At 41.9% G+C, this 144,179-nt stretch overlaps 6 protein-coding genes across 8 annotated transcripts; 3 read left to right on the forward strand and 3 right to left on the reverse strand.

The window, feature by feature from the left end:
- Positions 1-9,929: 9,929 nt before the first annotated feature.
- CAPS2 (calcyphosine 2) lies at positions 9,930-37,572 on the reverse strand. 3 transcript variants are annotated; one of them, XM_059816670.1, is made up of 17 exons: positions 37,495-37,572; positions 35,462-35,508; positions 34,130-34,175; positions 33,886-33,996; positions 31,897-32,052; positions 29,469-29,591; positions 25,223-25,290; positions 22,306-22,425; positions 21,112-21,186; positions 20,125-20,220; positions 19,924-20,017; positions 18,207-18,322; positions 15,124-15,200; positions 13,369-13,523; positions 12,725-12,844; positions 11,516-11,612; positions 9,930-10,230 (listed from the first exon to the last, which is right to left on the reverse strand). In XM_059816670.1, exons 1-17 carry the CDS (start codon positions 37,570-37,572, stop codon positions 10,055-10,057), a joined length of 1,755 nt encoding a protein of 584 aa, XP_059672653.1. In that variant the 3' UTR covers positions 9,930-10,054. The 3 variants fall into 3 exon arrangements, with proteins under 3 accessions (XP_059672653.1, XP_059672652.1, XP_059672654.1); XM_059816669.1 differs by having other exon boundaries at positions 31,897-32,070; positions 33,877-33,996; XM_059816671.1 differs by lacking the exon at positions 31,897-32,052.
- A 3,169-nt stretch (positions 37,573-40,741) lies between these two features.
- Positions 40,742-49,347, reverse strand: CCDC107 (coiled-coil domain containing 107). The gene is made up of 6 exons (XM_059816145.1): positions 49,182-49,347; positions 45,972-46,177; positions 44,651-44,717; positions 43,269-43,359; positions 42,066-42,175; positions 40,742-41,428 (listed from the first exon to the last, which is right to left on the reverse strand). Exons 1-6 carry the CDS (start codon positions 49,345-49,347, stop codon positions 41,154-41,156), a joined length of 915 nt encoding a protein of 304 aa, XP_059672128.1. The 3' UTR covers positions 40,742-41,153.
- Positions 49,348-49,692: 345 nt separating this feature from the next.
- LOC132316896 (GLIPR1-like protein 2) lies at positions 49,693-59,589 on the forward strand. The gene is given in 7 exon segments (XM_059816147.1): positions 49,693-49,791; positions 51,362-51,607; positions 54,082-54,185; positions 57,673-57,758; positions 59,273-59,299; positions 59,395-59,452; positions 59,454-59,589. Coding segments are annotated over 7 exon segments (756 nt in total).
- Positions 59,590-66,064: 6,475 nt separating this feature from the next.
- Positions 66,065-71,745, forward strand: LOC104261068 (glioma pathogenesis-related protein 1). The gene is made up of 6 exons (XM_009816984.2): positions 66,065-66,244; positions 68,465-68,710; positions 69,130-69,242; positions 70,025-70,107; positions 71,405-71,431; positions 71,519-71,745. The coding sequence occupies exons 1-6, from the start codon at positions 66,065-66,067 to the stop codon at positions 71,743-71,745; spliced, it is 876 nt and encodes a 291-aa protein (XP_009815286.2).
- A 2,809-nt stretch (positions 71,746-74,554) lies between these two features.
- On the forward strand, positions 74,555-84,851 carry LOC104261067 (glioma pathogenesis-related protein 1). The gene is made up of 6 exons (XM_009816983.2): positions 74,555-74,734; positions 79,364-79,609; positions 81,546-81,655; positions 83,330-83,412; positions 84,590-84,616; positions 84,700-84,851. The coding sequence occupies exons 1-6, from the start codon at positions 74,555-74,557 to the stop codon at positions 84,849-84,851; spliced, it is 798 nt and encodes a 265-aa protein (XP_009815285.2).
- A 4,355-nt stretch (positions 84,852-89,206) lies between these two features.
- KRR1 (KRR1 small subunit processome component homolog) lies at positions 89,207-96,873 on the reverse strand. Its single transcript, XM_059816771.1, has 10 exons — positions 96,786-96,873; positions 96,044-96,219; positions 95,398-95,532; positions 95,048-95,173; positions 94,868-94,951; positions 94,194-94,250; positions 93,522-93,692; positions 93,275-93,352; positions 93,062-93,155; positions 89,207-89,855 (listed from the first exon to the last, which is right to left on the reverse strand). The coding sequence occupies exons 1-10, from the start codon at positions 96,868-96,870 to the stop codon at positions 89,713-89,715; spliced, it is 1,149 nt and encodes a 382-aa protein (XP_059672754.1). The 5' UTR covers positions 96,871-96,873; the 3' UTR covers positions 89,207-89,712.
- Positions 96,874-144,179: the final 47,306 nt, after the last annotated feature.

A 144,179-nucleotide genomic window follows, 5' to 3' on the forward strand; every position in this document is an offset into this window, starting at 1 on the left:
AGGTACAACACAGCCAACAAGACACCAACCCCTGGGCACGTACCTGTCCTGGGCATGTGGGGTGCAAACGGAGCCGTAGAGAGGTGTGTCCGGACCAGAGGAAAGGGGGCCGTTGGGGCATCAGCAATCTTCTCTAAGGCCTTGTGTACCTGTTGCAGTAGGAACTCAGAACAGAGACAGTTGTTAGGTCTTGGACTGATCTGACCTGCCAAACCACAGAAGCTACAGCAGGGATCAATTTTTAACATCTGCGTCCCATAGGAAGAGTGAATACCCTCCTAGCTTTTGCTAGTCAGTATAGCTATGGTAATTCCCCCAACCTTTTACACATTCAACAAAAGAAAGATACATGCCTTTAAAGGTCTGGAAGACCCTGCTTTTTCTGCAGAAGCAGCAGACAGCCTAAAGACTGTAGCAGCACAACAGAGGCGCCTAAAGCAACTGCCTAAAGTTAAGCAGCACACTCCTGCCAGTGACTAACCGAAACTTTGCCACAACCACCCGTGGCTTTGTTTCTTGAGATTGGGTTGCTGTAACACCTTCTTTATCCCCCTACGCCTTGAAAGCATGCAGGCTAAAATGACCTGAGAGTTACAGACCCCTCTCAAGAAGATATTTTCACTTCAAGATCACAGCGCGCGTGCTGCAGCGTGGGTACAAGCTTGCTGGCAGCCTCCAGTGGGAATTCAGGGTGTCAGTTTTGTTAACCTTCACCCTTCTACTTAGCTTGCAATTCGGCAGTTAGCAGGACTGGCAGAGAGCAGAAGTCTATCTGCCATTGCCGTGGTGAGGAAAGCCGTTTCAGTACACAAGACAGCTGCTGGCCAGGCGTGCACGAAGAAGTCCCTCACTGCCGCTTCGTTCCACTCGGGTTCTCATCTGCTTTTTCTCAAGCTGGAGGTTAACAAAAACAGTACACACACAAAACCAACAACAACAAAATCTTTCCTATGATCGTTTTTAGTAAATGTTGACTGTCAAAATGGAAGAAGTCTTCCCATATCATGTAATAATTATTTTTTCTAAAACTTTATGCAGCCAAGAAGTATCACATGGGAGATTCAAAGGACCATTCTAAAAAACAATGGATTCTAAAGATCTTCTATTTGGGAGTTGCCTAAACAAAGAAAATCCTCATAATATTTTAAACCCCTACCTATCTAGAGCTCCACCTTAGTGTTTCTGCTAAGCTATGCAGAGATAAAGATTTGCCCTAACTTTTCAGTAATCTTTTCATTCTACAAATCGTTATCATTGATATTTGTTAAGCAAGAGGCAACCTGAGATGTTTGTGGTTACATTAAATGTTAGCTGCTCGTATCATTAACACAATATTCCCTGTCAACCATCCTCATCTCTTCTCTCTCTGATACCTTTTCCAACTCAGGTTTTACATTTTCTGAGGCAAGGACTGTATCTCAACGTAACAGTTTGCATAGTGCCCAGCTCAGCCCGTGACTCAGTTTTTAGGCACTTCAAAGCTAGAAAGCACATTAACAAAACAGTAAATGACATATGTCCCAGATCAAAAAATTTCAACGTCAAAAGGAGAGGAACAGTGGAAGACAAAATGCAAAAAGAGATGTTCTGAGAGCGGAGCTGCCATCTTAAGTGTACCTTTAAGCTTCTCCCACTACTGTGACTAAAAGATTGCGACTTCTTCTTCAGGAAAGGAAGCTCTAATTTAAAATCTAACAGTATCATAATTAATGTGAATATTACACTAATCTTGGAAAAAAAGACCACTACTTATCAGGTTCATTTACATTTTTTAATAACTCCTTGGCTTAGGCTTTTGATATTAATTTGACAATTGCTTAGGAAGTTCCATGTGTCAGCTCCCATCCTACAGCCACCCAGCCCTTCCCTTAGGTAAAACGCATTCAAGAACACAGATGAGCAAAAAAGGCCTGCGGTCAATCTCTCCTAAAGGAACAGCATCGCTGTGTCCTGTTTTGGCAACAGGACATTCAGCTTCACAGTACAGAACTGACATAAGTACTTCCAGTAGCACAAAGATGTGTCACCAGCCTCCACTTACATTTTATTAGATCACTACATTGACATTTACCATGCCAATTTTTGTTTGATTCTTCTGAACATTTTCTCTCAGGATAGATATTAGAAACTAGCAATTAAAACTCAGTCTAAACTGAGCATTGCTACGTTATCATTCTGGGTTGGTTTTTTAAGTGTCAGAACCATCTTTTTCTACCTTTAAACTGCTCATAGATACGAGTTATGAATGCACCGTCTACGTTAACTGCTGCCATCAAATACTTAATACAGCCCAAGAGCACAAGTCAATCTAACAAGTTATCAAAAAGACTGTCTTTGAAGTAAAAGTGCAAAGGAACAGTTTGAAGACCATGATTATTTGGAACTAATACAGCTACTGGTTTTACTACTCCTTTCATTTTAGTGAGAGAAAAATGCAATTAAGCCAAAAAGAATACTAACAAGTTAGTAATCTTGATGTAATCCTGACTAGTGTCTAAAGCAACCTTGTGGTCTGCTCTTTCAGGGTGAAAGGCAGTTCATAATTTCATGTATTATTCATGGTGGTTAATTCACTGGGGAGGAGGGGGAAAGTGATGAAAAAATTAATACAGTAGTAAGTTAACAAGGGGGCTGAAGAAAAATCTCACCTGGTAACAGCACTCTTTCACTATGTTTACTGAACAAAACCTTTCAGTTCACCTGGTTAGAGACAGACTAATTTAAGTAAAAGAAAGAAAAACAGACCAGCAGGAAATAATAGAAATCCTACATTTTGAACATTGTTGAAGAGAAGCGAGGTTTGGCTTGGGGATTACAGTAAAGTAACTGTAGACTGAAGGTGGTCTACCTGCACTTCTACGCATCAGAGAGTAGCAGGGATTAGTATGCACATCAAAATCTACTAAAGATATGTTTCAGCTGAGAAAAAAGTTTTTTTAATATGACATAAAAAATACACAATGATAAAACCTACTCTAATAAATACCTGCATACATTATTATATTAAATTTATTAGTTGCATGACACCATTTACTTACAGTGTTTAACAGCAGCTCTTTTCAGACACCTTACATTTTGGTTCAGCTTGCCTTTACCCTGCCCCCCGATCTTTAAAAAAAAAAAAGAAAATAAAAAAAATAAATCATTGGTGAGTCTTCTTTGTTTTCCATTATACGATTCCGTGTTGATACTGTGGATTTCACCAACATCTATCCTATGAAGCAAAACTAGGAAGGAGAAATAATACTTCTAGTCTCAATTAAAGCTGATGAAAGTATGTTCGCTATCTGAGAAGAAGCGTAAGCACAAAGCTCCCACGCAACTGAGACACTTAAGGCCAGGTTTTCCAGCAGAGACATTTCCCCATATCTCATAGCATGGCAGAACTTCACCATTCCTCAGGTCAAATGATGCAAGAAAAAGCAGTTCTCGAGAAGACAATTTGTAGGTTAAAACTGATCACAACCTCAGCAATACTTCATAACATCAGGTTATTGCCTAGAAAAGAACTAGAAAAGAACTACCACACTGACAAATAAAATCTGGAAGACAAGTACCTCGCTGGCAAGATCTTAACCAGAGCATTGTGCCTAGTGTAGTACATTGCATTCAGCAGAAGAAAGGCACCAACTGGCACTTAAGGGAGAATAATGAGAATGTCCAGTAAACATAATTTTCCTAAACAGTCATATTTAGCAGACTGCAGATCAAAGGGGGTATAGTAATAGTTTTCAAAGCTGTTGCATAAGGGAAGGATGGGATAGCGGAAACAGTAATCAGCTTAAACTGTAGCAATAAAGATTTGGGTTAATCAGTAGGGAACTACTTCTAACATGAAGTGCAGTGAAGCAATAGAACAGATTACCTGGGAATGTGGTGGAGTCTCCATCACAGATGAGAAGATGGCACACACACTATTTTTTCCAGATAATACAGAATAATGGAGTAGATAACCTCATGAAATCTCTTCCAGACTGATTTCTTCTGACTGTATGTAAAGGAAGATTATTTACACTGACCTGTTCTTCTGGATAGGCTTTTCTTCACAACTGGTGTTCCAGAAGGAAGAGTCAAAAGATATGAATGAACAAAAAATATTAATGAGTAGTGTTGTCATCACAGCTACTGTTTGCTTTTATCTGCCCCCTGTTTCCTGTTCTCTCCCCCAGGTATTTTTGTTGCTGGATGTTACTTCATATTTTGATTTATTTCAAAAAATCTTTAGCATTATGGCCGTTACTGAAGAAGCTCATTTCCAAGAAGGATGCTCCCAAAAAAGGTCAGTTTGGAGGCGTATCAAGATGAAATTGGAAAGAGAACTTAGAAATCACATAGTCTGAAAGAAGGGGTAAGGTATCAGAAAAGAAACACAAGGAATATGGAAAGTTAATTATCTGGCACTGAAAACCGATTCCCTTCCCACTGCCTTGGTTTTAGTTACTAAATAAACAAACCATCTAACTTTTCTGAGTGCTTATTTCCCTATGGTTACTTGGATCTATGCAACAATAATATTTAGAACAGATATTTCTCAAAAGCATATTAAACCCATAAAAAGCAGAATATTATAACTTGGTTTAAACTGTGTTGTATATCAGGCACTTCCAAAATGCTGGTTTATAAGGAAAAAAAAAAAGTTCAACTGTAGCATTGGTTTGACCTCTGTTGCTGTTCCCTTTGGTCATGAAACACTGAGAAAGGGGAAGAATTCAAGAATGTCTAGTGGATGAAAACAACTGCAGTATTCACAGCCGAAACCTGCGGTTAATCACTAGCATCTACAAGGCAAATACTATGGTCAAAAGAAATGACTTCGGGGAGTAATTTTACCAGTGTGAGTGCAGGATTTAATTCATGCTGAGACAAATCATAGGATCCTAGAATTAGTCATAGGAGTCATTAAGTGTTCACTTACTTGACAGAGGTTGTAAGAAAAGGAAATACTGCTTTAAGATACATCACCAAAGCTGCTATTTTAGCTTCCACTGATTTTAACCTGTCCCTGTAATAGCCTGGGGTTTCCCCACATGAAGTGTAAAGTACTGGAAAGCAGGTACAGCCCATGGCATGCTCCTCCCAAAGGGAGTTTTGCAAGGGTCTCGGCCAAAACTCTCAAAATAAGAACACGTGCAGAGTTACCAACAACAACCCCAGAAATGGGATAGATTAAAAAAAGACACTGGAACACCAGGAGGTATCTTTGGAACAGAGTCCTTTTGAACCTGAGTTAATCAGTTCCAGCTGAGTTTCACTCCCAACTTACAAGCGGATGCGAGATGTGGTGTAAAACAGAAGTATGGGGAAAAGATGGGGAAGAAACACCCCAAATCCCTGTTGCCTTCCTGCAGCAAAGGAGCTCTTTGCCATTCCCTGCTTTTTCATCTCCCCCACTACCCCTAGTGCTACCATTCTAACCTTTCTTCATGTCTTCTCTTTAGTTCATCTTTGTCTAGCCTCTGCCCCCTCCATCACACTTGGCTGCAGCTAGATAGTACTAAGGCGCTGACGTTTTGAAAAGTTGCTATGAATACCAGCTTTGCCATGAGAGGGACAGTCTAGCTCAGCAAAGGCATGTTGGTAGGTACTTAAATGTCTGCAAGAAGTCTCCTTCCCACAAGCCTCTCCCAACAAGGGTTGTGAAAGGAGCCCACTGTTGCAGCAGTTATCAAAGAGCCCAGCAGCGGGTAGGCAGGTATCGGCACTGGGACCGAAGCAGGCACTTTTGTCTCTCCCAGCCACAAGGTTAGCCCTTCTCACCAGTGCTTGTGAGGGGCTTCCTGCTGACCTCCGCTGTCTGAGAGGAGAACCTCTCAGGTCTTTGTCTACTTGGAAGGAGTCCCCCAAAAGAGGTTCTTTGAGACCACTCAAAAGGGCAGTTTGAAAGCAGTGTAAAGTTTCTACAGGAAGAATCCTCATTAGTTAAGATACCTAGGCAGCACACCTTCTAAATACCATTTTTTCTACCTTTCCAGAGTCTCTCAGATTCCTCTTTTCTTCTAAAACTGGAAGGGGAAATGACAGCAAAAGGTCAGAAGACAAAAGCTAAAAAAAAGAAAAAATACACAAGCCAGCAAAAGATCCTAAAATATTAAATATCTTTCATGAGAATACAGCCTGCAAAAAAAAAAAAAAAAACCACCACAAAGAACGGCTATTACTTTTCTTATTTTGAAGTTGCTTCTCTGGGGACACACAAAATTCTGCCAGTAGCAACAAACATAGAAGTTTCCATGCACAAATCAAATTAATTCCATCCAAACTATTAACACATGAGTGAGGAGAAAAAAAGCCAGAAAACAGGTACCCAGATACTATAAATTCCAGGTAAACACAACAGATGCCATAATATACATTAAGAAACCTATGATAAACAGATTTTTTTTTTTTCTGAAGAGTACTTTCTCCCCATCATCTTTAAGCCTCTAGTTCCCAACAATCAACAAGGGGTGCAACAAAAGTATAGGAGCCACAAAACAAAGTATTTCATAGGGTCATCATGTAGGTACCATCTTACCACATTTCTTTCCTAAATACCTTCCATTTCAGTTAATATTTTGAAATGTTCTCTGCAGAAAAAATAGCCTAAATAGGTCTGGAAGGAAATACTGCTTGCCTCTCTCATCACTGCAGATGCCTCCTGATTACAACAGTCCTTCTGACTCAGTTTCTCAAAGACAAGATGGTTACCAACATGAAAAGCAAGTACAGAATTCTCTCAGTCTTGAAATTGCTGATTATGAAGGAGAGGAAGAATAAATTATTAGAGTAATATCCAGAAAAAAAGCATGTGATTTTCTACCTTCCCTTTTTCTGCCACAGAAATTTACCTGCTTTGTTTTTATATGGACTTAACAGACCAACACGTAAGAAATCAGTTCACTTTCAATCTTTTGGTTTTTCTGGCCCCAAAGACCCACAAAACTTCATGAGCTGGTAGTGACTCTTATGGAAGAGAAGTAAGTTTGTGGGTGTGAATCAGTAAGAATACCTCCTCTCAGCAACAAAGCTATCCCAGGTGAGGATGCTATATTTCTATTAGCTGACAAAGTGAAGCTACTGAAGGTTTGCACATGTGCCTATGTTTTGCTTTTTAAAAAAGCTCTTAAACATTCCAGCTAACATTGCCAGTGCATATTCATTTGATGAAGTGGTCACAGACCTTGAGAATAAAGAGTTACATCACTTCATTAATTTCCACTTGGCTTCTGGGAATGTGTGCATCTAATAGGACAAAATAACATTTCTAGCATAATGCACTTCTGATATTCTCAATTATGGCAAGTTGCTAAAACTTTTTAGCACAAGTGTAAATCAGGGTGGCATGAAGACAACTAGTTTTATTAAGCAGTGAGTTGCAGGAAAGAAGCCAGCCAGCTTCTCTGAGAACACCACTTCTAACTAAGAACACATCCTAATTCAGAAAACATGGGCAATTGTGAGAAAGGTAGCAAATATAGGAAAAGTTTTGTTTGAAACACATTTAAAGGCAGTAAACCCCATTAGATACCTCCAGAAAGTTTTAAAGCTACAAAGCATTGATCAAAGAAAAGGATTCAGGTTCATCAAATGTTTACAAGTAAAGAAGAGGAAATCAGAATGCAATTAATCAGGGCATTGAGACCACTGTTAATGAAAAGAAGTCAGACAAGACAGACCCTGGTTTGAATACAGTTTCTGTGTTTTAATACTAACTGTAAGTATGGTGGGCCAGCCTTGGAAAGAAGTTGCTTTGAATTCATTACCATCTTAAGTTTAGACAATGAAAAACAGCGGGCAGATGGAAAACCGCTTTTGTGAACTCCATTAAAAACTCACCATAGACATCATACCTGATGTTTTCAGGCAGCCAGTGATGCATAACTAACCTCGTAATTAATAGAAATTATATACCTAGCAGGTTTTACGTAATTACCAGAGTAACTACTTGTATTTTCAGGAAATTTCTGACCTTTAGAATTTATCATAGATTACCCTGTTAAAGATCTGTCTTCAGATTAAGAAAAAAAAAATAAATGCATGACTACCAAAGCCATGGAAATAGCAACTCATTTTAGTGATAAGAGCAAAATAAAGAACGCTTAATTTGCAGCAGATGTGACCTATACAGCCTCTGCTGATAAGGTCCACTAAGGATACATTCACTTTCGTCAATTTTTCCATTCCATAGGATAACGTGGAATAATCTTCCTAAAAGCATCGCCAAAAAAATTAAGCATTGCAAAAAGAAATGTGTCAATACCTCATTTCACGATCACTTTCACATTTATTAAACTGAGCTACCATTTTATATCTTGGTACAACTCTCCTAAGTGAACAAGTCTAAACAGAGTAGGTGATTCTTTGAAAAACTAATAAAAATGCCAATTGATATTTTTCAGTTATTTGAACAGACACATTAACAAGCAGATCCCTGTAAAACCAGCTGAAGTTGCCCTTCTCAGGATCACCAATTCCAAGAGCACTAATTAACAAAATCTTTCCAGCAAGAGAAATTCCAGCAAGAATGGGGAGTAAGAAAATCATAATAAGCCACATCAGAATTCTTGCTTACAATAAGCATTGACAGAATTTGCCTTTCCCTGTAAACTAATACATCCAGACTTTTGCAGCCCCAAAAGAACCGCCCCCCCCCAAAAAAAAACCCCTCTCATTTGAGGATTTGGAGCAGCAACTGCAATTCTAGTTACAAGCGAGGACAGGGCACAATCAATCAGAAGATAACAATGCACAAGCTATTAAAACACGGAAGTTCTATATCTAGAATAAACCAGTCAGCCACAGAGGGACCAAAGTCCCTCATTTTAGCATTCATTTCAGCAGTGCCATTAAAGTTTTATGAAACACAAATTCTGATTCAGAGGAAGGTTCTGTTAACCACAGACTATAAATTCAAAACCAGGCAGACAAGCACAAAGAAAACTAATACATTTTAATTGCATAGGCTTAAGAAATGAAGTTCAACATACAGTTAATTTTGGTGACTGGTATATTGAAACCAAAGGCTATCTATCTCTCTTTATATAATTAATAATTTATTTTTTATTTCTTAACACAAAATTAACAAGATGTATTACAATGAAAAGCATATCTGGATGAATATTTGAAGTAGCAAGGAATATTTTAATTCATGGTTTAATTTTTGTTGTGACAGAGGTGGGTTGTTTGGTTTTTTTTTTTTTACACCTTTCTGCTTTATACTTTCAGAGTAGATAGGAAATGCTATGTATCAGTTTGACAAAGGATTGCAAAGTTTTAGTCAAAAAAAAAAAAAAATCACAGCAATAGAAAATACAGAAACCAGATATTTAAATATAAATTATTTGTTTAGAAAACCACTCATCAAAATATAGGAAAGGAAGAAGTGCATTACAAAATAGATGTGTGCTTATTAAAAACTTTGTGATTCAATGCTCAGCTTTGGATGCCTGATGAAAAAATAAGATCAGTCAAGACAGTCCACATAGTAGTTCAAAGGCTAATTGGTGTGAACATCTCTGCACTTTCAGTACTGCAGACATCCTCAGAATTGGAAAAGGATGACCTGCTCTCTTTCAGGCTAAGTAGCAGCGTAAGAAACAAGAAACGAGACAAAGAATATTATAAGAATAAAGACTATTTTTATAAGAAGAAAACTCTGAAGAAAAGCTACCATTGATATTTATACAGTCAAATCTAAAGCTTTTCACAATGCATCATAAAACTAAATCTTCTCTTGCATATACTCCTCCATTCATTTTAGTTTCTAATTCCCTCCTAAAATAGGCCACTTTATTCTAATATCAAGTAAATGACACCTTTTGGTATGGGGAACAGCCTTTATTATTTCCAATGAAAAGGAATGAACAGCATTTATATTAAAAAAGTGGTTAGCATAGCTTAACAGACACTCTAAGAAATTTGCCATGTATTATTCTGAAAGCATGTAAATTTTTCAGTCCCTGAAATCAGTTTACGACACTAATTAGGAAGTAATGCACAGCAAGACTAAACTCTCCCTATTTAGCTCACTCCTTGTTTAGAAAATGTCTCTTCTTCATTTTTATTTTCTTCCACTCTAAATTCCCCAAGGGTTCCTTAAGATATTAATAAAATCATCATCATCCATGATTCCAATACTTAATCCTTCATAGTAATCTTCGAACTCAGAATAGGACACTTCATTGGGGTTGCTGCAGGACTCTCCCAGTGTTTCTAAAAATGATGATTTAATTTCTTCTTCTGTAGCTTTGCCTGTGAAAGTATATTTTGCCACTAAATACATTTTCAAGAACAGTGAATATATAGCATTTAATATATTTCAGGCAAGAAACTTTCAAATTTTAGCTTGCAGATATTTCTTGAACAAATTCAATATTCTGATTTCAGAATTAAGTCATTGGCTCACTTAATACCAGCTGCAGAAATCATCCTACTTTAATAGCACATGATAGCATTAAATATCAACAGAAGTATGAAGCCACAGTCAATTTCAATTAACTATGAGATCAGGAAGATTTTTTCCTTCAAATGACTGCAAAAACTGAATAATGCATTCATAAACTAAAATTCTGAGAATTCAGACATTATCTTGTAATAAAGCAGATGTTTAATACAAGTTCAGAGCTCTAGGAAAACCTTAAGATGCAAGTTTGCATTTAAAAAGTGTTCTGCAATTGACATGTGTTTTAGTGACTTAATAAAGATTATACTCAAGAAGATTTTGTAGCTTTGAGAAAAAAAAATTAAAATATAGCATTATAGCATTAGAAAAAAATGTATATATAACATCCCTATATCACCATGTGCATTCATGTGTTACCATTAAAATCACAGGCAATACAAAAAACCTCCTCTCTTCTACAGGTAAAACAGGAAGTGTTAGGACACTAGGGAGACTTTCCCAATGACTAGTTTGGTACATGGAAACGTTATTTTAGAAACTGACATACAAATATTTCAATTCCTATTTTTTCAATGGCAGAGTTTAAACATTTTTGAGAATCCTGAAAATATAATGAAGATACCAACACTTTCTCTGTAAAGGATGTTAATCATATCCCAGAAATAAATAATTTATTCAGAAGGAACTTCAAGTGTGGAGTACATTCAGTGTCAGTTGGAAACCTTCCATATTTTGATGGAAAACAGTAATATCAAAATGAGAGTATCCTCCTAAGTGAAAATTACTAGTATCATATGTGTCACTCATAACTTGCACACCAAAGCTGAGAACTAACTACTTAAATCTAGTCCTACGCAGGTAGGTAGAGGAACTACTCTGCATATATGCAGTATTTGCAGCTTTATAAAAAGCAAGTATTAAAATTGTGTATATGAACTCCATTACTGTTTATAGTCATGTTCCAGATAGACACATAATAGGCCATCAGAGGAAACGTAAGTTCTCCTTAACAACTGAAGTCTAAACCAATATGAAAATGGTTTGTATTTGCAGCTAGTTTCTGGATCTGGTATCTCTGCTAACAAGATAACTTCAGTAGTTACAGATATTATTTTTTTCGTTTATGTGAATTACCTGCCAATACTAGGGGATGTGTCTTTGCGCAATAACATTTTCTGATATCTACCATAGGCACGCTCCCAGTTTTGTTGAAATCTAGTTTCATATAAGCCTATAAAGGGAAAAAAAAATCATATAAGCATATAAGGAAAAAGAAAAAAAAAAACCAAACAAGTGGAAAGATGTAAAGATCAAATATACTTAACTACCTAGCACATATTTTTAGATCTTGTGCAATGGATTATGTCAACTTACCTATTTTATGTAAGGCACCAGATACCAGAAAATTATTCTAGATTACGGAATTTCGTGATTATTTTATCTTAACAGCTTTCACATCATATGTGGTCCCCTCACCAACTCAAAAAATAATTGTCTTCACTCCAAAATTTCCAGCTCATCCTTAGAATCAGAAGTTACGCTGCTTCCCTTCTGGCTCCTCCAATTACTAAGAGTCCTGCGTCATTCTGACAGGCCTAACACAGTCTCTTCAGCACTGCTAACAGCAGATCCATTTTCATTTCAGTTTACTCAAATACACATGCTTGATACAAAAGGCTAGGAGAGTCAGATCGTCCATGATTAAAAGTATAAAAGTACATGTTATTTTTCTTGATCCTGATATCCAGTCGATACTCTATTGGTTGCTTTGTAATCAGTGTTTCATACTGCAAACAGCTCCACACTACGTTATAGACATATAACAAATGGCATTTCAAATATAGGAAGTCTCACAAACATAATGACTCTAATTGTAGGTCTCAAAGGAGGTAAGTATTATTGCCTCTATTTCAGACACCGAGGAAAAAAAATGCACACAGATACAGTGATCTGCCAAAAGAAGGAAACAGACTTCTGGAAGAGAGAGTTTCAGGGTGCCAGATGCTTTATACACTGGTCTGAACTGTAAGAATAGCACACATATGCATAAACTCAAAATAATAAAGGAATTAATTCTAGAATTCAAAATTAACTAATTCAACAACGGAACAGCATGCATTCTTCCAATTTATGTTTATTTTAATAAACTGATCTGAAAGTTTAAAAAGGCAATTACCAGATGCACAATTCAAGAAAACCACCACCAACAAAAACCCCGCAACAGCAACAAAAAAACCCCCATCACCAACAAAAAAAACCCCAACAACCAGAACATGACAAATAACCAACTTCAAAGTTAGACTGCAAAATGTCTACACCTAGAATATCTGCAACAAAACTTACTTTTCTCACAAATGCTTTCCGATATTCATTCATTTCTCCAAATACGGCACGAGTAAATTCTCCATAGTCGACCTTACCACTCTTGGTGTCATCAAGAATAAGCCATAAAGATTCAAAGTCCTGCAATTTAAAAATATTATGCCAAAGTTTTTCGCTATGTCCTAGAATGAAACAATTGCTATAACAGGAAATTACAGTGTTCACACAAAAAAACAACTTCCAAATCAAAAGTGACTCCAAGATTTGCCAAAATAATGCAAGTCATCATCGGTCACTAATGTCCATAATTCACATTATTTGCAGTTTTGATAGCTGTAGGCTGTTTTTAAAACATAATATATAAAACCAAGAAAAAAGGTAAGTAAATAGCATAATATAAATTATTTTTAAAAGGAAAAAAAAAATTCTTGCAATCCCACTTGCTTCTTCATGATGTACAAAGATTGCACATTTTAATTTTTTTAAAATTTATTTTATTTTTAAGAATTTCACACAGGACTGAATGCAGAAATGCCAAAATACTACAAGGGGAAAAAAAAACTTGCAAAAAATTGCTATTAAACTATAGATTTAAACAAAGAAAGGAAATTATTCCATAAATTAGGTAAGATAATACCCATGATTACAGTTTCAGCTAGACTTACCCCTTCAGGTATTTCCACATGGAATACTTTTAGAGCTTCTTTAAAGTCTGCCTGAGACAGAAAACCATTTCTGTTCTTGTCTGTCTGTCGGAAATACTTTCCTAAGCCTGTTATAACCCGAACTCCTCTTTTGCTTAGTGTCTCTCTGAGTGTACCTGAGGATTTGGAGAAATAAAGGACACAATGTTTACCTGAAGTTGGCCACATGCTATGGAGCTGATATAAAAGTAAACCACAACTACTTATGATACTGCTGGTTAAAATGACACATCCATGCATCCAGGCTCCTTTATCTTTGACGAGAGAATGTCAGTTCAAAATGAAACTATCAGTTACTTAACATCTGAGTAGAAATCATATAAAGCAGCAGCCAACATCTAACAAAACATTTAAAGAGATCACAGAAGGAAAGGAAGAACAGATATCGCCCTTTATGCGCTCAGATTATAAAACTCCTTACTTCTGCTAGAATTGATTACATACCATGATTCAACATACAAAGCAATTTAGGAACACTACTTTGGTAATACAAACATTCCATTATGGGACATGCTCCTTCATGGTACAAACATGTTAAATACATGTGGAAATAAGAACAAATATAAGTAATTCTGCAAAATCATTCCAAAATTATATATAGAGAACTATTTCTATGGTAAAAATGACAGCCTTATCAAAATCTCTAGGTAGCAGGTTTACTTTAGGGTTGTCTGAGTTTCTCAGCATATTCTGTTAACAGAATTCATCTGCTATTATATCTTCAGATTACTTGTATCTACAATTATAAAGCAAAATAGGGGGGATGGTGAAAGAAGATAGTTTTCCAGTAAAGTTCAAATTCAGACGTATGTTAGAAGATGGCTTTAAGTATATACACTTAGCCTTCTTCCAAGCCACACCAGCAAACCTTAGATGTAGTCAGATAATTGAGAAATCAATTTGTGTCTATTATGCGAGGGAAAACATAGAATAACTAGAAGATTAAAAAATATCCCTAATTTGTTATTGCAACAATTTTTATAAATGTAGATGTCCAAGCAAATTTGAATGACCAGAGAGTGCCTACTTAAAACAGGTTTAGCTAATGACAGTAAATAGTGGAGATTCTATGAGCTGGAAGCTGTTCAGTTCAACAGTTTTTGCTGACCACAGGTTACAAGGATAATACACAGCACTACATAAACATCTTTCCATAATTTTCAAACACAAAGCTATGCCTTTGTCCTAAAGACTGTAGGTAGGAACCTAGTAAAATTTAATTACCTATTCCAGAATATACTACTCAATTGTACTCACGTATTTTAATAAGCGTAATATTAAAGACTATCAAAAAACAACTTATCAATGTATAGAAATAATGGCCCTAAGAAGGATCTAGCACAAAATTAACTGAAGAAATGAGATTGTGTGTGTACATTTTGCCAGTAACTTTTTTAATGTAATGCCAGTTTAACACAGTATCAGCATTATGCTTCAGCATTTTTTCAGAGATTATGTCGGCACAGAGATTAACATTTTATTGACTGCATTCACAGTTATTCTGTACTGTCTCCACGATTTTAGCCAGACCGTTTATTTAGGAGGAGAAAGTATTCTTATAATTGATTTATTCTGGTATCAGATTTAATAATAATACTCTGATAAATACCTAAGTTTTGTTTAATTTCATTTATAATATTACTATTATTCTTTGAGTTGTGCTGTAAAGATAGAAATACAGAAATTAAAATTAAATAGGTTCTGGTAGACACAAACCTTGAATCTTCTTGAAAACTTTGCTGTCATCAACCACTTGCTTGGAATGCTCTTGCTTGAATTCCATAGAAGTTGTTCTAAAATAATCAAAATTAATCTTGATTGGTGAAATTACATGTAATATTACTGAATTCAAAACAGCTGTAGCAAAAAACATATTGAACTTTATATTTAATTCTTATAATACCCTTATAGGCATAGTATCCAATTGCTTGAGTTTAAGATGGAACACACAGAAGTCTTTGCTGAACAGCTGGAGATACGCAGAAATTCCTTTCTGACAATATTCCATTAGCAGCTTCTCTACTAATTCATTAATCATGGATAATTCCTCCTGTGTGTAAAATCTCCAGAAATTTATTTCAAGACAGACCTAATCTTCAGCTCAGGCCACTGGAAAAGTTTATTAAAGGAACTACATTTAGTTACTAATAGGAAAATAACATGAAGTAGCTACAAATCTCTCTTTAGAAGAGAAAAAGCAAGGGTGTAGACCAAAATCTGGATCAGCATATCTTAGGTATGATCTAGGAATTATGGTTAAATTTTGTGTTGTGTCTGGCAAGTGATTCCCTTCTGAGAAGGGCTTCCCAGAAACCCCCATCAGAAATTATTATAGAGGTTGATAAAATAATACTGTGGAAGAACCTACTGGAAGAAAGAAAAAAAAAAAAAAAGTCCAGTAATTATCTTATTCAGAATAGGAAGGCAAATGAAAAAGCACTACTGTCAACTTCGAGCTGCTTGCTCACCAGTGCTTTGCCATGGAGTACGCCTCCTCCTGCTTCCTGAGGCCAAAGACTTACCTCTCTGCTGTCTATTAAGACTTGTCATCTCCACTTTGGGTACCTCCCATTATGAAGTTCCTAAAAGTTTCTCTATATCAAACCACCTAAACTGGAAAGTCAACAACCACCTACAGAGGACAGCATACTCCCTCTAAAACACATGTAAAACACAAAATATTAATGGCTTGTGACAGCAGGGCATAGCTGCTCCTGAAAACCTGCAGTAAACCTTTTGGACTGTACCTGAGCAAGCTTCTCTGTGAGTACAGTAATGGGGGTAAGAGGACTCAATTCAAGAGTTTTGCATCGGATAGTTCAGAGTTCAGTAACATCCCCATTCAGAACAAAAGGACAGACTTCACGATCTGAAATTTAGTCACTAATGAAAAGAACACAGAGAGAGAGTATAAAAAAGAAACAATCTGTTCTACCACAGGTAGCAGAAAATCCAAAATGATAACCCAGTGAGCAGGTCTTCATTCTGGAACCTTCAGAGATAACATTGGATCAACTCCAAATTTCACAGGTATAAGATGAGCAACAAATGAAAGAAAAAGCTGTTTACCAGAATGATAGGCTTCTGAGATGTAAAATGTCTTACATAAACTATGTGAAATTAAACTATATTGTTTTTTATTTCATGGAAACCTTGCAGCGAGGGAACAATTAGCACTAAGCATCCTACAACTATGCATTTCTTTAACCAATTACATTTGAATTTACTGTTTCATGTACTGTTGGCTCACTATAGCTCCTTTGCAAAGCTTTCAGTGTAAAGGGACCTAAAAGTGAATATTACTGTAACTGAGAACAAGCTTCATGTGTCTAAACACTTGCAGAAAGAAAAATAATAGTCAGTTAAGTTGTTCTAACAAAAGTAGTCTTTGGACAGTGAATGTATTTAAATGAGATTCTGTTATTGCTGTTCTTATTCAAGAAAGGATTGAAGCATCTGATATATGAGGAGAGGCCAGGAGAGCTGGGACTGTTTAGGCTGGAGAAGAAAAGGCTCAGAGTATCTTATCAGTGTGTATAAATACCTGACAGGAGGGAGTAAAGAAGATTGAGACAGGGGTCTGCTCGGTGCAGCCCAGTGACAGGACAAGAGGCAATGGGCACAAACTGAAACACATGAGGTTTCTTCTGAATATCATGAAACACTTTTGTACTGTGAGGGTGACTGAACACTGGAATAGGTTGCCCACAGAGGTTGCAGAGTCTCCATCCTTGGAGATATGAAAAAAACGCAACTGGATGCAGCCCTGAGCGACCGGCAGTAGTAAACCCTGCTCTGAACGGGGGGCTGGACTAGAGATCCTCTTGAGGTCCTTTTATATGATTCCATGATTTTATGAAAATTTGTATCTTGTAACATCTGCTACCAGCTAACACTCCTCACCAAAATTTGAGTAATCAAACTTTGACTGTATTTCCAACACTGTTAAGTAACTTCAATGTTCAGGCATCTCAGCAGCGCAATAAATTTTATACCAAGATTTTACTTGTGCTAAGAAGCAGTATACTCACAATAAAAGCCAGAAACCCCAGAGAAAGATGCTTCATTCCCTACACAGTTTACTTCTGTATAGATATTGAGATGATATTACCTTCAAAAACAACGTATACTCGAAGGTTAACCATTCACCTAACGATATGAAAAAGTTCTAAGAAATTCCTATGTTTCAGACTATGGAACAACATAATTTACTAAAACCTATTTTGAAAGAATACGTGCAGAAACCCTGTCCCAGTTCCTGACGTCTTCAACATGTGGCAATATCTGGAAGAATGAAGAATGAAGGGATAGGAAGAGGAAAGAAAAAGAAAATGAAAAATGAAAAACAGAGAGAGAAACCTCCAATTCTTCCCCTGCCTGTGTTCAAACACTTGCATTATCATGACTGATATAAGCTTTTAACATAAGCTTCACAAAAGATTCAATAATAAAGTTGATCACAAAAAAAGCATTCTTCCCCAAACTTAGTATTTTAGTTCATCACATAAGGAAAGTTTCAGTATATGATTTGTATATAAAAATATCTGACTTCAAACAAAGCAAATAAGACAGTTTCACACTTTAATTAATTCTTATTTTAAAATTACTCCTTATCATTCTAGAAAGTTACTGAATTACACAACATCCACTAACATCTATTACTAATTTCTCCTAACAACAGCCTAAATACAGATTTTTTTTTTAGCAGTATAAGTAATAAGATGTTGGAAGCTCTTATTAAAAAATCTTTTATGCTTAAGGAAGGAAAGGTAATTTGAAAAACAGTTAGCTGCACTTACTTTAGAAAATCCATAGCTGCTTCATCAATACTTATCACACGAAGGGTGAGAACTGAGCTCTGCTTAACACTTTCTGGAAGGTTATGATCCACACTTCGGAAAGTTAGGTTAGCTCCCTGTTGGTAAAGCATACAATGATTTACAAATAGGTTGTGTATTTCGTAAAATACGTTCTGTAAGACTTTCAAGAAGTATGATTGTTAAAAGGCTTGGTATGAAATGATGAAAAGGTGTAGCAAAGGTCAGTTAACCTTCTCAACAGAGCCTTTCTAGTACTAAATAAAAACAGCTGTAGGCTCCAAGATGACACATTATCCTTTACGTAGAGGTTTGTCTAGTAAGGCCTACTGTTACCTAATCTACAGCTGAAAAACATGAGACTACAGATCGTTGTTTCCTCAGCCAGGCTCTACCTTTCAATTTTTCTTCTCCCTTCATCCTTATGGGATCCAAAACTCACTGGACCACAGAAAAGACTCACAGAAGGTGCCACATTGATTTCATGAGAGCAAAGTTTCTCAGACTAGAGGAAACCCTCCACAGTTATTTTCAATAACCTAAAAATCATACTTGAGATAAACAAACAACTAAAAAGTAGCCTTTCCAAAGTTCAAATAATTCCTGCAATGTTTAACCATGAAGTTATTTTTAAAAATTGCTAGATTTCACTAATAAATATTGAATAAAACCATGTTAATAGTAGCACAGAGTTCTATTACCCGGTATAATCTCTTCCCCTTCTCTCCAAGTTGGGGACAGAGGACACATCTCACGTATTCTGCAAAGTTAAAGATGTTTTTTTGGTTTGGGAGAAGAGGGAAGGAGAGAGAAAGAAAAGCAGCAAACTAAAAGCAAAGAATGCTGAGAAGAATCAAAAAAAGCAGTAGCTCTAACTATAATATCCATGCAGGCTTCAGTTATAAAGCCTCCAAAACTCATAAATTAGGAAGGAGAGAGAGACACTGTTATTGTGCAAGTGTTTCAACCGTTTGGACTTTGTTAGAGATTTTTATATCTTAATGTCAGCCCAGAAATCCAGTTTGCAGATATGGAGATTCACAGATATGACATCATTCCAAAGAGCTATCAAACTCAGTAACAGTACATTTTCTGGATGGCTTTAAGACACATCTTTATTCAGAACACATTTCCATCTGCAGGTTGCAAAGATACACATGACAAAAAAGAAGATGCAATGTGATTTGTAGTCAGTCATCAGATTAGCTGGTTTACCATTGTTTCAAAAGCTCTCACTAAACAGCTGGTGGTAAACATTTTCAGACTTTAGGTTAAAACCAATTAACCTGCAATTTTCTCATCTTTAAAAAAAATAATTAAATTGTTGCCTCGAGTCAAAAATGCCAGAAGACCTTGCAAAGATTATTAATTTTTAACAAGTACTTTGGTCTACTTCTTCAGGACTCTCCTTCCCGAGTTCTTCATTGTGCCTACAAAAAGGTCTACACTGTCTGCAGTCTTGTGTCCTCTAGTGGGAAAATTACAAGCTACAGCTTAATCTGAAGCCAAAAATTGAAGCTTTAAAAAGTGGGACAGCAAAATAATCCAGACTCCTGAAAATCTTTAATTCTAAAACGTTACTGAAGGGAAAGACTTTTCGTCTTCCCCAAAGCTAGATCACAATTTTCAACTCGAATATCTAAATATTACTTCCAAATCACCAATAAAATTGATTTACATTTAAAAGAAGAATACTTACAATATAGAAGTCACTAAGATCATAAGCTTTTCCCCTGTTTTTTCCACGTTGATGATGATAAATTCCCTTTCGAATGAAAGGCAAGGCATTTGTTCTGTGAAAGAATTCAAAACTGATATTAAAACAATTATATTTATTTAAGTTTCTTAGATACAGTGGAAGATGGTTTCTAAAATCTTTTTAAAAAGTAATTTATCCTACCTGTTTTTTCCAAACTGTCGAAATTCATACACAGTAAGGGATCTGTCACATGCAAAAAAAAATCCAATCAACTCTCTACAAGCATCACGACCATTTCTAGAAGAAAAATTGAAAAGCACCTTTATGTTTTTGCATCTGTATAAATTCAATTCAACCCAAACATAAATAACATTTCTATTTTGGAATATGCATTAATGTTGCATATTGTACAATCTTTTTTCTTTGAAAGAGGTATCTGACTATTTTCTCTAAACCACCATGGAATTCAACTTCTGAATTTGGGCACATATTTTAATGCAATATTTCATTCTCCATAATGTTAAAAACACCTTTCAAGGCTTCATGTTTTAGTACACCAATGTAATTTTCACTCATTAACTAAAGCATTACTTACACCAGGAATACTGCATTCATTACGCTATATGAAGCTATGGCATATGAAGCTATGTGGCTGAATCCTCAGCTATGTCTAACAAGTGTACAACTCACTGTGTCAGAAAAGCATCACTTTCAGAGCTGAAGAACGTTTATGTCACCACTATTCAGAACAGTTTCAAAGACACCCTAAACCTGCAAGTCTAATACATAAGGCGCTACAAACAAGACACAAAGCCATCCTTTCCATCTACAGTGGTTGCCACATACTAAGACAAGGCTAAAATAAATTTTAATCAACGGAGGTGCAACGGCTAGGAGCACTATTTTACACAGCCCCTGTGCTAACTGTCCTGCACAGAGCTACGGGTATGACGGTAACATAAAGTTACTTATGCCTCTTAAGACTCTACAGTGGGACTGTAAAGCCACTATTCATCAGCCATGCCAAAATTTGTATTATACATGTGTGCATATATACACCTACGCAGCACATACTTTTTTCAAAACATACGCAACAGAAAGGTTCAGTGCAATTAATTATTTCAAGAGGGTAAAGATCATAATTCATAAATTCATAGAATTGAAAAGCTTCACAAAATTTATGATTACCTTGATATAATCCTACTATCAAAGCGTAGCTTGTTAGAGAGCATGTTTTCAGTTAATCCTGAGTTGGTCCTTATTCTGTGAAAATAATGCAGTATGTTAATGATACCTATATGCTCACAGAGAAATGTTATGTAAAAATCAACTGTTTCAAAACAGCAAAAAATGTGAAATACGGTATCCTTGGCAACTGGCTGAGGAGATGATTCCTTGTAGTTGAATTAGAAAGCAACTCAGAGCTGTAATGTGGAACGTGTTCTGTAATTATATCATATGAGAGTACATTCACAGAAGGCATAGATATGAATGGGATATTTTGTTTACACACATTTATATCAAGAATTAAACCTCTACCATACTTCCACCAATCAATGTTTTCTTGCAAAAATACCCAGGTTAGGGCTTCTTTACCCACCTAAATATTTTATATTGGCCACATTACTAGTTCCAGAAATGGAGATTTGTCCATGTGATGGGTGTAAGAGATTGAGACTGTTTATGTTGCCTTTTTTTTTTTAAATACAAAGATGATGACATTTGTTGAGAAAGACTTTAGAACAGGATGTTAAAATGCGCAAAGCAGAGATGTTTGCCTGCATGTTGAGAAAGATAAACAGAACAAAACTTGGACCTGCAGATTCATTTCATTTTACGGATCACAGTGTTTTCTCAGTTTTTATTAAGCCCTTGCAGTTACTATTTCAATGATCGCAGGGCAGGAATGACATTTAAATGCCAATATGGTTAATTATTGCAGCAGAAATCAAAACATGAAAGAAAGGTATGATTATATTGTGAAGATCTACATTAGTATTTACGGATGCATATTTATGCAATTTTATGCACTTCAGGATAGGAATCTCTAAAAGGGTATGACAAGATTGCAAGCATTCAACAGCTCAGAAAAGGCTGGCAAAACCCTGTGATGAACAACATCAGTATAAGCTTAAAGAAGGTTCAACCAAGTTTTATAAATTCTATGAATCAATCATTATACACAGTGAATCCACATAAAAACGTCCCACTAGGCAATTATAAGCATGGGGAGGCTACAAAAAAGGCCTCACATGAAGCTGGTGGATCCAAGCCAGAAATAAAACATCTGGAAAGGCAAAGAGACTTTGCAGAGCACAAAATAATAAAAAAATACAGCAGAAAATTTATTTCTAGAAAAAATGACCGCTAGAGAAAACTTACTTCGTTTCATGAAGTGTTCTTTTTCTAAAATGCATTGGTGCTGTCCCATGTCTCAGAAGTCCATGAGCTTCCTTGTAAACATCAGCACGTGTGGATTGCTCTGGGTCACTTATAACAGCTCTGACCAGAAAGAGCAGGGAGAAGCCCTCAGACTATTGGTAAGTTTGAGTATCAGATCTTACATATTCTTACTCAGGAAAGAAAGCACCCAAGAATAACACAGCAATAAAATCTTAGAGTTATCCATTAAGCTTGCATAAACTTATTTTTTTGTTTGTTTTTACAAATTCTGAAGCCTATTACTCAAAATCAACTATATGCAATAATATTCTGGTAGTGCCCTACTATGTAGTAACTTTACAAGTATATATAAAATATACTTTAAATAATACATACATGTATATATAAAATAAATCTTAGTATTACAAAGGGGATTTTTTTCTCATTTCCAGTATTTCTGTAAATATTCCATCAGTGATATTCTTTATCCGTGGCTCCCTCCAAAATCAGTGACAGCCACTAGTAGTGGCCAGTGACATTATCCAACAAAAACATAGGCACTTCCTCTCCCAAAGCACTGACTACACAACCCATAGGATCTCAAAGTCCCATCAAGCAGACAGGAAACAGATTAACTGTTTTCTGAACATTTTGACATTCTCTGTATCAGTTTAACAAGTAAACAAAAGAAGTGACCCTTTAAAAATACATTAGATTCTTTTTATGTTACTGAAATGGTTCATAAACAGAAGGAAAAAATAATTTTGCACGGCTAATATAGTTTTATAAACTTGCTCTCTGTTCTATGCAGATCCATCTTTGCACACATCAGTTACAATGATTTAAGCACAAGATTGGCTCTACTAAAAAAAAAAATGTAAAAAAAATCAAAACACCTTTGTGTTTCCTTTAATAGATCTTTTTTCATGCAACAGTTTTGAACTAAGCTTCCCCGATTAACATCCTGCTCTCTGATACCAATTTGTTTGGCAGAACTGGCACAGTTATATTTGGAACATAAACAGATATTTTTTAAACTAAAAGTTCATCCTGATGCAGCTGCAGCACTACTGAATGTTGTTTTGACGTTGTCAACAGAAGGGTTCAGAGTAGGAGAAGGAATACATGAAAAAAATAAGGCAAAGCAGCTGAAGGAGGTTAAGCACAGAATGAACATAGAATCATAGAATCATTTAGGTTGGAAAAGACCTTTAAGATCATCAAGTCCAACCATTAATCTAACACTGCCAAGTCCACCACTAAACCACGTCCCTAAGTGCCTCATCCACACATCTTTTAAATACCTTCAGTGATGGTGACTCAACCACCTCTCTGGGAAGCCTGTTCCAATGTCTGACAACCCTTTCAGTGAAGAATTTTTTCCTCAGATCCAATCTAAACCTCCCCTGACACAACTTGAGGCCATTTCCTCTTGTCCTCTAGCTAGTCACTTGGGAGAAGAGACCAACACCCACCTCTCTACAACCTCCTTTCAGGTAGCTATAGAGAGCGATAAGGTCCCCCCTGAGCCTCCTCTTCTCCAGGCTAAACAACCAGCTCTCTCAACTGCTCCTCATAAGGCTTGTGCTCCAGGCCCTTCACCAGCTTTGTTGCCCTTCTCTGGACATGCATTTCTCTTCTCCAGACCCCTCACATCCATGATCCAAGATGCACAAACCTGTATGTTTAATCCGGCGTCAGTAGAATTGAAACACTTCAACACAACCAGCTCATTTTTAAGATAATCTCTGTAATCATCTGCTTTACGTATATCTTTGTAGATATATGACATGGGACAAGCATTTCTTTGAAAATCGGCGATTTCTGCACTGAACACTTCCGTATTTTTAAATCTGCTACAACGTCACTTGGAATTTAACATTGTGTTTCATGACAATCTTGTTTCCTTCAGGCAACATTCTTGACATGTCAGCTTTTAAATAGTGTAAAAGTATTAATAGACTTTTAAACAATATAGGTAATTGAAATTGCAGTTGGAATGGAAACAAAGAAAAAATAAAAGGGTGAAGCAAAACAGCTTTTTAACCTCAAAGCCTTGAGATCTGATGGGCTATAATATCAGTACAGATGACTGCAGAGATTGTAAACTAATGCAACATACTGTAGAGCTACCCACAGACAATTTTTAGCAAGTGTAAGGTAAAATGAAACTATATTAAACTAGCTTGCACCATCCTATATTGCCATAGCCAGACAACTTGGATAAAGCCCTGAATTATTAAAAATGATAAGTTTACAGGAAGAATAATAATAAAGGAAAGATGTTTTTACTATACTCATCTTTACCTGTAAGTTACTTATTTTCCCCCTTAACATATAAAGGGATCTTTCTACATAGAAGGAATGCTTCTTGGAGCCAAAAGGTTAGCAATGAAGTTAGGAGAGCTTTCCTGTACAACCTTGATCAACCTGATTCATCTTTGTGCCTTTTTTTCCTACCTACATATACATTGGTATAATACTCCTTTACTCCTGAGGAATGTTGTATCAATATTAAAAAAGAAATATTAATAAACCCAAGATTCTTAGAAAAGACAATAAATACTGAAGAAGTGTAATTTGTAACAGCAGGCATCCATACATATTGATGAGGTGCAAGAGGGTTATTTCTGAGAATTAGTGCTATTGTCAAGCCCTTAAATTAGGTTCAAGAATAAAACTAAAAATTATTCTCAGAAAAAAATTAACTTACACATAGCACTTTAAACTGATCTTTTAAGTTAAATTTAAAAGACTTTTCATTTAAAGAGTTTTTGCAAATAATAACACTACATAAGACTGCGTAAGACTTACAACAAGATGATCAAAACACCTCTTAGGCAAGAAAAGCCACACACTCAGAGATCTAAATTCTTCTGTAGGGAAAACTGAAATTTTACATTATAAATTCACTTGCCTAGATAATTGATCCACCATCACTTGTTCTACTACAGCCTGTTTTCTCCTCTCTGCAGCAACATCCTCCTGCAATGAAAAACTAACTGAAAGCAAATGAAATATATAACACCAGACACTTCAAATAATAAATTACTCTTTAAGATAGCATTCAGACGTCACAATCTTACCAATGTCACAATTAATCTTTTTTTATCTTTTTTAATAGTTTTATTTGCATAACGAATAGACAAATAATATTCTCTGCTACACACTCAAATTGTCTATGCATATTAATTGTCAATAAATATGACAATTCTAGTATGTCTGTTGACAGACAGCATTCTTATCTCTATTGTTTCCAATAAATTCTGTAAGTACAATAGAGCCTGAGGAAACTCACACTATTCCAGGTTTCATGGTTGACACAGATTCCAACTCAGAGAATGAAACTTTACCTCCAGCAATATTTAGTCAAAAAAATTCTTTTAAGACTTAGTCTCAATGCACAATTTTTATTTGCTGCACGTCACAATAATTTACTGCTGAGACAGGCCAATCTGAAAACCCTTTCAGGAAAGATCATCCTAAGGGGAAAGGAGATTTAACATGATCTTATTATTATTTTACTAGAGTAGCACTGAACCATAACCTTGTGCTATTCGCTGTAAAGTGCTCAGGCATTGATCATCATTTGTTTCATAGAAAGAGAAACCAAAACTCAAAAGGATGCCCTGGACAGCATGGAGGCTGCTGGCAACAACCAGGCCCCAGCACCTCTCTTCATGTTATCTTCCAGATTTCTGACCTTTTTCACTGCTCTTCAATTTATCTTTTTTCCCCAGAAAACAATTTTTATATATGAGAAAACAGATTATTGTTACTGAGGGGGTTTATGCAACCTTTTTGACAACTTTGTAGATATTCTGAAACTGAAGAATTAAGGTATTTTTCTGATTGGTTATTTTTTCCACACAGTTCTTGTGTGCAAACCAAATTCTAGATAGATCAAGCCTTCCCACGGCTGAAGAACAACCGAAAGTTGTTTCCCAGATACCAGGTAACTGTAAGGGATAATTCCTAATTTCACAGAGATGTGACGGGTATAATTCACAACCTTCAAGTAAATACTGATTGGCACTAGCCAAAAAAAACCATAAACAAACAAACAAACAAACAAATAAATACCAGATCCGCTGGTGTTTATTCCAAACTGATTTTAAGCCTTAAAAGATTTCTGAATTGTAGGAGATAGGTGGCTTTTTAGTTCGCTTTCATATTTCATTTTTGCACCTATCAGAACTACAGGTGCTTTATTTCAAGTTAATGAATCTTTGCACATTAACTGTTGCAATAGGTATAATAAAAAGCATTATGAAAAGAGGACACAGTGATAATACAGAGCAGTGTTTGTTAAAACACAACATATTCCATGGACCCTGGCTTATAGAACCAAACCATCTAGCCTGCTGAAAAGAACCTGATTTTAAAAAAAAGAAACCTTACACCTTGTATTTCAGTTGAATACTAGGTCACTAAACGTACTCTTCCATGGAACATTGTCCATTCAGATTCAATCACACATGCACTATAATCTGGAATTTGAATAAGGGAATTTTCATCCCAAACTACAGAAAAATTAGGAGAAATTCTACTTCAACATTAGAGTTTTTGGTAATAATTACAGTAAAAGGAAATTTTAACATTGTGTATTCTTAAGCAAATTTTTAAAGCAACTTAAAATCAAATGCCTACAATTGAGGCAATGTGTACCCAATGGAATTAACATGTATGCAGTTACTACTTCCAATTTTTTCCATTATTCCTACCACTATCAGAAACTTGAACCTGAGAGAACCTAAGAGATGCTCCTAGCAAGAGACAGCCAGCCTGTGCCACCGTGAGTGCTAATCAGTAACAAAAGGGCTTCTAAAAGTCCCTGTGACACCTTGCTCAGGCACCTGCTGGCTTCCTTTTAAAGCATACCAGCTGCAGCGTACCTGTTATTTTGTGGTCCTGCACTGCTCCCTTTCTCAGTGTTTTCAGCTTATTTGATTTAGCATTAAGTAGTTGCTCTAATGATACTTTAAAACTTTTTTCCATTATCTTCATCCTATAGTATAAATTTTTTAATTTATTCTAAAAATAACAAACGGGAGGTTCTTCAAGTTCTTCCTAAAAGTCCTTTCTGAAAAGATTTTCTTATTATGAAAATGAATAGTGACATCAGTAGTGTAACATACACATTCACTTTGATGAGACTAGGAATAAATGTTTGCAATGTTCGCAAAATTCAGTGCATAGTGATGAGCAAACAAAATAAATTAAAATTATTATATACTTTTACAATGTCATAAAATTTCTCATGGCTTAGTATTCCATGAGAAAGTTAGAATGCTAACTCTGTCCAACAATACCTTCAAAAACCAGTCATGAAAGCCATAACTACATATGTAAATACTGAATCATGTAATATCAAATCTCAAAGTTCATCATTGTAAATAATCCTAAATTCAAGGCTTAGCCTTAGATGGGCAAGACTCCTATTGTTGAGACCTAAAAAAGTTTTAATTCCCCTCTACACATGCTAGTGAGACCATACTTGTTTCCAGTTTTTGGGGCTCCCTCCTTCCCAACATCAATAGGGATGAGAGGAACCTGGAAAGGGTCTGACAGAGGATCAGAGCCAAAGCAACTGAAAGGAGAGGCTAAGGGAGCTTGGGTTTGTTTAATTTGCAGAAGCAGCAGCAGCTATGAAGCATTCTGAAAACATCCTACAACCAAAGGTAAATTACAAAGAAGACAGAACCAAACTTTTTGACAGCGGCCAACAGTATAACAGGAGGCAATTTTTTACACACTGAGCCTTGGGAGACTTGGTATGGATAATAGGAAGAACTTCTTCACAAGGACAGTAGTGTATCACAGGAAGATGTTGCCTAGAGATGCTGGAGAAGCTCCATCCTTGGAGCTTGAAGACAGTCAAAGCTGTGGCTGACCCGATCTAATACCAGCAGCAGAGCCCATACAGCTTACAAAGCCAATTCTCATTACATACTCCATTTCAGGAGTTAATGAGAGAAAACAGCCTGTTTACTCTAGAAACAAGCCAGAGTAAGAGCTGATGGAATCATGGAATCCACAGATCATGAAATACAGGCTCAGATGCAAGCTACAGACCAGAGGAAATCATAGAATCATAGAATGGTTTGGGCTGGCAAGGACCTTGAAGATCATCTAGTTCCAACCCCCCTGCCATAGGCAGGGACACCTTCCACTAGACCAGGTTGCTCAAAGCCCCATCCCACCTGGACCTGAACACTTCCAGGGTTGGGGCATCCACAACTTCTCTGGGCCACCTGTTCCAGTGCCCCACCACCCTCACGCTTAAGAATTTCTTCCTTATATATAATCTAAATCTGTGCTCTTTCAGCTTAAAGCCATTACCGCTTGTCCTATCACCACATGCCCTTGTAAAAAGTCCCTCTCCAGCTTTCTTGCAGGCTCTCTTCAGGTACTGGAAGGTCTCCCCAGAGCCTTCTCTTCTCCAGGCTGAACAACCCCAACTCTCTCAGCCTGTCCTCATAGGAGAGGTGTTCCAGCCCTCTGATCATCTTCATGGTCCTCCTCTGGACTCAGTCCAACAGGTCCATGTCCTTCTTATGTTGGGGGCCCCAGACCTGACCACAGTACTCCAGGTGAGGGTCTCACAAAAGCAGAGTAGAGGGGGAGAATCACCTCCCTTGACCTGCTGGTCATGCTTCTTTTGATGTAGCCCAGGATATGGTTGGCTTTCTGGGCTTCAAGTGCGCACTGCCAGCTCTTGTTCGGCTTCTCGTCAACCATCACCCCCAAGTCCTTCTCCTCAGGGCTGCTCTCAATCCATTCTCTGCCCAGACTGTATTTGTGCTTGGGATTGCCCCGACCCACGTGCGCTATACTCAGGTTAACTCAGCTTACTCAGTTAATCTTAGTTTTACAACTACAACAAATATATACATATATTTGTATTTATTATTTGTAATTTGCATTCTCATTTATATACATTACTGCATAAAATACAAGCATTGCAGATAAGATTTAAAAAAATGCTCACTGGATTGCACAGTTCAGCTCCCATTGAAACAAATGTTTAAACTCCCATGATTTCAATGGGTGCAATTACTTACTAGGACCAAATCACCAAAGGCCTAACTTCTGCTGAACACCTGGGAAGTCATTCTACAAGTCTAGACAGTTAACAGCATAATACGAGCCAAAATACTTACAGCTTCCAATTTCCTTATACTGTGCCGCATATTATAGGGCTTGCTCGTGTAGCATTGTTGCAGGAGAGCTTTCTCATCAAGACCTGTAAGATCATCATTATGTCCATCTTCAAGCTGTGTACCCTACACAAAAATACATTCTTTTCATAAATCAAATTTAATTAATTGTAAGAAAAACAAACAAACAAACAAAATCCCACAGGTTTTCCTCAACAATTTAAAGTATTTTTCTCTCTTTCTTTCTTCTTTATTTTTTAAAGTGTCTATTTCTTCTTCTTCATGCTAATTAAAAAAAATCTCAGAAATAGTATGTTTCTACAAGCTATGTGAAAAATCAGCAGCAAGTCAGAGAAGGTAGACTGTTAGTACCTCTCTGAAGTAGACAAGAGCTCATCCTTTTTCTGTTCTGCTCAAGAACAGCCAAGAGAAAGCGGCAGATTTGCCATTATGCATGTAGCTCAAAGTTCACCATTGCAGAGATACTGGTTTTTGACCAGCAAAGAAGTTAAATACATTCTAGACAGGAAAAAACAAAGCGTACTGCTGAACTGGGTCTAAGGGACTTGTAAATCAGTTTAAGGCATTACGGAATTATCTTCTGCATGGAGGATATGACAAAAACTGACAAAGGAGACTGTGTTTACAGGAGTCAGGAAGGAGGCAACATGGGAAGGAAATCGAGAGTTGGTTTTGTTAGCTATGCTCCTCTAGGAGACGCTTCTTTTCAGAGAAGAAAAGTTATTACAAGTTCCACTAATCAGATAAAATACTAAGTATCTTGAAATCTAAAGAGGTTTTGATTTATTAATTTAATCAGGTAGTGATAATATCTAACAAAGAAAATTCTTCTGCCAGACATTATATTAAAATCTGTCTTAAGAACTAACACGTATGGCTTCTAGAGCTTAGCAAGTATCTTTCTGGAACCCAAAATCACCAGAATAAGCCAGTCCTGCTTTTTCCTCTCCTAGTATACACTTGCCACCTTCAGTTTCAGATTAACTTGGCTGCTCCTGTAAATACCCTTTTGATGGGCTTGCAGCACAGCATATAAAAGGAGTCACTACTTGGAAAACAGATGACATGATGGTGTCAGACTGGTACATAAGAGTGGAATCATTTTTTTAAAAAAAAAAAAAGTAATACTACAACAAATCCCCAGAAGTGACAATCTTAACTGCCACCAAACATAAACCTAAACTTCATAAAATAACAGAATTGGGTTTTTCACTCAACTCTCTTACTCACAGAATGTTTACTTATAGGTATTTGCAGGTTCTCCAAGTTTTATCTGAACACTAGAAGCGTGACTATAAGAGGAGAAAGCCCCTTTAAAACTATCAACAATACGTGTAAAACAATAACATCAATATGTGAAACATAGTATTTGTCTTATGTAAGACCTTTCCTTTTCATTCTACTAAACATTAAGGAAGTAAAATCAGTAAACTCATTATTATTCATCACAAACCTTTTCTCTGAAAAGCAATGAGCACAATATATTCCCTCAACATCTGCATACTTAACTTTTCATTAAGAACCTTAAATGGTTATACTCAGCACAGTCTAGCATTTGACCAGTCCTCACAGCTGTTGCTTACTTTTGTCTCCTGTTTCCTTACACCTACAATGATGGATCTTGCTCTGTGCAACCACGCTTCTCCACTATCTCTTCTAGAACAAGAGAAAAGTTGGGGGGTTTTCACCCCTTTGTTTTCCAGTTTCTCTCCACTGATCTTCCTTTGTTTGCATCTTAGTTTTAATTTAAAAACACAAAAGAAACCTGGCAGAATTAATACAGCTTGCAGTCCAACTGTACTGGATCTTACACAATGTCAAAGAAAAAAGTACAGATCATAGCTTTCATTATTTTAATCCCATATTCCCTTCCATTTTCAGTGTTAATAGCTCTCTAAGGTATAGATTACATCTTTCCCATCTCCTTTTTTAAGTCCTATCTACAGTCATATTTGAATAGAATAATAATTAGTATACTTTTATATTTAAAAAATAAAAAAGCTTGAATGCATTTCTATATTTGGAAATAATATTTTACCAAGATCTTCCCGCTGCCTCTCATCTTCTTAGGCTGCAAACTCTTCCCTATTAATCACGCTAATCTTTATGCTCAGGCTAGAGGTGCACTATGAAGGCAAACGTTACGTTTCTTACCAGAGAATACATAGACTCTTAGAATACTTAGACTCTCAGAGCACATTAGTTTCTCACTCTGAAACAACTGAAACAAGCTTCCTATATTTTATTTCCTACTCAACATTAGATGCTGAGATTACACATATTTTTGTTTCTTTACGATACAAACATGGAAGAAATTAATTACACACACACGCAAACCTCTCCAAACACTGTAATGAAATACTGGCATACACTTGCTATTTAAAAATGCAATTACTTCTTTGCCATCTACCTTTATTGAAGCTTCTGGACACTGGAGGTGGTCTTTTTTCTTTTCTGCAATTCTCTGAGAATACTGCTTATATTCTTCCTTCATATCTGCTTCATACTGACGATACTTCAATTTATATCCGTCTGTTGGGGATGGCAGATTTTCTGGTATTGTCTTCTGCTCCAAAACAGAATGCTAAAGCAAAGAGTAATCAATATAAAAGCCTCTGTTTGATCTATTGAATGAGAACAGAATTATTATAATTCCCATCCAGTATAACTTCTGAAACTTCTTGATACGATGCTTCACATTAAGAAAAAATGCAAATATGACTGCATATTCAGGATTAATTTTCGTTGAGTTCTTCATATTCTGCCATTTTTAAATCTAAAAAGTACATAGCCAAATGGTTTTACATCACTTTTAAGGAGAGAAGCCAAGATTAAGTGGTTCTGTCCTATAAGATAATGTTACAGATCACTAAAATGGGAATTCTGACATTTGATTTTGGATGGCTGAAAATGGGCTGATGGATTTCTTCAATCAGAAGTTCTAATATTCTTGGATGGCAGATGAGTATTAGTACTGGGACTTCCTTCCCTAGAATGACATCAGCTGAAAAGGCTGTGAAGCCAGCTAAGTACCTTCCTAACTTTATATCCATCTCGGTGCCCTACACAATGGAGGCTGGATCAGTACACAGAGCAGCAATGACAGAAGGCCAAGACACCATTCTTCTTTCTCTCTCTGAATAACTAACACCTTCAATGTTTAAGGGATATTCCTTCAACACTAACAAAACTAATCTAGCATCTCTACTTGACGCATCTCATCTTGCAACAGCAGTGTAACAGTCCCATTCTAGAAAACCCATTTCTCAAAAACCCAAAAGATTTACGTCCTTGAAAGGGCAGCTTTCTCTTTCAACAGACGATCCCCATCTCTTCACTGGTTAATTCCTGAATGACAAGACTATATTTAAATTATTCTTCCAAAAGTGACCTATTTTGGGAAGATCTACTTACACAGTCTGTTATTGAAGAAGCTGGAATATGTCTTGCTAAAGGAATGCTCAGTCAGGGCCCCAGAAGCAAGCAATGCAGAAATAAAGGCCGCTCAGAGGAATACATTAAAATATTTTAGAACTGCTTGAAACATCTTCTTCACAAAAAAGAAGGGGGGGGGGAAGTCAGGCAAAAAGAGAGAGAGATGGAGAGCAAAAGAGGGTAAATGAACAGAAGATACATTCCTGCACATTCAGCACTTCAGTATTTAAGACATAATGAAGGCAGAAAGGAAGCACAAGTGATAAAGGAAAGCAGAAAATAAAGGGAGAAAGACCCTGAGAAACAGACAAAGCCATACCAACCGTCCGTTAGCCTTCCTGCAGCGAGACTGAATTGTATGTATGAACTTTATATTTAAAATAAATGGTAAAGCAAGCAGTGAAATTACGGGCTGCAGGGGACAGCCTGCCTCACCATGGTCTTCACGACAGGCCGCAGGGGAATCTCTGCTCCAGCACCTGAAGCACCTCCTCCCCCTCCTCCTTCACTGACCTTGGTGTCTGCAGAGTTGTTTCTCTCACATGTTCTCACTCCCCTCTCCACTGCCATTGCTCCACTGCAGGCGTTTCCCCCCCACTTCTTAAATATCTTATCCCAGAGGTGCTACCACCATCACTGATTGGCTCGGCCTTGGCCAGCAGTGGGTCCCTCTTGGAGCTGGCTGGCATTGGCTCTATCGGACATTTGCTTCTAGCAGCTTCTCACAGAAGCCACCCCTGTAGCACCCCCCACCTCCACCCCCGCCGCCACCAAAACCTTGCCATGCAAACCCAATACAAAAGTACTTTGCCAAAAATATTTTGGACCAATAGCACTTGGAGATATGAGTTTAACAAAAAGAAAAAAAGAGAACTTGTATAACAAAGCTAAGTATGCTCTTCTAAATTACTGCTAAAGGGGCACATTTTAAAGATATTTGTAGCAACAGACTGACCTGTTGAGCCTGATGATGCTGTGCATATGGCGTTTGTAATGACGTTCTCCAATCTGAAGACGAATCTAGAGGGCATGTATGAGGATAACTTCCACTGAATGGTATGTAAGAGTCCCCATCCTAAAATTACAGGGGGGAAAAAAAAAAAAGGACAATCAATCGTAATTGTTTTATAGTCAGAGTGATATTTTTATAAACTCCTGCAACACATGAATTCTAAAGAGTATTCAAGACAGAATTAATTTATAATTACCTCTTCATCAGACTCTCCCAGCTTCCCTAGATCTAGGCATGGCACCCTGCAGGAAGTTAAAATTATTTTAATAGCAATATGTGCTCTTATTTTTCAATTACAATAAAAGCAAACTGCCTATTAGTTATTACTATTAGCTCCTTCACAAAAATTTCCCTGCTATGAACAGTTTCACTACAACTGGAGATGGCCTACTTGGCAAATCCCTATTAGCCCCTCTTGCTTCAGCTCAGGAACTGGCTGGTGAGCTTTTCTTCTTCCCCAGTTGCAGAGTACCCTGGCAGCCAAAAAGGGCCTCTGCAAGGCCCTTCTTCACTCCCAGCAAGGCCATCCTGGCTCCTCTTCGCTCCCCAACAGGAGCTGCTGCAACAAGATCATAAATCAGGGATTCCTTATTGTGACTTCTACAGCAGGTCTGTGTCAACATCCCTCTTATAATCAGTCACCAGAGAGGCAACAGGGAAGCAATGGCTCCTCGGGATGCAAACCTTCCAAACTTTTTGGAAGAGATTAACACAGTGGAAGCCAACTATACTTCAGTATTTTATTCTGCTTAAAGAAATGAAAACATCTCCAATTCATCAAAGCATGTCTGTGCCTTCTGCCTTTACTCCAGGTATGCTCCAGAGCACCATGAATACATATTTTTTATATTTTACCACCAATATTTCCAAACAACCCTATTATAACGAGATTACTTCTTGGAATAAGAAAGCTCCTTAATTTCCAGAGAATGACTGACAGTACACAGAAATTGAAGTTCTTTGACTTCAATATGACCAGTCCAAGGTCATGGTCACACATACTTGTAAAACAACGTAGAAAGATCCATTGGCTGTAAGGCATTTCAGTAAACAAAAAAAACCCCTAAACTATCAAACATGGTTCTTGGAACAGCAGATGTTGCTTATCTGCCGAAGTCATTATAAGGTTTTAAATTTCGTAAGAACTGTACAAAATTTCCCATTGCTTGTAAAAACCCTTCACAACAGTTTCTCTGTAATTTTTACTGTAATACCTGCAAACAAGGCCAATAGTTAAAAAACATTTTTCTTTTTTTGCAGACTATTACTTTAAAAATATTCAAGAAAGACTAGGTATAAATATGAAAGCTCTGAGTACGACTCTAGTGTTAAGCTCAACCAAAGGTAAATCGACTTAATTCCAACGTAAATAATGCAGCAAATATTCTACTCTAAACAGAAATCATAGAAAACAAACTTATGATCATAAATTTCATGGAACACCGAGTTGCATATCAATACAAATGCAAATGTGTTCTGTTAATAATGCACAATTAAACAAACTGATCAGAAATAGCAGCAGACTTACTCTGGTGGGCGTGGACCATGAGTAGCCCGTGTATCTGGTCTCCAGCCCTAAAAGAATGACACATTATTACATGCCTAGAGGGATAAGGATTAAAATACATAGTTCTCTCTTTCAGCTTCCCCTGGAATATTTAAAATCAATGCCTCAAAGTATCTGCCTGACATATTTGACTGAGATGCTACTAACAAAAGGACAAAACAAAAACTTTTCATGGGAAGTTGGTTCTTACAGATCATGAGACTAAAAGACTGAATATTCATCATAACAGAAAGATTTCCATCCATTAAGAATCCAGAATTCAGATAGTAACCACATCAGCTATTAATAATGCATTAAAAATAATCCATGTTTCTGAGACCCTGTACAATCACTGCTCACAAGGTTTTAGGTCACATGGTCCTTGTTGGTTGGGAACCAATCCCTCAGCCAACCCTTAAACCAAAACCACAATACTGACAGCCAGCTGGCTCACATGGAGCTAGCTCAGACCCCAAAGAAGCCCTGATATTTGGTGTAACTGTATCATCTCAGCTTTAGTATAGCAGCACACGATGATGACTAGGCAGCTTCTGTAATCACAGTGGGTTTTTTGCATGGCTTTGTACCAAGAGATCTCCAAACTCAACTGAGCAAGAACACAGCAAGAAGAAAAGACTCAAGCCAAAGCGCTCCGTCTACCCCACTATGGCTTTCTGAAAACAGCCAACAGCAAATCCCTAGGGAAGACTATATGACTGGGGCAAGCACATAGTAACAATTCCCCTAACTGGCCTCCCAGTCTGAAAAAAACGTGGATGCTCTGAACCAGGGCCAGCATCTTTGTTTTCACACTCTTCAGCTCAGAGATCTCAGCATCACAGTCTGAATTGAGCAGACATCTGATTTCCAGTGGTGGCCTAACACCTTTCATGATTTGGGAGAAGTCACAAAAGTGTAACTCCTTTCCTGACACACACCCTTGTAGCCTGCTCCTGAAAAAGAAGTTCACAGTTCAGCAACACCACCCTCTACTGCCTTCAAAAAAGGGTATTCAGGTTTAAAGAAAGAAAATAAAGTTTCTCTGCAGGAGGGTCGCACATAATAAACACCACCACCTTGTGGTCAAGTACATAAAAACCGCTAAGAGATCTAACACAATTTAGTCTTAAGACTAAATGCAATGCATTAAAACACAAGTGTATAATTTTTCTGTACCATTTCAACTGTGATAAGATAAAGAACATACCACATTCTAGATGCTAAAGTCATGTAATTCCTTTTGCAGAAGTCATTGAATCAGGAAGAAAGCAAACAAAAATAATTCTGACAACTGTCCACATTTACAGGGTGAAGCACATAGTTTCAGCCTAATTTTGATCTATGATTTATTTTTGCAAGCCACCAAGGATCAGATGGACTAGGGAGTCTAAATTTGGAAACTGAGGGGCACGAGAAAGAGAAGAAAAAAAGGGGTGAGAGATTAGAGAAAAATGGGCATTTCTTTTCTTTTACAACCTACACTAAATGCCCCAAATGCTGTTGTTGTACACAAGTATTTCATTCTCAAAAGACTGGTTAAAAGGTAACATTATAAAATTGACGTGCTATCGTTCACAAAAGGTCCTTTGTCATTCCAAATCAAACAAAAAAGGAAAACCAGCAACTTGGCAGCCAAACTCCAAGAATTCCTAATGTAGTCATTCAACAAATAAGGAAGTTAAATGGGTGCTTGGGGACTGAGGGAAGATTAGCAATTAACTTTACTTCATGGGCATGAAGTCCACAGTATCTGTAAGAAAAATCAACTGTTGTTAAAAATATTAATATTTGCCTTAGCTATAATAAAAAAAAAAAGGCCCTCAGAATCAAGATCATATTTGTACTAATCAGGCTTTCAAAAGTTAGCCTGAAAGTTTCTGCTACAGTGATCTTGGGAGGGTCGCACATCTATCTTATCTCAAAATGTAGAAATATAAAATGTAAAAACCTTCTCAAGTATGATTAAAATGTCAAAGTAAGGAAGGAAAACAACCACAAGCCTGCCATTAACATACCTGATGTTTCTTCCTCCTCGATGACAGCTGAGTCTGCCTTCGAGGGGATGCAGCAACTCCTCTAACTTCCAAATCCATGCAAATTCAATGACAGCCTTCAGAATAAACTGAATAACAGAAAAGGCTTTTGAGAAAATAATAATAATGTATTTTTATATAAGTACTTGTGCAAATAAACATTATTGCATTAGAAAAAACGTGTCTATCACCAATAATTTGAGTATTGTCTTCAGCAAGCTATGAAATGTTTCTGGCCTCCCTTTTTCACCACCTCTTAATTTCAGTCTTTCCTTACTAATGCTTAACCAGATTCCTGTTCAAATTTATGTCTTTGCCTCAAATTTAACTCTCTCTTTCCCTGACACTTCTCTTGATACCTTCTCATACCAGCATTACTGATTTGCTACCCCTTGACAACATCAACCGTTTTTTACTCTTCAACTACAGCTGCTGCCTGGCTCTCAACTGCACCATGCCCTGGGACCAGGTATTTTCAGGAAGACGTAAAGGCCCTCCTGGCGCACAGCCGGCCTCCCACAGCTCCAGAGCGACATTTTATCAGTATGCTGTCTCCTGCTCTGCTGGCTTCTCCTTCCACCCAGCCAGTGTTGAGCCAAAAGCCTATCATCTATTTCCCAGAAATCAGACGCTCCACTCCCGAATCACCATCCACAAAAGCTGACCCCATTTCTACCTGCTGAGCAGGTTTTAACTCCCAAGTGTCCTTTCCTTTACCAAGCAGAAGCACAGCTGCAGGGCCAACTCGGAGATGGCCACGTAGCTGCTCACCGACAGGACGGCCTTCCAGCCATACCCCCTTTCCCAGAGCACTGAAAATAAAGAGCCGCTGTCCTCGCACCACCTCAAGGCTCTTACCGAAGCGTAGCATCCTCCCAGTGGAAGGCACAGGGGGAAGTCAGCGTTGTTGCATTTAACGGTTAACACACCGGAATAACTTTATCGCAAAGAACAATGCTGTAAGAGGCGAAATAAACATTATGGGCTCAGACAGCTCCACAGAAACGATGTGTTTTCCCGGGGGCGCACTGGGGCAGGCCTCGGGGCCCAGGAGAGGCCCGGGGCCCCGGCGGGGCGGGGCACCGGCCGGGTCCCGGTGGGGTCTCACCGGCGGGGTCTCACCGGCGGGGTGCGACGGGCCGCGCAGGGCTGAGGGAAAGGGCCCGCCCCCATGCGTCTCCATGGTAACCGCGCCCCGCCACCGCCCCGCCGAGCGCCCTTCCCCGCGGCCCCCGCTCTCACGGCTGCAGCAGCCCCGTCCGGCCGCCGCCTGAGGGGCAGGAGCGGCTGCCACCCGCGCCCTCCCTGCCCGCCGCCGGCCGCCTGCGTCCCGCGGCACCGGCACCGCCCCCGCCCGCCTGGTACAGCGGCGCGGAGGGGCCAATCTGAGGCAGGCTTCGCACGGAAGTTTCGCAAGATACCGCCTCAACTGAGCGGGGAGGACGAATTCCCTGTTCCTCCTGAGGCAATGCCCTACTCGGGGTACGGCTGCGTGCCTGAACATCTCTCGCTGCTCTCACCTGCAAGCCTGTCACCGGAGGGGACAGGGCTGCTCCCCAGGCTGGCTGCGACGGGCGGCTGCCGCCCGGTCCTGGCAGGCAGCCGACAGGAAAGCTGGGCACAGCCATTGCCTGTCCTGGGCACTTACGCGTTGAACAGGTTTGTGTCCTCAACAAACCCACGCAGCTGAAATCACAGACCTCAACATAGCAACGAAAGGGCTCACGGTGGATGGTTGTAGGCCTGGGTCAGAAATAGCGCTATCACCCCAAAAATACCTCAAAGCCGTATGAATAAAGGCTTCAAGTAGCAGCAGCATCCGAAGACTATTGAATGTGAAAGCCACAGCACTGATGATTCAAACACTGCCCAAGGCAGCGAAATCCTGCGGGCAAGGTGGTCACCAGCAGTAGCGGCAGTGCCTGGAAGGCAGCGGTACTGACCCGCAGCCACACCAGCTCTCACAGCAGAGCCAACGATGGAGCCACAAACGGCAAACGCCATGGCAGTGCGGCACACTTGGTTCCCATTCCTTCATTCTCCCTGATCAAAGGCTTTGAAATCAGTTTCCGTTCGCTTTACTTAGACTTATTAGTCATCTTGGAGGACAGCCTCGATGCAATTACAAATTATTTTTTTTAAACAGTGCCAGTTGTCCTGTATGACCAGACCTATGTCAGTTATTTTTAAAAATCAAGTTGTGTCCAAGTACCAGTTCCGATTCATCCGTTCCATCTTGGGGAAAAATCTGTCACCTCTTGAGATACCCTGGCTTTTTGGTCAATGAGTTCTCCAAAGTTAGGCAAAATCTCACTTACTGCAAAACTACTAATACAGTGACGCTAAGGATGTATTTTTGGATGCTGCTACTTCCAACCCTGTGCAATGCCTTTTTAGAACCAAAGACATACCATGTTTCTACAGAAAAATGAACAATACATTCTGTTTCAGCAACACACTAAGTTTCGGTCCCTTTAACTACAGTACATTTCCTCCATAAAAACAAACCCACGTGTTATTTTCATGTAAGAATAAAGATGGCAGAAGAGTCGGGCATTATAACTGGTCTACTTAAAAGCTATGCAATTATAAACCAGAAAATTTAACAACATTGTACTGTCAGACTACCTCTAATGTAATTCCTGTCATTAAAGGGTGGCAGTTCCATAGGCATGTGCGTTAAGTGAACAAATAATAAGCAGAAAATAAAGTTATGGATAAAAATTATTCTGGCAAAGGGAAAAAAATGCTTTTCTTCACACTGACCAAAAAAGCCACTATCAAGTTGGCATAAAGTATTGAAAAAAGACAGCCCCAAACCCCACAGTTCTTGAATGATACATAGCAATACATCTGTTAATACTGATGTAAGAAAAAGTGTATTACAATAAATCAAAAGGCCAGATTCTATTGTGTTAAAATAAATATGAAAGTGCGATATAGTACTAATGGGTATGAACCAATCATTAGGCAGCTGCTGAGTTTAACTAGTGACAGGTGGGGAAGAAATTAAGTGATCCAGTGTAATGCATTAAGGTTTAAATTGACGTAGGAAACTATACATCATTCCTGAGGAGACAGCCATCTCAGACATAATTATTCTAAAATAGCACCTGTGGCTAAATTTCTGTCTCCAAACAAAGAAACCTGACTACGGATGCATCTATAAGACTTAACCCATACTGCTTTTCATGTCCCTCCTAGAGAAAAGTTTTCCACAAAGGCTAAATTCATCAGTGCATGCTCTTTAATGAACTCAAGAAAGTCACAGTTCAAGTGGTGCCATGCTTGCTAGTTACAAAACATTTATGAAACACCTATTCTTTATAGTCTTAATTACAAGATATTCTAATATTTTAGTGAAGCATCAGATATAATTACAGTGCATTATATACAGAGTACAGAAATATTTTAATAGGAAAAAATAAATAGAAAAAAAATATGTAAACATCCTGAGTGAAATTCTCCTGCCACTGAAGTCAGTTACAGAACCGTCATAGATATGAGCACAGGCAGTATTTCACCCCTCTTTTTAAAGCATGTAGCAGTGCACATAACTTCATTCAAAACAGTTTAAAGTGCATACAACATTATATAGAAAAATAATTCATAAGGTTTTGAAAGTTTTACATATGCAGATTTCATTCATATCTATTACGTCTCCTCAATCCCATCTCTTTTGATTCAATGGCATCTTTGTTTACCATTTCTTGGTCTTCTACCACATCTGGCTCAAACTGATGTACTTCACATTCATCATATAATTCATGCTCTTCTATTTTGTAATCATTACCAACATCCTCAAGCAAATCTTCATTACTCTCATCTTCTCTGTCATCTATTTCTTCCTCTTGAGAATGTTCAGCAAATGACTGAATGAGATCTTCGAGTTTCTCATTACAAATGTGGCTGACATCTTATAATTCACAAAAAAAAAATCAAAACAAAAGTTTACATTACTAGAAAGGCTCCAAATTTCAGAGTCAGTTTAGAAATAGAATATTTATTTTTTTGTTTGTTTTCTCTCTGCTACTAAGACTGAACTAATGCAAAAATTCCCAAAATTTCTAGTGAACCATTCTTAACATTAAGATTTCTCTTGGACTACTATGCACCTCTTGGAAGTCTCCAGTTGAAACTAATATAAAACTTGCTGTTTAGTATAATCATGCAAGCATTACCCACAGCCTCAGAGGTCCCCCCATCTGGGAATCCTCAGACTAAAATTAGTCCAATACTAACAGACTGCTCAGGAACTCATATTCAAGAAGCCCGGTCTTAACAAAGCAGAATGTGACTATGTGGTCTATCCTAGTTCAATGTCTTTTAGCAAATATTCTTAAAAAAAAGAAATTATGATGTATCAAAAATTTGAAGTTAGGCACACCTCAAACAGGAAGAATGGCACTCCTCCAGAATAAAATTAATTCTACACACATTTCACCTAAGATGCAGGAGCTGAACTTTTTTTATAGTTCATTCTTTAAAAATATCTCTTTCTTCTTTTAAAATATAAACCACTTATTTATCTATCCTACTGGAAATCAAAGTACCTTTCATCTTGTTTTCTGATTTATCCAATCCACTTTCTTTCATCAGTCGTCTAATTGACTGGAGCTGTGTCATTATTTCATCTTTCTGCTCACAAGCTAAAGCATTAACACTAGAAAAAGAAAGAGATGTCAACAGCTTGATAATAATGCATAAGCTCACAGTATTTCCTTCAGTGGATAAATATGATAGTTAACAACACATTTAGCTGAAGCTTTTCCTTGAGAACTGTCTCTTGAGAAGTGGGGAGCCCATCACTTACACCTACTGAATAATCTAGTCGCTGAATTCTAACATTGGAGCCCCAATGGCCAAGGCTGAGTAATGACTACTGAAAGAAACAATAATCCAAAGGAACTTTATTTTTAGGACAACAACGCCTAATAGAGAACTTTACAGTTTAGAGGCTTTTCTCATTTATTGCAGATTTTGTTTATTCTTTCTCCTCCCCATCACTACTAGAAATTTGTTTGGCAAACTGGTTAGTGAATTTACTGCTTAATAGTTTCATCAAATATTAAGTTCAAAAGTACACTAAGGGAACAATCATGAAATTCTGCATGTTTTAAACTAGGCTTCATGAAGGATGTCAGTGTACACAAAACGGACTGCACGGATATTTTTACTGCCAGTATATGGGTAAGGCCCTAGCTTCTTAAGGAAAGAACACCTCTCAAACTACAAGGTTATATTACTTATTCCCTTGTTACACTACAACAAAGAAGTTATATTTCCCTGAAACACACGCAATCACTTAACAGGTTTACTTCAAAATGCAAAAATAGCAGCTATGCCTTGTTAACTAGTTTTGTCTTCTAATTACAGCAAAAGGAAGAAACTCTTTCTGCTACCAGTAATCTAATGCCCACAAAGGCTTTCACATGCTACTGAGCTTAAGTATTTTTTCAGTATTAGGCTCCTCGGTCAACATTAAAGTTTAACTTGTTAAGCCACAGTAATGTGATCGTAAGCCTGAGCTTTTGCATTTATGTTTGGTGAACAAGAGATGGGAGTTGTCTGTGGGAAAGATAGCAAATTGCAGAAGTATTACTGGCAAAAGGCTACAGAAACAATAAGTAATTAAAGAAGGTTCCTAAACACTGTTCCCTACATATAAGGAACATTTTAAGAACTCTTTGTTAACATTTTGAAGAATGTCAATTTACAGAAAACAATACTAACCGAGACGTTTTAGAAACACTCACCAGTTTGACAGTGGATCCAATTGAGTCAATAAAGAATTTAACATTTTCTCTGTCTGTGCCAGATGCTGCTCCAGTTCTAAAAGCTGATGCTCTAACAAAAACAAAAGCAAAAAAAAAATAAAGGAGGGAGGCAGAAGGAGGAGGAGAAAGATGGAGGGGGCAAGCAGGAGAGAACATTGTAAGAAATGTATTTACAATACCAAAAGGATATTAATTTATATTTTTGGTTGGGCAGATTCAAAAACAGGAAGTTTTTTTCTCTATAAATTCTAGAATATGTAAAGGGAGTGGTGGGGGTAAAAACAGAAGCCTTACTATGTGTGACTCATAAGTCCTTCTCATCCAATAACCTGTCTCCAATAGTGTCCAAACAGAGGACACCTTGGTAGAAACTGAAAATGTGGCTTTCACCTTCCCAGCCTCAAAAACTATGCAGTTCCAAGACTTCCTGGGGTATAAGTAGTGGATTTGTACTTAATATACTTTCAGGAATTTGCCCACTCACACCTTGCAAATATATTCAACACTTAATAAACTAGAATTGAAAGGAGTAACTCCTCCTAAAGTACTATTAAACTTTGAAGAAAGAAGAATGCAACATGCAAGGATGGCGAGTAGGCAGTGTAGCAAATCACTGCTGAACCCAATTACAGATCTGGTGTACAGGGACACCAGAAGAGGCTGCTAGTTTTTTAATTAACTAAAAATGTGTCTATACAAAGGGGCAAAAAACCATATGAAAACAGCTCAACTTTGACATGCCATATCTTTTTCTCCAAAGGAAAGCCCACTTCTTGGCATTTGCAGAATAGGCTGAATCAGTCAGTCAAGAGTACTCTGCATCATGAAGAAAAAGATGGTATCATTTATTCTCTCTCTTCTATAAACAGTTAATGCTTTTGACAGGTCTCTAATTTGGCCCAGAAATTCAACAGTCTCTATAATTGTTTATTCATACTGTTCCACTACCAATACAGTTCAATTCTAAAGCAGATCATGATATCCATTTTAAATACCCTATTAATTCTAAAGAGTGTTATATCCTATTTAAGCATCCTATTGTACTGAAGAAAACTGAACAGGTCTTAAGTGAGAAATACATCAGACATTAAAAGGCAGAGAACCATACTATATTACTATAGCTGTTTTAAAGAATATTACCATCTGGAGTTTTCAAGGAAACCTGTAACAAGTGTTTCAAATACATAAAATGACAAAGTGTTTTTTTGTAGGTTCCTAACTGCACATAAGTAACTTAAAAGATTGTTCTTGTTTAGACTTTCTAGTCTAGTTTTTAGACTTCATCAATGAAAATATCTACCTTGTTCCAACAGGAAATATTCATTTTTGGTGAACATATGCATTCTGAATAGGTATCTTACCCGTTTCCTTTGCCTTGTCTTCTGTACTTTTCTCCTTTTTGGAAAGACTTTCTTCATGTGACTTCATCTTTAATAAAAACAATTGTGTTAAAAGACTTTATCACTATTTGTATATTAAAAATTAAAATGCATTTAGAAATTTACTGAAATTAAATAGCAACGACAAAAACGTGCTCCGTTAATGAAACTTTTTTCTGCCATGCCTTCTTCCTGTCTTAAACTAACACTTCTGATTTTAAGCAACGATAACATGACTGACAAAAGTTGTAAAAAAAAAAAAAAGCAGTTGCTATTTCATCTCCAGTTTTCAAAAATGAAGAGAAGGAACCTTCTAGGTTACTGGATCCAGTCTCCTACCATTAACTAGGAGGTAAAACTTCTTTCTTATAGTAATAAAGATGCTGTTATAAAAATATTTACATTTCAACCCCATAAGCGCAAATGTAAAGATTTGTAACACCCAAAATATTGTTTTTATGATGTTTAAATCTTACTTACAACCTAATTAAAATTATTTTTAAAAGCAAACTGGTCAGCCTCTATCTTCATCTTGCTAAGCTGACATATTTTTCTCACATAGGAGATGATATGAAACTGACTATGGAAACGAAGATGCTGTCTCTGGTCCTATTCAGGTTTAAGTTTTTTTCCCCCTGAAGGCAAGCAACAATGTTCCAGGTGCACTCTCAGCATTGCAAGTGCTGTAATATCTCTTACTATAAATAATACATATCAAGACTGGTATTTAAAAAAAACAACCAACCAACCACCAAACAACTGATCACGTGTTCTCCTTTCTTAATTTACTAATGGTAGAAACAGTATCACATTTCTTGGATAAAAGTTTATGTTGCAGTCCAACAACCAAATGAGAAGTCCAAATAAAAGGTCTAGACTCACTATTCTATCTAATTGCTAATCTAAGACTATCACTCCGCAGGAGTCATCCATCTCCTTCCCATACTCAATCTCATTCTGAAGAATGAAAAGGAAGTGAAATACTGATGAGGCTTAAGTTACAGCCTCAGGTAACAGCACTTTTTAGGTTCTCAGACTCTTATTTGTAGTCAGGGCGGGGTATGTGTGTAGGGGGTGTGTAAGATTCTCACTTCTTTAAGTGTCTAAAAAAAGTCAGAAGCCTTCATAAGGAAGAATCAGATATGCTATAATTTTAACTTTGGAGCTCACATTCTAAGTCAAAACGAGCAAGAAATGGCTTTTGGACAACCATACACATGGGCTCAGAATTGGGAAGAAAAAAAACCAAACCAGTTACATCTCCTTCTAATTTCAATAGTTTAAATCTTTTCTTATAGCTTACCTTAAGAAATTTGTATGCTGCAAACACTCCCACTCCAAGAGCGTACAATGGCATGAGGGTGAACGCTAACTCTCTACCATTTCCTCTCGTTCTCTCACTCTTTAGCTCTTTTTCCATTGCATTTCTCATCTGCTGAATACTCTGGTAAGTATTACTGTCAGAATTTCCTGGATTCAGGTGAACGTGATGAACTGTCTGAGGACTACCTTAAAAAATTAAATTGAGAGAAAGAAGACAAAGTTAGAAAGGAAATTAAGAGTCCAAATAGTTTCACAACTGGAATTCAATTGTTTTCTTCTTGTGTGATCATCTTTGTTCATCACTCTTCTAAGATGGTGTGGTCAGCCCTGCATCCAAATAAAGTTACCAAAAAAAAAAAAAAAAAAAAATCACTCTTTCATGAATAGAATGCAAAGTTAAGTCTATGTAGCAAAGACTCTCAAACTAAGTTTCTATGTTTCTTTAAGAGACAAGTTTTAAGTTTCTTTCTTCATAGCAACACTGGCAAACCCACAGCAAACCACAGAAAGGTAGATGTAACAAGAAACAACTTAAATCTTGAAATTAAAGCATACTCAGAGAAACTGTTGATAACGCCGAGTTACAGATTAATATTTTTCCTCTGTAACAAAGAGAGGAGTTAAGTAGAAACTGAATTGTCTAGTCCAGAATAAAAAAAAAAAATCGTTTTGTTGAAATGCACATGCTGTGTTGCTGCTTTCATTATTTTGACAGTCAATTCAGTGTTACATGGATATTCCCACAGGCTTAGAAGTGCTGTACCTCTGCAAATCAAACATTTAGCAGGAAAAGACTACACAATAGCAAAGAGATGCAACATTGGAAGTCTGAAGTATTTTTGCATGTAATTTGCCTGCCAGAACAGGGAAGAGATGAAAGAACAGCCAGCGTCATTGCTCAGCTTAGGAATTAGGTTATTTGGTAGTTGCATCTGGGGTTCTTGGGACATGCAGTGAGAAACAGTGCTATCAGCTAAAGAACGCAGATGCTTGCAGAGGCAGACAGCAGGTGATTGGGGGGGTGTGAAGTTTTACACTGATGTTTCAACTGGCTGCCTAGACTTATACTTTCAAATCCCTTTGAACATTTAGTTTGTCATAATTTAACACAACTGAGTATGGGTAAAACAAGATTCACATTCTACAAAAACTCCCGAACAAAAGACCATTCTGCAAATTACTCCTTGTCAATTAATACTGAAACAGTGGCATTTCAAGAATTTATAGTAACATAACTCGAGTGTGCAACAGACAGCCAAAATCAGGCACAAAAAAAAATGAATCTAAGTTACAATTCCCAGTGAACAATTGTTTGGCTACAGTTTCTTCCAAGTACAAGAGAAAAAGAAATCTAATTCTGCTAACCTAAGCTGGTACTTTGTGGTAAGAGATCTTGAACAGTGTTTTAGAATTGTCTAAAATGAGTTAGCCAGAAAGGTTTTTCAGACTTCCAGGGATGACCCTGACTGCAGCAACATTTACTATCAGCTCTGTAGTCAAGTCATGCCAGGAATTACTGTGGGTTCTGCCACATGTCATTAATCAGTTTGCAATATGCACATTTGGAGTAGACCTTTTATCTGTATGTTTGCTCGTTGGAACTTGAAACGGAACTGGACAGTTACACAAAAAATTAAATACCCTAGCTGATACAGGCAAAACTCAAGCTACCTTAATAATTTAATGCAAGTTCAGGCAGACATTCTCCTTTCAACACAAACAGGTTTAGACTTACTAAAACTGCACTAAGTAATCTGGAAGTCATGTTTCATCTCACATATAGTCCTCCTCCTTTCAGAACGTTTCCCATTGATTACTAGCTTTAAGTTTGCACTCACTCTTTTTTCTTTAGTTTTGGTTGTATTTGGTTTTAATGTAAATGAGATTTACTAAAATATCTAATAGCACAGATGCAAAAGTTTCCACAGGTCATACAAATAAGAATGTCATTAAGGGAAACACCACCTTCCTGGCACAGAGAAGGAATGTTGAACCTTCACAGAGTCCAGTGTCCCACACCAAGTTTATCCCACAGAAGAAACAGCAGAGTGAGTTACTGGCTAAACAGGAGAAAAGAAGAACCCAGGCAGGTGAGAACAGCAGACTTGCCTGAAATTTGTTTTATGCAGTGCTGCACCAATACATCAGTAGAATCAGACGCATGTGAAGTTTTGGGGTTTTTTTAAGGATTGGTTTTAAAAGAATTTGGTCCATAGGGAATGACAGCTACCATATAAATTGAAAGTAATCAAGCAAAACAGGCCAGGCTAGAGCCTATGAAGCACAGTAAGTTCAACATCAGCTGGGAAGAACGCCGTAGCAGCTCAAGCCTCACTTTTTCTGCCTTTGAAAGGTACTCCCAGGGGAAAGCACGGACATAATTTGGAGGATTACAGCAACTATCTACCCCTTTACAATGCCTTGGAAGGCATCATCAGTGAATCACAGAGCTACCTCAAGAAGGCAGGCTTTTTGTTATTTTCCAAAATGAAAGTGGAGCTTTGGACCTCGAGCTAAATCCTCAGCTGACGTACACTGACATAGCTTAGCATACATTTATACCGCTCAAGCTTTAACAAGCAGTAAGCTCTCTAGCCCATTCAGTGATATCTTTTTCTAAACAAGCATCCTGGACTCTTTCCAATACACTACCTGACACATCTCATACGATGCTGTGCTCATGTTTACTAACAGTAACACTTGGCTTCCTTATTGCAATTCTAACACGCACAGTAAATGTTTTCCTCTCTCTGACACCTCACAGCTACTCATCTGTTAGAGTAACTAACTGTGCCCCTGCAGACATTATTCATTAAACTACCCCGATAAGACACACTTCCAGTAACAGGGTGTTACCTGCATTTAAAAGTAATTTTCTTAAGACAACACAGCCAAAAATCAAACCGGTAGTGAACTAGGAAAGCAGGGCATAAAAGGGGGGGAGCGGGGGAAGGTTACGGCGAGGAGCTCAGAGCACACAGGCCAGCTCGGGGCCGCCTGACAAGGCCTCCCCCTTCACAGGCCGCGCAGAACGCTCGGCGCCTCCCGCCAGACGAAGGCGAGCCGAAGCACAGCCCTGCCCCTTCTCGGGAGCTCCCCTCAGGCCCGCCCGAGAGAGGGGCCGGCTCCGAGCAGCTCCCGCACGGGACGCCAAGCGCGGCGCGGCCTCGGGCACCGCCACGGCTCCTACCTCTGCGGTGCTGACGGGGATCGTAATGGCCGGGGCCGGCCTTGCCGCCCCGCGGAGACCGGCCGGCCCGCCCGCCTCCTCCCCCGAACATCCTGGGCATGACGACGAAGACGCAGAGCACCAGCACCACCGAGACCACCACCTGCTGCAGCGCCGACAGCACCATGGCCGCCGCCCGAGCCGGCCCCGCCGCCCTCCTGCCAACGAGCCGCCCAGCGCGAAGGAGAGGCGCCGGCGCGGCTGCCCCTCCCCTCCCGGCGACACAGCGCCGCCCGGCGGGCGCCTCGCTCCACGCCGGTCCGGGGCTCGGCGGAAGTCTCCCTGGCGGAGAAGGTTCTGGAAGAGGCCGGGGTGGGCGGGAGCGGGGGCCCGTCACGCGAGGCCCGGGCAGCTGGGGCCGTGAGGCCGTGGGCGGCAGTGCTGGTCTTGTGGCCAGTGCTGAGGGCTGCAGCCGGGCAGTCACCCGCCTTACCGGGCATCCCTGATAAGACCTTCGTCGAGGAGCGTGTGCATGTGCACAACGACCTCCGCACCGAAGTCCAGCGACCTCCGCACCAAAGTCCAGGCGGCCGCCAGCAACACGCGGGACATGGCGGGGACAGGCCTGGAGGTGCACGGGTGGCTCCAGAGCCCCGCGGGGGGGGATGGGACAGCAGGCTAGGGGTCTTTTGGTAGTCCCTCAGTGAGGTGACCAGGGTGGCATCACTGGTTTGTGTTCAAATATCATCACATTTATTTGATAGGAACTATTGTAGTAAGTTGAGTCACTTGTAGACAGGTGAGTCTAGAAACAACGGGCATGCAGGATGAAGGTGCAGTAACGCAGCCCAGCTGAAGATGTTCACATTTCACCCCAAGGAATTTCTCCTTAGGAAGAAACAATGGTCCAGCAGCAGGACTGATCCAGAAGAGTCAGACTGTCCATCAGAAGCAAGGATATGAACTGCAGTACTGGGGCTGAAGAGGATTTCTGGTGGCAAGGAAGAATCTTTACTTGTCATAAGCAAAATAAATTGCACTCAAAAATTTTTGCTGGCAAAGGTTAAACAAAACTGAAGAAGATGCAGAAAAAGTGGATGTTTGATGTTTAGTCCACTTTGTACCACAAGAAGAAAATGTTGTGGGCCATGAACAGCTAAAGGATGCTTGGGAACAAGTACATACTCGGATACTGACGGCAAAGAATGCTGTTTGCTTGAGTGGGTTTGAAGCCAGAATGGCAGATAAGGGGTTATAACCTTGGAAGTGAAGAAGCTTATGAAAGACACTGCACCCAGTTTTAGTACTCAGCAATAGGAAAACAAGGACAAATTATGAATAAAGGTATGCATGTAGAAATAGAGGCCTTAGGGAGAAAACAGTGTCCGCAGCCAGTGGAGTTATTTTAAGACCCACATAGAGACTAAGAACTGAAATGTACGAACACCAATAAACCTAGGCAATAAAACACAGGATCTTTTACATAAAACTAGATACTTTAATGATGTAAGAAACTGTCTGAAAAACAATCATGACTGGAAGACAAATACCAAATACCATGATCATTCACAATCAGAAGTTGTGTTAACGGTGACAGACTGCAAAGAAGTAAGAGGTAGCAGAATGAGTTACTGTCCAAACACTGGCATGTTTACCTCATGAAGCTGTCTTTCTAAAATGCTCCAATGTCTGTTTAAAGCTTTACTGTAGGAGGAGTAAGATTTGTTTCCGGAGGCTCTCTTAAAAATACTTAAAATATTTATACATCTGAATCTACAGTAGTTGTGCATTTTTAATTTGAATTAATTTTTATGTACCTAATAGAAATCCTTAATGACCTGTTCAACAACAACAAAAAAAAAGTTTCATGTTTAATTAATGTGACTAATTTCTTATCTGAAGATTGAAGTGCATTTCAAAAATCTTTTCAGTTGCTAGAAGTGCTCTTACAAAGTTAATTTTCAACAGTGAAGGGGGAAAAAGGTCGTCTAATGAAATTAGTTCGTATTTCTGTGCTGCAACAGGAAAAGTCAATGAAAATAAAACACAGGTGCTTGCCTAAATAAGGGAAAGTATTTCTTTATGAAACTCCAGTATATGATCTCTATCTGTACTTTATTGCCTGACTGGTTTTATCTAATTGTTTAAGGTCCGGTTGTAACTTAACATTGCACAACTATTTCAACTTGCATGTTTTGCAGACTTGGGATGCAGCTTTGGCAAGGACTGCAAGGGCATGGGCAAATAAATGTGGTTTTTAACATAACGTATACTAAAGTAAGAAACATCAGTGCCATCCTAATTTCACATCTATTGGAGAGAATATTTGGTTTGGAAGTCATCAAACATTCTATGTTGCTGGTGCCATTAAATTGTGGTATGATGAGGTCAGATTCTATACTTTCGCAGTGCAGAAATGCACTAAGGTTTGCAGTCATTACATTCAGGTAAGACTTATCGTCAGTAAAATGTCCTGTGTAGTGGCTACCAGATGAATCAGTAGAGGCTGTAAATAATGCAGAGTTGTATATACGGTTTGTAGTGACTGACAGCTTACTGTCTTGTAATCTCAAGCAATGGCTGTACTGCCAGTTACCTCTGCACTAGTTCACCTCTTTGTCTTGTATAATAATCCATCCTTCTTGTCCACAATCTTGGCCTCACTGAAAGCCTCACTCCTTGTTTCATTGTGTCAGTACTACATGAACTTTATATAATGATCATTTCAGGTTCTCTAGGTGTGAAGCCACACAGTTCTGAATTCTGTAAGTTTGGACGTGGTGTTCGAAATAATCACAGTAGTTGCAGAATTTCTGTGGAAACTGCTTAGTAGAAATGTTAACAGAATGAGAAAATCCAGCCAAAGTAAATTGTATTCTTTACAAAACTTGTAAAAAGGAAGGGGAAAAAAAAGAACATCAACAACAAAAGAGGCAATTTATGATATATTTCTGATTTTTCAGTGGTAGTTCTGACAGACTTAATTCTGTTGAGAAAGTAAAGCTTTTCTTTGAACACTTAATACAGATTTATTCATCTCCATGTTTAAAAAGTAAGCTTTGCAGTAGAATTAGTTTCATCTGTGACCAAACACATAGTATTTCGCTGATATAAAACAGAACATAGTTTTAATGTCAAGTCAGACCTTGTCTAGTAAAAGTGACTCTTTAATTTCTTATCTCAATATTCAAAAGATGCTTAGACTGCTCTCTGTGCAAATTACAGATGAAAATACTGTGCAGTATACTTAACAGTGAAACTGTTACCCGACACAGTGGTAGCTGCAAGGTTCTTTCTGAGTGGACTTCGGACTGTGAAATGAAAATACTTCAAGTTACCAGAATCATTTATAAAGCATTTTCTGTTTGGGACTTTTTGCACCTCTTTGTGTCTTTTCTCACTTATTTCTCCTCAAGTGTTAATTCTTGTTTCCTGCCCTTGGTTCTGCCTGAAACAAACTCTAAAGCGAGGCTGGAGGATTTAAGTTTTTCTGTTTATTGGGCCGTAACTCTTTAGAAGATTGGAACTAGACAATATCTCAGGAAAGTATTTTTCTGTTTTCCTCTGGCACAATAAATTATAAAAAGTTACATAGCAAGGTACTTCCTGGCATTTTAAAATTTGCTGTTCAACCTTGTCTGCATAGAATTCTAGAGGTTTTTGCACATTTCTCTTGGAGTTCACTCTTAAGCTTTCTTTCCCTTTATTGCGATTGCTTGCTTCTTTCTTGTTACACATAGTTAAGTTGTATCAAAATGTTCATGCATTTCAGGCAGTATTTCAGGCAGGATTACAAAGGAAACTAATCACTGGAAAAACCAAGCAGAGTACATGGGTTAAACACCAGTGAACATTGAAAAGCATGTATGTCATCAGAATTGATAAGCAAAGTCCCTGCGTGATCCAGGCGCCATCAGGGTCTTGAAGGCTCAGACACAAAACTGAAAATGAGTAAAATTTACAAATGAAATAGATAGGCTGTGTAGACCTGCTAAGAGAACCGCTACACAGAAATCTCAAAACAGTGGAAATCTCCAAAAAGCATGCGAAACTGTTACATAAAGGCCCCTGAGTTAGTCCTTAATCGAGGATTCAGGTAACACCACATTAAACATTAAGAACCTTTTCTAAGAAAGGTTATGTCTGCTGAAGGTAACTGATCCTTGCTGCTATAATTGAAGAGATAGAACTTTTGGGGATGTTCAAATCAATTTGTCAGTCTGAGGCCTGTACTCTTCATACTGGGGAGATACTGAGAGTAATCCAAGATGTCTTTAAGTTTTCCAGATGTGGAATCTATCATCATCTAGATGTTCCAGGTATGTAGTTCAACATTTTTACCTGAATTCAGTACAGTTTGGTTAGTCATATGCAGAAGGTATAGGAAGAATCTCCCAAGAAAAAGAAGATGCCCAAACTGTAAGTGACAGTAAACCATCTTCTCTTAAGTATGGCAGATAACACGCATTAGTCTGAAAATGCGCAGTGCTAAAGCTTTCAGACTTAAGTCTGCAGTAGTAATCAGCCAGACCACTTCCAGCACACAGGAGAAGCTCTTCTTGTAGACCTGAGTTATGAATGTTGAAAAATTAAAGGAGCTATTGGGTAGTTGCCACTAATTTCCCTTTTGTTCCTTGGAATCTACCCCTGAATCATAAAGTCAGTGACTCTTACTGAAATTGTTCTGTAGAAGATTCTGGAAACTTGTAGCATAGGTCACTTTATCTTGAAGGGTGAATGTTTAGAAGTTCATCTTAAAAAGCTTGCTTACCGGCATTTTTTTTAATGTGTAGAAAGATCAGATGTTGCAAAATGAAAATAATATGTAGGATCTCTGAAAATAATTGAAACTTTCTAGATATTAGACTAGTTTACTGTTGAGTGTAGTTTTTAATTTATTTTAAAACCTTCTTTTTTTTAGGTTGTTTGGGACTATTCATATAAAATAGGCTGTGCTGTGACTCTATGTAAGGAAGTTGCAGGAATACGAAATGCAGCAAATTTTGTTTGCAACTCTTCAGCAGGGTAAGTTGCTGGTTTAAACATAAAAAATAAATGAAAGCCATCGTACTGACATTTACCTGAAAGTAAATTGGGTTCTTTATTTATTGGTAGTCTTGTAAATGCAATCAGAGGAAATGATGGCTGTCTAATTCAGTTATCAAGAGAGCCATGAGCATTAGAACATGTACTTACTTAGTTTTTTAATGTTAACTTTACTGATAAATCTCAGTCTTAAGCAAACAAATCCCAAACTTAGCTCATGCTCCACTTCATTGACTTATTTTTCATATGAAACAGAAGAAATGAGAAAGTTGCTGCAGGCAGCTGCTGTCAGAGCTGGAATTACCTCTTGCAGTTTGATACATTTTTTTAATTGCACTTTAGCTTTTTACACTGTATTTCTTTTTTTTTCTTAGAAATGATAGCAATAACAGCACGGTTGTTAGATCAGTTGTTTTTCTTTCTGTGTAACTGAGTAAAATAAAATTACATTATCATTTCTTACCCATTTAATAGCTGTGATTATACCAGATGTTATTTAAGTATTAGAAAACAGTAAATGACCAATGCAAGAAAAAGCTAACTGCAACATGTGATTTTACATTTAAATTGATGTTCTGAAAAAACATAGGTCCCAGCCAGTGCTGTTCCTAAAGCAGAAGTAGTTTGAAAACACAGAGGCAGATAGTTTTAAAACACATTTTGTCTCATAATAATGCACAGTCCATAATCAAGCATGTGCAATCTGTCATTTTTAAAGCATACATAGGTTGTGAGCTTGCATGACAACTGTTTTTTCTCTTTCTTCTAGCAACCCTGGGCCACTACTGGGGAATTCAATTAGCCTGAACTAAAAAAAATTACTTGACCCCTGCCCATCTCTCTTCCTGTACCACAAAACTGGACCTGTACTTGAATTGTTATTTTGAAACTTGCTGGGGTATGGAACTTTGTTGTTGTTTTCTATTTAAAAGCTGAACTAAAATTTTTCCGGTTGAGAGTGCAGAATAATGACTAATTGACATCAACAGTGGTCTGTAAAGCCTTGTCACTTGAGACTTTTCTAGTCTGTAACAGCATACCATGTTGGTTTGCTGTGCTGTTCTGCACATCCTGGAGAACTGGTAGTTAAGCTGAATAGCTATCTAAGATGAGCTCTAACATGCCATTGTTCTTCTGTCCACTGCATGAAACCAAGAACGCTGATCTCTATGTCACCACAGAAACAAGTGGAGTTGGGGCAGACAGACCATCTTCTGACAGCCTTTTCCCTTCCTAAACTGTCTGGAAAAATAGGCAAACCTTAACCTTACCACCAGTGATCACCACACTCCAGATACTGGAACAGCCATTTCCAACTTGACCTACATGACTCCTTTTTGAGGTTTGGACCCTTAGTACTCAGTTACCCTGCTAGATAGCAGTTTCTTTCCAGACCTGAGGGTGCACCAATGTAAGGACCACCTTGCCAAAATTACTTTATTTAGTGTAGCAGTTTTACAGTGTAGTCCTTCTACAGACCTTTTCTGAAGGTCTGCTGCTGGGACCATCCATGTCTGAGATGCCCTGAGTATCCTTCCTCCTGTTTAAGGAGAAGCATACACTACTTTGGAACATGCCCTGTCCTGTCATCATTCTCATACTCAAAGTTACCTGCCTCATCGTTGCTACCAGGCTCTGTTCATCATGCTGTTCTTCTCATCTCTTTTTTTCTCCCTCCAGAAGTTAATTTGTGCCTTTTTTTCACATTCCTTACACCTCCTCAATGAGGCAGCACTCTGCAATCTAGGTGTTAAGCAATCTGTAGATAGTTGGATAGATAGATGCTCATTTGTAATGACAAGATAGGGCTTCTTGGAGAAAAAGGCAAGGCCTTTCATCTCTCTGGATCTGTGGCTGAGAGTTCTATCAGTCTTCTCAAAGAGGATTTCACAGTGGATTATGAACTGCGTGAAGTAATAGTGTAATTATCACTTATAGTGGAAGCCTTGATTCCAATAAAGACTTGCTGAATTGCAGCTCAGGCAATATCTGTAGCTTCTTTGTATTGCATTCCAGCAACTGAAACATTCAGTCACCAAGCGGGTCTGCTTTCACATCCTTACGAGGCATTATGCTCTTCCCAGAGCTCCTAGAAGCAATGCTTTGTCCTTCAGTCTTTCTTATTCTGGATTCTGAGACCCTTTTTAAGATAACAGTGTGGGCTACTCTTTGGAATCACTCATGCTATGAATGTATATATGGACAATCACCCAAAAGATATGTTACTTAACCTGTAACTTTTTGAGATATTTATATATATGTATATATATTAACAACTCTCTTTCCTGCACTTCTCTGACAAGTGCAAAGCCTATGTTCAATTCTTGGGATCAGAAGATCCCCATTCAATTTTATTACTGCCTGGACTGCGTGTCAGGGCATGTAGTTGCAATACGCCCCTGTAGATGCTGCTGGGATAAAACTCAGGCCAACAGTGTAAATGTGGGCAATGTATATAAAAGATATTTCAAAGAAGAATAGTAGCAAGTTAAGTCGCAGGTAATCTTTTGGGGTGTTCTTCTCCCTCCATCTTGCACAACATAATACCAACCCTTACATCTGTATGTCTGGTGGGTGGCTTTTATTTATAAATATAGATGATATAGGGTGTAAATACAGACTTAGAATCCTGAAAAAATTGTCACAGGTCTTGCTGCAAATTATCTCCTTTGTGGAGAGCCCACTATGGCACTATGGAGGTGAGTAGAGTGACAACCAAACCCAAATATAATAGCCCACAGTCCTCTGAGGGGACTAAATCTGCCCATGTTCCCAGGATTAGGCTATGAGACGTAGCATTGCTTCATCTTTCCGAATGGATGCAGCATAGGCTGGATATTGCGTTTCCCATTACCTAGGAGTATAGTATAGGCAGCCACGATGATGGTATCTGCATTATCATTTTCAGCAGTTATATGTGTAAGGAGCCTTTCTGAGAATGTGCAATGGTAAGTACTGCAGGCTAATCTTTATACTTAAACAGTTTGGCTCCACTTGGATGGGGTACTTAAGCGTGTAAGGATCCCACTGTCTTCGCTAAGATTGCATACTTACTCTTGGACATTTGCACTTTATGGAATGAAGCTTGCAAGATTTCTTTTTTTGCTAAATAGTTGGGTTTAAGCTATTTGGGAGTGTGTCAGCTTTAAAATTTTCTGCTCCAAAATCCTCATTTTACCTCAGTTAAAACCAAGCTCCATCCAGAACATTCTGTTTTAATAGTTTATATATCAATGTAAATTGGAATAAAAAGCCTGAGTATTTTCCCATAAGAAAAATAATAACTTTTTAAGATTCTTTTCTTTCATAGGGACAGAACAATGAAAATGAAAAGAAGAAACATTATTCTGAGGTTTTTAATGAATTGTCAGTAATTTATTGTATTTTCAGAGTATTTACTTCAACAAATGATTTAAGATATTTAACAAACAATTTAAAATTATGTATGACACTTTCTCCTTTGTAGTGTTAATTTTCCAAGAAGACCATATATAGAAGGAAAATCATGCAGTAATTGTGCAAAAGGGGACACCTGTGAAAAGAAACTGTGTAGTAAGTAAAAGCAAATGTAAAATGCAGTATGTGAAAGGAAAAAACACAATGGCCTACTTGATAAAGAAAGTTGCAAGCTTTGTTTTACTCCTTGATGGTGCTCTCTTGGGTCTAATTCACAAGTAATTTAAAGCTATTCTTTAGGCCATTTACATTCAGGAAGCAAATAATTCATATTTTACTGAATGTGTGCCTCAGTGATCATTATGAAATCTCTGTTTGATTATACACAGGTATAATTAATGATTGTAGTTAAATCTATTATTGTTTCTATTGCACTCTGATACTCTGCTGACTTCATTAATCATACCAAAGAAATCAGCATCTAGCTACATACTTTTCAAAGTAGTATTTAGCAGCAACTCTTGAGTAGTCTCATAGGCCTTCAGAAACTGCAGTTGTATTTAGACTAAAATATTTAAATTGCACTTACTGAGTTTTGTGACTGTTTTGCCCAGCCACAGCAAAATTACATTCGAGCATCAGTATAGCTGATGCTTACACGCTCTGTAAGCGGTCAGAGTAACAGTAGGAAAGTCATTCTGGGTCTGTAGTTCATGCTACAGTTGTAAAAGAAATTATTCACAGAGGCACATTGTCTTTCTCACATGGTTATGTCTGTGGGAAAGGCACTGCATACTGATTTAATGCTCTAGCTATAAAGTATTTTCCCCATGGTGAATAGGATTCATTCCTTAAACTGGGTAATTCTTTTAACTCTATTCTTGTCAAGAAAATGAATTAGAGTCATGAATTGCTAAGTACGCATCATGTTTTGACGGAGTGAAACATCAAGAGACAGTAGGTCGTCTCTCCAGAAAGCTCTAGACCTGGCAGCTTCACCTGCTGGGAAGTCACAAGCTAGATGTTTCCTGTGGCTGTAGTTAGGACATATGTTTTTAAGTTTCATTTCATAACTGGGAGTAAGACTTATGGTTTCTGTTTAACAGTTAGTTATTATATTTGCTCAATATATATGTTAGTATAGCTTTAAAAACATTCAGCAGTCCTGTAGGTCTTAATGTTTAGGTAGCACACACCTCTGAAAAACAGATACAGGGAATACCAGGTTATACTTGATCCCAGGATTAGGCCCCACTTAGGAAACAGTCTCTCTCCCATTCTCATCCATAAAATTGTATTTGATATTATTTACTAGCTCATGTTTATATTCTGAATATTAAACAGTATTTATTATTTTGAGAAAGACAAAGGAGGGTTCAAACTGAAAATAAAGGGGCTGTATAATATGTCCCTCTCCCCCATCCATGTCATTGTTTTAAACAATAATAGCTTTATGGAGACATTAATGTTATGAAGTATTGTTTTTAGTTTTTATCAAAACATTTTAGCTTTTGTTTTATTTGTAAGGTTTATCAATAGGAATTCTCAGAGTTTTTCAAATTCTATTGATTGTAAATCTGATGAGTTTGTTTTAGCTAGCTAGTAAAGATTTAAGGAGAGAGAAATCATGGCTGGCTGGTAGAACTGTTTATTTTTTTCCCTTTTTCCAGGAAATCCAGGACGTGATAAAATTGTCTGTACATATTACAATTTTACACTGCTATTTATATTCCTCAGTTACTTTAAATATATGTATTCCCAATAAATCTTACACATATATGCTTATTTATAGATTATTCAAGATGGCTCCCTCCTTGGGAGTTCAGCATTGTACGCGGTGAGGCTTGTATCACTTGTAGTTTTGAGAGCATCGCTGGTGTTTCTTGCTTTTGTAGCTGTTTATTTTATCAAAAAACACTTTACAAACATGCATATGTCCACCTATCTGGATTTGAAACACATACTGTCTTCTGAAAATACTCGCTAATGAATTAAGCAAAAAAGTCATACCGACGTGACTTTAAAGACAACTTTCCTTGACAATAATTTTGTTACTATCATTTTATGCTCCTTAGAGAAAGCTAACATGCCAAAAAAAGTGAAGTTATATGTGGGTAAAACCCGTATTGGAAAAATATTACACTAAAGATGGTATCTGGTAAGGTTTGGAGCCTTATTTTTAAATACCAGACTTCCCAAAACTGTGACATACTCTGTTCCTGGAATTCAAGGAGAAAAGTATGTGTCAATTAACTGTTACAATTCTTACTAAGCCGATACTTGAAATCACAAGTGCTTAACTGAGATGCTGAGAGAAAGCTAGCATTGTATTATGTACTCAGTCCTGTTTCCTGGAGTGACAGAATGTTCTGAATAAAACGTATAAAGTAAGAAGATTTTATAGACACATGGTTCTTTAGAAGTCTTGATGTTTGTGAAGTTAGTACAACTTGGTATTTATAAGGTAATGCATTTATTGCTCCTTATTCAAAGTGTGATGCTTTAGATTTATTATTAAGTACTTTGTTCCTAACTCCTTCTAAACCTTGTGATTAATTTTTTTTATCCCTTGTTTTGACCTGTACCGTTACTTATGCATAGCATATTTCCTGTTATGTAAGTGTTCTAAAGTTTTAATAATAAATTTTCTTTATTTTATCTTGAAACTTGCTCAAGTCCATTTAATCAACCAGATTTTTTCCTGGTTGTATCTTAGTCTTGCCTAGTGAATGCCAGTATGACTGGCATTTTTAGGTATGTGTTTCACCATTATTGTAAAATAAACAAATAAAAAACCCCATAAAGTCAAGTTCTGCTATTTTCTTAATGTTCAGACTCAAATTGAGCTTAAAGGAAGCTTCCATGAGTTCAGCTTTAGGAACAGTCCCAAAGAAAATAGACCAGACTTTTACTGTAGATTAATTTAAAATTAGGCATGTGCTATCTGTTTCTTCTGGAAGTTTTCTATTCTAAGATTACTAGAATACAGAACAGACTTTTCAAATATGAGTTTTATTATTTAAAACTTGGATTATATTCTCAAATCTAGAAGGCTAATGTTATATACCTAAAACCATAAATAGGTGGCTCCTACATGGAAAATTGTGCAGTATGAAAGTTCCTGAGCAGCAGCTATTCCCATTGGTTTACCTGGAAGTTGCTGATACTCACCATCTCTGAAGATAAAATCATTATTTAGATGCCATATTAGGGTTGAAAAGCTTACTTCAGAGCTGAATTTCAGACGTCTATATGGAAAAAAATGTTTCCTTAGTACCCGAAATAGAAAATATGGTACTACAATAAAGGTCTTCCAAGTTTTAAAGTGTTGATATTGCATAGTTTTAGGATGCTGCTTTTTTACAAACAAAACCCCCGATTTACATTCAGTTATTAAAACATAGGTTTTCCTACTTGTAGCTGTGAGATAGCCCGGAAGAAATTCGTATCTAACACAGTAATTTGTATCCCTGAGAATAGCTGTCCTTCTTGTCATTTAGTAACTCCATTACAGTTAGGACTCTAACAGTCAGAGTATGCCTTGGAGAGAAGGCAAAGTTGAAAAAGAGCTCTGCAGTCTCCCAAAGCTTTAGAAAAACCTCGGTTCCTACTGACCATATTTATGCCAGGCTGATAGTAGGTCTTTTATATGAGACATAGTTTTGGTGGTTTTCCTGAGCTAAGCAGTGTGGAATTTGCAACACTGAAAGATGTGCAGATAGTGATGCTGTTAGATCCTGTTTCAATAAATGAAGTAGTTTTCCATCCATGAAAATATTTTTTCATTCTGTTTTCTCGAATGTGTGAAACTAGATTTTGGTCCTTAGTGCTGGTTCTTGTGGTGCCCATACAAAATACATATAGTTTGCCCCGTTCCCCAATTTGGTGTCTTTGGGAGGAAATCTGTGAATGGCTGAGAAGATAGTTCACTCCAAGATCCCCTTTTTAAAAACAGCATGGATGTGGACTGTAATGGCTTGCTGTATCTTCTCTCAGGAGATTCCTGAGTATTATTCCGTAGTATTCCAATAGTATTGAACTCTCACACTTCCATACTGCTGCCATGCACCAACCATTTCTGGTGTTATCCTGTGGAAAGAGGCTTAGGAAGGACAGCAGAAAAGCCTTCTCATTTTTCAAATGCCTTGAATTTAAAAAAAAAAAAACAAATCTGATAAATTATAGTAATTTAAGTTCAAGAAATTTAAACCATGTATGAAGGGCAAGGAAAATAACCAGAGATCCTGTCCAGCTAGGCATATACTTGTACTTCATAACAAGCTTCCTGTATCTATGTTGTTAGGATCATGCTAAATCCTTTGTCCTGCACAACCTGCTGAAGCTTTGGCTCCATCAAGGAATCACAGAATGGTTGAAGGTTGGAAGGGACCTCTGGAAGTCATCTGGTCTAATGCCCCTGCTCAAGCAGGGCCACTTAGACGTGATTGCACAGGTGATGTTTAGAGGGAAGCTCCCATGTTCCGTTTTGTGCCTGTGGCCTCTTCTCCTGTCACTGGGTACCACTGGAAAGAGCTCTTGTCTTCCATACACCCTCCCTTCAGGTATTTATATGGTTCAAGAGACCGCTGTCTTCCACAGCATTATCACTGTGTATCCATCTTCCCTTCACAATCTTCAGCAGAGCTATCACCAAAGGGAGGAGCCAGCCTTCGGTGAGTGGCTTTCCTTATCCTTTGGTTGAGAGGAGAGAGTGAACAGGCTGTCCTTGAGGAGCAAAGTGGGTGTGATAAGGGGCCATCTTGACTGGCAGGAGGTGGGCACCACAGGGGAAAGAACACCTACCAACATCTTGTGCTTTGGTCCGTCCGTATGACGTCCTGGTGCTTTGTTGAGAGAATGCAGCAAGAAGTGCAGTGTGATTTTGCTCAGTTAGGCCAAGGGGCATAGTTGCAGTAAGCAGCACTGTACAAATTCCCCTAATCAAAGCTACAGTAAAACTACCTGCAGTCCAACCACATACTGATGGACTTCCCTGTTAATTGTGAGGCTGTTTACAGCCTCTTTATTACAAAATAATTGCAAGATTTTTTAGCTTTTAATAAACACAAAATAGTTTATTACAAAAGAATTCTTATGGAAATCTGGTACCACCCCCATCCTTTCATTTAATCTCACCCTGAGGTGAGATTGTGTAATAGAAGTAGCAATGCATGTCAGAATATTAGTTTACTCACAGGTCTGGAAGGCAAAGGGATCTTGCAGCTGCCTTATCCCTTTGACAGAACAAGAAACTGTAGCAGATCCACCCCTCTTTGTTTAGCTGAACCTAGTAAGTCAAGGACAAACAGATTCTCTCCCCAACGCAAGTAACAGTACTCTGTGGGGAAGCTAATGATCTGAGGACAAAATTAAATGTAATTTTACAGATTCCCAGGCATCTGTAATAGTCTGTAATCCACCAGCCTTTAGTGCTCTGAATTGTACATTAGAGAAAAGGTAAGAATCTAAGGTCTTATTTTTCCAGCCATTTTAAACTGAAATTAGGTGAGAAGTGAGAAAGGGGGATGTAAACATGGGGATTTTTTCAAAATCCTTGGGCTGTACAGCTTCCTGCCCATGCCCAGCTCATTGTGCTAAATTTCACTTGAGATTTATGCATGGACAGGCAATGCTTGTATTGTTCAGACAAATATAATGTGATATCCAAATCACAAAGCTTAATTTTCGTCTTGTTTACAAGATCCACTGATTAATGCTGGCAAAGGATTATAACTCTTTTTGTGAAAACATCGTTTATAGATGCTTGAGGACAGGCTGGACTTCTGCTTTAATTATAGATAGAATCACTAGATGGAGCCAGAGTCATCTCTGCAGGAAAGCATCTTGTAACCTGGACTATCCTGGATATGTCAAAATCCCCTACTTCATAAAGATCTCAGTTCAGTTTCCAAGCACAGAATTTCAACTGCATGCACATATAACTGCAAGATCACTGCATTGCTAAATCAATGGTGCATTTTTAGTGTGATGGTAATTTTTGTGCAAATTGCATATAGTTGTAATATAATCATGGTTTTATATTAGGTCTATCTGATCAAAGGCTTTGGATTCTCATAGATTGCATGGGCATTATTAGAAAAGAAAAAGAAAGAGAAAACGTACTTTCTAGTTTCAAGGTAATATTCAGCTGGAGAAAGAATAACTGGCAGTAAACTGAACTCAGTTGGCCTTGGTTTAGAAAAGAGGCAAGATGACTTTCAAAGGAACAAAGTAGTAGACAGGCCTTCTATGTTCAGTTTAGAAGCAGGGGAGAGAGCCATTCACCATAATGATCTAAGCTGTCATAATTTGACCTAAGTATGTCTCCATTATCTGGTGCTCGACACGCACACCATACTGCCAGTGGCACCTGGATGGTACCTTATGGGCTTCAGGAGCACATACAGTGGCTTGGAGGATCTTTGTAGCCCAGAAGCAAGCAGCTGACAGGAGACACCAACCTCTGTCCTCTGGTAGGACAGAAGGTAATGGCACCCACAAGAAGAAACCTCCCTCCCAAGATCCCCTTCACCATTCCAGCCTGACCAGCAGTCACCAATGCCAGCAAGAGGCCATCCTCCCATAGATTTTAAAATGTCCCACCAGAGCTGAGGGCCCTATCACCTTTGCCAATGCCCACACACAGTCTCTGGGATAGAGCATGACAGCGGAAGAGAAGAGAAACTACGTCTGTGAGACAAGGGACCTTGGCATTGTTAGTGATACACCAGGAGGCAGAGGCAGCAGGTGCATCTAGTAAATGTAGGTAAGGTCATGACCATCGCATACATGTTCTGGAGGCAGATGGAGCCACAGCCAACCACTGAGAGAGGAACAGGTAAAGCGATTAGAGCTAAAAGTCAATGGCTGGACTGCAAGTGTGACTACCGCCTTGGACTGGAGTTGTGTCAGGTTGGGTGCTTCATCCTCCTACTTCCCTTTACTTGCCAAGGGAGGTGAGAGTTTGAGATTACTGGTGGCATCTCATGCATCTTTTCATCAAGGACAAGACAGGACCAAAAGCGTCTTGCACCCAGATTGCTGTGCTCACAGAGAAAGCGAAAGTGGCCAGTCTCCTCCCACTGACCACTTCGGCTTGGTCTTTTTTAAACAAATAGTTTATTAGAGAAAAAATTGGTGATCTTACTGGGAGAGTTTCAAAGCGCAGGAAACTATTGTAAAGAAAAGGGGAAGAAAAGATAATACTTGTTCAGTTCCCTCGCTGTCCCGGACTCTTGTGCCTCTGAGGGTTGTTTATTGGTAGGGGCTGTGTTAAGCCCGTCCAACCAGAATAACTGGAGGCCCCCATTTTGTTTCTTCCCCAAAAGATCCAAAACACCAGAAGCCCCCGCCCCACAGCTTCTTTGCCTCCTACAGCTGCCCCTACCTTCATGAAATGAGTCAACAAATCATGGCAGGGTTGAGAGGAGGCTGTGGAGAGTTAGTAATGCATGGACATCCATAAACACATGCACTCAGAGAAATATTTAATCATACGCCTCCTGTTAATACCCTAGATAGGTATAGCTGTGGTGGTGCTGGAGGGCTACAGTTCCTTCAGCCTGTCTGAATTAGGTGTACGGATTGTTAGAAGACTCTGAAGCAAGTTAAGGGTATTATTTAAAATGGAAAAGCCATCATGCAAACAGAGAAGGCAACACCAGAATGGTAATTTCCACAAGTGTTCAGCAGGATAAGGCCTGACCTGCAAAACTGAGCAGGGAATCTGACCCATGAATGTTGTTTACAATCTCCAACATATTTTTTCTGTAAACCTATCTAAATCTGAGTTTACAAGACCTTAGCTCTCAAAACGTATGGTTCTTCTTATGCTCTTGCATACTTTTGTTACACACCAAACCGGGTCAGAAGGTCTGTTCTGCAGCAAGCCGCTGTTCAGGAACTTTTTTTTCCCTTGTGGTGAGGTCAAATTTCAATATATGGAGTTTCCCTAATTCTGTTTGTTCCTAAAGTAATTCTGAAATGGAGGCAAGGTCCTCCAAAAGAATTGTAATTGAGCTGGTATGACTAAGCTATACAGTAGGAAAATCAGCTGAACAGCAGATTTGTATTTTGTCAAAGCTATGATTTTTATGGTTGACGCAGGTTTTAGGAAAGCTGTTCTGCAGCATCTCTTCAGATAAGACCTACAATCACAGAATGGTCTGGCAGTCAACCAGAAATGAGCACACTCAAAGAACAGGCAGAATTATACCTGGAGTGTTGCTCCTTGCTAATATGCATGGCAGAGTCCTGCTACACGGTTTATCTTTTGACAGCCAGCTATGATGTCAGATAGAGCTATACCTTATGAAGCAATTTCACTTCCTGTTACTTTGACATTTTCAAGCACTTCCACACCCAGAGGACAAGCTCTGAAGAGCAGCTTACCAGTATTATCTCCACCTAAGAGATTTTTCTTTTAAAAAATTTAAAAAAAATACTGAGAGCATTGAAGAATTATGAAAATCACATTTTTCTTTGCTGTGTTGTTCTTACTGTATATCTTCGCTTGCTGTCATGCTTATCCACAATACACCTTGCCTGACATAGAAGATGCAAAGTTCATTGAAGACTGTGTGAGAGGTCACAACAAGTTTCGATCCAAAGTGAATCCACCAGCCAGCAATATGTTTCGCATGGTAAGGTGTTTGTGATCTGTTTGAAAATTAATATAGATTGTGCTGCTGATTTAGCCCATCTTATTATTAATTTGCTTTGTGCTTCTCCTTCACTTTCTGTGAATGATTTCTGTACTATATATGTCAGTTCATCACAGGAAATAGAAAAGATATTAATTTTTACAGTATTGTTCAGTTTTAATAATTTGAAAGTAATTCCTTGTTTAGGCACGGATTGCTACTCTAAACTTCAGCCAGAGAAAAGGGCTGTATTGCAAAAAATAGTGTTCAGTTTTCAGCATTTCATTTACCTCTTTCTAAGAGAGATAGATAGTAATCTATTTCATGTTAGGTTTTGTACAGGGAAGATGTTTGGTATTAAAAAGCTCCTGAATAGGCTATCTGCCCAACAGGATTTGTTGAAAATCTATCATCTCCCCTTGTTTCTTCCAATCTAGAACATGTGTTGAAGAAAGGGATTTGCCAGGACATCCATTTAGATACCTGATCTTCATTTGCTGTAGTAGGGTTTGGGGAGTAGGGATACTAGTATCTGGGCTGGAAAGCAGAGCTTCCTATAAATATAATGGATATCAGAACAGGCCATGGATAGGTCTCAGCTTGCTCGGTGGCACACATAAGGAAAAAGGTAGATAGATAGCTGAGGGAGGTAACCCCAGCCAGTTCATGTCATTACTCTGAGCCCTCCAGCAGCGTGGCATAGCTGGAAAGGAAGTTAAATGCATAACCACATGCACAGTATGAATCATTTCTATGAAAGGAAGTTAATAGTAAAGGGGTAAAATTCAGACTACTCATGATTTTAATTTCTTGCCATTTTAAAAAACAATGTTTAATTTAAAATGCTAGCTCACAAGAGCAAACTTAGCTGCTCAGGCCAAAGATCCATCAAGCCTGGAATAAGAGCAGGACAAATATACAGAAACCCCTTGAATCAAAGGTGTTGCATTGTATTTAAAAGCTCTTGATGGATTTTTCTTGCATGATTTTTTTTCAGCCTTGATCTCGTGCAAGTTTTTATCGCCCCTAGCATGGTGTAGCAAGAGCTGCAGAGCCTAACGAGAAGTCGTATGAAAGTATCTCCTTGCATTTGATTTGGACCGGTTAATGCCTAGCTTCGTTTGATAGTCTCTGGTCTCTGTATTGGAAGGAGCAAGTAATTATTGCTTATTTACCTACTTCACAGAAGACGTTCAACTGTCTCTGATATAAGCTGCAGAGCACTCGCTGTTGCTTTATGAAAGCCCTCCATACTTGAGGATGATCATCCTCCTCCATTTTCTCCCCACCCTTTCCAGTTCTAGTGTCCCCTTCTTAAGGTGGGGTGCTGCACACAGCATTTAACAGGACTTCTACAGTCGTGTAATTATATATATGGTTTTATTCTCCATTCCTTCTCAAGGAATTTCTAACACTTTATTTGCTTTTTAGACTACTACTAAACATTGATTTACAAGTGGTTATAGCCATTTCCAAACCTGCCATTATGAACACAAAGTCAATTTTTTTTTTTCCTCGCATCCCTTAACTTACATTTGTCGGTACTGAATTTTACCTGCCATTTTATTGCCTGGTCATTCAGTGGCATAAAATCTTTCTGCAAGTCTCGCAGACTGGTTTCTCAAATTATCACTTGTGCCAGTCAGCATGGGAATGGTTCCTCCTCAGCCCAGCAGAGATGAGGGACCCTTTTATTTGCTTTGGCCACATGCGGAGGAGGGAGAAGAGCAAATGAGCAGAAGGGGCTGGGGAAGGGGGCTGGGGAAGGGAGCAGCTGTGACTCTTTGCCTTTCCATCCTGGCCAGCAAAACAGAATTCCTGTCTGGTCTAGAGGTAATTGCAAAGTGCAAATCCCTGGACAGCCAACAGCTCCTAGGCATAAAGTTCCTCAAGCCCCTCTAAGGCTGGGGGTTTCACCCAGTTACCTCCTCTCAGGCCGAGCAGCTTAAAGACTGCAATCCAGCTATAATGATTTTAACAAGTCAGCTATCACAGGACAGTGGATAGATACTATATGTCCTGTAATATCTAAGGGAGAAAGAAGAAAAAAAAAATTGCTATGCGAGTAGAAATGTCAAGTCAGAGAGAGAAACTGAATGCAGGGATGAGAAGCACAAAAGGGGAAAAGAATCCTTACAAGTTTCTGTTTAAAAATGTTTTAATTCAGCTAAGTCCATAACTGCAGTCCAGGTTGTGTTATGTTTTCTTCCTTTTCTACAGTCCTGGGATGCTGCTTTAGCTAAGACTGCCAAAGCGTGGGCGAAAAAGTGCAAGTTTAAGCACAATATCTACCTTAAAATGCCGGGGAAGGTGCACCCCACCTTCACCCCTGTTGGAGAAAACATCTGGACTGGCACAGCCACCATCTTCTCCGTGGATGCAGCTCTCAGTAGCTGGTTTAATGAAGTCAGCAGCTATGATTTCAACACTGATAGCTGTACTGGCATGTGTGGTCACTACACCCAGGTGAGTCTTACATGCCCAATGTTTTATAATGTAATGGTTTCACAGAAAATCCAAGTACAGGCTTGAAACAGACTGCTTTGGAACAGGTATTACAGCAGGGGTTTTCACCCCCTGGTTTATTGCCACATGAGATTGGAAATAAATATTCAGAGCCACAGGGATGTTCAAGTCCTATTTTCAGTGATGGTGGGAAGGGATTATGCCCCTGACAATTTCATGTTTCCAGAGGAGCCGGATAATAAATGCAAAAACATCTATCAATCAGTCATTTGTCTAAGCTGCCCTTTGGGTTGTCGATGTTGCTCCTGTGTCATCTGTTTTAAACTTCCACAAGACCCTTCCCTTCTCCTTCCTCCCTTAATGCTGTTGCTTTTTCAGTCTTTGAACAGGTGCATTACATATTTCCCTTTGCCCTTCAGGTCGTTTGGGCAGAGAGTTACAAAGTTGGCTGCGCAGTTCACTTCTGCAATACAGTTGAAAATTTTCCAGGACTCTTCAGAGCAGCACATTTTGTTTGCGACTACGGGCCAGCGTAAGTTAATTACGGCATTTGGGGGTTACATTTTTTTATTTTTTAAATATCCTGTAGCTGGCCTTGTTATCAGATGCCAACAATGATGGGAGCAGTTGTAACAAATTTCAGAAGGAGCTATGTCCACATGTCACTGGTCCAAGGGAAACTTCCCCAGCCATTGAGAGCAGAAGCTGCTGGACATAGTTGGAGCTGCAGAAAATCCCTTCCTAAAAAAGCAGGCGAGCAGATCCTAGCTGAGAGCACTTGCAATAACCAAGAGTGGTGGAGTAAGATCTGTTTTGACTTCAGTCTCTGCAGGAAAAGTGGGGAAGGTGCAAGCTTTCCGCTTGAGAAAGATTACATCTTTCTATGGCCCCGCCTGAACTTCAAACAAGACATTTTAATTGAAGAAATAAAAGGAAGACAGTTCTCTAATTTATCTTGTACCTTGCAATTTCTGGACTTAGCTTTTACAGTTTTGTTTTTAAAATACGGGTGGGTAATGAGGGACTAGAGGCAGATTCTTTTATGCTTACACTGAATAATACAGTATTGCCTGAGAAGTCTCATTCATTTCAAATGGTGAGAGTCACCAGGTAGCTGCTCCCCATGCCTGTGAGAGCTTTAATCTGATCTAAGAGGAATTTTGAAGAATTGCAATGATCAGTTTTTGAATAAAGGGATTTTCCCCCCTATAATAGCTTTTCGTGGTAAGTTATTCTAACAGTCTGATGAAACCATGTATTTAAATTGCTTTTCAAACGACTGAGCTAACAAAATACTGTTCTTCTGCTTTGCAGAGGGAATTACCCAAGAAAACCATATAAAGCAGGACAACCATGCAGTGGATGCAGTTATGAGAAGTGTGTAGACAACCTCTGTGGTAAGACCAAAATGATCAACTAAGAAAATTGCACAGAAATAAAAGTGGCATAATTATCAGTGGAAGTATAACAGTGAGTCAATTTGCACTAAGTACATAGTGGGTCTGTAGCCCACCACACAGCAACAGTACCGAACCCTGGTAAGAACAGTATAAGAAGGAATTCTTTGAAATACTTTGCTGTTGAAGGCTCTCAGAGGTAGAAGCCAGAGTTTCTGATGAAGAGAAGTACCAGTTAGACTACTTTTCTCCTTTTATCTGATCAGGAAGTCAAATCTAAAACATTAGCCCCAACAAATACTCCCTGTTTGGTTCTTCTTTCCTAGCAGAAATAGTGTATTTAACTTCTGCTTTCTTGCTTGTTTAGTATGTCCTATTACGTTTTCCAGAAAACCATAGTTCTGAACCAGTAATAAGACTATACTGAAAAGCACGCTTATTTCTAACTTCCTCGATTTTCTGAAATACAGCAGTGAAAGCTTGCTTTTCCACAGCAGTTTTCAGCTGTGGACCTTTATGTCATTACACCTAGTCCCAAATTAGTCAGAAATAGCGTTTTAAATACACGGAGATTAAAGGACATGCAACAATGTCTTAAATCAAATATGAATTTTATACAGCTATTTAACGAGGATGGTCTGTACTAGCCAGGCTCTAGATAGCTTCAGCTGTAGAAATAATTAGGCGTTTGGTATTCTTATTTCTTTCTGTGATATCCTGGCTGACTCATCTTGAAGCCTCAGGCTGATGCATCACAGGAAAACTAAAAACATCTCAAAGACTAGGGGGAGGGAGAGGAGGAAGAGAGCTTTTAAAAATTGAGTGCTAGATCCTACCACCCATTTCACCATATTCTCCTGTAGGGCAAATCAGCAATTCCAATAGGATGCACATAGGCAATCCTGCAAATGCATCAAAGCTCTTAGTAAAGGTGTACTTCTGTGATAAATTTAGTAGTTCTATTTGTCCGTCTGTAACTACTTAAATTGGGTTTGTGTATCAATTTTAAATAAATTCCATGTTTTGTTTTTATTTGCTATTCCCTCCTCCCCATGACATAAATGCTTCTTAATACAGGTGCTTCTTTTCTGCTTCTCTTTCAATTTAATAAAAATATGAGCCCCACACCAGTTGGGAACCTGCTCCTGTTGGCCTGCTTCCCCCTTGCAGGATATTTTAGGCACTGACTGGCATCGTCAGTGCAATCAGCCAGGCAGCAGTGATGGCTTATCTCTTTACATTAAGAACCACCACTGAATGATACTCACATTTATTTCCTTTTCTGATCTCTCTACAGAAAATACAGAACGTGAGAAGCTGATAAGTATGTATCAAATTGTTCTTAATTGCTTTCCTGTAAGTACGGCTAAGTTTGATGGGTCTTAACAGCTGTTTCTTCACTGTTTTTTAGATTATGCCTACTGGTACCCGGACTGGGATACACAGCCCCAGCCACCGCGGCCCCGTCCCCCCAGGCCTCCCACGCCACCGTACATCCCACCTGCTGAGCATCCGCATCCCTCTTGTGACCAGTACTGTCTCAGTGTTTCGATTTTAAGACCACTGTTTTTGGTACTGAGTGCTGGTGCTGTTCTTTTAGTACAACAGTGGTTTCCACACACATTTTTTTATGAGTAATGATCAGCTAAGATACTGATAGTGATCCTACCGCTGTATTACTCTCAGAGAATTGCACACATTTGCAAAAACACTCAGTCATCTCTCCATTATCCTCATGATGTTTATCCAGCATAGAAAAGGCTGCTTCTTCTCTCAAGGGAAGATAAAAGTGGCTGTGCATAGAGTTAGTGTAATTTATTGGCAGTAGCTGCAACACGCTTCTACATCCGTATGAGCCTCTTTTAGCTCTGGCTTAGGAGTAGATTGCTTAGGGGGACCATGTAGACTATATATTACTACACATTCTAACAAGCCTCCTGGAAACCTGGAGCATCACAAAGACATGTCTAAATCTGCATAGCGGATCCAAAAGAAGCAATAACTCATCTCCATTAACCTTCAATTATCCCAGACATCACTTTCCCCAGATAATGGAGATTTAACTGTATGTATTATTTTTAAGAACAGAAAGCTTGTCCTGTACTCTATTTAACCTATGTGTATCAGTCTCCATTAAAGTTACTCTATTGTCAGTTGCACTATTCTGTTCTTCTCTCAGAGTTAAGCTTTGTCCTCCATAGCTAGAATAATGCCAGGGAAAGTTGATAGAGCAAGGATTCAGACGGAGTGTCAATGGGGAGGGCTTAATTGTAGGATGTGAGATGGTGACAAAATCTGTAATGCAGAGTAGATGACAGCCATCCTGAGCTTGCAGGCAGGCGAAGGTGGGGGAGCAGGGAGATAAAACAGGAGAGGGAGGATGAAATGGGCCCAGGACAGATTCTGGTTCAGAAATGGAAGATCTCAGCCTCATTAAAAAAAGCCCAAACCGTTGATGGATTCAGTTTGTTTTGAGAGGCATTTAGCCCTCGACCCCTATTGTTCCAATATACATTTGTTAGTAAGAGAAACAAACCTGTCTTTCAAGCTAAGAGATACTCGCTGATGTTAGCAAGGCATAACTGCTATCAATATTTAAAGCTGTTTCTCCTCCTGTATTTTAGTCCTAATGTTTTGAGAACACAGTTACTCAAATTCTGAGCCATGTTGCAGCTGTGAAGGAGCATGGCATCCCACAGAAGAAAAATGAGCCCCAAATATTTGGGCTCTTGTCATATGCTGCAAAATGTCACCATATAAGAAGATAGATACATATTTAATTTCACAATTGTCAGTTCTTGTCTGCTGCCATCTTTTATATGTAGCAACAGCAAGTAGGCTGGGGGTGGGCAAGTGGTTGGGAGGGGACACAGCTGGGACAGCTGACCCGAATTGACCAAAGGGATATTCTATACCATACAACATTGAATTCAGCAAAAAAACCCTGGGATACAGGAAAAAGAAAGGTGGGGGGCTGGCTTCGAGGGTGGACATTGCTCAGAGACTGTCTGGGCATCAGTATGCCGTTGGGGGTGGCGAGTGATTGCCTTTGCATCACTTGGGGGTTTAGTTTGTTCGTTTCCGCCCTCCTCTTTCCACTCATATTAAGCTGTCTTTATCCTGAGCCATGAATTTTCTCACTTTTCTTTTTTCTGTTTTCTTCCTCCATCCTGCTGGGGAAGGGGGAGTGAGTGAGCAGCTGTGTGCGTGCTTGCTTGCTGGCAGGGGTCAACCCACCACATTATTCTGCTCTGAAAAGTGGTCTGTAGGGGAGTTGTGAACATAGTGTTTCTCATTCACTATTCCCTCAGAGGGCCTTTTCGCCTGTAAGCAGTCTCCCCATGAGTAGCTGGAGGTGTGTGACCCACAGGACCTAATGTGTGCTGGTGGGGCTGCTGGTGCAGGCTCACAGTGTGACCCTGGACAACCAACCTGAATGTGGCCTTGCCACCAGCCCCAACATCTGTAGCACTGCATGCGTGGAAGTGATAACTGAGACCTACACCCAGGTATTCAAAGGATGCAGATTCCTAAAACGAAACCTGGAGTGGGAAGAAACCCAACCTCATTCCCACAGAGATGTCCAGGTCGGGACTGTGGGAAAGGGCCTGAGCTTGATGGACAGGTGATAATTAAGGGTAGTGTGAGGAAGAGGGTGGTGATGGTGGTAGGTCTAAGCAGGGAGTGTTGGGCACCCGAGGCAACATGCATGGAACATCAGCTCCCAGCTCCGGGCTGTGAAACCTGGTGTGGGTGCTGGGCACCCGGCACGAGACAGCACCAACCTTCATAGCACCCAACTCTGCTGGGGGCTTGGGTTCCAGGGAATGATTTACGAATTGCTAAAGCTTGGGAGGAGAAACTGATAGCAACACATAACCCAAGCATGCGATCACAGGCGAAAACTATCAATAACCGCAGCATATTTAAATTGCAGTTCTCAGCCAAACTTACCCCTCCAATAACTCGCTGTACAATCAAAGTGACTGTTCATACTGTAGTAAAAGTCATAGGTCAAATCAATTATTTCACACAGCATTTTGGCTCAGAGTAACAGCCATGAAAAGCAGAAAATTTATCCAAAACTTTACTGCAATCCATAGTGATTGCTACGGATGGCATGGTGGGGGCCAAAGAAACAAAACCAAAGAAGCCCAAAGGACAGGAGAGAAGAAGCTTGCCCACCACAATTAAAGAAAGAAGAAAAAAAGAGAGGAACAAAGCTGCCACAGCTCTGATGTGAACTTGTAGCTTAATTTCCTTATTCTCATGGCAACGCTTTTGAAACATGACTCATTTCCTGTGACCAACGCCATATTCAATTACCATGGCTAAGATAAGTCCAGCCCACATGCCTTCCAAGCAAAACGTTGCTGGTGAAGCTAAAACCACCTCGTACAGCTGAAACACTCTGCTCTTAAAGCTGGAAGACCAGAGGCTGAGAATCATGACAAGCACATTTTCTGCTTGTGTGCTGGCTTTACTGCACTTCTGTCGTTCCTCTGACTCCTATGAACCACCGACATTGCCTGACGTTGGAGATCCAAAGTTTATTGAGGAATGTGTGCAAATCCATAACAGATTCCGGTCTGGAGTGAATCCACCAGCCAGCAACATGCTCTACATGGTAAGGGGATCTTCACGATTTACGTGCAAGTCTATAGCATTGTGATGGTGTTTACGATTCTCAAAGATTGTTTTTGTGATCAAATGCAAAAAAAAAGAAACAAGAAAAAAACCCCAACCTCCTGGGGTCATAAGAGCTAGTTCTTTTTAAAGCAGAGAAAAAGGCTCTGATTATCAGATGACTTTAGACGATCAGGTACGTGTATAGTTTTCCCTGGCTTAATTTCCTCATTTGAAACCCAAGATTTCAACCCTCAACCTAACGCTGTTATTTTGTGCTGTGAAAAGCCTCCTCGTTCCAAGGCATCGCAGCTCGACAGCCCGGGGTGTAATTTATGTGCAGACCTAAGCACAACCTTTCATACTTGAGTCGGCAAGGACAGAGACTGTTGCCAAATGACGTTGGAGAGCTTTCTCTAAGCTTTCTTTGCAAGGCTCTCACGGACTGAGCCAACAGAGCAGCTGTTCCTAGGTGCTGGGGCTGCAGGGGAAGCCAAAAAGCAACAAGTGCAGCAGGATCGAGCACTGGAGGCATCAGGTCCCGCTCTGCTGTGCCCCCCCGCCTTCTCCCTGGCCAGGGCCCGGGACAGTGTCTGCAGCCACCATGCAAAAGACAGCCTGTCGTGATTCAAAATATACCCAAAAGTGGCCACCTCTCATTTCAGATGGCTCGTGACACTTGTCTCCCTGCTGCGTGGCACATGGAAAACCCAGCAAGGAGGAAGCTGTCAATGTGTGCACAAAGCTGGGCTATGGCTGAGAAGCCCATCTCTGATTTGTGAGGTGTTCAAGTCCCGTAGCTTGGGAGCTGTCTCTTGCAGCATCCATCACCTTTTGTGCTTTGACTGGGTAATACTTGAAATGTCATGTTTCTTCTTGGGCTAATCTCCACAGACCTCTCAGATGGACCATAGCGATTGTCGTAATTCTTATCCCCTTCCCTTTTCTCCTCTTTCTTACTATCTCTCATGGTCACCACCAGAAGAGGACATAACCTCATCTGTAATTAGCAGCACCCCAAACGAAGTTCAAAAAAAAAAAAAGCTCATTTTCCATTTCTGGTTGTCAAACACTAAAAACGAAGTGCCCAGTAGGAATGGGTAAGTGAGCAGCGAGCAAGTTCACGTTGCAAGCCTGACAGGAAACAATTTAGTTTCTCTTCTAGATGTGTCTTTTACTTCAGCTTTCTTCAGCCAGGCATCCTGAACTTCTGGTACATATTGCTCCAGACTCTGTTTTCTAGATTGCTTCACTGGCCCCACACTAACAAAATCTTGCTATGATGTTGTCGTGGTTTAAGCCCAGCTGGACTAATCACCACACAGCTGCTCGCTCACTCCCCTTCCTCAGCTGGACAGGAGAGAGAAAATATGAAGAAAAGGCTCGTAGGTCGAGATAAGGACATAGGGAGATCACTCACCAACTACCATCATGGGCAAAATAGACTTGACTTGGGGAAATTAGTTTAATTTATTACCAATCAAAATCAGAGTAGGATAATGAGAAGTAAAACCAAATCTTAAAAAAACAACACCTTCCCCCCACCCCTCCCTTCTTCCCGGGCTCAACTTCACTCCTGAACCTCTTCCCCCCCCGAGCGGCACAGGGGGACGGGGAATGGGGGTTGCGGTCAGTTCATCACACGTTGTTTCTGCCGCTCCTTCCTCCTCACACTCTTCCCCTGCTCCAGCGTGGGGTCCCTCCCACGGGAGACAGTTCTCCACGAACTTCTCCAACGTGGGTTCTTCCCACGGGCTGCAGTTCTTCACAAACTGCTCCAGCATGGGTCCGTTCCACGGGGTGCAGTCCTTCAGGAACAGACTGCTCCAGCGTGGGTCCCCCTCGGGATCGCAAGTCCTGCCAGCAAACCTGCTCCAGCGTGGGCTCCTCTCTCCACGGCTCCACAGGTTCTGCCAGGAGCCTGCTCCAGCATGGGCTTCCCACAGGATCACAGCCTCCTTCAGGCATCCACCTGCTCCAGCGTGGGGTCCTCCATGGGCTGCAGGTGGATATCTGCTCCACCGTGGACCTCCATGGGCTGCAGGGGGACAACCTGCTTCACCATGGTCTTCACCACGGGCTGCAGGGGAATCTCTGCTCCGGCGCCTGGAGCACCTCCTCCCCCTCCTTCTTCACTGACCTTGGTGTCTGCAGAGTTGTTTCTCTCACATATTCTCACTCCTCTCTTCTCCGGCTGCCTCTTCCTGGTTTTTCAGCCCTTCTTAAATATGTTATCACAGAGGCGCTACCACTGTTGCTGATTAGCTCAGCCTTAGCCAGTGGCAGATCCGTCTTGAAGTCTGCTGGCATTGGCTCTATCAGACATAGGAGAAGCTTCTAGCAGCTTCTCGCAGAAGCCACCCCTGTAGCCCCCCCTGCTACCAAAGCGCTGCCACGCAAACCCAATACAGATGTATTAAAAGAGCAGTATTCATCTTTTAAAATTGTGCCTGATTTTTCCTTTTGAAAAATTAAAGAACTGAAATCTGAAAAAAAGGGCTTAAGAAACAAACAAACAAAGATTATTACAAATAAAACAAGAACTAAATAATGCAAAGTTTCTTTTAAAACACTGCAAAAACCCTAGTCTTAAGTACGACCTCTCCCAGGAAGAACTTGATGTGAAGCAAGCAGTACAACACATGATAAAATCTGTTATGAAAGTAAAAGCATTGGAATTTAAAACAGCATATGTCTTCATTTTTGAAGGGCCTTTAGCACTTGTCATACACTCAGTTTGCCCTCCCTAAACCAGCAAGCGACTCATCTGAGTTGTTATAAAACCAAAACTGAAAAATAGTTCTGGGGAAAAAAAAATTGTAATTACTGTTTTCTCAAACAACAGTGATACCTATATGCAAACCTCCCTGTCCTGTGCATTTTTCCCCATGCAGTTTAGTCCAATCTTTTTGCATAAATGCAGTTTCATAAGCAAATAAGGAGTATAACTATAGTTAAACTAAAGATCATTCTGACTATCAGTTTCTGCACATGGCATTTTCAACTGTCAGCCAGTTTAAGCATTCACACAAAAAAAGGAAAGTACATTTAAACTTACTAATTTACCTTTAAACTTATTATTATATATACCTTTATGGAAATTTAAACTTATTATTGGTACTATTATAGGATGAAGGAGAAAAGAGATGTGCAGATTCTTAAAAAGCAGAATGTGGGAAACAAGACCATGAAGCACTAAGGTGTATCCACCACTGTCATACATCTTTCATCATGGTCTTCTCCTTGCCTCCTCAGAGCATTGCCAAGATGTAAGCTGCAGCCTCTGTCTTAGCTTGCAGTAATGCTAGGACTGGAAGATAACTTCTGTACAGTGCCAGATTTTTTTCATTGTCCTTAGAAGTTATAATCTAAGGACATATCAAGTGCTCACTTGAAATAAGAACCCCTGCCCCAAGTTTACCTTTAATATTTGATACACTGAGTTCCTAGGCAAATTATTTATGTGTTAGTTTTGCGGGACAATACACCCCCTCAAATGTTAGCCATAGGAAGAAATGGAAGACATAGATTACAAAGTATTTTCAAATCTCTGTAGGTGTATTTTGGTATGATCTTGCAATTTTTAATTACTTACTGGTAGCATAAGCAATACACAAATCATTTCAGACTTATCTATGGTACAAAAAAGCTATGCTATCTAAAACATAGACATAAAATCTAACAACCTCCAAGTCCTTTTCCTTAGTCACTGTTACTGATCCGTTCAAAACAATTTCTCTAGTGATTTTATTGTTTGCAGAAGCAACTGAGGTATTTTAATCCATATAGAGAAGGACAAATAAAAGAAGTTTATTTTTTCAAAAAGTCCAATCCAAAATAGTTCAGCAGTGCTGAAAAACTTCATTTACATGACACAAAGTGTAACTAGAAGTACAGGCATCCACTCGTGGTACTGCATGTTCCAGGAGGTACAATGCTGTATTTGCTCAATCAAGTTGTGTGCACAAGAAAACCCAGCCAAACCAGACACCACCTCCAGTGCAAACAAAAGACATTTATATAACTCAATTGCTTAAATAACCACTTTCTGTATGATTGAATAGCAAGTGAACGAGTGATTCCAGAAATATGAATTCAGCACAAACATTTGAAGCCACCAAACACAAAGATGCAAACCAAGGGGTTGAGTTTAAACTGTCCCAAAAGTTGCAGCATGCTTGTGAACTGACCTGCAAGCAGTGGCCTTCATGCATGAGGCTGCACTCCAGTATGACTGGTAGAGTAAGCATACCCCTCAATCCCCATTTTTCCTGTAAATTCACTGTTTAAATTAAATCAACATTCTCTCATGGCTGGCACAGCCTGGAAATGTACATTGTGCCCCAAACACTGTATTTGACTGACGTACAGCTCTTGGTGTCCAACAAACCAGTCAGCCGAGATCACCGACCACCCCGAAAACTTCCTCAAGTTTAATGAGTGACTAAGTTCAAATCAGAAATGAACCTACAAGACAATTTCCCATGTAGCTCTGTAAGTCTCAGCAGAAGCAAAACCCAAATTAACATGAAGCATATATGCTACTGAGAGCTAGCTTTTCCAGAAAGTTGCTCTGAATTACTGCATTGCTAAGATACCAAAGTGATATTTAGTTGTCTTTATTTTGCAGAGTTGGGATCCAGATTTGGCAAAGACCGCCAAAGCTTGGGCAAAGAAATGCCTGTTTAAACATAATACGTACCTCAAAGATCCAGGGCAGGCTCACCCCAAATTTACCCCCGTTGGAGAAAACCTCTGGACTGGCTCGCTTTCGATTTTTACTGTGCAACGAGCCATCACCTCTTGGTACAACGAGGTCAGTGCCTACAATTATGCCACCAATAACTGCAGAGAAGAATGCGGCCACTATACACAGGTAAGCACTGCGTTTCTCCACCCAAACCATGAACCAGCATTCCCATTTAGACACAGAAACTCTAGATTTCTGTTGAAGATTCAATGAACTGTTTTCCAAGTGTTGTAGTCTTATTTTCTGTCTGTGTGCACAAGATGTTTTCATGTCTCCATTTTAGGGAGGAAAAGAGTTACTGCCAGTTGTATTTTGTTTCCAGGAGGAAAACAGGACAGCCATCAAGCAGTCAGGTTTAGCCAAGCAGTGGCCGAAAACCAGGCAATGGCGATGGCTGTGGGTTGCAGTGCATGGTGGGACGAGGTCCCAGCTCTGGCAGACAGCCTCTGCATGACACCACAAGCCATGCCAAGGGCTAGGGAAATATTGGCACATAAAGAGCTGTCTGCAGCTCTGCAAGCATCATGTGTGCATTTTTCCCAACCACGATTCCCAAAGAACTAACCACGGCTATGGGAGAGCAGGATGGCTTGCAACAGTGGCTCTAGGGATTAGATTTTGACCTGAAGGGTTTCAATATTTTCTGCGGAGATACACATATGCATTTAGGACTTGAAGGGATGAACTGAAGCTGGTGGGGTGTCTGAAAGACACGTGCAGGTTCTTGCTTGCAGAAAAGATATTTGGATGCAAGAGCTGTGAGAGGTGACAGCATGTTGCTTTTTGACATTGCTCACAAAGACACGGCAAGAGTCAGCACCTGGAAACTGCGGTGAAACGCACCTTACCAGGCACTAAGGCACGGTGCTGTTTACCACGTTGTTTGTAAAGGAGCAGCCCAGACGGTTGCATGGGGGAGAATAAGAAAGTAAGATTACTTTCACTTGGAGTCAGTGGTGATAGTGACTGTAGCTAGAAGCTGCGTGTCTGCCCAGCTTTGGGAGTCATCCTTGGGTCTGGACCTTTGGGGAACCCCTCATTCCTCTCCGTTCTTCCCATCTGCCGAGGAGTTTCCTCCGGGTGCAATTACTGCAGTGACCACAACCCCATCCCCAGAGTGTGCCTCAGCCGGTGGCTGCCCAGGATGGGGAGAGTCCTGTGATTCGGTCCTTCACCATCCTTGGGGATGCAGCTGTCTATGGCTGGTGTTGGGAACAGCTCCTGCTCTGCCGCTGCACTGAGAACACCTTCAGGAGCCCAGGCAGTGTGTCCTCTTCCCAGAGCTGGCACCAAACAGCCACAAACAGAAAGGGCCAGGCCTGCCCTTCGAGTCAGCAGAGGCGTGCGTGTGTTTCTTCATCTCCTGTGCTGCCAGGATCTCTCCACATTTCTCACGTAGTCAGTCATCGCTGCTGTTGTACAGCCCTCAGGTACCACTGCGCCCTCGCCTGCCCTCTGCTTCTGTCGTGGGGTTTGTTTTTCCAGGACTGAAACACTCTGAGCTGGATATAGGATGCCGTGCTGAACTGAATGGCTTGTAGTAAACAGAGGATCCTTAGATGATGTAATACCCTTGCCTCTAGATGATCTTAGTCGTGGCCATGATGCCAAAAGGCAGGACCACAGCCTGGACATGCTCCTTCTCCCTGCTCCTCCCCTAACACCAGTGCCTTCCGACCATTTGCCTACACATCCCCTCTGGATTTAGTACGGAGGCAATCAGCCCTCATAGGAGCTGTAGCAAAGCTAATGGATTGCTATGAAGCAAAGGAGATGAACTTCACTGTCTCTGCAAGAGAAGAAAACTACCTGCTACAGCAAGTTATTCTTTCTTTCAGCCATTTTAATAAACACCTGGTGAATTGTGCAAAACAATCAGGCGTTTTTCAGAATAAACTACGGTTTCGAAATCCATCACTTCTGCTTTCCCCCATGAAGCCTGCCCAAGGAGTGCTCCTCAGACAATTTGTTGTCATGAAACAGAGGAGGGCAGGTCTTCTCTGTAACGCTTCAGATGCTGAAGCAAAACCTTTGTCACCGCTGTACCTGTCTGTCTTTGCAGATTGTTTGGGCTACAAGCTACAAGGTTGGCTGTGCTGTCCATTTCTGTCCCAGTGTGGCGTACTCCTCCATAACCAACGCAGCACACTTCATCTGCAACTATGGGCCGGCGTAAGGTTTTTCATTTACAAATATTTCACAGGGTTTGGGGTCCTGCCCCTTCCCTCACACAATGTGCAATTTTATTAGATCAGTCCATCCATTCCTGTGTTTTGTAGGAGGAAATGGTCCCCAAAATAGAGAAGGAGGTACACCTCTGTCCAACCAGCTTTTTTTGGCTAGATGAGGGCCATGTATGTGCAGCCAAGAAGCAGTGGCACTGGTAGAAAGGGTAAAATTTAAGATACTGAAACAAAACTACTGAAGTGATCATTTGAAAACTAATTCCTTGCTCATGAGTGCCAAGATGGCCCCAGATGGTTGCCAAGGTGCAAGCCTAAAGTTTGAAAATATTTACACACGTGCCTGCAGAATTAAGCCTCTAAGTCGATGGTTTGGATAAATATTGAAGTGCGCAATGCTTGCAGCTGCAGTCTTAGCTTTAGCACGAGAGTTTGGGGCTGAGGGCTTCTCATGAGGCTGGGGCTCCTCAAGGCAAAAGTTTATCTGGATGTCCTTGATATGCATTGTCACCAGGATATTTGTTGCATTTAGGATGGATGGTTTTTTACCCTTGCCCAGCTAATTAATGCCACCACAGTCTACATACAGCTTTGAAGCTTTACATGCATACCGTCTTGGGCCAAGGCCATGCCAGCCCACGAACTCAAGCAAGTTTGGCATTCCTGTTGTCCATGCTTCTTCCTTGAAGAATATGCACCCTTGGCCAGATACCTTGAAATGACACAACTGCTGCTGTGCCAAAGCAACAAAACCGCTCTCCCCAGAAGCCCCACACCCAAACGGGCTGAGGGACCATAGCCTCTCACAGTTCTCAAGCCAAAAGCCACTGATCACCCAGGGCAGCCTGTCCTTTCCCTCCTCAGCACTTGCTATGCACCCCACCATGCTAGCTGGTGCAGAAACCCTGTGCACAGGCAAGCAGACCCTGAGCACTGCCGGGAGGTGCTCTCTGTTCCTTAAGCCTCACACCTGGATCTCCCAAAAACACAAGCCAAGCCTTCCTCCATCTGCCCCTTAGCCAACATCTGTATCGTGCAGAGGACCGAAACCGTGCTGGATTGCTTGCCCTGTGTCGGCACGGACCCCCGAGGGAAGGGGAAGGGTGCCCTCAACAGCACCCAGCAGAGCAGGCAGGGTGCTCTCCAGGGAGGCGAGGGGCTCCAGAGAGGGCTTTGAAGCAGGGCCCTTCCCTGCTGGCTGAGGACACTTCAAACAGGCTGTTGCGTACTAAGAAGTGGGGTAATGTCACGCCTGGCTGTTGCTTTTGAGAAACAGCAGCTTAAGTTTTTTATTTATCTAAACCTTAACTGTTTGCAACTCTGCCAAGGGCCAAAGCACAATGCATACACAATTTCAATTCCTTAAATGCATATAATCCAAAGGACTTTCTTCAGCTTAGACCAAGCCATGAAGGCCTCACCTTGCTGAAAGTAGTGAGGTTTTACCACAAAGTTTAGCAATGCTGAGATTTTATGCATATAAAATCCCTCTCAGTGTGTTTATGGGGAGTTTGGGGCATACTGTAAATCTCGCTTTGGCCATGCTCCAAGAAAAGCAGAAGCACTGAGCTGCGTTTGGTGCACTGTTAGAGGTGGGCAGGTAATACTGAGCCAGGAGCCAAGAGCCCGGGCGGTTGGAGTGCAGTGTTACTTTCCTTCACAGTGGGAATTACCCAAGGCAGCCGTACAAGACGGGAGCAGCGTGCAGAGACTGCAACGGCGAGTGGTGTGCCAGCCAGCTGTGTCGTAAGTAGAAGACAACCAGCCCTCCTCCTCAAGCACATGTAGACAGGGAAAGAACACACAAAAGATAACGGCAGGAGGCAGGCACAGCGCTCTCCTGTTCCTAAATATAGTCTGAAAAACTGCAGTCAGAAGCCAAGTGAGGAGTGATGCACGAAGTGAGGGGAGGAGGGCAGAAAGAGCCTGTTTCTACACTGGGGAGTGATGGGATGGGATCTGCTCTTCAGGTGCTGGAGGGTGTGATACAGGAGATGTAGTGGCTACAGTTTAAGGTGTTACTATCCCTGCCAGAAGTTACTGCTTGCAGAAATGGGAAGCACAGAAGGGGATACACATCCCCTCCTGGGGGCTCCAGGTTATTACCTGGCACATGAGCTGCAGCTTGAGCTGGTGCAGGTCCAAGTGAGCCTTGCCCCTGCCGTGCTGCTGCTGCGGGGGAGCGCTGCCACGGCACTGCCAAAGCTGCTCGCTCCACTGAACATCAGCCAGGCCATCTGCTTTCCCCTAAGCGCTGGGAGGGCGCCAGGCCAACGTGCACACGTGCAGATGTGAGAGCCCTTCGCAGGGACGTGGTGCTCAGCCTGAGCCCCTGGCAGCCCACCCGACTCACCTGCCCTTGGCTTTGTGATGGTCGGATGGAGTCAGGCACAGAGGAGACCTTCTGCAATTCCCGTAAGAAGGACAAGGCACTGTGCTGTGGACATTTGCCTGGGTGGGAGCTGAGGCTGTGGTCACACTTTTGCCCAGCACTCAACCCCAGCGAACTAACGGAGCATGAAGGTGGTGTTAAAACACCAGCACCACAGGAAGGAGAGGGAGTCCCTGACTCGCAGGATTGTTTAACATTAGTTACAGGCTGAGGATCTTAAATGCAAGGCGCTGGGCAAAACCCAAAGCAAACTTGTGAAGTCCACCTGGGAGAGCAAGTCCTCTCTATGCCAGCCACTGGCACGGGGAGAAGTCAACACGGTGTGACCAAGCACTCCTCAGCAAAGCCCCAAGAATCACTGCAGGGCTCTCCCAAAGTCAGCAGGTCTTTGCCTCTTCCTGGAAAGAATCGCAGCTCCCATAGCTGCATTTGTGAGCCCATCATGGGGCTCACACTTCATTCCCTTTTGCCTGGACTCAATTTGCTTATTATGTGTAAGTCTGCTGATGCTCACTTTTTTTCTCTCTCCAGAAAATGCAGAGCGTGACAAAGTCATTAGTAAGTACCACCAAAATTTACTGCTTCTATTTGTTGCCCTTGGTGAGTTACACTTGAAAACAAGTAACTTGTTCTCTTCATAGGTTATTCCACGTGGCGTCCAGACTGGGACAGACCTGCATGTGACGAGTACTGCATCACTGTTATTGCTTTAAGGCCATTACTCCTTATACTGATAATTCTGGCCACCTGGCTCCTACCAAAATCCTGGTCTATAGCACCCACCAGCGAGTGACACACATGCAGAAGACAATGAGAGCACTTAAGTCGACTCATCCCTTCCCTGCACATGAGTTACTGGCAGCACAAAGATCGGTAGAGACATTGTTTGCATCCACAGGTGAAGTAGAAGTACAGAAATACCTTCTTCGTTGCAGGCAGCAGCTAGGAGAGCTGATAATCAGCTTTCTCATTGCTCAGAACCAGTAACTGGTTTTAAATTACCCATGTATTTTTTCAAAGTGGAGCGGTGTGAGCAGGATCTGGCGGGTAAGGGAGCACACTACCCAGGCAGCGCTGAGGCGCAGGCAGCTGGCCGACACAATTTCTTAGGAGGGCTGAAGGAGCCTGGCCCAGCCCCATCCAAGGCCCCAGGCAGAGCACGCACCTCTCTCGTTCTCACTGTGCTCTCTCCTTGGACGTTCCTCCAGCAAGATGCAGAGTAGCCTGGAGAAGTTTTTCATTTAAATGTTTTTCTAATAATTTTTGGACCCATGTGAGCTCCGCCATTTGCATCCTGAGGCAGGCTGTGCATTTCCCAGTCTCCCAGCGCCCTGGCACCAGGGGTACTTCTCTTTGCTTAGAATTTGTTTTTAAACACACATCATCTGTACTAAGACATAGTTTCACCTGTGTTTACACGTGATTATGTATGACTGCAATCTTTCCTGGGTTTTGTTTCCTTTTTTTCTGAGCATAGGGAGTTTGACTGCTATTTCAAACAGTAAATCATTATTTCCTGCTTCCCATGTATAGCAATTGTGTATTTGCAACATGATCTAAAGCTTAACTGCTGGTGCACAAAACACCCCCACATTCAGCTCCAACCTGAACAGTGCTGAGAAACACAATGCAGGGAAAGATGGCATAAAACTCCAAATAAAATCATGCTGTGCCCGTAGTTATGCCTTGAGTTCAACAGCTGCCAAGGGATGAGTCTCCTGGAACCCGCACACCTGGAGCAAGCAGAAAGCAGCAGGGAGAGCTGCTGTGCTCAGCTGGGCGGTGTCCTCTACCGACCACAGTCCCTCAGCTCGAGCAGAGGCTGGAAGGAGCAGAGCTGCACAAGCACATGGCTGGACCGTAGCTATCCTTATCTGTTCGGTTGCAGGTTTAGATGCCTCTGCACCATGCCCCTCTGCAGGGCACAGACACACACTGCTGTAAAGGAAGCCAGGAAGTTCCCCTTGCCGCCTTGTTTCTGCGGTCCCGTCCCTGCAGTACCTCTCAGTGTTTCTGCATACCCACTCCCGACCCCACTGCTGGGGTGGTTCTTGACTGAAAACACTGGAACTGGGACCCAAAGTTTCTCACGTTACTCGTCCAGGTAGTTAGCTGCTTGCAGTAGAATCATCTCATTGTCACAGCATTCCCTGAATAAAGAATTTTTCAAAATGCAATTTTGAAATGCAATTTTGGCTGGGGACAAAATTCAGAGTTTTGCCCTTGATATATCTTTATATTTAGTTTGTTGGCTACCAGAGCCTCCATAGCCAAGACATCACACTTGCAGACAAGAGACGAACAGTTTCTTTTCCACGCTCCCGTGACCAGGCTCCCAGTACCCATGCTGGCCTACGTGTGAGAAAGCCAAGCTCAGTTCTGTCTTCCAAACAGGGCAGATTAGGGTGTTTAAAAAAAAAAACCCCATTGCAAAAGCAAGGCCATGGGTCTATCTCTTAAAAAGAGCAGCTATTTTCCTCCTCACTTGTCTTTTTTGCTACTCTCTTTTGTGCAAGACCCAAGCCTCAAGCTTCACGTACTGCAAAGCACCATCTGAAAATGGGACGGCAAGTGGCACATGGGCAGCAGGACTTACCCTGTGTGCGTTCTCTTGCACAGGGCTCCCACCCCAGCACGGAGCCTGGCACAGCGTCTGCCCCCCTGAAGCCACGTGCAGTTAGATCCTACTACTGCAAAGAGAAATGCAGGAGAGGGAAGAGCATATGCTGCTGTGTCCAGGGAGCAAAAAAGAGCTCAGCAGGCATTCTCCCCTGCTTAGTTTAATCTGTGCTTGGTCTCCAGGAGAGTAAACAGAACGAACACAGAGCCCTTAAAGTTCAAAACATTCACAGCATTGTCATTTAACTATATACTTCAGCAGCTCTAAGGAAATACCATAGAAAAAGCTTCATTAAAAACTCTGTAAATCACTGGGGCTTAGGGGAAAAAACCCCAAAACTTTACAACATGGTATCTTTCAAACAAAAAAAGCCTGAAAGTCAAAAAGTTAAAGCTAAACAAGTACTGCATCTCATTTTAAGGACATCCAAAAATCCAGATACTTAACTCCTGATGATCAAACCACTTTGAGTTGTTTATGTTTATCTTATGGCATATGCCCATGAATTCCATACAATAAATGCAAAACACCGACACATAAATACAGCCTTTGGGTACTTTTTTGCAAGTCTGGAAACTCTAAAGTCAGTTTAAGGAGATAATTTGCAATAGTTCAAGCTGTTCTGAAAATACCAAAAAGACTTTTTCACCCTTCCAAATCCACTCTGTTTTCTATTCTTTACTTTTTATACAAGTGTTAGAACCATATGGCCATATTCTCTGAGAAAACAGGTGCAAAAAGCACCAACAGTGAGCCCATGCAGCCATTTACCATTCAGATACGGACTCTAAGCAGACAAATCCTTTGGTTTAACTTACCTACAGGAATATGAGTAGGCTTTCTTGATTTTCCAGTTTAAGTAAATAAATGTCCAACCAACAATCCCTGAGACCTGTCAACCATAACAACTGAAAAAGATTAAACACAATGCGCAGCCTTTTCACTCCGTAACAACAGAAGGACAAGACTCCCTGAAGTCTCTTAAGAGTTTTCCTACAGATAGGGATTTAATGCAAAAGCCACGTAGATGCCTCAGCCATGAGTCCTAGATTAAAAAAACACAATGGAAGTATACACACTTTAAGGCCTGGCTACCAGCAAGTTGAGCTATATTTTCCTGCAGTGCAACTTGGGCAACAGGCAGTTAGCTGATGCTGCTGGAAAACACTTTTGTAGGGTGCTTTCAGCTAGATGAGGTTCCTGAAATGAAATGCCAGCCTGCAAGACCGGCATAAGGCAACCAGCCCTATGCTTGTTTTTAAAACAACGAAGAGGGGAACACCTGTGCCAGTCCTCTGCAGTGAAAGGGGCCTCAGCCAGTCTAGATTAGAAGCAAGGACTCTCTCTCCCCTAATACACTCATGCTCCCTCCCTGGCTACAGTCAGACTCCTCCTTACTGGCTTCTAGCTCTGCAGACTCTTCTGTTGAAGCTTTCATTCGTGGCACCACACTGTGAGAACAGGCATTTAATCTCAAGTATTGCAGTCCTCCTGTTGAAGTTAGTCCTTTCACTATATGAGAGGTCTGAACTATCTGACTGGTGCAGAACTTAGGTCACCCCTGTACACCACCAACCACTAAAAACAAGGAGGGGTTTCCGGAAAGCTTTTTGCAGTGCTGGTATCACTAAACCCATCAGCTCACTACAGTTTCTGAGGTGGGTGTTTGTGACTTATTGATCATATTCTCAGTGAAGTATCTGTTGAAGTAGTATTTTCCTGATTGATTGATTCCACAAGTAATTAATGAACAATGCAGTCCCTAAAAGGATTAAGAGTGTTTTTTCCTTAAAAATTAAGTGCCAAGAAGTGAACACATAACTGAAAGGCACACTAAGGCTAATGGCAAGCATCTCAATGCATGCGTACTGGCTATTTAACCACATCTATTCTAAATGCTTATATATGCAAAAAAGGAAATGGCTGTGTTTTCACTTGCTAGTTTCAAATAAAAGGTTACTAACCTTAAAGCAGTGAGTTGCAACATTCTAGCATAATCATTTCCACTGCACTTGCAGCTGATCAAAATTGTAAAACCTGGCAAAAACACTCCAACACAATCATGAAATTGGTATGGCTCCACCACCTCCTAATCATTACATTTGCTTCTTTAACCCCCTGAAATAAGCAGCATCTACTCTTCTAGTGAACTTTATTTCATCACAATTTGCATTTTCAGGAAACTAAAAGCCTCTAGACTTCCTTTAAAAAAGGGCAAGTGCCTCAAAAAAAAAAAAAAAGAGGAACACAATTTCTTAGACTTTCTTGCAAACAAGAAATAAATTAAGACTATTTTTAAAGAAAGGTACCAAGACTTTATGCTTTCCCTGCAGCACATTCTGTGTGGGAAGACACTTGCTTTGTACCACATTCTGTCTAATAATTTCCAGGATAATGCTAATAAATGAATTTATTAATGGCATTCAATTAAGATTATGGTTTGTCCAATGCCCACATGAAGCTGTGAGCTTGTTTCCTGGAAAACAACATGTATTTTGTGCAGCAGATAACTAATTAAAGGATTTAAGAACAATGTATTAAAATAGTTTATTAACACCAAGACAAGACACACAAAAATAATCAGCTTTTAGAGAAACAAAAGCATAATACAGTAATAAATCTTGCCCATTTTGCAAAAGTTATCACCATTACTGAGGCTGCATGTAGTCTGGTAGTCTTTCACATAAGAATTACCTTAAACTCCCACTGAGTTCTCTGACCCTAATGTTTAACATCCTGCATCAAACTCCTAAATGTTTCTATTACGAAACCTTCCCTTTAGGCAGACGGGTATTATCCAAATACACTCTCTTAGTTTCTGAAACAACACAGCAGCCCAGATTTTCTTCACCAGTCTTGGCAGTTTTGCACAGCTGCTTCAGGTCCACTAATTAAAGTGTACTTAGGAAAAGAGAATGATCTTTCAACCTAGTCATTTCTTGTCCACATTATACTGACAGGAAGAAGTCTCAAATCTTCCAAGTGTGAAAATGTTCATTAACGTGGGAGAAAAGTGAGCATCTTGGGTACTGAATTACTTCTTGTTCTTTTTTTTCTTTTCATCTGCTGCCATTTTTAACTTGACTTCTTCCACAGGAAGTGCTCCTAATTTCTTCTTCTTTGCATTCTTTACCTTTTCCTTGATGGCTTCAATATCAATTTTTTTCTCAGTGGAGGCTACATAGTAAAAAATACACAGATAAAAGACATTAATTTTACTTTTTCTAAATTTTAAGTCTACAAGATGACTTCATATGTAAACACAGTAAGCTGCATCCTGTGGCATTGCTTAGGACTCATTTTATGTTCACTAATGATTTTACAAACTATTCTAATAATAATTTTTGTTCAAACTAGTATTATCCACAAACCTCTTTGAAGTCTGCTGAAAGCAGAACATTCATATAAAAAATGACATACAACTGCATTCGAACACAGATGCCACACTCTGCACACATACAAACTATTATCACCCACTCCTCAGACCACAGATGTATTCCTCCAAAATTAATACATACACACTCTCTTAGACATAGGCCTATTGGCATGGTTAGTCTCACATAAGAAGAGAAGAAATTAATCACTGAGTTTGTATACCCAGAGAACCTGTCATGGTATTTTGTCTTTCTGCAAGTAACTAAGGCGGTAAGATCCCAGACGTGCCTGTCCCGTCCTTATACTCTCTCCCTGGCCATCCATTAATGGCCGCTGTCAGAAAGAGGATGGGGAAGGGTGGGCTGGGGGAATATGATACAGATCCTTGACCCCTGCATGAAGACATTTGTAAGAGACTTCTACAGGGAGTGGCAGAGTATTTAAGTTAAACACTTAATGCTGAGCAACATGAATAAGCTACTCTTATGTTCATCCTGGTGATGGTATTTTATCTTCTGGGCATGAGTCGTGAGTTTGGATCTAACTCTCCCATCTCACACAGTTAATTCCTACATCTAACAGTGGATATCAGCTGTCCTCTTTGGATCTCATTTCTTTGCTACATACAAACTATTGCTGTCATTTGTTCTTGGAAAACTGAAGGATTTCAGGTCAAAACACACAGCAGCTAGGAAAGCACAGTATTTGAGATACAGTACAGTCAATAACAGGATTATTGAAAATTTGCTGCCATCACAAAAAAGTACTGTATCAGTGTTGCAGAAAACATGCTTTTTGAGAAACATGAACTTTTCAGTTCATAAGAAACTGTGTAATATATAGCATAATAATATGTAGGTTGTACAGTTAATACAAAACATACAGAGTATATCTATTACAATGAATGAATATGTAGTATAACCTATGAATCCAGAAAACTGAAGACTTGTTTCTCTAGTGCATAAAAACCCACATCATCTGAGAACACAAGTTCTTACTCTGCATATAGTGTGCTTTTACTTTAACTTTTAGAAAGGCTATTTACCCTATGTTAGAATCATAGAATAGTTTGGGTTGGAAGTGACTTTTAAAGGTCATCTAGTCCAACCCCCCCCCTGCAATGGGCAAGGACATCATCAACTAGATCAGACTGCTCAGAGCCCCGTCCAACCTGACCTTGAGTGTTTCCAGGGATGGGGCATTTATCACCTTTCTGGGCAACCTGTTCCAGTGTTTCACCACCTTCATCATAAAAAAATTTCTTCCTTATATCCAGTCTGAAGTTACCCTCTTCTAGTTTAAAACCATTACCCCTTGTTCTATCACTACAGGCCCTACTAAAAAGTCTGTCCCCATCTTTCTTATAAGCCCCCTTTAAGTATTGAAAGGCCTCAATAAAGTCTCCCAGAGCCTTCTCTTCTCCAGGCTGAACAACCCCAACCCGTCCCAACAGATCCACGTCTTTCCTGTGCTGAGGACTCCACAGCTGGACACAGTACTCCAGGTGGGGTCCCACCAGAGTGGAGCAGAGGGGCAAAATCACCTCCCTTGACCTGCTGGTCACCCTTCCTTTGATGCGGCCCAAGATACAGTTGGCTTTCTGGGCTGCAAGCACACATTGCCAGCTCATGTCCAGCTTTTCATCTACCAGTACCACGAAGTCCTTCTCAGGGCTGCTCTCAATCCCTTCATCCCCCAGCCTGTATTGATACTGGGGGTTGCCCCAACCCAGGCGCAACCTTGCACTTGGCCTTGTTGAACATCATGAGGTTCACATGGGCCCACTTCTCAAGCTTGTCCAGGTCTCTCTGGATGGCATCCTGTCCCTCAGGCATGTCAACCTCACCACTCAGCTTGATGTCGTCTGCAAACTTGCTGAGGGTGCACTTGATCCCACTATGTCACTGATGAAGATATTAAACACTACTGGTCCCAATATGGACCCCTGAGGGACACCACTTGTCACTGATCTCCATCTGGACATTGAGCCGTTCACCACTACCCTCTGGATGCGACCATCCAACCAATTCCTCATCCACCGAACAGTTCACCCATCAGATCCATCTCTCTTTAATTCAGAGAGAAGGATGTTGTGGGGGACCATGTCAAAGGCCTTACAGAAGTCCAGACAGACAACATATATAGTTCTTCCCTTGTCCACTGATATAGTCACTCCATCACAGAGGGTCACTAGGTTGGTCAGGCAGGACTTGCCCTTGGTGAAGCCATGCTGGCTGCCTTGGATCACCTCCCTGTCCTCCATGTGCCTTAGCATAGCTTCTAGGATCTGTTCCATGATCTTCCCAGGCACAGAGGTGAGGCTGACAGGTCAGTAGTTCCCAGGGTCCTCCTATCTACCATTTTTAAAAATGGGTGCAATGTTTCCCTTTTTCTAGTCACCAGGGACTTCACCTGACTGCCATGACTCTTCAAGTATCATGGGGTGGCTTGGCAACTACATCAGCCAGTTCCCCCAGGACTCTGGGATGCATCTCATCAGGTCCCATAAATTTATGTATGTTCAGGTTCCTCAGGCGGTCACGAACCTGATCTTCTCTTACAGTGGGAGGGAATTTGCTCCCCCAGTCCCCATTTGCAGTCCATCCACATCTTGTACCAATACTTACTTGTGGCATATAAGTTTTCAAGTAAGTATTGCTTTTGGGTTTCTTTTTCTTAACAGAAAAGCCATTTGAATGCAAAAGTTATGGCAGCTTCACTACAAGACTGAAAGTCAAAAACTGACGTAGTCAGAACAACCAATGGAGATGGCCGTCCTAGTATCTCCATCATGAAAATGTTCTACAGAGAACTGTCACTTTACAGGTACAGGGTTACAGGCTGCATGATCTTTCTACTGTTCCTGGCAACTCCAGGCATGGATTTAACCACTAGGAATTTTTTATATAACCTTTCTTATTTCCTACAGCTGTATCTCTCCAAAATCAGTCAGCCTAGGAATCAACAGCAGAAGGTTTTAGAACAGGAAAAAAAAAAAAAAAGGTTACCTTTCTTTGTTTTCACAACTGGCTTTTCCTTTGGTGGGATAAAAGCTTTATTTCTTTCCTCTTGTCTTTTCTTGATTGCGTCTGCTTGCTTTGCCTGAAGTTACAAATAAAAACGTCAATTATCAGTAGAGCAGAGCAAAAGGGACAAAAAAAAAATATCCAAGTCAGCAGCCAAATGCTTTTTAACTAAACAGTGGATTAGAACAACTTTACCTTTATCTCTTCCACTTGTTTTCGTTTCTTCTGTCTGTCTTTCAGGAAGTATTCACCACTTGCCAATTCTTTATCAATCTGCGTAAGACAAGTACCGAGAAGGTTTCAATAATTACGCGATATAAGCCAGATGTGTAGTATCAGGAAATCAAAACTTGACAGAAAAGGCCTCCCAACCTCTTGTTAGCAAGAACGAGATTTCAAGTCATGCTATATTCCTGCATAACCAAATAAAGTTTCAGCTGACCTGGCTTTCTGGCTGCGGAGGTGGGAACGGTGTGTACTCCTTCTTAGTATTTTTCTTCTTTGGCTCCTTGCGTTTTTTCAAGTTCTTCCGCTTGAACTTAGGCAAAAATCTTTCCCAACTTTGTGACCTCAGTTCAGGATCTTTTGATAATTCCCTTTTGATCATCAAAGTCTTCAGTAGTTTTAGAATGTCATAAAGAAGTTATTAAAAAACCCAGTATTACAGTAGTAGCCAAGAGCTCCAAACTACAAGTTTTACTAAAATTTCTTACAGTGAATATGCTACATCCAAACCTTCCACCTCTCACTTCAGTAAGAGTAGAGGGGTTCAATTACAAACAGCAGAACCAGAAAGATAGGTATGTCTCAAAACAGGGACAGAATGCACGGGAGAAGGTGCCTCAGCTTAAATGAGTAAGTATCAAGCAAATGATCGAATGGAGGAAGTTTATGCACAATTTTCCTTTGATGCCTTCTCAGATAATTTTAATATTATGGCACTATATCCTGGTAAAACAGAAGATATCAAAGTCAGGGTTTTTTTAAAGAAGCACACTACAGAAATTCTCGAAAATAGATTACCAGACAGAAACATGTACATTATTAACATTCAGCTCTCTGAGAAGAAACAGTACTTTCTTGTAAATAAAGATGCACAGTGGACCATGCTAACCTTAATGTTATATATGGGATGTATATTCTTCATTGTGTCCAGAACAACTTTTCTAACCTGTATTTAATAAAAAAGAACAGAAAACTCAGCAAATATTTCATATTCTAATCAATTACAATACCAGGTATACTACCATGCTTCCTCTCCCCCCCACCCCGAAAAGGAGCTAGATTTAAAACAGTGATGTACACAGCTAACTAGAAGACACAGCACTTCAGAAATATCAATAACACTGTCATCTTTCTAATACACTCCAACAAGCCCAACAAATATTACTTTCATGTCACCATGGATTTGCTTTTGACAAGCGTTCTTCTCCTACATAGTTACTAAAAACATTAGATGCTCCTTAAGGTTATATAACATTAACTCCACAGTATTTTCACTCTTACACCTCTTACCTAAAACTATAAAAATTCTTGCTTAAAAAAAAAAAAAAAAAAGAAAAAAAAAAAAGAGTATTTTACAAATACTTTACTTCCAAGACAGAAAGATCTCAGAGTCTAAACAAAATTCAGCAGCTAAGACTATGGACATTCGTGTAAATGTAGCTTACTAACACATAGCTGAAAAGTCCGTGAGATACTCTTGAGGTTGCCAGATTTTGCCTCTTGTCTGCCCTTGAGCTGGGCACAGAAGTATGCTACAGAAACTGCTCAGCTGCCTTCCCTTACCTCTTTCAGCCCACTAAAAGGTCCAAGAGCTGAAACAGTGTTTCCTTGCACCATAATATAACAGTTCGTTAACAGTTCCAGGGCCTACACCAAAAAAATAAATGAAGTAAGTGTAAAACTGAAGACCTGACACAAATTTGGGTCTAAAAATTTTCTGGTTACTACACCTATCGGACATACCTTCAGAGTAGATCCTTTTGGCCCAAGAAGTCGTCCTCTTCTTTTTATAAAAGTGTCTCTCTTCCTCACCAGAGAGCCTATTTTAATGATGTCACACGCAACGTCATCCTGAAGGATACGAACTGCCTAAAGAGACAAGAAGCAGGTAATAACATCTGAATACAAATGTATTATTCAGAAGTCAAGAGAACACTGCAGTTTATTCTTCTCACTTCACTTTCAGATATATTTACTTTAATCATATATTTCATTTTACTTGAATCACTTGAAAAATCCCACATTTTGAAAACGTACTATTCTGTAAGTATTATGATAGAATTTGCTACAAACTTCCAGGATTTAATACAGACCTGTTCAAATGGAACGCTTCTTGCCAGAAGTTTTATTAAATCTCTAGCCCTGATGATTGCATATGGATCAAAAGTCTTCTTAGTGGTAGTGACAGTCATGCTTCCTTCAATTAGATCCAGCATTGCATTCACATACTGCAATATTTGAAAAGAAATAGTGAATCAATCTCTAAATAAGAACCTCAGAATTCATCTTTGGCAGTAAGAAGTTAACAAGCAGAACACTGCATACTGAATGCAGATCCATTTTCCAAAATTCCTAAAGTGATTTTCAGCTTAAGGAAATTCACACACAGACATGCACAAAAAAGACTGAACATATGTGTCACAACGCTCGAACCACCACCTCCCTCGTTGCCTTGAATTCAGGCACAACAAAGTTGCCAGTGTCTGGGTGATGAGACACTTGCTGCTGCAAAGAGCTTTGTTGACAACATCTGTAAAGAACTGCAAGTCTGGCTACGCAGACTTTCACTGATTTTGATGCCAATAAAAAAAAGACACTACCAATTCTAAATGCAAGCACAGTAGAAATATACACAAATACAGTATCAGAAAAGCAACTTGCACTATTTTTATAAGCTTAAGCAACACCTGTATCTCCCAAAAGATAAAACATAGTATCACCATCAGGCAGTATGCATACATGTTCACCCAAGGCTTTCTGGACGAGTGGCCAGCACTCCTTCAAGTACGCTTCTCTATACTTAGGGAATAATGTTGCAAAACTGCTTTCTTCCAGCAGCCCTTTGGGATTATCTTCTCTTGTAAAGGCTGGCTCTTTCCATCCATCTGGCACAGTGAGAAGTTCAGATTCATCAACTATTATAGATTAAAAAAAAAAAAAAAAGTTTTTTCTTACTTTTTCATCAGTGACTATTTACATCTCGTCCCCTTTTAACTACAAAAGATATAATAACTGAAAGCAGGGACACAATGTTTCGTTTAATACTCTGCTAAATGTGTTCTTCATCTTGACTGACCTTAAAGCAGTTACTGCTTTAAGCTGTTTATTATTAGAAGAAAATCCACAACTGAAATATGCGTTGTGGATAGGATATTCTATAAGAACAATACAGAACATGCTGAGGCGAGCAACCAGAGTACTCTGAAGACGGGCGCACCACAAGGCCACCGCTGCGCGCCCCTCGCACCCAAGAGCCGCCTCTATCCTACCCCAGCGCCGCGGGCCAGGAAGCCGCCTGCCTTCCCCACGCTGCCTCTCGAAATCGCGGCCAAGCTCCTCAGCCCCCGGTTGTTTTAGGAAACCGGAGGAAACACCGGCGCCGGGACGGGGCACAGGCCCGCAGCCATGGGAGGACCCTCAGCCCGAGCGCTTCCCGATGAGCCGGCTGCCAGCCCTGCACGAACCCTCACCACGCCCCCACCTGTCGCCGCTTTCTTTTTGTTTTTCTTTTTTTGTTTGTCTTTTTGCTTCGGCTCGGCCTCGGCTGCCTCAGGAGGATCCGCCATGTCTGCCCGCGCGCCGCCACCACTCACCCGGCGCCGGAAGCGCCATGCGCCGGAAGGGGGCGGGGCCGGGGGCGCGGTGCACGCCGGGAGCGGTAGTCCCGGCGGGCGGAAGGCCTGAGGGGAGCGGGTCCGGCGGCGGTGATAGGCCGCGCTGGGCGGCCTGGGCGCACTGAAGCAGTTGAGCAATAGCTGTTAAGGCTTTGAGAGCGGCCTTACCACTTGTATTCAGAACTATACGCGTTTTCCTATAGGCCTGTCCTTCCCTGGGAGCAAAAAGGTGAAAATGAAGCCGGTGTGAACAGGCAGACATGTCTGCTCTGCCTCCCAGTGAGGGACAGTGATGGTCTCTGCTGTGTGGGTCACGGTGAATGCACTCAGCTGTCGGGTGTTGCAGGCTGCATGTCAGATCGAAAGATGTCCTTGCTGCTTGTGAACACAAAAAATCCCCACAGCTCTGCATCAGGGTTACTTTGTCCGAAGGTGTGTCTGCACCTGGGCGACAGTGGCTCCTGTGAACACAGCACGGTCTGTCTCAAGCTGACATGCTGCTGGAGCCCTAGGGTGGCTCTGCAGCCCCTTTTAGACCCTGTGCCTCTACTCTGAATACAGGCACAGACTCTTAAGAAATTTAATGGCACAGTTGAGGTGAGAAGATACACTGTCTTCTTTCCTGCCTCCTCTTTCATGTGAAACATCTTTTCCAGACACGCTCTTCAGCTTTGAATTTTCTATTGCTGTTATGCGATGCAAAGGAAAAAAGAACCAGCATCATCAAAATGTAAACTGAAGTACATTGATAAATACTTGATGTACTTCAGTGCTCATAACTAGAGAAAACATGTTCCTGATGAGACGTAATTATTCAGGTGAATAATGTAATTTAAGGTTCTCTGGGGGATGCTCTACATCCTCCTCCCTCCCCCTTCCTGTACCTGTAACTAAGCATTTTCTTCACTAAAAAATCAAGAACATGCCTCCTTCGCTCCCTTTTATGAGGACCATTAAAACCAGTGAAGAACCGGAAGAGACCTTTTGAGAGCAAGAACACCTGCATCTCTGAGGCAGGATGGCGTTGTCCTTGGCAGGTGTTTGTGAGACCTATTCATAAAAGCCTTCACTCTGGGGTGTTTAATTACCATCATGACAAGAAAGATATTAACTGTCATCTGATCGACAAATAAATAAAATATTAATTCAAAAATTAGTGTTGACCCCAAAAAACTTTTCTTTGAACCTGACAGCTGTCTTTCCTCCCCTGCTCCATCTCCCAGCCCTCCGACAGCCTCATCTGCCACAGTGAACAGGACACCAAGATCCCTTTTGCCTGCAAGTTTGTTGTCGAGCTGGTGCATGGTTTTAGCCATTTATTTTAATTTCTGTCTGTTCACATCCTTCAAACAGGGAGGCCGCTGTGGGAGCACTTGTGGGCCTGCGACGGACAGAGCGTCCCTTCACGGGGCTCCGAGGGGCTTGGTGGGGCACACTGCCTCCACTCCCAATCGAGCATTCACCTTCTGCTCTGAGAATAAAAGGGAAAAAAAGCGGGAAGGGGAGTCCGCGAGGCCCCGCAGCAGAGGGGTGCTGGTGGGTCCCTCCTGCCCTTTGGGATGGGTGGTTATCCATCCCCGATCCCGCTAGATGGCAGCGACCGCTGCGCTGAGTGGAGCATCCCGAACGGAGCTGCCGTCCGCCCGGTGGTTTCTGGTTGAGGGAGGAGATGGGGTGAGACGGAGACGACAGGGAACCTGCTTCCCTCTGCCCGCGCAGCCCTGCCTTGCGTGGAGAGGCTGGGGTCCTGCTCCTGCCTCGCCTGGCACCGGGCTTTGGATGCCGTATGCCATTGACAGAACGGTGCAGTGCCCCTGGGCGAGCACAGGGAGGCAAATTTGCTCCTCTCAGCTCTTGGACACAGAAGTCTTCTGGGACTGCTTACTGGGTTGGTACCCTTCTGTGCAGCCTGGGAGCACAGGACGAGGGTCCAGCCCAGATGTAGACACCAGGTCAATGCGAGGGCAGGGCTGGGAGGTCCCGGGGAGGCATTTCTCCTCGGGGAGGTAGCACATGAAGTGCACAGTGCACGTCTCACCTGAAAACTGGCCAGGTGTTGTGGAAGCACAGCAAAGCAGATTTGGGAAGAGTTTGAGGGAGGATAATTAGATAGGTTCAGGACTTTTTATATCCTATGTGCAGGATGCAACCCACCAAAAAATTACAGGAGTGGTCTGTGGAAGCGGCGTGCTGGTAGTGCTCAGCAGTGGGAATCAGCTTCCTGACCAGGATGAGAGGGGAGAGGTAGAGAGGCTGCAGGCCATGGAGTGTCAAGAGCGCAAAGACAAATTACAGGCTGCGGTGAGGGAGAACAGGAAGCCCAACGGAGAGGCGTGGGGAGCAGATGGCATAGCCAAGGCGGTAGGTGAGGCAGAGTGTCTTTGCGGCAGCACTTTCTGGCTATGAGCAGTTTGGAAGGTCAGAGGAAAGGTCTCTGGTGAGATACACCTTTTTCTCCAACCTGCAGACCTCTTGGGCAGGGCGGCTGCTCTGGGTATGCATCTCACGCCTCTGCAGTAGCAGCAACAGCCCACTTGTGTGCCCGCTCCTCTCCTGCATCCCAGCCCCTGTGCCAGCTGCTGCTGCATGGGGGTCACTGAGCCCCCCAGGCCTCTGCACCAGAGAAGGAGAGAGGTGCACAGTGCATGGTGTAAGGGGGCAAGGGATTCGGGCATTGTGGCACCCAACTTCTCCCATTCAAAGTATGGACAACCCTCTCTGGTACAGTGCCGCACTGAAGCGTGTCTTTGCCCAATCGAGACAGGTCTGCTAAAAATAATAGAAGACAGAGGCAGTCGTGCTAACAGACTTGGAAGCCGTGATTCAGGAAGGTCCCCTATGGCCCCTCCTGTCTGATTCTTTCAAGGAGACAGTAATTTCTCGTCTTTCCTCTTACCTCGGGATCCGTGGTCTGGTTGGATAGGGGGAAGCCACTTCCCTAATTCTTGGTAGGGGCAGGATGGTCCCACAGACCTGCTCCGCTCCTCTGGGCAGCCTTCTTAGGCTCCAGACAACAGCATGTTTATATCATTTTTCTTAGTCACCACTCAAATGCAATAACCAGCCACCACTCATCTGGTGGGGTTAAGAGGGTGAGGACAGCTAGCTGGGGGGACAGTGGCTGCTGAGGGGACAGGGGACTGGAGGCTGCTGCCCAGGTGACTCTGGCTGGGCTGTGCCGTGGCGGGGATGCTGCATCCCCACAGGAGCGGGGTCCCCCGCATGCTGGCTTGGCAGCTGAGCTCCCAGGCAGAAGGGGCAGCGCAACTGTCAGCGTGGTGGTGGGGTTCAGCTACCCCACGGCCAGTGGGACACAGCGCTGCTGCGATTCCCTGCCCTCAAGCGCCCTGGCCCCTGGGGTCTGTGCATCCTCCCAGCTCTGCCAGCAGCAAGAGGCAGCGTGTTTTCTGAAAGCAGCTTTCACTGGCAGTACGTACTGTGTTCATTGTTATAACAGCCCAGTGTGGGCTGGAGAGACCCAGGTGTGAAGAGCTCCTTTGAAGACATTTGTCTGAATAATACAGATCCCAGCCTAGCAAGACACCTATGCCTGCTGAACCCATCGCTGGGCTTTGGGGGGGCCTGGGTGTGTGCATACATGCACACACATACATGCATACATGCAAGCATTTTTCCCTCTGAAAAGCAAAGTAAAAGGATGAAACAGCACAGCCGCATAGCCTCCCTTACATGCATTTCAGACTACATGATAAAAAGGGCAAAGCACTGCTGTTAGAATGAAGGTGCCTCTTTATTATGCAGCAAAGTAATTATTTCCCAGTCAGTAGATAGGATGCCAGCCACTTGGCACTTTCTTGCATGCCATTTTCCAATCCAAAAGGGCAACTTGGGATTTTGTGATAATTCAAGCAACCAGATGAGCTCATGCACATGGCATTCATTCACTAGAAACGCCACACATATCCCATTCAGCCTCAGCACTCGTAAATCCATGTGACACTTTTATCTATTTATAAACTTTTAACAGCAGGTTATGATTGTTATGCAAGTCATTTTCCAGGGATTAAAAAGCAGCTTGTGTTGATGGCAGCGAGAAGGGCCATTAACTGCTCTGGGACAGTCATTAATCTGTAGTAAATGCTCAGCATCTGGATCATTTCTACGTAATTAAATAATCAATACTGCCTTTTGATTCAAATAACTGGAGAATTGTATTTCAAATTTATCTTGGCTTAGGGTGTTCTTAATTCTTTTAGTTTACAACAGGGCAGGAAACAGGCACACAGGCAAGTGAGAACTTCACTTGGTGTGACTGGCTCTTGAAGTATCAGCTCTTTCACTCAAAACATCTCAAAGGATCAAAGTATAGTTCAAACTGGCCACCAAAACCTATTGGACTGGATGGAGAAAAAAAAAAAATCACAAATGTGCTGTCTTTTTTCTGTTAATATAGAGGTCTTTCATTATTGGAACAAAATTACGTCTTTGAGTGACCCGACACTGGGAGGTAGCCTGGCAGGATTAAAATAATCAAACAGAAACTGCCCCTGCCCAACCACCTCCAGAAAAGTCCCTTTTGATTCATACCCCATCTGGCTGACATGACCTCTGTGCCCTCGGCCAGATGGGGTTGTGGTCTTTATTTTTTTCTCCCCTCCCTTTCCCTTTCTCTCTCTGGGCAGTGGCGTAAGTCACTTCTCTGGTTTTGTTTTCTTCTCGTCTTTGCTGTCGAAGTCAGTGATCTGCAGAGGTGCTGATAGATACAGGTGACGGTGTCCATTGCAAACCTGGTCAGGCAAGAACCATGCCACAGTGGTGCTGCTGCCTTCTCCATGGAGAGCTGGGGAAATGCCCAAGCAGGCAGAGTTCATCATAGGTGAGAACAGGTAAGCGGGAGTCAAAAACATGAATTTCAAAAGAAAGAGACTAACTGTATCGTCACAGGATCATATGCTAATTCCCATCCTTTTGAGCTATCTTTTCACCAGATAACAAATCTGCATATTACCACAAGGACATGATGGACAAATAACAACTCACCTTCACTGTTAGTGGGGTTAAAACCTAGAAAAAAAGCAAACACTCACACAATCAGATATCTATTCATATTTTGAGGCTGGAAAGACAGAAGGAAAATTTTGCAAGAAATAGAGGGGAATATCACTGACCTGAAAGCAAAGCTTTCAGATGTAGCTACCATGAAGATGCTTGTGAAGGTAGGCATGAAAAGATAAAAAAGAGGAACAGTGGCCATCATAAATTCAACTCAGCTAAGGGATGACTGAGTTTGTGAGAGCAAGGGCTTCCCTTTGAAAGAGAGCAGAGAGGAGAGCACGTTCTGAACCCTAAAAGGAACAAGGAGCTGGAAAATGAGAGGACTGCAAACCATAAAAGCATCTGAAAGGGCTAGCTGGAAAAGCAAAGCAAAGATAATTTGTGGCAGAAGGAAGAACCCAGGGTAAGAAGGAAGAACCAATGCGTAAAAAAGACTATAGCTTTGTCTAGGGAAAAACTTGCTTACAATAAAATTGCTGTCAATTTGGGAACAAGAAAGGGATGAGAGCCAAACTGGGAAAGGAATTTAGTATCATTATGAAATCAAAGCAGCAGGTTTAGATCAAAAGGTCTTTGGAGCATGGGATGTGCCTAATCATGTATTCGTACAGTGACTGACAGAATGAGGCTTTTGTCTTGACTTGAGCCTCTGCGAGTTCTCAGAAAGCAAACACCACACCATGGCAAGCTGAGCCAGGACCTCCGAGATATACACAGGAGAATAAAAATGGGAGGGTGAAGGTGAGTGCCGGTCAGGGGTAGGTGTATCGGAAGCCAGGGAGGAGGAAGGCAGTGGGCTGAGGAAGGTGGTGGGAGGAAATGCCTAAATCAGAATGTTGGTCCAAAGCCTCAGAGGGGAAGAGAGTCAAGTGGGGATTAGAAAACGATCGTTCCCGTCTGCTTTAGAAAGTCTCCACGTAGTGCAGAGATCAATCACACGTTCCCAAAGGCCCAGCAGGTACGGCTAAGAGATTTCTCCAGCTGTCTCAGTATCCATCCTACTTAGGCGGTGCCTAATGCGGGCTGTGCCTGCCAGGGCAGAGCTGGTCTGATGGCTCTCGGCTCCCCAAAGGAGGAGGTGTCCCTCGTTAACCGTGGATAGCCGTGGCAGGAGAGCACCACGTGGGGATCGGGTGCTTGAAGGCTCAGGTCTGCGGCAGCACTGCAGGGTCCCCTCTGCCAGTGCGTCTCCCAGCCCCTCCGCAGTGGGTGCCTGGGGAGCCGTGGGGAAAGGGGCTGCTCCTCTCTGAATCAGGGCAGGAGAAGTGTCTCCAAGCCCCCATCCCCCCTGGTACAGCCCCGTGCCAGGGTCCTGCCAGAGCAGCAGAAGAGGATTTGCTGTGCTGCTCCCTATAAAGTTGCAAAGAGCAGACCCTTTCTCAAAGGCGTACGGTGCCGCTAGGCTGTGGATTGAAGCCAGAATTTCCAAAAAAAAGGTTGTTAAAATCATTTTAAAGTCATACCTGAGCAACCAGAGTTTGAGCACAGCTTTTCTTTAGGCATTCGCAACAATGCTCATGTGCGTTATTCCGAAACACAGATAAAACATTCCCTCGGTCTATTTTCCTCTTGTACTAGAATCCGGACATTATTATGCAGATTTCCACTATAGCAATATTACGGCAGAATAAATAGCTCTGCTATACACGAAGGGGAATCCTATTACATCTTCAGTAACTCTCAGTAAGCATCATCACTATTATACCAATTGAAGAGACAGAAAACAATTTTTAATTAAAAATATTTATAGCAGGCATAATACCAACTGCCAGTTTCAGTATCCAGTGAATGCATTTTGCAGCTGGTACTAATTCTCTCTTATTTCCACGAGGTTAGCCAATATCAGATGTTCATTAAGCAGAGGACATTTCAGGAGTATCCATATTATATGCTGTAACTAACTGAGAAGTTCTTCCTTTGACAGATTTTAGGAAATCAAGATTGCTTTGCTATGTTATTCTGGGACTTCATAATAGAGAGGTCATTTCCCAGTGATCTGAGTGGGCTGCATCATCAGTTTTATTCAAATCAATCCTACAAATTGCTTTGCAGCAGATAAGAACATTTTAATTAGCAATATATCTTTTGTCTTCTATCTGCAGTGGAGTAGGGGGTGGGAAATTGATTTCAGCATGCCCTTTATTTTACTGGGATAGCAGCATAATCAGAAGGTGTCAGCAGAACCACAGACAAATTAATTTCGAGATACAGAGCTTCGTACAGCCAACTGCACGGCTGCTCCTCGCTCTGAGTCTGGCTAGGCTGTGCGGGCGAGCTCACCGCTGTCGACAGCACCCAATGCCCCAAGGGGCAAAGTCTGATATGGCTCTCTTGGGCAAAGGGCATGATCGCAATCGGCTGTCTCACCCTGAAACACTCTCACGCTTTCTGTGCCCGAAAGCACATAAGACCTCAGTTCTTGTTCTGGTTAGGCGTATATATTGGTAAATGTGCTTATGTGTAGCTGCAGGTGACAGCCAGCTGGCCCTAGAAATGGTAAAGAGCAGCTATAAGCCTGCAGCTTCTGCTGCAGCCATAACTCAGGCTCAGAGGAAACCATCAGGCAGAGGATGGGGCACAGAGGAGCTCTATTCTCGCATATCTCCCTTCCTCCTACATCCCTGTGCCAGAGGGTGTGTGTCTGCAATCTGGAGCTGGAACAGTGTCTCCACCAGTTTTGTGCCCATGGGGAGCTCTCTCCCCATAAACGCAGGGATTCAGCGGAGTCGGTTTGTCCTTGGTTCACATTCATGTGGGTCAGAGGGAACTCGGCACAATGAAGGCTCCAGCCCATAAAATCTAATACAAAACTTCATGTTTGCTGTATTCACCCCGGGGATAGCCAGCAGCCCAGCCAGTAAGGAAATCCCCTGGTGATTTATCAAAGTGGCAGCTGGGAACTGACAAACGAAGCGGCTCATCATAACCTGGCCTGTGACTTGCTAAATCCCATATGGTTATTGTTTTCCACTTAAAAATATTAGCAGCGAGTTTCAAAACTCCAAATTTAGTAAGCTGTATTTCATAATTGGAAAGGTCAAACCCCATTTGAATCTGTGAAGTCATTTACAACATGCTTATCCTTCCACCCGCAATAGATTTTATGGCAATTTCCCCTGGTCTGGATCCCCAGTGGCAGCAGAGGAGCCCAGGGCACCCAGCTGGAAAGGCGAGTGATGTGAAATGGTGGAGAGGGGCATCTATGAGGGGAGCAGAGGATCTCCCAGGAGATGATTCAGAACAAGAGTTTAATGTAGGGAGGTGCTCTGAGTCACTCATGGGGGAGCTTCCCTCCTTCCGCTGCCTGCAGACCAACCTGTGAAGAGCAGCTGCTGCTGCTTAATTAGCCTTTGTGAATATTCTGCTTTAATCCATCTTTAAAGCTTGCAAAAGCCTAGCATGTCCATGCGCTGATCTTGCTCTAGGCAAGCACTGTGCCAGTCCAACAGCTTCAAGAAGCTGAGCTCCACCAGCTCCTCGTAGGAATGTCCAAGCTGTTACGTTCATTTTCTTTTACCTACAGGGAAATAAGTCTTTCAGGCAACCAAGGAGCAAACCCTTTCTTCTTGCACAGGTGGCAATAAAGGCTTCCAGAGCACTCTGGACTGAGCATATGGAATACAGTCACCACAGTAGTCCCAGATCTAACTTTCTGAGTAGTCATGATGTCCTAGGCTAGCTCTGATTTTAGCTGTTCCCCTCAGTATTTTCTGTAGGTGCGCAGTGTGCATTTGAGTGATGTTCTGTTTATTTCCTAATGATAGCAATCGAAGTTTCAGTGAAAAAAATTATACCAGTCCACCCTCTGCAAAGGCGGTCTCTGAACAAGTGGAGCAGCAGAGCATGAAGCATTCCTTCTGCTGCTACTCATATTTTTGGTCAGCTGTTCATGAAATGGCATATGGAAAAGCAAACCATTATTTCCCCCAAATGTTTTGCCTGGGTTTAAGTGAAGTTCATAGATTGAATAATAGTGAGTTTGCACCAGCCCTGACAAAGGGGAGTCAGACAGTGTAGTCAACTCTACAGTGAGCTTGAGGACCTGGGTATCCATTACCAGAGCTGCTACTAAGCTTGACAAACCACTTCCCTTGCCTAAACCGTAAATTTTCAAGGGCAGGAACTTTCTCTAAGTGTGTGTTTGTACAGCAGGGCAATTTGAGATGATCTTGTGTGAGGTACAGCTGCATCACAGACTGCTGGCTGCTGAACACTGAGTTTGTTGTAAAGCCATATCCAATGCGGAAGGATATACAACAAAGTTGATGGGTGGCAAAGTAGCTGCTAAAACAACCATTTCGGATGAAATGTCACAGACTGAAGTTTGATTGATAAAATTTCATTTTTGCATGCCACTGGGCAGAAGAAAAGAGCCCATCTGTTCTCCAAGCATTGCACATTGTTAAGCAAACCGCTCACAGCTTGGCAGATCACAACATTAGAAGGCAAAAAAAAAGTCAACCATAGATGAGCATGAATACAAGATGAGTCATTGAAGTTTACCCAAAAGCAACATAAAAATTATGGTTCTTGCCAGGAAGTTATGCCAGGGTATTCTCACGGGCTTGGCTCGCCAGGACGGGCAGGCAGAGAGAGAAAGCAGCAGGGAATAGGGGTGCATTCTTCCGCTGCCGAGGCTGGCGAGGGCTGCTTGGCTGCTTGCTGCGGGGAGAATGCGTGTGTTTGTCTTAGCAGACAAGGGGCACCATTATCACATACCTCAGCAGGGTTGTAGATGTCAACTAAATAATTGGTTTTATTTAGAATATGACGTCCAAATTGTGAATGAAGCATTTTGGGTGTCCTGGAAAGATTTTATATACAAACCAGCTGGAATCCCATTGACAGGAACAGCCTTTTCCTTTCCCTTGCCCCCCTCCCCATTACTTTCAGTCAGACAGAGCTGGAAGTGGCTGAGAGGAGCTCCAAGAAGCCTGCGCCTTTGAGCAGTGAAGTCTACTGGTGCTAAACATCTGACACTTGTTCATTAAGAGAGACCTGGGCAAGCAGTTCATCATTGAGATGAGTATTTAATACATGAATGGGTAGTGAGAAAACATATTTGTGGCCATTTCTAAAGGCTGTCATACAAGGAGACTCCAAGTCTGAGCAGGTTGGAAAAGCTGCAGGGTGCTTTGGAAATCTCTCAAATGAACTCACACTTGTAAAGCACAAAGTTGCTGTTGCAGTTTCCAAAGAAAAGCGAGAAGTAGAGTGAGCGGGCAGGCGTAGGGCAGGCAGCAGGTGCCAGGCTCCTGCCTTCCTTTAGCACAACTGCTGGGTTATAGGGAAGGGGAGACCTTACACAGCTTCCCATGCAGAGCATCACAGTTGCACCCACCCCAAAACAATACAACTTTAGTCCCATCACTCCATAGCTGCATGAGTGATGAGCCAGGATTTTCCAGAAATTCAGAGAAGGACAGCCTCTCCTGGTACCTCTAGTACATCTCATGGCCAATGCAGGACAGATGCATCTTCTTACTATGCGAATCTACCATTTGTTCAAGGAAAATTATTAAATGTAAATATACTCAAAACAAGAACTGAAAATTAGTGAGGTCCTCCAACAGCTGGAGATAGAAGAATGTTTCAAATGAGATAAAAAAGGGCAGAAACATTCAGTAAAGTGCTTTTTCTCTACCTTTGGAAGATGCAGGATGCTGTCTTCTGTAACAGGAGCAGAGTGCGTCTTGTGCATCCCAAGTGTCCCAAAAGAGCTGGCTGAGAGGGAATGACTTTTCAGTAGTTTGTTAAGTACCAGGGGAATTACAGAAAATTGAAGGCAAGATGGTGATGTGCTAATTGAACAGGACAAGTAGGAGGTCACTGGTTGAAAGCTATAGACTGTCTGCCTGATTTCCATCCTAGGTGAAACTGTGGAGAAGCTTGATGTGCAATTCAGTGATCAAGAAGATGTACATTTAATTACTGACACCAATGTTTTGTGAGAACAAACTGGCATTATTTAACATATTTTTCATTTTTCCAGTTTACAAGTTTGGCTGATAAAAGCCAATCATGGATACATGACAGACTTCTAACCCATACTCATTGAAACAGGCTAGCTGGGTATTATTTGAAAAAATCCCCATCAACATCAACAAAAAATCCTGACTACATAATACAGGGCACAGCCAGTGGATTAAGACCTCGCTGATTAACAAACGAGGAACAGTTGTGAAACGAACTGCCAGATTTCTGACTCAATCAGTGTAGGACCAAGGCAGTGTTTTTGCTGAGCACCTGAAAGCAATTACAAGAACACTGCAAAGCCAATGTGTGGAAGATGCCCAGGTTGCAAAGGAAATTTGCTATGATATGGCAGTCACGTGGAGTGAGCTGGGGCATTTGCTCAGCTCAAGTCCCCCAGCCAAGAAGTATTTTAACACAAGGCAATGCAAAACCACACATCTAGGAAGGAGGAGTGCTGTCTGGACCTGCGCAGTGGGAAATAGGAGCCTGGAAAGAAATGACCCTGTGTAGTGTTTTGGAATTAAAAGAGAAGAAGCAGTACAACTGAAGTGTTCAGAACAAAAAAATAGATATATGACAAAAAAAAAGATTTACGTGACACACACACAAAAAAAGATATATGGGTATATGGACAAGAAAATAGTGAGAAACACAGTGACACAAATCCTTATATACAACATTGGTGAGGTGATCCTGGAAACCCGTGTCAAGTTAGCGACTACATTTCTCACAGAATAAAATTAACTTGCAAAAGAGAACCACCAAGTAATTGGAAGACAGGAAAATTGCCAAAAGCTCCAAGAAAAATGTCATTTGCTTGTCAAAATCTGTAGAGAATGCTTCTATAGGGTTTCAGAATACCTAGTTTAAGAAGGTATTAATTCAGATAAAGGTTTCAGTGGTAATATTCAAATTATCAATAGGTAATAACTATCAGTTTTAGGTAGGAGTAATAAGAAATGCAATTTTCATGCAAATACATTTTTCAAAAAGAAGAATGATTATCAAAGGGTTGAGATATAAATGGTTTCTCCACTTCTTGATGGTATCAGCTGAAGATTTGGTGCCTTTCTGGATGAATTGCTTTAGTCTAACACAAGTTACTTAGTTCAATATACGGACATTCAAACAAAACGTAATGATCTCTTCCCTGCAGGCAACTGTGCTACATCTAAGGGTCCTTTCTTGCTTTCAGATCTGTGACCCTCCCAGTTCTCTCCCCACATTGCTTTGCACATTAAGGCTTGTACTGTGGAAACCACAAATAGAGTAGAAAATATCCATATAAATCACTATGGTTAAGCAGCATTTCTTATTTAGGATTTGAGACCATTTTCAAACCAGGAGAGTGGAAACAAAGGGAGTCAGTAAGAAAGATAAGACACTCCAACAGCAATAGTAAGCGCTGGGATTATTAGGGGCATGGGCACCCAGCAAGCTCATGGGGACCAAAGGGCACTGCCAATCTCATGGGTCAGATGATCCCATTTCAGCATGTGCTGGACTGAGACATCCTGCCTAAGTGGTCTCAAAGCCTTTTACTGTAGGTTTGGGCTGTGTGCTGATCCTGTTATCAGGTTTAAGAGCAGGAACTGTGGCCCTGCCAAAATTAGATAAGGGTTAAAAAAAAGAAAAGGGCACTAGCAGACACTGCTGTCAAACAGAGTGATTGCTTGTGCTCTTACACTGTTGGAAATCATCAGCAAATTAGGTATAAAAGGAACAGGCACGCAGCATGTTCCCAGCTGAACCGCTATAAATGTCACAGCATTTGTATTGACACCACAGGCTGCTTCATCACAAAAAAAAAAAAGGAAAAAAAAGGAAAAAAAAAAAGGAAGATAATATTGCAAAGAGGATTGTTTTTCAAATGCGAAAAGTCAAAACATTCTTAGCAAAACCTACCCTGCAGGAATCTAATAATCAGACTATACAAAAGAGTAAATGGGAATGGGATAAAGATGTGAAAGAGTTTGAACTGTTTATTCAGATCAGACAACCCTTTGAACTGGATGAAGGATGGGCAAAAGAAAATTGTAGTGCAGGGAAAAGTACTGTATTGCATTAGGGTTGATGCTCTCCATTATCTTAAAGATCTCCTTATTCACTGTTAGTAAACAAGCAACACTGCCCATAAAGTCACAAAACCCAGCAGCTTCTCTCTTGCTTTCTCAGTATCCAAAGGAGCAGTTCAGCAGCAACTGTAAATGATGGCTATTTCACCTCATCATTTTTTAAGTGAAAATTAGATTTTAAAAGTTCTCTTTCAGTAGCTTGGCTGAAACATGGCTTTCTACAGACAGCCTTATCCAAAATATTCACAAGCACCTGCTGCTTCCCAAACCAAGGCAAAATTCTCCTGGTTTCAGTTTGTGATGAATTCAACAGTTGGGACAGGTTTGCAAAGCTCTCAAGTGCCCCAGGTAAAACTCCAGGAGAGCATCATGTTTCAGGGCAGACACTGGGTGATGCACAGGGACTCGGGAGTCATTGCAACTGCAAAATCAGAGGGATAAACACCGTGGGAAACATGGGCAGGTCAGGTGAAATGGTCTCCTTGAGAGCCAGCCGTATTCTGTAATCACTTGAAAGTCTCCAGAGTACTTTGGCATCTCTTGGTCTTTTGGTGAACAAAGAAGCAGGATGGGGCTGGTTTCTGCATACAGCAGTGCAAATCAGAAAAGGGACCCCAAGTTGCTAAAGGGATTTTATGAAATCTCAGCAAGGCAACATCTGCCCATTCGACAAAGCTCTGCATGGATGTGTTAGAAAGACTCCTACAATGTTTTGAATAACGGAATGCGTCATTTGTTCCTTCTCATCCAGGAGGAAACTTCTCTCTTTATAATTTATGAGACTACGTTTGGTAACAAGCAGGCTGTGACATCTCTTCGAGGAATGAGGAACCTTAGAGCAGATACCACCTCATGATTAATTCGCATAGCACACGAGAAGGAGCAGCAAGGACATTTTACGTATCCTTTCAGTCATCCCTTCCAGAGAGACCACAGCTTTTATCTCTGCCTCAGAGAAGTAAAGTCAGGGCGTATATTGCAACGGGACAACATTTCGATGCAGGAACATTTTCATACCTGGTCCTTAAGCTGGGAGAAGAGAGCTAGGCTATGCCTGTCCACTCCTACAAGAACATTTCCTCTCCTGAAGCCCAGTTTGGCCTCCCTGCCTAGCCAGCAGGTCCTGCTTCAGATTTGGTCTTCAGATTTGTTCCACTTGCATCAGAGGGCTCAAGGGCAATTGGGTTTTCCTCAAAATTTCTGTCCACCCAGATCTATGAGTTCCAGCTGTGGGAGACAGTGAGAGGCATCTTCAGAAGGCAGGGCATATGAATAGACTAACTTCAACCAAGTGCTTATAATCAGTGGCTTTAATTGCAATTTAAATTAGCAGCAAGACACTTTCCTTTAAATAATTGATTTGAATCTTGTTCTGCATTTCTTCTCTTCGATTCTTTTGCAAGGGAGAGGTAGACCTCGCTGATTACTAGCTATGAAGATGTGTTGATTTGGAGTTGTAGATGGTCTTTGCACAGAATTTGTTATTTGTTTTTGCTATCCAGGAGGACATGTGGTGAACATATTTAAGCCATTACACAACTTAACATACCCTGCTTAGGTTCTTCATTTTGCTTGGCAGAGAACAGCAAATGAAAACTGAAAAAGCCAACTAATTTTTGCATCCTGCTGTTTCTGGATGGAAAGTGGGATTTAATAAAAGTGCAGAAATTTAAAATTATGGTAAATCTGTTTCATATGTATTATTTACACGTCTCAAATTATGTTCTGCACTGGAAATGAATGGCTTGGTTACTGAAAGCCTTATCCATAGTCAAGGATTTTAAACAATTAAAGCAAAGCAAGGCAGATATTCCTTCTGTACCTGGAGAAGAGGCTGCTGCTGCCGCAAACTGGTACATCTCCTCAGTATAACCCTGGTTCAAGGTGGTCAGCTGTGACTCTCCTTCTTCTAGAGCTCCAACTGTCTCAAGGACTTTGAGAGCAAACAAGCATGCTTTGAATATTAACGATCAGTGTTTATTCAGTTCACGCTTTTTAATACCATATGGTAACCTTAAAATAGGCCATCATGACTATGAATTGAATTTCAAATCTATACTTATTTTAAGGAAAAAAAAAGTGAAGTTAAAAAAAAATGTGAGTTTGTCAATATGTAAATTGAAAATTATATTTAATAATACTTGGTAAGCAATATGCCATATTTGTTTAACTCATAAATCGTATTTAATTTTACTTATTATCCCTCCGTGGTAGGCATTACAGTGCTGTGTACCTCCACCGCATCTGCCTGAGACCGTGTCATGAAATTCATGACCCAGCGTGCTTGGGGAACGGAGGACAGGGCTTGGCTAGCAGAGGGTTGGGTCTGCAGTTACAGTAATGGCAGGGACCACATGCAGGATGCTAAATGAGTAGGACACAGGTACTTACCACGTTGGGGGGGGCAGCAGCTTTCCCAGTTGTCCCACCTCTGGAGCTGAGCACTTCTGGAGGGGGAGTGAGGCACTTCGGGGCAGCGAACACCCCTCCCTGTGAAGTGCTGGGGCTCTTCAGGGGATACTAGCTGCATCCGAGGCTACTACTAGCCACTGAGAAGTGCGATGGCCTGGGGTTTCTCTGAATTACCATGCCGGAAGATACCAGTTCACATGTTTATGAAATCCAGGGCAGACCCGCAGCTGTAGTACTGAGAAATCGTATTATATTGTCTCATTATATTGTCAAGACCCTTTTGGTCTTGCTATTTACAGTCCTCTTTCACCGGCACTTTAGGTTATAACTGTGCTGTAGCTGCATAGAGGATCACGTAAGCACCATGCCGTAACAGCACTTTATTCTGACAGTCATTTACTCTCAGCTGTAACCACAGCTATGAGCAGGAGTTAGACCTATGGAAGAGGATGTTTTTCTTTCAAGCAGTCGCTGAAAAAACACTTGAAATGAGCCTCCGCACTTTGTACACATAGTTAATATAGTCTTTAATTTCTGCTAAAAAGCAATGGCAACAGAAGGGATTTTCTTCCTTGTAAGCTTCAAATCCAAATACAAAGGTAAAATAATAGCACATGAACAGATGAAAGCCCCATCCAGGACAGTTTATATGCATCACTGTTCTATTTTAGGTGTCCCTACTTCTAAAGCTGTCAGTTAGCTTTACTGCCGCATGCACTTAACCTTCCCCCAAACACCAACTTCAAAGCCTCAGTGCTTTGCGGGTGCCATCAGTCTTTCAAATACAAAAAAATATTTCTTTTTGCTAAAAGATGTGCTTTGTTCCTTTTGTTGGGTAAGCAGAATGTCCCAGCAGCCTCAGAACTTCATCTTTAACTGCAGAACATAGTCCACACCCAGCTTGGGAGAGAACTGGAACAAAAAGAAAAATGGTTTTGCCTCCCTGCCCCTGACCCCATGCCACCATGTTATTTTTCACAAGATCACTAAGACGTTCGTGAGCATAAATCGGTATCATTCAAAAACCAAACGTCAGAAGAAACAATAAAAATCCCAGGGTTTTATGAATGAGAGGGATTGTCCTGCGCTGCCGGGCTCGGATCAACGCAAAGCTGGCAGGGGACGCCACCGCAACACAATAAACGCTGCCATCTGTTATCCTGAGCTCCTGGAGCGTGTAAAAGGCACCAGTGAAAATCAGCCCTGGCCTGATGCAAGGTGCTCAGGCGGCTCCTTCCTGCCCACGAGGGCAGCGGGCCAAGCCGGTGTGTGGTGGTGGTGTTGGTGAGGCTTCGCCTCGGTGGAGCTGCCCCGGGGAAAGACACCTAGGGGGGCCGGGACTGTTGCAGGGCATCCCCATGGTGGAAAGCCTCCATGGGCTTTCCAATGCCAGGGTTGTCTGATGCTTGCCCACCCCATAGCACTGGCACAGATCAGTGCCTTGGTGGCATCTGGGCCCTCCTTCTCAGCCTGGGAATGTCCAGTGCCCAGCACACTGGGAAGAATTTGTGTAATTTTATATACATAAAGCCACCACCTCCCCTGCAGCAGCTCACCCCAGGTCTGAGGCTTGTTCAGGAGTGCACGGTGGGCAAGGGGGCTGCTTCCCCTCTCCCCAGCCTCCCTGCAAGTACTCCAAGTGCATGGGACATGCTTCCTGGGGCACTTGGGAAGCTGGCTGTGTAGGGTCCTGCCACGCCTCCGTAAGCATCTTGCCCCCGTTCCCCCTCCCTGCACGGGGGATGAGGGCTGCCTGCCAGCAATTGCCCCGGCCATGGGAGCAAACAGCTTCCCACATCACCCCCACGCTGACTGCTCGGCTTAGGGGCATTTGCATTGCTTCTGCAGGCTCGGGCACGGTGTGTTTGGGATAATTTATACCCAAGATACCTGCAGCTGAGGTCTTAAACACGGAGGCACTCCAAAAGATAACAGGCCGTTGTTCTCTGCTGTGCCGAGAAATCCATGGAGCCTAATGACAGAAACAGAAAGGAAGAGGAGACACCCACATACGAAAGCAGACTGCTCAAAAACTACCCTGTTATTTTTAGTGCAGAGTACTACTCATGTTTGAAGGCATTTTTTTTTTCCCACCCTGAGTCCATGCAGAGAGGGGGATAAATCTCTGTAACAGCTCTTCATTTCCATTTTCTTTACATTCACATAATGTATTTCCAGGTTGAAAGACTGGGTGGACAATACTGGCTACATGTGCAACACTGTTGGAAAAAGCACTTGTATGCTTATCTTCGAAAATCTGGCCCCTGGGGGATGTGATAATTTCTCTCATTATTTTAGCTGGTCCTCTCGAATGCCCTTCCCTTCCCAGGTACATGGCTGCTTGGAGCTGCGGCTGTGCCCCCCATGAACACATTGGGAGCTCCTGACCATACCACCAGTTCACTGGGGAGCTGAAGGAGGGACCAATTGTGCCTAATTATGAGCAGCAAAACACCAGTCCCACAGCAGGGACAAGCATGCCTATGAACCTCTCAAAAGATTTAATTACGTAGAAGTGGTTTTTATTTTAAGTCCCACAGGATTTCTATTTCAAAAATTAACTACTAGAAAAAAATGCTTTTTCTGTCTATTTGTGCCAAAACATTCGTGTCCCTCCTACCCTCTGCCCTAGTTCACTATATTTACGGGAAACAGTGCACGCATCGTGATGCTGTACTTACTCTGAGCAGCCTTTTTCCTCAAAACCAGATTCAATGATCATGATTAAACTGAGATGTGCCTGAGTTTTCACTGAATGTGAATAAAAGGCAGTTAGGTTCTTCCCTTTGAGCTTGTCAAACAAGACTGATTAAAAATATGTAGCTAGCTGGAAAAAAGCAAGATAGAAACCTGTGAAGCTAAACAGAACAGCCTTATAACCTGATTTTTAGCTTAACTGGTTTTCGTCTAGCAGGAACTTCACCAGGAGGAAAATAAGCCTAATCAGACAAGCAAAAAAACCCAGTTCACATTAAAAAACACAATTCATTTGCCAGTTAGGTCTCGAAACACTATTAGCAATGACCGGCAGGTGCCTTGAACACAGCTACCTTTGCTAAGCGACCACTTATATGGTGCTGTGGCCCAGAAGTTATTTACTACATTAGCAGATAAACATGTTTGATCAGAGCTATTAACTAATTTAGATAATTCATGAGGACTCATTACCTTATATGAAGGAGTAAATGGATTTACAGTGCCTTTGTTTGACTGGGGACACCACAGTTTAAAATCCTAGTGTGAAATACAGATATGGTATGCTACTGGTCATAGCATGTGGGCAAACATTTTGAAATGCTTTTTTCCCCCATCAAACTGTAGCTGAGATGATCACCAAAAGGATATAATTAAAATACAGATGAAAAGCTTCCCATATGAAAACTAACGAGCTTCAGGATGATGTGCCACCTATGGGCACAAGGGAACTGAAACCCGATGGGCATCTTAAGAGGTGATGTTTCCTTTTGCGACATGGTCCCACAGGGAGGTAGGTCAGGTCGGGTTGGGTCAGGTGAAAAGAGATGAGCCGCTGGCCAAAGCCCTCTCCACACAACACAAGCGTGCTGGGCTGCTGTGGGCTGGCAACCAGGAGGAAGGCGATGGGTGGTGAGCTGCCTGCAGCTCATGTCGCTGGTGGGGATGTCTGGGCTGAGGAGGCTATGGAGGAGACGGCTCAGTTGTCTCCTAGCACAGGTGGTGGTGGCATGGGCTGGTGCATCCCGCTCGGGACCGGGGTGTTCATCACCCACCTGTAATGGCCGTGGCAAAGCCTTGGCTGTTCAGGGTAAATGTGGCCTCACCTGGCTAGGGAAGTCACCGTGGACCAACATGTGTGGCCAGATGAAACCATGCAGCAGAGCCAGGCCCTGGGAAACGCCCAAAGCCAGCCACTGGATTGAGGCACAAGTGAGGGTTGGACTGCCCTTTCCCTTTTCCCTTTTCCCTTTTCCCTTTTCCCTTTTCCCTTTTCCCTTTTCCCTTTCCCTTTTCCCTTTCCTTTCTCCTTCTCCTCCTTGTTCTCCTTCTCTTTCTCCTTCCCCTTGCCCTTCCCGCAGCAGCCGGTGATCAGCCCAGAGCCATTGCCTCCCCAAGCCGCAGGGAGCCCTGCAGAGGCTGCCCCTAAAAGGGGCTTTAAAGGTCAGCTCACTGCTTGATGCTGATATCTCTAAAAGTCACTTGCAAAGGAAAATAAGGTTTTTCATCCCCCTCCCAATGCAGAAGCCATTGGATGTGGACGTGAACTTTTCCTGCAGCAGGACTGCCATGGGCACCACGTCTGTCTCCACGGTGGCCATTCCCGCTGAGCCCCAGCTGCTGCTTCTCCACCGCAGGCACCACACCGGGGACTAAGCATGCCGCCAGGCAACATCCAGGATGAGGAGCCACTACATCGTTCCTGAGATGGGCTGTCAGAGCTCTCAGCCTCCAAGCTGCACGGCCGCTGGCAGACTTCAGGGTTGGGGGAATGGCTGCAAGATGCGCAAGCCCATCTGCACAGCAGGATCTCTCCTGGTACTTCTGGGGAGGAGCAGAGAAGGTGAAGCAGTAACTGCGAGGAAACTGTGTGTCTGTATGCGCCTTCCCAAACCCCTTTCAGTACCCTGTTTGCTAGAAAAACCAAACACCAGTGTGTTTTTGAAGTGTGTCCACTGGGAGCAATACCAAATTCTTTTACCTGAACACGGGAAAACGAGTGATGGATTTGAGTCATACCTGAAGTGAGTGTCCTGCTGGGTGCTCCCCTGATCCCAGTCCTGAGGGGGAAGGGGCTGACCTCCCCTTTCTTTTCCCTTTTGTAGGTGCTGAGATCCTTCAACACCTTGCGCGTGCGGTCTCTCAGAGTTCTGCCTGCCTGATTTCAAGTGTTACTTTTGGCACGTAGAGAGGAATGAAGACAAGTGAAACGACCGTGTGGGACAGGCGGTGAGAGCTTGGATCAGACAGATGGTGGATCCTGCCAAAACAGGCAGCGCAGCTTCTCAGCCACTGTGGAGGGAACGGTGCAATGTTGCTGGACCCCAGGCTGGCCAGGAGGTCTGCTGTGATCCCAAGGACTTACGTGCCTGGCCTTTCACAGGGACATTACCACAGCGTTATACTTGTCAGGAGGGGGTAGCCACAACAGTTTGTGTCTCGGGAAGCAAAGTGTGCCACTTAGCAGCATAGAGGACAAATACCCCAGCGGCTGCCAGCTCAGACTCCCTGAATGCCTCTTGCCCTGGTTCCTAAGGTTTCCTAGGACAACCCTGTCTCTCAGCTTTGGTAGCAAATAGCAAGTCTGGATCTCAAGCTGTAAAAATCCATCAGAAAACATGGGTTTAGATAATTTCCCTAACCTAAAATGCTCTTTTTCTTTTTGCGCACATCCAGAAGAGGTAGAGGATGGGGACAGATTTCTAAGTCACAAAATGATGATATAGATGCAAATGTGTGGCCAAAAGCCAAGTCTGGAAACTGTCTAGAGAGCCAAATACTTGACTCAAGAGAGGGCGTGCAAGGGTTTGTGATCCTGAACGGTCCTGGTGTGGGTTAGAGGATCACAGAGGAGAGGACCTCAGCAGGTCATCGCTGTAGCCCAGCCTCCTGCTCAGAGCAGGATCAACTGGTTTGCCATCTGCCTTTCCCTTTCCCTGGTTCTGCTCCTTCACAGCTGACCCTGAGGAGCAGACTGTCTCGCAGCAGATGCAGCCGGGTCCCTGCAGCGGCGTATCCCAATCGGTGCAGCTGCTTTCTTCTCTGGGCAGTGAGAACTGGTGCTAGGCTGCTGGGGGGCATGTCGTGCAGGGGGTAAGGGATGCCTTCAGCAGCTGCCTCGAGTGCTTTGCCACAAGCATGACCTGAAACTGCTTTGCAAAAGCCCTGCAGTTTTCAACACTGAGGGTCATGCAGTCTTAAAAATGGACAATACTGTTTTATTAAATACACTGAATATGGCACAATCTAGTGTCCTTATTGATTCAGTTTGAACATATATATATTTACATACAGCATGCTGCATGTTTGTAGGAACACTGTTCTCATAAGGTTGCCCACAGAGGTCGGTAGAGGGACCAAGAGATCGGACAAGCAAAACGGGAAGCAAAAGGCAGCCCTTTATTTGGATGTGGGGCTGACAGAGGGCTTGGCTCTGCATTAGAAACGGTGAACTGCTGCTACAGGAACCTGTTTTGTTACTAAGACACGTTACAAGTCAGCAGACAGCCACATTTTTCTGACTCATCAGCTGATACTAATTAATGGCTTGGGAGCACACCAAAAATACCCATTGGCCTTCCTTCCTTGAAAGGCTGCGGTTGTCTCTCTCTCCCTCCCCCTCCCCCTCCCCTTCCCCCTGGCTTTAGAAAAAATATCACATCGACAAAGCTATACATTTTAAGTATGGGAAATGACCGAAATAGCTCACCCCTGTATTCCTTGTAGAGCAGTGCCCAGCCTGCAGCAGGGACCCGTCCCAGCTCCCCCCGAAAAAAGGTGCAAACCCCCCAGAGGGCAGGATGCAAATATAACAAGGAACACAAAAGATTACACCTATAATATTTTTCCTCTCTTTCTTATGAAAATCAGCTTTGTCTGTGACCAAAACTGCCCGTGACGAAACAAATGCCCATCTCTGTGGGCTGCTGCAGCTCCCTGTCAGCCAGGCCAGTAATTCTGAACAGCAGGATTTCAGATATATACATACAAAATGTTTTCATTTCTCTCGATCAAAGGAATGAGGCAACACCACCGAACTAGCAACTGCAAAACCCCCAGCATCGTCCTCCTTCAAAGAGGGTAGCCGTGGTCCCTTGTCTCTCTGGGGTCTGGCCACCTTTGCTTATGCCACATCTGCATCCCCGCCGGGGCCAGCACTGGTTAAAACACAGCCCCTGAGACTCAGGTTTCCAGGCTGACTCCAACACCTGCATTTCTCTGTCCTAGCAAATAGGGCTACTGGTCTTACCTTTTTTGGGGATCCTTTATACTTTAGTGTTATGTCCAGTTTCTCATTTAAATAATCTGCATTGATATGAAACCAATTTTTCCCAAATCCCCTGTAAATATTAATCCTCAGAGGACCATGTTTAGACAAAATGTAAATAGTTTCCTTTATATAATTTTGTTTGGACAGAACAACTGCTACCAAGATATCATGTGGTCTCCAGGGTATCATGAATAGTGCTTTCATACTTTACTGTCACTGGGGTGTAATTAAAAGATCCTTTTTTTGCCTTGAGTCATTACTGGATAAATAAAGCCTCTTTGTGAATTACCTCAGCCTCCTTCAACACAAACGTGAACACAGAGCAAAGCTGTGTTTCTGAATTATGTCTGTTTTTAACAGATATAACCCTCTTAGTAACAGCTTAGCCACGTCTTTACAGACACAGATGCTCAACCGCGTCTTTACTTCGGTTCTCGTACTCCTGTACTGAATTGTGAAGCACCAAGGAGCATTAAATGCACTTTCCACGATTCGTAGAGGACATTTTAGTGAGTGGTAGTCCTGAGGAAATAATCCCACCATCATCATTTATACATCTAACTCCAGATGAAATATTATCAAGTCTTAGGAAGATGCAGATGAATAAAAGGGGCTGAAATACTTAGCTCCCACAGGTACCCTCACTGTAAATGACAGTGTCTCCAGTGGAAGTTTTGATAAGAGCAGCTTTAGTGACTTGTATGCGTGCAGAACAAAGTCTTGTGCGAAGTCGTACCTGAAAAATACATTCATTAATACTCTTATTTTTTATCTGTAGGGATTTCTCAAAATTGACCTTCTTGGGATGACATTTTTGTTTGCTCCTGCTGTTCTTCCTGCTTGCACATTTCAGTGGCTGGAGCACACAAAAACCAGTTACAGGCATGGCCTGTCCTGGCATTTTCTTCTTCCCCCAAATGCAAGGGGCCAAATGCATGTTTGCTTTGGACTAATGACTCATACACATACAACCTCAAAGCAGGTCTTGTCATGGCATTATGAAGATTATAAAAGCGGTCGGCGTAAAGCCGCCTGCCACAACAGGGACACTGAAAGGGCTGCTGACTGCCCAGGACCAGAAGCAGGGAGGCCAGCTGGAAGGCAGGCTGAGAACGAAATTACACCTCCCTGAGTTTCATATTCAGAAATGCGAACAGCTTCTTATGCAGAGCTCAGAATTTAAAAGCTGATAAATTACAGAATGAACACAGGCAGTTATTTACTTTATCCCTTATCCTTGTTAATTCTGCAGTGTACCCTTGCTCATCCAAAGCTTAGCATTAATTTAGTCTCAAAAATTTAAAAACATTTAAGTGGTTAGACCTAGAAAAAGTGTACTAGTAAATTGGCTTGCTTATGAATTTATAAGAGCACAGAATTGTCTGTTTTAGTGATTTTAAGTTCCCAGTGGGTCAGTCATATCGGGGGAAAGAGCATTTGATGAAAAACTTCAAATCATTATCTGCCTTTCTCATGGGATGGCCGTGGCTTTTCCTCTTTCTCACTGCTGACCTGTAGTGGGGAGTGTTGCTTTGAAATACAGCTGTGGACATGAGGCACCTTTTACAAAAAGGGAAGAAAAAAAAGAAATAAAAGTAAGGAAACGGAAGCAACACCAAAACCACATCAGCCTTCATATGACAGGACTGAGAAACCCAGACCAGACCAGTTACTCACCTAACAAAACCAAACTGATTCATCTGTTTCTGGCAGAAGACTCAATCTCAGCCCCCATGTGTCTGTAGACAAAATTTGCCTCAAATTCTGATTTTAAGGTGTACGTGTTTTGAACGTGTGAGGTTTTAGACTTTACAGAGGAACAGAAATGCAAGTCTGAGCCAAGGCTTTGGGGTGATTTCTAAAGCAAGCGTGGAAAAAGGGTCTGAAGGTTTCTCAGTAGAATTTGTCTGTGCTTACTGGTGCCTCACATTATTGTTATTTAAACATGGAGGGTTTGTATTAACCATGTGTTTGTGCATGGTAAATCCAAAACCAAAGTTTGACTTTAATAATGTAGTTGATAGCACTGAAACACTGAATCTAAACCCCTGTAAATAGCAAATCCTTTTGTGGGTGCCCTCAAAGTCCAGACAGTAATCCATGCTGTTTGCATTGGATTTTCCCCTATACTTCCTCCATTTTGGCTGAAAAAATACAAAGGTAGCTGGTCAAACAACTGTGCCTGCCCCATCCAAATTCACGGAGAAAATGTGTTCATTTGAGTTCAGTGCCCCAATTCATCAGCCTGATCTGGGTTATCAGTCTGTCTCTGCATATACCAGACTATTTAAAAATGGAAACTAGAAGAGCTTCTGACTGTTCTGCCTCAGGAGCAGAAAAGTGAGTTGTGCAAGTCATTCAAACAAATGTCTTAAACCAACTGAACACCTAGAACTAACTCTAATAAAAATCTTCTTTCCTCAGATTTTACATGCAGCATTTGGCAACATCTCCTTGAACACAGCGGCTTTTTTATTATTGCTTTAGCATATGCATATGGTCAGTTCATAAATGAATGGTGATTTAAATGCTATGTTTATGTGTCCACATGCCATGGCCCTGTAAACTCTTTGGGTAATACCAACAATAATAATTATTAAAATATCATTGTAATAAAACGATGACAAGGATATACTAAAACCAGGAAATGGTCTAACCCAGAAATCCCTCAAAAAAAGATATTTTAGTTCTCTTAAACACAAGGCACAGACAAGGTGTGGTAAGCAGTAGAATAACTGAGCTCAGATACTTGCCCTGCTCTTCCTCCCCCAGAAAATGAAGGTAAAATATTCATCCTGTAGCTCTGTAGCTTTTAACATCCACCTGGCGTGGACTTTACAGCGCACTAGGCTAGGCAAAACCAGGTTAGATACATTTCAGCAAGCGCCGCATTTAAACAAGGTGTCACATCATATCAAAAAATGCTACCAGACCTTGATGCCACGTGAGCGAAGAGGGCTTTGCTGCGACGCATCTCTGTCACCCGCTGTCGCGCGCCTCTGCAAGTTGCTGCGTGCCTGCAGCCTCCCGCGGCCATGGGGACCATTACAGCACACCCCTTGCAGTGCCCGCGGGACTGGTGTCCCAGTGAGCAAACCAGTATTCAACACAGCTGTTACTGTCATCCCCGCTTGCTGTTTTTAGCTCCTCTCTCTCCTGATGCCACCCCACTGCTCCCTTTTGCTTTGGCTCATTGCAGTACCAGGTACCAGTCTGGATCCTGCAGCTTTTGAAAGCTGCATTTAACTTCCAGCACCATAACTATGTGGCTACTGGAAGAAAGGGAGTTAAAGGCTTTGAAAAATTAAAATCTCACACAAACTAGCAATGAAAGGTTTATTTTTAAAATTATGTACTCCTGAATACACATCTGCAATATACAAGTACAATAAAATATGGTTATAGGTGATATATGAGGCTTAACCAGTTGTTTTTTCAATCCCCGCTTTGCAAGACCTTGGTAAAAGACCTGACTGTTCTTTTTAAAAAAGGGTGGGATTTTGACTGACATTCCCTCAGGACACAGAAGCAGATTCGTAATCTAATCATTTATTTTCATAATTGCCTGCTCTGTTATGGAGTGCTCCTATGAAGCTTTGGATATTGCAGCCTGATTGTGAAACAAGTCCTTACCCATTATCTGCCAGCAATGTTTATGCACACAGAGCTAAAGATCAGCCAAAATTTTATTACAGGAAATCGAAAACACTGGAAGATGAATGCAAAAAGCATTTGGTAGAAATTAAAGATACTGAAATGAAACCTTTTTCCCATGTTGAATTAGGAACAGAATATGTTACAAGATTCAAAGGCAGAGCTAGAAGAGATGACCGAGATCATTTGATTGCGCATTTTGCAGAACATGGACCTCAGTCTTCCATGTTAAGCCCTGTTGGAACCAGAGCATCTCTTTCAGCAGGAAAAAAATGCCATCCACGGTAGTTATTAATGAGGTTAATTGTTAATTATTCTTTTTGTTAGACACTTGCACTTTATTTTTAATCTAAATCTTCCTGTCTTCAGCTCTTCTTGCTGGATGATGCTATATATTTGTCTGTTAGGCTGAAGAATTATCTGCTAATAAATATTTGTTTCCTGTGTAGATATTCACAGGCTGCATTAGCCTTGTTTTTTATAAGATAAACAGACTCCTCTCCTTGAGACTTCCTCATGTTTTCCATTTTTTTTTGTCATCCTGGTCGTTCTTACTTGAATCCCCTCCAATTTTTCAATATCCTCTTTGAATTGCTGACACCAGAAATGGACTCATTTGGCCAGTGTGCTGCTGCCAAACATGGAGGTAATATATCCTTCTTACTCCCACTCAATATTCCCCTGCCTTTAATCACTTGGCAGAAGGGCTGGGTTAGCAGCTCGTGTTCAGCGCGGCCTCCAGCTCTTTTCCAGTCTGCTGCAGTTTCCTGGGAGGAAGCACTGCCCTTCCCCCAGAAGGATGCTCTGCACCCCATCTCCTTGGGTGTCTGGATTTGAGCTTGGCTGCATTAAGTGCATGGTTTTTAACAGCAACCAGACGATCAGGTGATGCAGACTGCTGTGTGCCACTGCCCTGTCTGTGCCTCATTTGCCGTTTCTCCTATCTGTACATCACTGGCAATCTTCAGGAAGATGACAAAGCTTTAAGACCTATTTCATGTTCCTTCGAAGCAAAGGATCATATTTCTGTCCCAGGCACAAGCACAGGTGCTTTGTTCAGGGATCTCTTCTCTCCCAGTTTCTCTTCTGTCTAACTGCAGGTCCATTGGCACTGAACTACATATTATCACCTAATGGTAATAAGGAAATGCACCAGGTTATGTACAGATTAGGTTTAGTTCTCCAAAGGATCAATTCTAGTCAATGAGAATGCTTAATCACATAGAAGTGTCTAGCAATCACTGGCTGGGAAGTTAAAGCATTGCTTTGCTCCTCATGGGATGTTGACCACTTACGGACATTTCACAGGAAAGCGCTGTTACAGTCCCCACAGTGTGAATGCAGCAAATGAGACTGTATGTGCTTATTAATAATTACTTTCTTCTAGTTACTTCTTATCCTTCTGGCACTCTTCTATGAGCTTTATAATTTTGGCTTTCCAAAATGCAATGAGCAGTTTAAAACCTGTAATTTGCCTCTAGATGCTGTAATTGCACTTGGGTATGCCTGCTCACTGCAAACCTGCAAAGCATCTCCACGTTGGCACCAAACCGCAAAAATCTGCCAAATCCCATCGGAGATCCCCCAGTCAGCCTGATATCAGCCTGCATCTGATATATTGCCCACCACGGCACTGCCCAGCCCTCCTGTGGCAGAGCCCATACAGCAGGCATGGCTGAAGCCCATGGGGGGACTGTCACCTCTTCCAGCCAGTACCCAGAGCTGGGCTCACCCTGTGCCACCACGCAGCCGTGCTGCTGTCACTCGAGCCCTGTGCCGGGTTCACAAAAACTGGGATGTCTGGAGAATGGCAGCCTCCTGCCTCACCAGCTGGAGGCAAGAGAAGTCTTATGCAGCTGGAGGAACCCTGTGAGCTGCAGCTCTCAGTACAGTTAGTGAAAATAACTCAATAACAGTGATAAGAAAAATGCAATTCACTGTGGCATGCCAAAAGGGAGTCCTTGCCTTGTGCTTACAGGTAGGACACAGCACCCACAGGAGCGTGGTCAGGAGAGATGAGCTGGCAGGACCTTGCTCCCGAGGACGCACATTGGAAACGCACAGAGAGGCTCACTCCACGCAGCCATGGCCATGAGCAGCACAGAGGGCAGCTCCATCAGCCCACCGAGCAGCTGCGCCCAGATTCAATTAGTTCTTTTTCTGTTTGGCTGCCCGACAGCAAGCAGAAGGGCTGTTTAGTGTTAGGGGCAATTTGTATCATATATTTAGGCAGCAGTGGTGCATCACATCACCATGAGCCACTGTGGTGCCTTTACTCTCCCCTTCCTACCCTCTGGGCGCACGCATGGATGGCACCTGACATCACTTGGGCAAGCTGCTGTACGGCAAGATTTTTCCAGCTGGTGCTGGTTTAAAAGCTGTAACTGATCCTATTAACTGTCTTTGGAGAAACCCACCTTGCAACTCTGATGAGATCACGACATCCTCAGCGCCTCTGGAGGCCAGACATTTCATTACGGGATGACTAATGGAGCAAAAAGCTTTTCTTCTTTGTGCATGCAGACAAAATCCACATCCCTGGAGCCCACCCTTCCTGCCCCACCCCCACACGTCATTTTAGACTGGATTTTAAACTACTGATTCTTAGGGAAAAAAACATGTCTGGTTTTAAGCTTCAGTGGAAACCAGCCCAGCGCAGCCCCCAGAGGCGATGCTGATAGGAAGCAGTGGTCTGCTGGGGCACCAGTGCTGAGCATGGTACAGGAGCAGGCTCCAGAGGTGGACCCAAAGATCTGCAGCCATGACAGCGAAGCAGCCGTGCCCCCGCACAGCCTAGGGAAGTAGAGCAGGAGGCAGTTGCTGGGCTCTTGCTCCAACCTGGTAAGAGAAGAAGGAAAAGAAATCCATCTTGAGCCAGGCAGCGGATTTACGCAGCCTGCGTGGCTGTGTGTAGCCTGCCCATGGTCTCATCCCACCCCAGTGCAGAGGCATGCTCCATGGGGAGCTGCATGGCACAGCACCGCTGCAGCGGTGGCTGGCTGTGGGCAGTCTGGTGGTCTGTTTCAGTGGCAGCACCAAGATTAAGGCCATCTCCAGCTGACCCCAAGATGAGGAGGAGGCTGAAGTGGCATAAATACAATTTACGGTCTTCTCCATGGACGCCTGAACCCAGGCAGGGCTTGGCTGGGCTTCAGCAGCGTACAGCTACAGCAGGCAATGGTGCTGAGGTTCATCTGTGGGGACTTTCAGAAGCCAAGATGTCTGCACCTTCCTCACATTTCTGATCCTACTTGGTCTGTGTCCGTACAGTGACACAGAAGGGCAGCAATGTTTAAGACAGGATTCACAGCCACATGTGTTAGATTCCATGAAAAGAGAAAGAAAAAAAGGAAAAGATGAACTCAACAGAGTGCAGTAGGCTTGAAGTCGCCTTCATAAAACTGGGCTGAACAAAGTAGTTGAGCACATGCTACTGGGAACAGCCCTGGTGAGGATGGAGGAGACCAGTGCATCAGCTGAGCCCCTCTGTAACTTTCAAGCACCACCTCTTATGCTTCATACTCCCCACAGAGCTGGGCTAATAAGTACGTAAGCTCTCCCAATCTTTTTGCCAACCCTACTTAATGCACATACAGTTCCCCCTCTAATAATTTTTAAACATGCCATCCCTGTGAAACCAACAGCTGAATTATAAATATTTAAAGAAACCCCTATTCTTAAGTAGCTGCAGAACTGCATTATAAAGCAGATTCACTCTTATTCAAGTGATACTGATGCAATACTACAAGTGTCCTTCGTCATAAGCTCTGAGATCAATGCCCAGGGAGTCCTGGACAAGAAGGGCTGCCCTGGTTAATGACAGTGTGAAGGACACCAGGGAGCCACAAGTTACTCTTTGCCCTCACGAGGTGAATGCATTGCTCTACACGTACAGTAGTGTGTAACTGCTGGCCTGCATGTGCTAAAGAGTCGTGGACTCTCCTGATAAGCCTCTGTTCAAAACCTGAAAAGGCCAGGAAGTGTTTTAATGTAATTGTTATCAGCTTTAAAAAAAGCACACAGAAGAAAGCAGGCTGCTTGCTTCCATTCTCTCCTTCCACCTCTATTCAGCTCCTTTCCTTGGCTGGAAAGAGGTTTAACACCCCCCTGTCTTAACTGGGGGAGGTTGAACAGCAGGTTGAGCCAGATGAAAGCGACTGAAATACTACTAGAGCTTCAGCAATTCTCTGTTCTTGTAATTTTTTACATTCTTTCTCCTTTGCCACTGACCTTTATTAAAAGCCTGTATTGATTTTTGTTATCGGTCCCTCTGCCTGCCCTCCCCCCAGTCACTCAGATGCTTACAGGAATTCAAATAGACTTTCAGAAATGGCGCACTCAGTTCTGAAGGTTGTTTAAAAGGACACCGTCATGACATTTCCTCTGTTTTTATTTTAAAATCTTGCTGCCTTAAAATTTGAAGATATTTTATTTTCACAGGATTGATGTTTAGTCAAGCACAGGTCAGATTCAGATTTCACTTATTACCTGGGCTTTAACTGAAGTAATATTTTTCTTCATTGGAGAACTGCTACCAATATAAACGTCCCTCATACTGTAACATAATAAACTCAGGTCTTACGCAGAAAAAAACTAAAAATAAAAAAAAGGATTTGGGCATTAACTTGCTGTTTTATGTAGTTACAGGAATTGGTGCCAGAGTCTCTTTTTTTGATTATTCCTTTGATACCAAGATGCATGGGGAGAAAGGAAAAATCATCAGCAAAGTCAAGCTTTTGTTTCCTGCGCTTGCTTAAACAAACTCACCTTTTTCTGTGAATATTTGTTTGGAAATTATACCATGTAACAAATCCCAACTGCAAGCTACCTTCTCCTTCTTTACTATAGAGTATGAAAACTGTTCTTGGGGAAAAAAAGTAATTAAAAAAATCAAATATTATCTTTGACAAAACCATGTTGAATGATACGTCTTTCTACTTTCTCATTTGTTTTTGTTTTGTTACTAGGGTAATCTTGCCCACAAAGAATGGTTCCCGACCAAGAGAAGCATATGGTAATGAGATAAGAGCCATCAATGGCTGCAGCAGAGTGGAAGGAAATTTAGGAGGAGATAACTAGATGAATAGGTTTTACACAACTGAATGATGTGTGAAGAAAATGAAATTGGACTACAAAGACTGCAGTATGTGACCCCATTATTCAAGTTTATCCACAACATACAAGACCAATTCCCTTCTTCTCCGTACTCATAATTTATTTCCACAGCAACCTATTTATTTCTTCACTGATCCAGTTGCTACTGCACATCTCAGCTCTTCTGTTGGGTCCTAAAAAAACCCCACAAAATAATTGTAGCATAATTTCTTCTCTCTCGTTTCCTCCTTTTCCTTTCTGAATCTCTTCTACTGGGAAGTAATGTCAGGCGCTGCTGACGTGATTTGGAAGTATTTAATCCCTTTACTGATGCCATTTGTACAACAATGGAACCCTAAGAGAGGGAGAAAAGAGCTTGTGTGCGCTGCAGAGCTGACCTGCACCCGCACTGCAATGCTGGTCACCCTCTGCGGGCTCTGGCTCAGCTGCACAACACAGCCGCACTCCCCGGCAAGGGATGCTGAGGGGCACACGAGCACTGCCACCGCGGTCCCCAGGGTGCCAGTGGGGACGGAAGTCCCCAGCGCTCCTCCCATGTTCTTGTTTCAACATAAAAACTGCCAGGCTTCCTCCCAAGGAAGACAAAGCAGCTGACTTCCAGGGGTCTCCTGTGCCTCCTGACTCTCCTGCCCCCCAAGACGGGAAAAGAGAGAGGAGATGATAATTTTCTCTGAGAGTCCATAAGCTACGTCCTCTGCCAGTCTTATGCTGGGGACATCTCTTCCACCCATCCAGCTGGCATGTTTCTTCTTTTCAGCATGGGAAGGGAGCAATCACACGCTGTGCTTGATCCCATTCAAGGTAATTTAAATATCTCATTAAGGTAGCAATGGGTTTGTACACCAGTCCTACCCTCCTTTCAGCAGAGAGAAGAAAGATAGCACAAGTATCATAAGCATAGGCTTAAGCAAAGCATAAGATGACGGGCTTTGGAGCTAGCCTGTACTTTTCTTTGTGACTCAAAAGACCTAAACAACAAACAAAATGTAAACACCCCGAGCCCGCTGACAGTGGGCCATCAGTCAGGCTCAGGAAAATTAAGGGTTCTCCTTGCAGATTGCTGACTTGGAATTGCTACAGGAGAAAAAACTGGCAACAAACAGGGTTTGAGGTGTTTGTGCTCTGGTCATCAGGCCTATGATTACGAAACTGTTATTAGTTACACACAATCACCCCTCCGAAAACACAAAATGCTTCAAAAGCAGCTGCTCTGCTGAAGCAGTGAAATGCCATGTGCACGTATGTCAAAGGGTAGTTTCTCCAGGCACAAGCATGGCCTGGGCAGAGAAACGTCACTTTTGCTGTAAACATGCAACTACAGCAAGTGTCTGTGCCTTTGAACCAGCAATTACCCCCTCTGCCCCCTCCGCCCCCAAAAGAAATGACCTTAAAGTGCTCACTGCTCAAAGTCATTCAGGAATTGTCCCAAAGGACTTGCATTGATTTGTAATTTTTAGGCATGAAATGCTTTCCCCAGACAGAAACAGAAAGTAAAAGACAATCTAACCTAATACGCCCGTTAAGAAACCCAGGGGTATTTTGGTTGAAGCCACAATTTTGGTCTTGGCCAAGAATCACAAACATGAATTATATGGCAAGTCATTTTGGATCTGCGCATTTGTCTGTCCTCAAAAAAAAAAAATCATACTCAAGTCAGTAAAAGCAAGTGGGCAGGAGAAAGGAAGGAGGACCACAACGATTTTAAGTTGCACCAGTCAGCAGGTTGGTTTGCTCATGGAATGCTTGAAAGAGCCACCAAGTGTCCATCTCTGCATTTCTCCCTCCCACTCATAGCCTTATTTAAGGTTTTGTTGCTTTTATGCCTGCTGCTAAGTCTTAAGGCACAAAGAACACCATTAGGATGCTAACATTTGAGCACCATGGTCAAATAAGATGGTGGTTTGGTTTTTTAAGGACTTCGCTTAGACGTTGAGTGGAGGATGCTTTCATACAAATACCGCTCCTGCATATAGAGATCTTCTTGATATCTCCTTGCTGTTGCAGTTTGGCGCTGAAGCACTGTCTTCACAGAGAACATCTTTGAAGTTATCCCTTTAAAGGGAACTGACTGGGAAGACTAGATAAAATTTGTTCCATGGGGAAATCAACTCGATTGTTGCAGCTCTTGCTTTTATAGAGCCCAATTATTTCCCTTTTGCCTCTAGTGCTTTTGAACTTTGCTTCAGTAACAGGCCTTCTTGCCTCACAATTTGAAGTAACCACAAAGATAATCTTTAAAATCACTTCTCTGCAGCTAAGAGACACTAAACTCCCTTCTACTGGCTAGAACAACCTTATTCTAAATGCCGTGAAGTTAAAGCTGATCCAATGTCTCAACAGTGGTATTTTACAACAAATATATTCTTTTCTCAAGCACTCAGGAACAACAACAACAAAAAACCATATCATGACAAAAACATTGTCAAGGCAAAATAAAAATTTTGTAGAGATTCACATATATGTTCATTTCCATGTATTAGCAACGTAAAGTCTAGCAGACATGTGGGGATGAAAGATGTTTAGGACAGTAAGATTCAAGAGAACTGGGTTGCTTCCAGGTCTGACACAGACTTTCTGTTTAAAATGATCTCGTACCGTTAAGTCTCATTTTCCCATCTATGAAAAGGAGACAATACTAATTCCTTTGCTTGTCCCAGTCCCAAAGAGTTTATAACCTTTATTGGTAAGACAATGTCTTACACTATGCACAATGCCAAGTACCAGGGGGTCTTCCAAGACTGGGAACCCACAAACACTAAGCTAATATAAATAAGAGATTATCATTGCAACGACTAACTTGCTATTAGTTCAGCTGAAAGATTACTCAGGCTAGTATAAAGCAGCTGTTCTGTTGGCTGTTCTGAAGTATTATGTGTTTTTTAGATGCTAACGGTAAAAACTGTCCTAGTCTACAGTACGCTTGAGTGACACAAGTGTTATTCAGATCAAAACTTATTAAGCATCTGAAAGTCAACTGAGCAAACCTTTTCACTTGCTTGCTTACTTTTGAGAGGTGTTTGCCGGGAGTTAACTCCAAATTAAGCCAACAAGGGGTTTACAAGTGAAAAGATACCACCAAGTATTGATAGCTTCTAATACATTCCAGAAATAGCTTTGAGCTTCATTTCCACCTTAGAGAGGGCTGAATGGGGCAGCCAGGATTTTAGCCAACACCAGGGTGGGTCAAAAAGACAGATGGAAAACTCCAGATTACTTAAAGCAAAGGCAACGTGCCAGCTTCTGAGATGCCGTAGAAAAATAGATGCTCACATAACTGCTGCAGAACTGGCACTAAAAAGCAGTTTCCTTGAGCAACAACAGAAAGCACCTATTTTCTCATGTGAAGAAGTGTAAAGTAATCTGGTATCTTCCTCACTTTTGTGAGACATTATCTCTTACAAGATTTTGAATTACAGCGATGTATAACGTAAAAAATGAGGAAATACGTAATTTTTCACAGTTTTGAAACTCAAAACATTCAGAGCTTTTTTGAGAGGGATGACTTCCTTGTGGTTTTGGTCAGTTCCAGTGAAGACTGAGGAGGAGGAATTTTCTGCACCTCTTCTTTGTTCTCCAGCGCAAAGCAGCACAGGCAGATGATACACCCAGAGATGTGCACATTTATAGTTTTGGATCCATTTGTCATCTTCCTACTAGGCCATTTACTCCGTGCCTGCACCTGTTTCAGTAAACAGAGGTGTGCGCAGTGGCTGGCTGCTATAAGCAGAGCAGAGGGGGTCTAAGGGCCAGGCTGGCACTTTAGGGACTTTCCTCGTGGGTGATTTCTAGAGGATTCTGGCCAATTCTCTGCTACTGAAAGAAATGGATTCACAGGATGGGTTTGAGTGCCAGCCTACAATCACCCGTGCTCTCTAAGAAAAAGTGAAGAGATTGTCCTCATCTGAATAGTCTGCTGATATTACATTTGTTGCCAGGGTCACTTTTATGAAGAAGTTGGGACAGAAGCAACCGCAGCTCAACCGCTGCCTGCTGCACATTTTTAGCTGTGGCTAAACCTGACACAAATGCCTCTCCGTGTGCCCAGTGAGGGAAGGGTCCTCACAAGCACGGGAGGCTGCGGAGGTGGGACCAGCCTGTCCAGCTCCTGGCACAGCCGGCCACGGCGCCCCGTGTCAGAGCAGCCTTAGGCTTCCCATGCCTAAGGGAGCAAGGGAAAAACCAGCCAGGTTTTCTGGTAGAAATCTGCCTGTGTTTTACCAGAAATGATGTTTCCTGGAAGTCATTTTTATTTCCACAAACTGGTACACTCTGATCTGAAAAAAAAAAAAAGCTTTCTCAAAGCCTTTTGTGTCGTTTTGACATGTCTGAATGGCATCTGAAATGCAGGGCTTTTAGTTCTGGTAAGCAGATATTGTTTTGGCTAGCATAGGAGACTGTTCTGTAACTTCATCTTCGCTACTGAACTAGATGTTCCCTGAGTGGGAGGAACTGATATCTGAATTTCAAAGCAGTTAATAGTCTTACTTGCACTTTTGCAATATTTGGAAAATTGTAATTAACCGGCTTAGATAATTTACGTTTTTAATATTTAAATGTTGCTTGTTACACAGAAGCTGATTGCTGTAGTAGCTTCATTCTGAAAGCTCATTAGAACTGCTAAAAGGTTTAAATACACACAGCTGAAGAAATGCATGCATTTTTATAAGGCAGGTATTATGGCAATACGTTGAATTTCATTGGCCTGAACAAATACACCAGCCTTCTGCAGGATTTTTTAATCAAGCTCGTTTGCATTTGCTTGGAAAGGTGCATTGCTATTTTTCTGAGCTAAATACATAAATGACATTAGCTAGCAGGATTTTTAAGTTTATGCTTTTCACTGCCATTAACCTTCTATTATGACAGAGCCGAGGAAAATCAGACAGGGGCCCTTTTGTGCTGTGTGTGATTCACACAGGATGTAGATAACACAGGGACAGGAGGAGCGAGACTGGCATCTGGAATTTTCTTTTAAAATGTACCAATATTAAAATACATTATCTCTTTACTTAAGGATGTATGCTTCTTTTCCTAAGCTCGAATGAAATGAATTCCTGTGGGATGAGAAGACCAAGTATTATGTGCTGATAGGAGAAGGTAATGCAGATGAAAGGATCAGAAGGGGTGACCAGAGAGGAAAGACATCGCAGGGACATGCTGCTTCTGCTGGGTGACGGCATGACCTGACACAGGGCACGAGGACAAGACAGAGGTCTGGGACAAAACAGCCTCTTGCTATTTTCAGTCTTGCATTCCAGCCCTGTCCCAGCCAAACCAGGGGGTCGGGTCACCATGGCAGTGGGGCTGCTTTGCTTTTTAAACTCTTTTTACCAGCATGTGTGATAAAGCTGTTAGCTACCGTGGTAACACAGTTCACATTTTCCTTCTTTTTTTCCCCCCTCTGTCATGTTTTCCCATTTTGTGGTTATTCTTCCTGCTCTAGTAGCTCCCTTTTCCTAAAATGTAACTGATTCCTATCCATAAATATCACACAAATGTGCAGAGTGCCAGATTATGATTAGGAAAGCATCAGTGGGCACATCTGAATGTGTAAACACCCCTTTGTTGTTAGGGCTTTTCTGTCTGTTCAGCTATTTGGGAAAAACACCCCAGAAGCCAAAAGCTATATATATATATACATATATATATATATATATATACACACAGGCAGAACCCTCCAGTCAGCAGATCTTATAAATGAACTGGCATTACCCCACAAGCTTAAACCGTGGCATGCTTAGTTCAGCATGCTGGAGCACAGGGAAAGCCTTACTCTCCCGGACTCCTCACCCCTCTCCTCCTTTCCCTGGCACTGCCAAATTCCTGCTGCTGCCCCCTCATCCCTTCCCCACCTCTCTCCAACCCTGACTTCACCTCCTGCCTCTTGCTCTCTTCCCCTCATACCTGGAATTTCTTTGGAGGCCCCAGTACAGAGCCCGAGCTAATCCTGCAAATGAGAGTGGGATGCACACTGCTGATAACTGCACACCTCAGGACTTGCAGCTGGTGGTCTTAGGGTCCTTTCAAGTGATACAACATAGGACTGAAAGACAGAGCTCTGCCATTTACTGCATCCCTCAGTCCCACATCAAGCTGAAACAAAGGGATGGGAGGTGCCCTGCAGGTGCCACATCCTTCTGCCCCTTTCTTGCCTTTCTGTCTGATATTAAAGCTTTGATATGTCTTAATCTGATCTTTTTTGAGACTAGTAAACTTCATCACCTGAAACCATCAGCTTCACTTTCACAAGAAAATCCCAGAGCAATAGAAGAGGTTACTGCAAGCTCTAAGCACAACAGAGATCCCAAAATGACGGTTCCTCTTTCCAGTTCTCAAGAGAGGCAGACAGCTATATTGCGGTCCTGTCAAAGAGCATCTTTAAGAATCACACAGAATCACTACGATTGGAAAAGACCTGTAAGATCATCAAGTCCAACCATCAACTAACACCACCATGCCCACTAAACCATGTCCCACAATGCCATGTCCACACATTCCTTGAACACCTCCAGTGAGGGTGACTCCACCACCTCCCTGGGCAGCTTATTCCAGTGTTTCACCACTCTCCCAGTAAAGAAATTTTTCCTAATATCCAGCCTGAACCTTCCCTTGGCGCAACTGGAGGCCATTTCCTCTTGTCCTGTCACTAGTCACTTGGGAGAAGAGACCAACACCCACCTCTCTGCAACCCCCTTTCAGGTAATTGTAGAGAGCGATAAGGTCTCCCCTCAGCCTCCTCTTCTCCAGGCTGAACAACCCCAGTTCCCTCAGCCGCTCCTCATAAGACTTGTGCTCCAGACCCCTCACCAGCTTCGTCGCCCTTCTCTGGACACGCTCCAGCACCTCAATGTCCTTCTTGTAGTGAGGGGCCCAAAACTGAACACAGTATTCGAGGTGCGGCCTCACCAGCATCGAGTACAGGGGCACGATCACCTCCCTGCTCCTGCTGGCCACACTGTTTCTGATACAGGCCAGGATGCCGTTGGCCTTCTTGGCCACCTGGGCACACTGCTGGCTCATATTCAGCCGGCTGTCAATCAACACCCCCAGGTCCTTTTCTGCAGGGCAGCTTTCCAGTCATTCTTCCCCAAGGCTGTGACGTTGCGTGGGGTTGTTGTGACCCAAGTGCAGGACCCGGCACTTGGCCTTGTTGAACCTCATACAATTGGCCTCGGCCCATCGATCCAGCCTGTGCAGATCCCTCTGCAGAGCCTTCCAACCCTCGAGCAGATCAACACTCCCACCCAACTTGGTGTCATCTGCAAACTTGCTGAGGGAGCACTCAATCCCCTCATCCAGATCATCGATAAAGATATTAAACAAGACCGGCCCCAAAACTGAGCCCTGGGGGACTCCGCTTGTGACCGGCCGCCAACTGGATTTCACTCCATTCACCACAACTCTCTGGGCTCGGCCATCCAGCCAGTGTTTTACCCAGCAAAGAGTGCACCTGTCTAAGCCACGAGTCGCCAGGAGAATACTGTGGAGACAGCGTCAAAGGCTTTACTAAAGTCCAGGTAGACACCATCGACAGCCTTTCCCTCACCCATTAGGCGGGTCACCTGGTCATAGAAGGAGATCAGGTTGGTCAAGCAGGACCTGCCCTTCATGAACCCATGCTGGCTGGGCCTGATCCCTTGGTTGTCCTGCACGTGCCCTGTGAGCACCCTCAAGATGAACCTCTCCATAATCTTCCCCAGCACTGAGGTCAGGCTGACAGGCCTGTAGTTTCCCGGATCCTCCTTCCAGCCCTTCTTTTAGATGGGCATCACGTTGGCAAGCCTCCAGAGAAGGCAAAGGCAATTATTTTTGCTTTTCTCCTGACTCATGATGAGAAGAACCAAGTACCTGCTGAGAGCAGGAAGAACCTGAGAGGAAACATCAAATGCAGAAGTTCTGGCTAGGGGAGGACGATGATGCTGCATGAGGTGGTGCCATAGACGGCACAAACCAGAACTGGGAAATCCTGAATGGGCTGGAAACAGCCAGGGCCCAGGCTAGCAGGTTGTCAGGAAAGTTGTACTGAAAAGAAAATAGGTTGGCAGAAGGTCTTCAAGGACTGCTGTACTGTCCTTGCTGAAGGACAGACTCCCCGGTGTCGAGCAGCTATACCATGCCATTGCTGCTTGGCTTCCACACCTGGGAGTCTCCAGTTTCACTGCTCCTTTGGATTGCAAGGAAACAAAAGCTTTCAGTCCATACGGTGCAGCTAAAGGGCCCATTTCTCAGGCTTCTCATGCCTTCTGATTTCATCTCCCTAGCTGGGAAGAGATGAAAAAGACAACCCTCCCTTTCCTGCAAAGCACAGGGAGGCTCGACACTGCCCTGCTGCCTGTACCCATTAGCCAGGTGAAGCCAGGCTGGCCATAGGTACAAACGCTGCATCCTAGCTAAGGATGGCAGCAGTGCTTGTGGCAGGTGGGTGGGCTGTGACCCCCAGGTTCCCCCAGGTCCCCAGCTCTGTAAGACCATTGCAGAGGGCCTGTTTTGGACCAGGACCCATCTGACAAGGCATCCAAAGAGAAAGGGAGTTACCGTTTGTTTATCTAAATTGCTTGTCACAGCTGCTGCAACGCTGCTGCTGGGCTTCAGCAAGCTGTCCGTCACCCACACGGATCGTGAAGCTGAAATGAGGTCAGGAGAAAGTAGCTTGGACGAGTTTTCTCTTTCCCAGCCAGGTCCCAAGGGTGCTGTTCAGAGCAGGAATGGAATACCCAGCTCCTGCTCGCTGACCATGGCACTGTGCAAGCAAAGTCACGGCCGTGTGGGGACCCTCACAAGCAATTCTGCATGTGTGCACAGAAAACAGACACACTTTCCTTCTCACAGTGCTCAAGTAGCATGTAATAACTGTTTAAACCAATGGCATTTACTCATACTTCTAACGATCCCCTTCCTCCTCCTCTGCTCTGGTGCGAAGAAGATCAAGTTACGCATCAGGGGCTCTCAGTACTTCCCATACTGAAACCTTCTTTCCCAGCGGACAGCTCTCACATCTACCGAGAAACACGCTGATACCTTCCTCCCTTTAAATTCGGGGGAAACCAGGCAGGGGGTGAAGCCTCTTGATGGGCTGCTTCGGTGAGAGTCATTTTACTGCAGTGGAAATGGGTACCAAGGGATCAGAGAGGCACAAATCTTCGTAAAATAAAATACACACTGCAAGAAGTACTGTTGAAAAACTGCAACAGCCAACCTCAGACTTTCCAAAAGCCCAAAAGATCTAAGGGGAAAGGCTTGGCCCTGCTGAAAGAGGGGATTTCCATTTATCTCAAAGGCACCAAGGTTTCAATAAAAGTTGGGGGTTTTGATGCTTACTTACCTAAATTCAGTTTCTAAATATTCTGGAGGCACTCACAGAAGTACAAGCCAAACATGAGGGAATCAGTCTCTGCCCCCAGTTTGTGACAAAGCATTACAGGAAAAGCGGCCGTCATATTAAATAATGGAAAAAGTCTAATAAAAAGGGGGATTTTCACGAAAATCTGCATGGTAGCATGACTACAGACTAAAGTATGTGAAAATACCAGCATTCAGTAATCAAACCCATGGAGGTTGGGGGGGAAATGTCTTTCAGCGTCTCAGTCTCAGTAACTGAATAAAGAAGAGAATTTAAAACCAGTATTCACTGCATCTGTTCCCTGTCACATGCCCTCCACAAACAGCCTTTTACTAAATTACAGGCATAGTTAATCTATTAAGCATAACAAGAAAGAAACAGTAATAGCATCATATTTTCCCTTCTACGATACTAATTGCCTGTCATTTTTTTCTCATTATAAAGGTCATTTTATTGTTTGTCTTGATGCTATTGGGAGGGGCAGAGGGGAGAATCCCAAGCCAGAGGCAAGCAAAATGCTCTGCTTTGAATTTTGTAGAGAGGTACTGACATCTTTTACAGGAGAGAGTGTGTGTGAGAGAGAGAGAGAGAGAGAGAGAGAGAGTGTGTGTGTGTGTGTGTGTGTGTGTGTGTTTGTCTCTGGGGAATATCACTGCTCACATACAATCTGGTGCAGCTTGGCAAGCTGCAAACGCAGTGCCCACACTTCTTCTGTGCAAATGGTGTTAATTCCTGTGGACATCCCTCACCATTAAAAGTGTGGCAGCTGATAAGCAGCAACGTTTATATGAGATAACTCCCAGTAATGCCTTCAAAATAAACTCTAGAAACCTGGACCAGCACCAAGAGCAGTGCAATTCTATGCTTGGAGGTGGAAAAGAAAAGGTCTAACCCTACAGAAGTAATTACTCGCATGGCTGTTAGATCGCAGCATTCACTGATTTTATTGCTTTTGTGTTTCTTTTCACAAATAGCCTATGGGTTATAAATCTGAAAATACAGTCCTGCCAAATGAAGCAGGGGAAATAGTAGGAGCAGCCAGTGTCCGGCTCAGATACCTGCCAACTGTTTTGGTAAGGGTGGTGGTATTTGTTTCTGCTGCTTTAATTTTTATCATCACCATTGAGGAGTTAAGTTTGGTTAGGAGAGTGATATGGCAGGGAAAAAAGGAAAGAAGGTGAAAGGCAGGAGAAATGAGGGTAGGAAAGGGCAGGTTAGAGTGATGCTGAGGTGAGAGGAGAGGAGGAAGAGGCTGGCAGCCAAAACCCATGCAATCCTGAGGATGCTTCCAAGGAAAGCAGGGCCAGCTTGTTTGCGAGGATGTCAGCGAGAGGAGGGGTTTGGGAACATAATTTATGAGTCCTGCTGCTAGAGATTCCTCCTTGTCGCTTGCTCCTCAGTGCACTGTGTGTACCAAATGCTTCCCCCACAAAAGCAGATAAAGTGCTACAATGCTACGGAGATCAAGATACTGCACCTCCCACTTCACCTCTGCTGCTTCAAAAAGTAACCTGGAAAGTGCTTATGCAGCATTTTAATTTGTCATCTGTATTTTAAAATACCATCTAAACAAATGGTTATGTTTCTTAAGGTAGGATGGCTTAAAAATCAGAGGGCTTAAAAAGAGTGTTTAATTGCTTCTTCTCAACATACCATATAAAATTACAGTTTCATCAGCTGTAACTACACAAGTCTAAGATATAATTTCACATCTCTAAACAATTTTTCATATAACATGGTAGTTATAGTCAATTAATAAGTTATTAAATAAATATTTTAATTGCTGTTTGATTAACCCGCTGTGGAATGCAAGTATATTTATAGCTGCTGCTAAGGGCACATTTTTAAACAGTAAAATAATGGTATTTTACAGAAATCGGGTACATAATAGTAGTGCAATTATACTTCTAGCTGCATGTGCATAATTCATGATCTTGTAGGTTAATTCTGCTGGGCTGCACTCCAGTACTCGCAGTAGCAGGCAATGAGCAGCAGTATCTCCCTGAGACAGTGGCTCCCTCTTGCCTCTATGCATACTCGTTCAGCCAAGGACACATACAACAAGGTGCAGGTACACCTGAAAGGATGATCTCAAGTTGCTCAGAGGTTGCAACTGTGTGAAAGCAAATGAAAACCGCGGTCATGGCACTCAGCTGAGGGCTGCAAGGGAGCTGCAGGCACAGAAGTCCAAAAATGCAATGCCAGAGCACAGCTGCTGCCTAGCGCTGGCAGCGCCAGCATCCTCGAGCACTTGACCTTTTTTCTTTAAATAGGAAAGTCCCAGGAATTGCTCCTGTGCTGGGAACCACCAGAGCTGGATGGTGCAGGGCAGCCTGCCTCCCTCCTGAAGCACGTGGGTTGAGCTCCATCCTCTTGCTCGGGAGCATGAAAACCTCCTCCTGCTTCCCATGCGACTGCCTGGACCTCCACAGTGCCCTGGCAGGACGCGTGGACTCTCCTGTCCTCCCCATGAAAGCAGATGGCTTGTGGAAGAAGGAGTGATCTGGGGCTCGGGTCACCGCAGGGCTTGAGCACAGCCGGTGCTGGGGGCTCGGCAGCGGGCGGGTGGTGGGCAGGGGGCTCCCCTGTGCCGCCTCTGCCGGATAAAGAAGAGAGGGGCCAGAAAACAACAGTGTTGTAGGAAACCGGGTGGAAGCTCTTCCTTCTTTGGTATGCTGACACATTGCTTATTTGCAGTTCTGACGCCTTCTGCACTCAACATTGCGCAGAATTAGCGGTCAATGATATCAAACACTGATTAAAGTGTTCGAGGGGAAGGGGGCGGGGGGGGAAGCTGCTATCCTCAAAGAGGCAGAGGATGAGAGCAGAGCATGTTCCACCGAGCAGAGTCAGTCCTCAGACAAAAGGAAAGCTCTCAGAAAGCTTGGCAATTGTTCTCCAGCATCAATATTTATTATGGAGGAGCATGCCTTGCCCTAACTCGTATTATCTGGGGATGGCCAATTAAATACTGTAATAAAGACAATTCCCATTTGTTCTATATAACGAGACTGCCCATCTGTGTTGTGAACTCAGTAATAACCCCACCAAAGCTGGATGCCTGAGCGGTGAAGATTATTTCACATTGCTTGGCTTGGGAAAAATCGTGTGTAGGACTCTGCTTTTCAAAGGCAAGATTTTTCAAATATTTTATCACACTTCAGGTAGACATAAACTGGGAACAAAGCAGGTGCACAACTGTACTCACAGCATCACTGTTTAATTTTTTCTCTGTATTCTCTCTGGAGATATTCATATTCATTGTTGGACTTTAAAAGCTGTGTTTCTACCCCGTTAAAATAATTCTGTCTCAGTAATGACTTGTAATGTAGCTGTCTACAGTTCCTCACTCTTCAAGCTGCAGCTAGCTATGAATTTGCAGGTGCACTATCCGTGAACCTGAACACCCAGAGTTATGGCCTTTTGTGATTCCATGGCCATGAAAGTGGATATTGCACATCCTGACATCTATTGTGTTCTGCCGCAGGGAAATAAATGAGAAAAAAAAAAAGGAAAGAAAAGAAGAAAAAAAAACCTTACTGGATCCATTAATTCTGAGACTGATGTTTGAAACAGGAAAGAACAAAATCTTATTGAACATGTTGGCTTGTGTCCTCTGATGGCTTCTGGACACCTAAGTGTCCAGCATTCAAGTACGTGGACAGATAATGAAGGAGGCAGAGTGGGTCTGCACAATGCAAAGTAGGATCAGGCTAAATTGCACAGGGTGACACAGAGCACTGTTATGATTTAATATCTGTGCATTGCACACTGGGTATCAGCTGGTACCACATCCATTCAGAACGATGTAGTACCTCCACCATGATGGAACATGGGGACAGGGCTCCAACAGTAGGCCTGCAGGGACTTTAGACATTGTTTGGGTGTGTGCCCATCTGGGTATTCCTGTGAACTGACGCAAGAGATCCCTCCCCTGGCTGCAGGGTGATTTGTAGCTCTAAGAGAACTCAGCTCCTGTGAGATTTGCAGCTCTGAGAGAGCTCAGCTCCTGTGATGAAGCAGCCAGAACAGGGGGGGATTCAGCACAGAAAGTGGCACAGATGCCAGTTCAGTCCAAATAAGGGGCTTTTTGCTCCTCTGTTCCATGCAGGGCACAAACACAGCCTGGCTCCTTCCAAGAAAGGAGGTTGCAGAGAGGTGGGTGTTGGTCTCTTCTCCCAAGTGACAAGTGATAGGACAAGAGGAAATGGCCTCAAGTTGCACCAGGGGAGGTTTAGATTGGATATTAGGAAAAATTTCTTTACTAAGAGAGTGGTGAAACATTGGAACAGGCTGCCCAGGGAGGTGGTGGAGTCACCATCACTGGAGGTGTTCAAAAAATGTGTAGATATGCCACTGCGGGACGTGGTTTAGTGGTCATGGTGGTGTTGGGTTGATGGTTGGACTTGGTGATCTTACAGGTCTTTTCCAACCTTAACGATTCTGTGATTCTTTAATTCTGTGATTCTGTAAATAAGCCCTGCAAGGGCACTGAGCAGTTGCAGAGAACAGGACTTCCCTTCCATGTGCATGAATTTCCAGATGATATTTAGCAGCTCCTGGGTCAAACTGTCCTCAGAGGCTGGTGAGCCCTTGCGGGGTGGGGGTAGCATGTGGAAAGATGCCATGGGGGTGTCCCAGGAGTGTCCCTCCTCATTGCAGTGGGTGCTGCCTTCTGTGCCATGTTGGGCAAAGCAGCACCAGCACGGCCGCCAAGCCGACAGCGCGTCCACCACGGGCTGCTCTGCAGGAGTAATCTGGAGGTAAAGACAAGACAACTGGCCTTAAATAATAGCCCAAAGAAGAAGAAACTCCACTGAGTCCAATGTGCTCAACATGGGGCTGAATTTCACCCATTGTCCACCGTGCTTGAGATACAAACAGGCTTTTCTTGAACATCCATGATTTCTTACACCACTGAATTACAAATATGTTTATTGTGGGCAATGGTAAGAAAACAAGTCTCCATTTATAATCTAATTTCCTCCTATCCCCTCTACTGTAACAACCTAAGGTATTCATGGGCTGGGACATGTACAGTGTGTGCTTACATCTTTGTTCTCGCAAGGGAGCAGGGCCACACCACAGCTGGCAGGACTCGTGCTATGTTGTGCCAGTAATTGTGCCTCCCAGGAAAAGCCTCTCCCACTGTCCATTAGCAACTGAAAGGACCGAGTACAACAATTACTTGTCATTTACTTCTCTGTTATAAAGTGTTTTAAACAAGAATCTCCTCTCCTGTATTAGAAGGGGCTGGAGAGGCATGATATGTATCCTTTAACAGAGGGGCTATACATACATGTGGTCAAGATAGAGATATTGAAAGACTGGGAAAACATAAACATGCTCAAGACTGAAAGAAAAGGAAAATATAATTGGGCAACAGGAAGAAGTCTGAATAGAGAGATGAAAAACAAAAGTTACTTCCATTGATGGAAGGACATGGAGATTGTCAAGAGAAAAAAAGAAAAATCAAATTTAGTCATATACATACTTTGTCCTTGTGGACAAGAAAAGGGTGCCTACTTTGTACACAGCTTTTTAGCTTTGGATTTATTAGTTTGTTTTGTAATTGCATTTTTAACCTATCTAGAGAATATAAAATCTGAAATTTAAAGCAAATCACCCAATTCTTTCTGAAAGGCAGCAGGCAATACTTTAACCTTGGTTTTGTCAATTTTCTGCTGTGTGTATCTCTAATTAGATTCATAGTTCACATTAATATTGTGGTACCAACTGCTCAGCAGCCACAACAATATTTCTCAAACTTTCCAGCTGATAACTATTCATAATTCAGTGTTATATATTGATTTTTAAGACTCGTGACATTTGAGCTGCTGAGAAAATGAATGGGGTTCATCTGGGGTCACGTCCTGAATCCCTGCGTGCAATTGATATCTGGCTTCTGTAGCTCCTTCCCTCAACCAAGAGATAAGTAATGTAACTTAGTATTACCTAATTGCTACTACAGCCCGGGAAGCCGGACAAAGAGCATGTATACCTCCTTAAAGGAGTTCTTATACATCCGTATTCTCTAAAGCCTCAACTTGCATATGCTGCATTGGGAAAAGATAGTGGGTAGGTGGAGAAAGTTTCTGGGGGTGTTATGGTTGCCGTCTGGATTGAGAAAGCTTGCTTGCTATACCCCCTTGCTCCACACCGGCTACAGTCAAGAAACATGGAGGCACAGCTGTGGATTAGTCTGAGCTCCCCTTATTTCCCGGGACACTCAGTTCCCATCAGCCAGCCCTACATGAAAAAGCAGCAAGAGAAGGGGGGCTCCCTGCTTTCAGACACTGTGTGCCCCACGCAGAGGGAAGCCAGCTAGGTTTGGATCTGTTACACGGTCATACTGCTTTGAGGATTTTGGAGTTGCTGTCTGATGATGGTGGATTTCAGTTTGATGCTGTGGATGGCTGCAAGGAAAAAAGGTTTTAAAAAAAAAAAGCCAATAGCACTTGCAAACAAAAATACTACACTTCTGGTTATGAGAGGCTTTCATCTTGGTGGGTTCCTGGAAACAGCTCCATAAACCAAAGTTAGGCCAGAGTGGACAACATTTCTAAGTCATGGAGTCTCCTTGCAGTTCCCTAAACCATATCTATGAGCCCCAATTTGATTTTCAGACACGGTGAGGCCTGCCTAACACTGACTAAATTTAATCTGAGTGGCAGGTAACCCGCAACCTTGAAGATCTCACACTTATTTA

This window comes from Gavia stellata, chromosome 4 (assembly GCF_030936135.1).
Source record: "Gavia stellata isolate bGavSte3 chromosome 4, bGavSte3.hap2, whole genome shotgun sequence".
Taxonomy (NCBI): Eukaryota; Metazoa; Chordata; class Aves; order Gaviiformes; family Gaviidae; genus Gavia; species Gavia stellata.

Coding starts and splice junctions, on each gene's coding strand:
- LOC104261068 (XM_009816984.2), top strand. CDS start 66,065: ATGAAAATCACATTTTTCTTTGCTGTGTTGTTCTTACTGTATATCTTC. Junction 68,711..69,129: donor TGTGTGGTCACTACACCCAG/GTGAGTCTTACA, acceptor TTTGCCCTTCAG/GTCGTTTGGGCAGAGAGTTA. Junction 70,108..71,404: donor GTGTGTAGACAACCTCTGTG/GTAAGACCAAAA, acceptor ATCTCTCTACAG/AAAATACAGAACGTGAGAAG.
- CAPS2 (XM_059816669.1), bottom strand. CDS start 37,572: ATGGATTTGGAAGTTAGAGGAGTTGCTGCATCCCCTCGAAGGCAGACT. Junction 18,323..19,923: donor ATCTTAGTGACTTCTATATT/GTAAGTATTCTT, acceptor CTTTACCAACAG/GGAGCTAACCTAACTTTCCG. Junction 10,231..11,515: donor ACATCCCCTAGTATTGGCAG/GTAATTCACATA, acceptor ATACTTTCACAG/GCAAAGCTACAGAAGAAGAA.
- KRR1 (XM_059816771.1), bottom strand. CDS start 96,870: ATGGCGGATCCTCCTGAGGCAGCCGAGGCCGAGCCGAAGCAAAAAGAC. Junction 94,251..94,867: donor CTTTTAGTGGGCTGAAAGAG/GTAAGGGAAGGC, acceptor TATTAAATACAG/GTTAGAAAAGTTGTTCTGGA. Junction 93,693..94,193: donor ATCCCATATATAACATTAAG/GTTAGCATGGTC, acceptor AAACTACTGAAG/ACTTTGATGATCAAAAGGGA.
- LOC104261067 (XM_009816983.2), top strand. CDS start 74,555: ATGACAAGCACATTTTCTGCTTGTGTGCTGGCTTTACTGCACTTCTGT. Junction 81,656..83,329: donor ATCTGCAACTATGGGCCGGC/GTAAGGTTTTTC, acceptor TTTCCTTCACAG/TGGGAATTACCCAAGGCAGC. Junction 83,413..84,589: donor GTGTGCCAGCCAGCTGTGTC/GTAAGTAGAAGA, acceptor TTCTCTCTCCAG/AAAATGCAGAGCGTGACAAA.
- CCDC107 (XM_059816145.1), bottom strand. CDS start 49,347: ATGGTGCTGTCGGCGCTGCAGCAGGTGGTGGTCTCGGTGGTGCTGGTG. Junction 42,176..43,268: donor TTGGATCCACTGTCAAACTG/GTGAGTGTTTCT, acceptor TTCTTTTTCTAG/TGTTAATGCTTTAGCTTGTG. Junction 41,429..42,065: donor ATCAGAAAACAAGATGAAAG/GTACTTTGATTT, acceptor GTGAATTATAAG/ATGTCAGCCACATTTGTAAT.